This window comes from Vulpes vulpes, chromosome 3, assembly GCF_048418805.1.
Source record: "Vulpes vulpes isolate BD-2025 chromosome 3, VulVul3, whole genome shotgun sequence".
NCBI lineage: Eukaryota > Metazoa > Chordata > Mammalia > Carnivora > Canidae > Vulpes > Vulpes vulpes.
Window position 1 is genome coordinate 112,832,865 of NC_132782.1, and position 132,502 is coordinate 112,965,366.

The following is a 132,502-nucleotide window of genomic DNA, read 5'->3' on the forward strand; positions in this document are numbered from 1 at the left end:
CTCCGAAATGAATTAAAAAAAAAAATTTTTTTTAATCCTCACATAGGGGCACAGAAGTCTTGAAAGGATCCAAGGGTAGAGTGTTCCTCAGCACAGTAGGATATGCAGAGAAGCAGCAGCTTTTTGGGGGTCGGTGGCTGTCCCATGCTGAGAGGGGACACCACAAGTGTAAGAAGACCCAAGAGAAAGGAAGGGGGTTGATGAGTACTAAGAAACAATCTATAACTCACTGATTCTGAAGAGACTTAGATATTTCCTTCTCTGAAATTCAGTGGATAAAACCTGGTAAAAGGTGGGCACATTGTTCTGGTTCCTGGCCTGTGCACCCCAGGTGTCAGTACCTTTTCCAGGTATGATGAGAGCAAGTGTCATGGTCTCTGCCTCAGTCTTTTTTTTGTTTGTTTGTTCAATTTGCCAACATATAGCATATCACCCAGTGCTCATCCCTTTAGGTGCCCCCCTCAGTGCCCATCAGTCACCCCAACCCCCCACCCACCTGCCTTGTTTCCACCCCTTGTTTCCCAGAGTTAGTAAGAGTCTCTCATGTCCTGTCTCCCTCTCTGATTATTTCCCACTCATTTTCTCTCCTTTCCCCTTTGTTCCCTTTCACTACTTTTTATATTCCCCAAATGAATGAGACCATATAATGTTTGTCCTTCTCCGATTGACTTATTTCACTCAGCATAATACCCTCCAGGTCCATCCATGTTGAAGCAAATGGTGGGTATTTGCCGTTTCTAATGGCTGAGTAATATTGCGTAGGGCAGTTCTATTTTTAACTCTTTGAGGAACCTCCTCACAGTTTTCCAGAATGGCCATACCAGTTCACATTCCAAACAGTGCAAGAGGGTTCCCCTTTCTCCACATCTCTTCAACATTTGTTGTTTCCTGTCTTGTTAATTTTTACCATTCTCATTGGTGTGAGGTGGTATCTCATTGTGGTTTTGGTTTGTATTTCTGTGCGTGTTGGCCATGTGTATGTCTTCCTCTGTGAAATTTCTGTTCATGTCTTTTTCCCATTTCATGATTGGATTGTTTCTTTCTTTGCTGTTGAGTTTAATAAGTTTTTTTTTTTTTTTTATAGATCTTGGAAACTAGCACTTTATCTGATACGTCATATGCAAATATCTTCTCCCATTCTGTAGGTTGTCTTTTAGTTTTGTTGACTCTTTCTTTTGGTGCGCAGAAGCTTTTTATCTTAAGTCCCAATAATTCATTTTTGCTCATTTCCCTTGCCTTCATGGATGTATTTTGCAAGAAGTTGCTGTGGCCAGGTTCAAAAAGGGTGTTGCCTGTGTTCTCGTCTAGGATTTTGATGGGTTCTTGTCTCACATTTAGATCTTTCATCCATTTTGAGTTTATCTTTGTGTATCGTGTAAGAGAATGGTCTAGTTTCATTCTTCTGCATGTGGCTGTCCAGTTTTCCCAGCACCGTTTATTGAAGACACTGTCCTTTTTCCAGTGGATAGTCTTTCCTCCTTTGTCGAATATTAGTTGACCATAGAGTTGGGCGCCCATTTCTGGATTCTCCATTTTGTTCCATTGATCTATGTTTCTGTTTTTGTCCCAGTACCACACTGTGTTGATGATCACAGCTTTGTAGTACAACCTGAAATCTGGCATTCTGATGCTCGCAGCTCTGGTTTACCTTTTTCTTTAAAAAATTTTATTTTTTTACTCATGAGAATAGACAGAAAGGAGAGAGAGAGAGAGAGAGAGAGAGAAAGAAAGAGAGACAGGCAGAGGGAGAAGCAGGCTCCATGCAGGGAGCCTGTACCTGGGTCTCCAGGATCAGGCCCTGGGCTGAAGGCGACCTAAACTGCTGAACCACCCAGGCTGTCGTGGTTTTCTTTTTTAATATTCCCCTGGCTATTTGGGGTCTTTTCTGATTCCACACAAATCTTAAGATGATTTGTTCCAACTCTCTGAAGAAAGTCCATGGTATTTTGACAGGGATTGCATTAAATGTGTAAATTGTCCTGGGTAGCATTGACAGTTTCGCAATATTAATTCTTCCAAACCATGAGCATGGAATATTTTTCCAGCCCTTTGTGTCTTCCTCAATTTCTTTCAGAAGTGTTCTGTAGTTTTTTGGATATAGATCCTTTACCTCTTTGGTTAGGTTTATTCCTAGGTATCTTATGCTTTTGGGTGCAATTGTAAATGGGATTGACTTCTTAATTTCTCTTTCTTCAGTCTCATTGTTAGTGTATAGAAATGCCACTGATTTCTGCCTCAGTCTTTTTGAGGATTTAATAAGAGCAAAGAACAATATTCTACTTCAATAGCCCCTTCCTCCCCCTCAAAAAATTTAATTTGGGGAAGGAAAGAGAAGAAAGCCAAGTCCTAGGAATGTATGTCAGTGTTTCCTACAGTAGAGCCTTGCCTGGGCCCCCCACATTTCCCTGCACATACTGTCCCCAGCACGGCCTTCACGACAGCCTCTTCAGCTCAGTTCCCAGAATCCCAGGCTTCATTCTGCTCTACACAGAGTGCTAAAAAGAGTATCTTTCCAGAGCCTGGGGGAAGGCAAACAGATGGGCTTCACTGAACATCATGGTGGGGAACAGAGAGACAGCCCAGAATGGATCAATTAGGGAAGGCTTTGGAGGCCTCCTCCAAGAGCTAGTTTTAGTTAATAACGGAACCACTGGAAGTCAATGGAAAGAACAAGGAATGCAGATGCCAATGAGGCTGCTCTAGAAGGCTCCTCCCACTCCCAGGGTATTGTGGGCAGGGAGTTGAGGGCAACTGCTGCCTGCCAACCTGTCGAAGGAGGGGGCTGCCCCCTCCACTCATTTCATGCTCCAGTCAGCTGTGCAGACAAGAGAAATCAGTACCAGAGATCCTAGCCCCTGCCTGTCAGCTGCCCCAAACAGTCTAGAGGAGACAGGTAGGAACTGGAGAACACATTCATTTACTCCCTCCTTCAGGAGGTATTTTTTTTTTTATTCCTGAGAGACACACAGAGAGAGGCAGAGACACAGGCAGAGGGAGAAGCAGGCTCCATGCAGGGAGCCCGACATGGGACTCGATCCTGGGTCTCCAGGATCATGCCCTGGGCCCAAGGCGGTGCTAAACCCCGGAGCCATGTGGGCTGCCCTCCTTCAGGAGGTATTTGATTGCACATAACATAACAGATTCTTTAGTAGCCAGTTATGAAGCTGTCAACGAAGCAGACACTCTCTATCTTGCAGAATCAGCTCATCAGACCACTTGAAGTACCAGCACCAGTCTGGCAGCATCACCAGCTCCAACACCCCCAAGATGTGACAGCTCTGCAGGGCCTCTCTCCCAAGTGACGATTAATCCAGCCTTTCCCTATGTTCCCCCAACCCCATGTGGAGTAGGTGCTTCCTCCACTTACTACATCTGATACCTTACTGCCTACCTCCCACTGACCCATACGGCCTGATCACTAGCCACTGGAGAATGAGACTGAAGTAGGTGTATAAAAGGTAACACCTCCAAAGCTTTAGATCTCATCTCAGGTGTAGATGACCCGCCTGGTTTGGTTCAGCCCTTCCCATGTAATCAAGTGTCTCCTGAAGGAGGGAGTAAATGAATGTGTTCTCCAGTTCCTACCTGTCTCCTGCAGACTGTTTGGGGCAGCTGACAGGAAAGGGTTGGGAGCTCTGGTACTGATTTCTCTTGTCTGCACAGCAGACTACAGCATGAAGCCATCTGGAGTGTGGGGACAGCCCCCACCTGGCAGCAGAGTAAGAGGTAGGTATTAGATATTAGATGTGGCACCTAAGTACCTTTCAGGGCCTCCAAGTGGAAAAGGCAAAAGGAGAGATCTCGTTTGTTCCAAGCATGCTCACACACTCCCCCTTACCATCGAGGTATTCTCCACTGGAGGGCATCCATGCTTAGCAACAAGCATTGTCTACTAAGCCCTAGTTGGATTGCGGTTAGAGTCAAGACTTTATCATCAGATACAGGACACAGAAGCAGTAAGCAGACAGTACGTACTGGATGTGGGCATCTAGGCTCAATGTGGTTTCTGGTGTTGGCGAAACATGATGGGACCTGATGCATTCACCCCAGTCTCTCTCTCACCTTGGCTTCCTAGCCTCTGCTGAAAGGTGAGGTCTGTATTGTTTCACCTGTATTTTCATGCTTTTCCACTGAGAGCCATCTGACAAGTCCATGGGGTCTTCTAAGTAGAGATGTCCCCCCACCGTGGGGGGAGTGTCTTCCGACAGATCACTCTGCCCAGGCCGAACTAGCTACCATATTCCTGCTCAGAGAACGTTCTTATCAGTCTAAAGTAAGGTCAGGCTCCCTTCCCTGGGTGACAGGTGGACACCACAAATGCCCCAAGACACAGACTGATTCATATGGGACCCTGCTCAGAGCTGTCCTGGAACCAGTCTACTCGAGAGCACCAGAGAGGACTGTGAAGCCCGCATGTGGAACTGAGCTGTTGCAACCTGACACCGGTACCCCGATTCCCTAGCTCTCTGTTCCCAATTCAGGTCATGACAATTACAAGGTCACATCTGCAACATCCCAGACACTGACAGCTCTCTTCCCAGATAATTCCCGCCTCCCAGCTTCAGCCTGAGATTCTGTATTTCACCATTTTCTTAAAATAGCTGGGTCCCCTTTGAAGGCCTTGTGGTCTGAATGTCAGTTCTGCCGCTTCTGGGAAAATCCCCGAGCAGGAGCTTTGTGGGCTCCACAGAAGCTTTGCAAGTCCTCACAGTACTGCAGAGTTGCTGGCTCTTCTTAGAGCACACACACCATCCCCTGGAAAGAACCCCTTTCCTGACACCTCTCCTCCTGCAGTGATATCATCCTGTGGGCCCAGGGAGGAAAGGCATAAGTATAGACAGTCCTGGAGAACTAGAGCTGAAAATGTAAATGAGGAGTGCAGCATGTGTAGCTGGGCAGAACAGAAGAGTTGGGACCCCACAGCAGAGAGAATTCTGGGTCCTGTCTGCACAGGGCAGGGCAGGGGGTCTGTGGCAGCCCCCACGCAGAGCCCTGAAACTCTGACACCTGGCAGCACTGCTCTCCACTCCCAGCGGGTCTCACTCTGCCCCTCTCCTGAGCAGAAAATCTGTTATATTTGACTGTTTCGGGGATGGGTGTGACCCAGACACCGAAGACACAGCCAAAGTTCTCCCAGCTGAGTGAGGAAAGCAATCCCTGCATCTCAGAGCAAGCATGTTTACAGGCAGAAGGTTCTCCTCACAGAGCTTGTTCAGGGGAATACACCTGCAGAGCAGACATGTAGGTTCAATTACAGGGGACAACTAGTACCCTTCCTTCATCCTTGGGAACAGGGACCTCCTGAGAACTCAGTGCCTCGATGGTGCCATCTCACTCTCCGCTGACCATCTTTCCTGCACAGGGAGAGACAGCCTGACCTCGTGGGAAAGCCAGCACCTCCATCCATCAGGAAAATAAACAAGCCCTTAAGAAGCAGCAGCAAACTCAGGTTTCTTCATCTACTTTAGCTGCCTGTATCCCCATCCAGGCCCTCCACAACCTGGTCTCACTTTCCCTTTACATACTCCCTTTCTCATCATACCTTGGTCTCCCAGGTTCTCACTCCAAATCCCTCAGAGAAGCTATTGCCTTCTTGGGGCTTTCTGGAGGACACGTCCTCACCCAAGCTTGGGTCTCCCTGTGCAGAATGGTCAGGAATTGCTTCAGCTCCAGATCTTCTCCTTCGATACACCTTAGGCTGCTGTCATCCACAGCAGGGCTCCCAGAGGTGACTGAAGGCCTCGTAAGGCCGAGCACTTGCTGCTAACTGTGGTCTGAAGAGCTGGCAGGACAGCTCCACCTGGCCAACCCCTGAGAGGCCAGATCTGCTATCAGCCGCCTGAGAGAATGTGAGCAACAAGGAGGTATTCACCCCCAGCACATGCTGAACAGTTCCTACAACTCTGAAGAATCACCTCCAGAAAAAAAAAAATCACCTCCAGATAGATCTCTCTGATCAAAACTGCGCTCTGGAAAGAGAAAGGGATGAATGTGAGACTTCACGTCTACATAATTTTCCTAAGTGTAGGAGAAAAAGTACAAGTTTCTTCCCCAGTCCAAATCAGCTGTCATATGACCGAGTGTCACTTAATGAAAATAGCACTGCTTTTGACCACAGGTGGATCTCCTTTCCAGTCTCTGTATCACTCCACAGTAACCGATTAGGGGCAAATTACACATCTCTGAGCCTCTTTTTTGCATGTGAGGATGACAATACCTAAGCTCCAGGAATGAGAAAAGGATTAGAAATGCTCTTGGCAGAGGATCTACCTCTGTGCTTGGCAATTAGATGGTCCAGAAGAAATGATGTGTGGTAGTGAGGGAAACTTCATCTTACAGGAATTTCTCCATGGCGAATGTCACCAATTGAGTGTATTTAAAGAATCAACATCTGGCGTTTCCCTGCAGGAATGTAAGGCTCTTGGAGAGCAGGAATTGGTTTGGTCATGATGGAATCGTAGCGCCTTCAATACTGTTCGGTGCATATAACTATTTGCTAATTTAATGAATGGATGACAAAATGCAAGGAAAACGGGGAAATCAGACTTGATTGCCTGTCAGGTACTGAGGCATTGTGAAGAATACAAATAAGACAAAACTGGTCCGTTTGAGGTACGTCTGACATTTGTCTCCCCTCCATTTGCACTAAAGACATTGTAACAGGATTGCTGAACCTCAGCACTACTCACATCTTGGGCTAGACAGGTATTTATTGTGATGGGGGACATGTTCTTGCATTACAGGAGGCATAGCTGCATCCCTGGCCTCCACCCACTAGATGTCAGGAGCACTCCTGGGGTGCGACCACAAAATTGACTCCCTGGTTAGGGAAATCATTTTGGGGGGCAAAATTGTCCTTGGATGGGAACCCCTGTTGAGAACATGTCATTAGACCACCCTGGTGTAAGAGTCTTCATCTGCCCACCTGGTCTTCCTACAGAACATGTCTGGACTTTGACTTTTCAAGTACCAAGTCCAATCGTAGAACTAGTCTGTTCCAAAACCCTGGAGACATCCTGTTGCCACTGAAATAGCCAAGATCTCCAAGCTTAAGAAGGCTGTCCTCGGCATTCAAGGCCCAACTACACCTCCAGCGCACTCCCCTATGCATTCTCCTGCCAGAACAGGGGATCGTCCCAGGTCCTGGAACGAACAGGTCCTGAGCTTCCAAGCCTTAGTGCCTTGGCCAACTAAAGTTTCCCGGCCTGCACTACTCCTGTCATGCTCCGATTCACCAAAGACAACGAGGCTGCAGGTCTCCGTCCCCCCAACCAGGGGACGGAAAAGGAAGGAAACTTTCATGTCCTCAAAGGCAAGCACCACCACTGCCTTCTTGAAGCCTCCGAATGCTCAGAACTCCCCGGCCCCGCCTCTAACTCTCTCCCAAGGCGCCTGATCGAATCCACCTAATATCGGGATGTCCTGGCGGTTTTGTCTTTTCCACCCGCTGGGAGCTCTCTGAGGGTAAGGCGTGAGTCTGAGCGCTCTTCCGAGGCGACGGGGCCTCAGCGGACGAGTTCTTTATCGGCAAATATAAGGCGCAAGGGCAGAAGGCTGGGGCCTTTCACGGTCCCTCCAGGGGGAAATGCTGGACCGGTGCCCCGAGGGGAGACCGGGTGGTGCGCCGGCCACCTACTCCCTCTGGCTCCCCAGAGGGGCGAGGCCTGGCTTGCGGCCACTCGTGGTCTTTGAGTTCGGGACGGGAGGCCACAGTTGCAGGGGAGAAGGAGGAGCCACAGCGCTCGGGGCCTTCCCAACAGAAGTCAGCTTCACACAGTCCACTCACCAGCCGCGCCATCTTAGCCACCGCGCTGCACCGGAAGCGGCTGCGCGGCAGGCCGGAACGCTCGGAAAGCCCGGCGCATGCGCAGCAGAAAGGCCTCAAGGAGCTGAGCGGAGGACGCAGGCGCGAGCTAAGGAGCGTCAAGGTCGTCTGGTTCCCGCCCTTCCACTAACCAACCGCCATTCTTCCCGAGGAATCGGCGCGTGGTAGCCGCTGGCGTCCTGTCCTCAGCCAGTCAGACTGCGGGGGGAACTCGGGCGGCGCCCTTGGCGTTTGTCCGCTCCCTGTTGCTCACTGCTCTTCTGTTGGCCGGCGCTTCCGCTGCTTGGCTTCGGCGGGTTTTCCTTCACCTCAGGTACAGGCATCGCAGCGAACGATGTCCAAGGCCCTCACGCGTTGTTGGTGTCCGGGCGCAGTGCTAGCACAGTGGGGGCACGTTCACTCTACGTAATCCTCACCACGGTCCTGTGAAGTCAGTAGTATTGCCGTTTTCATCCTCCAGAAGAGGAAACGAAGACTTTCTCCGTGACTACCGTGACGAAAGTAAGCTTTCCAACCCGGCGTTTTCTTCCTCGTGTCGTTCTTAATACTCGTGAGTACTGCAAGCCCTTCTTAGGTGAAAAAGTCTCCCCATTCCTGATTTCCGAACCACAGTCTCTTGCCAGAGAAAATAACTGTTACTTGTCTGTATATCTTTCTGTACCTTCCTGTGCAGTTTTGCCAAATCTTGAAGGTTTTCTTTCTTTCTTTCTTTTTTTTTTTTTAAGGTTTTCTTTATTTATTCCTGAGAGATAGGGAGACAGAGAGAGGCAGAGACACAGGCAGAGGGAGAAGCAGGCCCCACGCAGGGAGCCCAACGTGGGACTCTCTCCGGGGTCTCCAGGACCACGCCCTGGGCTGAAGGCAGCGCTAAACCGCTGAGCCACCCGGGCTGCCCTCTTGAAGTTTTTCTATTTCAATATTACGACCACACCTTTTAACCTGAGGTTGTTTTGTGTAGTCATGTACCACAATATATCCAATCAATCATTTCCATTTTGGTGGACATTGAAATACTTTTCTAATTTTATGTGTCTGTCTCATCGTTGATTTGGGATATTCTGAATATATTTTGAAGAGGGAGCTGATAGATTGGGATGTGGAATTTGAGGGGCGTAAAAGTGGAGACTTCTCCGTGGTCTCTCTGCCCTTATCCTGGATTGTTCATTCATCCATCATTTATGAAGACACTGGTTGCCCAGTGAAGGAGTATACTGGATCAGGGTATAAATAGAGGGAGGTGGGAAGTGAAATAGACTAATTAACCTCCCTCCAAAAGCCTCCACTTTGATTATTATTATTTTTAAAAATTTTGGTTATTTATTCATGAGAGACGCAGAGAGAGAGGCAGAGACACAGTCAGATGGAGAAGCCGACTCCATGCAGGGAGCTCTATGGGGGACTCTATCCGGGAACTCGATCCCAGGACTCCAGGATCATGCCCTTGGTGGAGGCAGGCGCTAAACCTTGGAGCCACCCAGAGATCCCTTTCATCTTGGTTATATATAACACGGGAATAGTTTCCACAAAGCACTCCCCCACACATAACCTATGTGATTTTACAGTGTTCCTGCCTGGTATTCTGTTCACTTTACAAGTAATGAAAAGGAGGGCTGAAGAGCTCAGATCCACTAGTTACCATATCCCATTTTCTTCCAGAGTACTCAGAATGCCTCTTAGCTCCTCGTGCCATAAATTGTCTAAGTTCTCTGCTGTCTCCCTAGTCAGAGACCAGTGTAACCAGACAGCTACATGGACAGCTACATGGTTAGGGAAGAGAGAGAGTGTGTACGGGAGTGAGCAGAGAGTGATTGTAGAAGAAGTCCAGTATGTTTTACTGTGCCCCTAATGCCAAGTTAGATTTAAAGTATTCTGTGTTTCAATAGGGAGATCTTCATTACTGCAAAGTGTTTAAAGATTCCCTATTTTCCTCTTATTTCCTCCCCAGTTATTTATTAATGTAACTGGTTTGGCGAGATGATATGACTGGTCAGTCTCCTTGGTAGTTATATTTCTCATCAATGAATCCAGTGTCGTTCTCGTTTTATTTATTTGTATATTTTAAAAAGTTTTTATTAATTTATTCATGAGAGACAGACAGACAGGCAGAGACACAGGCAGAGGGAGAAGCAGGCTCCATGCAGGGAGCCTGATGTGGGACTCCACCCAGGTCTCCAGGACCATGCCCTGGAATGAAGGCGGTGCTAAACCGCTGAGCCACCAGGGCTGCCCTTGTTCTGGTTTCATATATTAACTTAGGAGCTTATTAGTCTTTGCAATCCTGCTGTCTGAGAACTTCATCTACTCTAAGTGTGCTGACCAATAAAAATTCTGAACCAGCAAGTCCATGGACTTTGATAAATGCACCAAGATAATGCCAGTACTTGGGTAGTCCTGGAAACACACTTGAAATATTACTGAGTGGAAAACTGAGAAAATAGGTCATGGCTCTGGTAGTAGGTGTGTATTCATTCCCATGGCAAGTCTAGTAACATGCTGTATCGCATATGGGCGTTCTGATTCCAATACCGGAGTTCCTCAAAGTGACTCATGGTGTGCTGGCTTACTTCCAGGAATGTTAAGCCTGAGAAAATAGATCTGGAGGCAGGGGACATCCTTTATGGATAGCTTATATGCTCTTAAACTTGCTTAAGGAATCTCAGAGCATCCCATAATTCAGTAATCATACTAATAATATATTCAAATGCTGGTAACAAATTTCATGGGTGGGACTTTGGAGGAGGTAAGTTAAATAAATAGTTTTGATTGAAAGGAAAATAAAATTCTTTTTTCTCGTTAAATAGTGGATGAAGCAGGAAGTGGCATGTAGACATAAAGGACAGGGTAAACAAGATGATAGAGGATAGGAAGTATGGGTAGACAGGCTGAAATACTGAGAAGAGACTGAGATGGAGAAAGGGAATGGAAAGGGTACAGAGATGAATTGTGTGATTTTCATTGGGGATTAATCATACCTGGTTTGATTTTCTGGAATAATAGCATCACTATATAAAGTTATTGCACACGGAACTGCTTTTTATTTTATCTTTTTTGTAATTATTTTTTAAATATTTTATCTATTTAATCACGATAGAGAGAGAGAGGCAGAGACACAGGCAGAGGGAGAAGCAGGGTCCGCACAGGGAGCCCAACGCAGGATTCGATCCTGGGTCTTCAGGATCACACCCTGGGCCAAAGGCAGGCGCCAAACCGCTGCGCCACGCAGGGATCCACAAGAACTGCTTTTTAAAGTACAGAATTCTCTAGAAATACGAAGACATGTAATACTTATTACACTAAATAAATAACGTGGACGACAAACGGTGCGTTGAATTAGGTTTGTACTAAGTCAACAGCCTCTGACCGTTGATCAGATACACTCTTATCTGTAGCCCACGGGATTTTTTGTAAATAGCATAGGATATTAGAAATAACGGGTAGCCCTGGTGGTGCAGCGGTTTAGCACCGTCTGCAGCCCGGGTTGTGATCCGGGAGTCCCAGGATCAAGACCCACATCGGGCGTCCTGCATGGAGCCTGCTTCTCCCTCTGCCTGTGTCTCTGCCTCTCTCTCGCTCTCTCTGAATGAATTAAAAAAAAAAAAAAAGAAAGAAAGAAATAACACTAGCCATGTCTTAAAAGTTAGGGTTGTTGGGAACATGTCTTGGGTTTATGAGGGTTGGTACTCCTCATGTTCATTTGGCCAGAGTGAGAATGAGTAAAAGTAGATGAGAATATAAGTGATGATGGAGTTTCCCTTCTCTCAGCCAAGTGATCTTCCCTTTCCCAGCAGCCTCCTTAGTGCTCCCTTTACCTCCCTATTTCTCAGAGTGTAGATGAGAGGGTTCACCGTTGGTGTGACCACAGAGTAGAAGAGGGAAATGAATTTTCCCTGGTCCTGGTTGCTGGTCTTAGCTGGAAGGAGATACCCATAGATAGCTGAGCCATAGAAGAGCAACACCACCACCAGATGTGAGAGGCACGTATTAAAGGCCTTTCTCTGTCCTTCGACTGAGTGGATCTTCAGCACTGCCTGAGCTATGTAGCAGTAGGAGATCAGGATGACACTTAGTGGGACAGCAGTGAAGAAGGTGCAGACACCATTGAGCACAACCTCATTGAGACTCGTGTCTCCACAGGCCAGTTTGATCATGGCAGGTACCTCACACAGGAAGTTGTCCACCCTCCGGTGCCCACATAAGGGGAGCTGCAGAGTGAACGTTGACTGGATCACAGAGTTGCTCAAGCCACCCAGCCATGCAATGGCAGCCAGCAGCCAGCAGAGCCGAGGGTTCATGATGGTGGTGTAGTGCAGGGGCCGGCAAACTGCCACATAGCGGTCAAACGCCATCACCACAAGCAGGATACACTCAGTGGCCCCTAGCCAGAGGAAAACATAGAGCTGGGTCACACAGCCACCATAGCTTATGGTCTTATCTGGTCCCCATAAGTTGATCAGCATTTGGGGGACTGAGCTAGTAGTAAAAGCAAGGTCCAGGGTGGAGAGGTTGCTGAGGAAGAAGTACATGGGAGTATGGAGCCGGGCATCCAGCCAGGAAAGCAGGATAATGGTTGCGTTCCCAAGCAGAGTCAGTAAGTAAGAGAAGAGAATGACCATGAAAAAGATTATCTCCAGCTGGGGATGGTCAGATATACCCATCAGAATGAAGCCCTCCAGGAAGCTGTCGTTGGCCTCTGGCATTCTGACTGTGCTCTTTCACTTGAAGAATCTGTCCAGGGAAAACCGCTGAGAAAAAGCAAGTAAGAAGAAGGTATTAGATAAGGCTGCTCTGCATCAGAGAGGGTCTGATAGTTTTCTGGGCATCATATTTAGGTACCAATTTAATGTTTGTGACTACAAATATTGACTGCAATCCCCGACCACTGTCTCACATGAGTGGAAACTTGACCCCTGGGGATCCCTGGGTGGCGCAGCGGTTTGGCGCCTGTCTTTGGCCCAGGGCGCGATCCTGGAGACCCGGGATCGAGTCCCACGTCGGGCTCCCGGTGCTTGGAGCCTGCTTCTCCCCTTGCCTGTGTCTCTGCCTCTCTCTCTCTCTCTCTCTCTCTCTCTCATGAATAAATTTTAAAAAAAATCTTTAAAAAAAAAAAAAAAGAAACTTGACCCCTTCCAGTGTGAACTGTGAACTGTTGCTGCAATGAAAGAAGTGCCTTATGAAGAACAAAAGGATTAGGGATCTTCAGTTCAGCAAAGTGGTTACGACAGGGTAGAGGGAGTTGACCATTGGAATTACATGTAGAAAGTCTTAAAGTACACATTTACCAAGCCAAAGTTTTGATATGTTCATGGGTGGAAGTAGACCCACTATATTTGGAAAAGCTCTCCAGAAGTTTCTGATAAACATTTCCCCATCTCTGCCAAATCCCTCCCCTCCCAGGTGAAAACTAGTGACCTACAAAGATGGAATTATGGAAGAATATGATGAGTCAATTAAATTATGGCAAAAAGTGAAAGGAGAATATATACTTATCAACTACAGAAGATACAAACATGTAAGTTAAGACGAGGTAAAAAAAAATAAGACGAGGTAAAATAAGGATAAATAAAACTTCACATAAACCTATTAAGTTTAGTTGGAACAGGCTAAAGAAATAAATAGCAGTTATCCAAAGGGGGTTAAAATGCTTAATGGGTACCGATTATTAGTAAAAGACTGGATGATTTCAGAGGGATCCTTGATGCTTTGAGTTATACGACCACCATCCCCAGTATAAACTGTAGAGTAATTCTAACATCTCACAAATATTAGATCTTGTTGATTAGGGCCAATAGCATCCTTCTATCAATCCAGGTCAGGGATGATAAGGATTTCACAGGATGTTTCAACCTTCCTTCAACCTCTACCTTATACCTCAAGTGGAATTAGCTTTATCCTTTTCATTTAAAACTTAATGGAGCTGAGGAACTGAGCTACCATCTGATAGTGAGACCATTTCAGTTCAGAAGGTTTTTCTGAAATCCATCTCATACCTCCAGTAGTAGAAGTGTTTTTCCTCTTGTATCCATGTAGGAGGAAGAAACAGGCAGACACTGCCCATCACCCTCCTTTTTTTTGTTTGTTTTATTTATTCATGAGAGACACAGAGAAGTCAGAGACATAGGCAGAGAGAGAAGCAGGCTCCATGGAGGGAGCCTGATGTGGGACTTGATCCTGGGAGTCCAGGATCACACCACCCATATTCTTCCATTAACTGTCTGGTAATTGGGTTCTTGATGCTTTGTGGCAGGTTAGGGATGCCAGAATGTCTTTCAGACGGTGCTCTATGCATATGGAATGGGTTTTACCCAGGAACAAACCAACCAAAACAGAAAAGGAAAAGCGGTACCCAGAGTGGGAAGCTATCAACTTTGGTCACCAGACGGTTCAGAAGGAAATGCCAGAACAGCCAGATTCTTGGCCTGAGCTTGACAAACTCCCCAAGGCAGCAGGACTGTAGCCTCAGGGTTATATTCAGCAACTCAGCTGCTCTTCAGGGTGTTTTCCTCCCTCAAAGGGTCTCTTCCCTTGGTTCTTACTTCTCCCATAATTTGGGAATGTTAAATTGATGCAGCACTACTTGCATTTTAAGAGGAACCTAGAGAGAATATGGAATGCAAAGGGCACGCCACTTATGGGGCAATTTTTCCAGGGGCATGCCGAGGTAGGGGCTGTTTGGTTACAGAATGAGTTTCGGGAATGGCTCATATGATGATGGGTAGATGGTTTCCATCTTGGCCTGGCTGTGAATTTGGTTTGAATGTTCAGGATATTGAGAAAAGCAGCCACGACTTGTGTCCCAATAAGAATCCCGAATATTGTAATTGTCCACCTTCACCCAGTTTTCTGCCTGCTTCTCCTCTCAATTTCGCAACTGTGAACTGACTACTCGTGGATTAGGTGTCACAGCTGGACTTGGGCTGGGCTGCCTCCTATCATCAAAATTGCCCCTGAGCTCCCAGTTCTCAGCATCCAAGCTTTGCTTTAATAATAGCCTGAGGAAATTAAAGGGGAAGGGAATCATCAAAAGCAAGGAAACAAGCCCAATTCTAAATTCCCAATCCTGGTAGAGAAGTTTTGAGATATGTTTTAAATATTTCATTTATCTGGGAGATGGTTGGCAGTGATATACTAGAGAGCTCAGTTTGTGCCGGACTCTGCACGGAAGTTCCAAGTTAATCTTTCTTGAGCTCATGGTCAGAATGGGAAATGGGGTTTTCGGTGGAGAGTAAGATTGAGGCAGTATGGCAGACGAGAACCACAACACAAACTGTGTAGATGAAAGAGTCTGAGGTGAAATACGGACAAAATCTCTCCAGTCGGAAAGTGTAAGGTATTTGATCAGGTGAACAGGAATTTTATCCCCAAAGCTCAGAATTCGAGATTTAGAGATAAACGAGTTTTAATCTTAAAAGAGGTAAAATAGGACCAGTAAACCAAACGGTAACATAGTTCAAACTAAAGTTTCGGAAATAGTTACACCAAAGAGGCATCACAGTTAAGAAAAAAATACTTAAATTTAAGAAACGCCTGGGTGGCTCAGCATTTGAGCGTTTGGCATTGGCTCAGGAGGTGATTCCAGGATTGAATCCTACATCGGGCTCCTTGTACAGAGTCTGCTTCTCCCTCTGCCTGTGTCTCTGCCTCTCTCTCTGTGTTTCATAAATAAATAAAATCTTTTTAAAACATTTAAGATAAACTTATAAAGAGAAATTAAGGGAATAAATGCTGTCTGGAGGGGACTTTAACTTTTGAAGTTAAAGTCAGGGAAGACAATCACACTCCCTTAAAATTTGTTTCTGATGCTACTATTAGAACAAAAATCCTGGCTGCATGGACCTGAGTGTGGCTCAAGTGGCAGCAGTTGTAATGAGCATAGGATCTCATCAAGGGCTAAATGTATGGTGGCATATCACATAGGTATACAAACTGAACACCACAAACTCAGAATGGAAATGGCTGGGTAGCATGGTATTCCAGGAGTAGCTCTCCAGGCTACATCTCTCTGCAAGCTGACAGCAGTTTGCCATGGGTGTCACCAAGGGAAAGCAGAGTGTTTGACATGAGGGCCAGGAGGGCCGCTCTCTGCCATGCAGTGCCCAGGCAGTTTCCTAGTGGAAAGTCTTACCTCATTTTCCTGATGGCTTAAGAGACATGGAGCATGTGCTGATTTTTACAGAGGAGGGAGCAGGATGAAATAGTTCCCATGGAGAATGGCCATACATTCCTTCTTTTAACAAGTGATTAAAGCAGGCGTGGTTTTGTTTTCTCTTCTCTTCCAGTTAAGGTCTTCACAATCCTGAGGGGATTTTATTTTTTTTTTAATATATATTTATTTATTTATTTATTTATTTATTTATTTATTTATTTATTTATTTATGATAGACACACATACAGAGAGAGAGAGAGAGAGAGAGGCAGAGACACAGGCAGAAGGAGAAGCAGGCTCCATGCTGGGAGCCTGACTACTGAGGGCATTTTAAAGATGTGTCCATGCACAGCAGGTGCTCTCTTTATTTGTGAAAAGCAAAATGGGTTTAAGTTAAAAGCAAGAGAAATTATGACTGCACATTTTGAGATTTCAGCACGATAAAACCCGGGTAACTGAGAGGAAGGTGTGCCTAGAAATTTGTGTGCCTGAGGGCTATACCCAAGTCTTCCCAGACCTCCTTCTGTTGAGGACACTGTTCCTAGGACTGGAGTGCATGCTAAAGAATTTTGTTTCTCTATTCTCATCAGACTAAGACCTTCCCAGCTCCTCTCCTGGATCATCACACAAATGACTTTGTTAAAGAGTCCGTCATTTGTAGCTTTACAATTTCTCTTCATGGTTCAAATAGATTTGCTTCCTGTCTCTTCTCACAGCTGATGGAGAAGGTCACAGATGGGCTTGGGGCTCTAAGGCCATGTCACCTCCAACCCTTCTGCGGGAAGATTGCAAAATCACCTCTAAAAAGCCATACATTTCACACTCTCTTTTCTCTCTCCTTTCCCCATGTTTGTTCCCCCTTTGCCTCTCATATACCTCAAGTCTCTATTAATGAAAGTGTTCAGATTGTTCAGGGAAATATACCTTTGGCTTCAGGAAGCTGCTGAATCCATCACACCATCCCTGGTGGACCACGAAGGAGAGAGAGAGGAATTAGTGAGGAGACTGAACTGTGCAGTGTCTCCTCAACCCACTAGTTGGGAGCACAGGCTTTTATCTCTGGGGCTGGCGCTGGCCATCTGAGGAGCACTGGATCTGCCTCCTGGAAGCCCGACTGGCTCTGGCTCATTCTACAGAGCCCAAGGGGTCACACTGGTTCCCCATAGATAATTGGCACAAAGCATTTGTGTGGCCACCACATGGGGAAAAGGCTGTCCCCGAAGAACCCACTCCATCTTTCACCTCAGTCCCGCCCCAAAGACACACTACTAATTGAATAGTAGTAAGAATAACCACATTCCTTAACTAATTACCAGTGATACATATTTTTATCCTGCTCAAGGTACATTCGTATGATCTAACTCAATTCTTAAATGCTTTCTGGGGCACCCGGCTGGCTCAGTTGGAGCATAGGACTCCTGATCTCAGGGTTGTGCGTTCAAGAGTCCCACTTTGGGTGTAGAGATTGCTTAAAAAGAAAATCTTTAAAACGCTTTCTATGGCAGTTGGAGCAGTGGTCTTATCCTCACTATGTAGTTGGGTAAATTGAGCATGAAGTGGTTATATGACATGCTTAGTGTTAAACAGCAGTCAGCCCAGTGTTTGTTTCCTCACTGGGCATAAATCAGCCACCCTGTGCAGAAGCAGTGAATATTTTTGACTCATCATCTGGGAGATGTCATCCTTGAGAGTTTTGCGGGAGGGAAGGAGGAGAAGGAATTCCCACTAACTCTGGCTGTAACATAAACCAGGAATGCGTGAGCCTTAGACACTGACACCATGCTGTGTGAAGAGCAATCACTTACAAATGCTACAAATAACTACATAAAAGGCGACTGGCAATGTCATCAGGCAATTATATGTTATGGAGATAAATTACCCCCCCCCCCAAAAAAAAACTGCTGAGTTACAAACCTTGTCATTCAAAGGACTTGTTACTGAGGGGACATCGTGTGCCAGGTGGTGGTGGGGTCCGACCAGAAGCAATATCGGCATGGGCCCTGTTGACTGGGGCTCCCCTCCCTGTAGGTCTGTCTCTGTATATGTCTCATAGTCATTAGCTCTCCTTGCTGGCTTGTGCCGGACGCTGTGCCCAGCAGTTTACAAACATCACGATGACCTCATCAGGTAGGTATTATTCCTGCTGTACATGAAACTAAGGCTCGGAGTCATTACATAACTCGTCCAAGGCAAAGAGCTAGGATATGGTAGAAAAATCAAAGACTCTCAATGAACACAAATGGGGAATTCAGTAAATGATGGCACGTCTGTGGAACACTACCCAAGCTGTCTTTGGACTCTGTAATATTTCTCGTTTTGATTTAATTGAATCTTATTTTATTTACTTTTCCAGTTTATTCCCCATCCCCCCTCTCATTCTGCTCCACACCCATAGACACCTAGTGTGTCTCCTGTGGTTGACATGTTTAAGTGAGTGGGTCTAATTGTACCCTTGTAAAACATCATGTATCTTATACAGGTAAATGTTTTAAATTGACATCCATGGTATTTGCTGTAGACTTCATTATATTTACGTTTTAACCTCTCTTTTTTCAGGTGTTTCATTTATGTTGTACTTTTTATTATGTATGTATATTTTTAGATTTTATGTATTTATTCTGGAGAGACACAGAGAGAGGCAGAGACACAGAGGGAGAAGCAGGCTTCTTGAAGGGAATCCAACGTGAGACTCCATCTAGGGACTCTGGGATCACACCGTGAGCCAAAGGCAGATGCTCAACTACGGAGCCCACCCAGGCGTCCCTCGTTGATGTTTAGAAGGATAGGGAGCCTGGTTCTCCCTCTGCCTATGTCTCTTCCTCTCTCTCTGAGTCTCTCATGAATAAGTAAATAAAATCTTAAAAGAAAAAGATACAACCATGTTGCTATGTACCCACTTGCTTTAGTATTTTCTTTTTTTTTTTTTTGCTTTAGTATTTTCATACTGAATACACATCTATCATGTTTTTTCATTCATAGGGATGAATATATAGCCTGTCTTAGTTTCCCACTACCACAGACAATGCGGCAATGATCATTCGTGTAACATTTCCCCTTATGGACTGCATTAGTGTCTATCACAGATATGTATGTATGTATGAATGTAGATGTGTTCTAGCTGGAGATTTCTGGGCAAATGGGATATACATATGAGCACTCTCTGATTCTGCCAATGGGTTGATGCAATTTACAACTCCCAACAGCTAGAAATGAAGGTTTCTGATTTCCCCTCGTCCTAGCCCACACCTAGTATAATCACATCTTTTAACGTATGCCAATCTGATGGGTATAAAATGGTATCTCAGTGTGGTCTGCATTTTTGTGGTTACTAGTGAGGTTAAACATTTTCACAGATATATTGGCTTTTTAAAATTCTTATTCTGTAAGTTGTATTTTCATATCCTCTGCCTGCTTTTAGTTTTTCTGCATGTTGGTTTATTTGCAGTAGTTCTTAGTCTATTCTAGATAAACTAGACATTATAATATTTTAGACATTATAATATTTTCCCTGTAATCTATGCTGACTTCCTTTGAACAAAAATCCTTAATTCTGATATAATCCAATTAATACATTTTCTGCCTTAAGGTCGATTTATGCTTTTAAAAATTCTTCCAAACTCTAATATTACAAACATCCTCTTTTATTCTCTTCAGATAGCTTTATCTTTCACATTTAAGTTTTTAATTCTTTGGGATTTCATCATTATATGTGGTATGAGGTAGTAATCTAAATTATTGCATTTTTTAAAAGGAGGTTAATTTCCTTCACACAAAACAAATTCAGAGATAGACAATCAGGATCTAGTGTGGTATCAGGTCAACAATCACCAACTCCAGTTCCTTCTACCTTCCCACTCCACCATCCTCATCAGTGACTTCTCTCCTCCAGGCCATCTATAGTCTAAGATGGTGGCAGGTGCTCCAGTCATCTTTTCCACACTGCTACAAGGAAGGTGGAAGATGTTTTTGCTGCTGCTTTTTTTTTTTTTTTTTTTTTTTTTTTTTGCTTCTTTTGGGAAGCTGTCCTAGAAGTTCTATCAAATAGCTTCCCTTACATTTTATTGATGAGGATTTAGATATAAGAACATCTAATTGCACAGGAGGCTGGGAAATGTAGTCTTTATCTGGAAACAAACGTCACATTACCATCACATCATACTACATTAGGCAGTCTCAACAATGTAAGTTTTGTAATACTAAAAAATGGGGAGTGGATATTAAGTAGTCGAGTGGTAGTCCCTGCCACAAAAAGATTACTAACTTGCTCTCAAATGGCTTTCTCTATTGCTTGGATAAATACAACAAGAATGAATTCCTTTACAATTAAAAATATCCAAATAAAAAGGACTTTGAGTGTCTTTCAAGTTTTTACTGAGGTAAGATTCACAAGTTTAATCATCTTAAGGGTTAAATCCAGTGACTTTTATTATATTCACAGGTTTACAATCATTGCCTCTGTCTAGTTTCAGAATATTTTCATCATCCCAAAAGAGTATCCCAAAAGTAGTTATTCCCCATTCTACCTTCGTCCCCATCCTCTTCCATTCACTTATCTCCTTTCTATGTGGAATTTCTATCTCCTATTACAGATATTTTATATATAAGGAATCATATACTATATGTCCTTTTGAGTCTGGCTTCTTTGATTCAGCATAACGTTCATCCATGTTGTATGTATCAGTACTAAATTCCTTTTTATGGATTAATAATATTCCAATGTATAAATATACTGCATCTTGTTTATCCATTCATCAATTGCTGAACACTTGGGTGGGATATACCTTTTAGCTATTATAAATAGTGCTGTTATGGGCAGCCCTGGTGGCGCAGCGGTTTAGCGCTGCCTGCAGCCTGGGGTGTGATCCTGGAGACCCACATCAGGCTTCCTGCATGGAACCTGCTTCTCCCTCTGCCTGTGTTTCTGCCTCTCTCTCTCTCTCTGAATAAATAAATAAATCTTTAAAAAAATAAATAGTGCTGTTACGAACATTCATGTATGAGTTTTCGTTTGGAAACATGTTTCTAATTCCTTTAGGTATAACAGGGGTAGAATAATTGGCTCTTGTGGTAATTTCCATAGAGGTTGTACCTTTTTAGAGTCCAACCAGAAATGCGTCAGGATTCCAGTTTCTCCATATTTGGCCAATACTTGTTATTTTCCCTTAAAAAACATAGCAAATATAGTGGGTGAGGTGCGGTATTTCATTGTGGTTTTGATTTTCATTTCAACCATGTCTAATGATATGAAGGCATCAGTTCATGTTCTTATTGACCATACATGTATCTTCTTTGGAGAAATGTCTACTCAAGTCCTTTGTCTATTTTTAAAGTGGATGGTGTTTTTGTGGTTGAGTTGTAAGAGTTCTTTTTTTTAAATAATTTATTTTTTATTGGTGTTCAATTTGCCAACATACAGAATAACACCCAATGCTCATCCCGTCAAGTGCCCTCCTCATTGCCCGTCACCCATTCACCCCCACCCCCCGCCCTCCTCCCCCTCCACCACCCCTAGTTCGTTTCCCAGAGGTAGGAGTCTTTGTGTTATGTTCCGTCTCCCTTTCTGATATTTCCTACCCATTTCTTCTCCCTTCCCCTCTATTCCCTTTCACTATTATTTATATTCCCCAAATGAATGAGACCATATAATGTTTGTCCTTCTCTGATTGACTTATTTCACTCAGCATAATACCCTCCAGTTCCATCCACGTTGAAGCAAATGGCAGGTATTTGTCGTTTCTAATGGCTGAGTAATATTCCATCGTATACATAAACCACATCTTCTTTATCCATTCATCTTTTGATGGACACTGAGGCTCCTTCCACAGTTTGGCTATTGTGGACATTGCTGCTAGAAACATCGGGGTGCAGGTGTCCCGGCGTTTCATTGCATCTGTATATTTGGGGTAAATCCCCAACAGTGCAATTGCTGGGCAGATCTGTTTTTAACATTTTGAGGAACCTCCACACAGTTTTCCAGAGTGGCTGCACCATTTCACATTCCCACCAACAGTGTAAGAGGGTTCCCTTTTCTCTGCATCCTCTCCAACATTTGTGGTTTCCTGCCTTGTTAATTTTCCCCATTCTCACTGGTGTGAGGTGATATCTCATTGTGGTTTGGATTCGTATTTCCCTGATGGCAAGTGATGCAGAGCATTTTCTCATGTGCGTGTTGGCCATGTCTATGTCTTCCTCTGTGAGATTTCTGTTCATGTCTTTTGCCCATTTCATGATTGGATTGTTTGTTTCTTTGGTGTTGAGTTTAATAAGTTCTTTATAGATCTTGGAAATGAGCCCTTTATCTGATACGTCATTTGCAAATATCTTCTCCCATTCTGTAGGCTGTCCTTTAGTTTTGTTGACTGTATCCTTTGCTGTGCAAAAGCTTCTTATCTTGATGAAGTCCCAATAGTTCATTTTTGCTTTTGTTTCTTTTGCCTTCGTGGATGTATCTTGCAAGAAGTTACTTGTGGCCGAGTTCAAAAAGGGTGTCGTCTGTGTTCTCCTCTAGGATTTTGATGGACTCTTGTCTCACATTTAGAGCTTTCATCCATTTTGAGTTTATCTTTGTGTATGGTGCAAGGGAGTGGTCAGTTTCATTCTTCTGCATGTGGATGTCCAATTTTCCCAGCACCATTTATTGAAGAGACTGTCTTTCTTCCAATGGATAGTCTTTCCTCTGTTACCGAATATTAGTTGACCATAAACTTGAGGGTCCACTTCTGGATTCTCTATTCTGTTCCATTGATCTATGTGTCTGATTTTGTGCCAGTACCACACTGTCTTGATGACCACAGCTTTTTAGTACAACCTGAAATCTGGCATTGTGATGCCCCCAGCTGTGGTTTTCTTTTTTAAAATTCCCCTGGCTATTCAGGGTCTTTTCTGATTCCACAAATCTTAAAATAATTTGTTCTATCTCTGAAGAAAGTCCATGTTTTTTTTTTTAAACCCAATGTTTCCTTTTTTTTCTTTCTTCTTTTTAAAATATTTTATTTATGATGAGAGAGAGAGAGAGAGAGAGAGAGAGAGAGAGAGAGAGAGAGAGGCAGAGACATAGGCAGAGGGAGAAGCAGGCTCCATGCACCAGGAGTCCGATGTGGGATTCGATCCCGGGTCGCGCCCTGGGCCAAAGGCAGGCGCTAAACCGCTGCGCCACCCAGGCATCCCTAATCCATGGTATTTTGATAGGGATTGCATTAAACGTTTAAATTGCCCTGGGTAACATTGACATTTTCACAATATTAATTCTGCCAATCCATGAGCATGGAATGTTTTTCCATCTCTTTGTGTCTTCCTCAATTTCTTTCAGAAGTATTCTATAGTTTTTAGGGTATAGATCCTTTACCTCTTTGGTTAGGTTTATTCCTGGGTATCTTATGCTTTTGGGTGCAATTGTAAATGGGATTGACTCCTTAATTTCTCTTTCTTCAGTCTCATTGTTAGTGTATGGAAATGCCACTGACTTCTGGGCATTGATTTTGTATCCTGCCACGCTGCCAAACTGCTGTATGAGCTCTAGCAATCTTGGGGTGGAGGCTTTTGGGTTTTCTATGTAGAGTATCATGTCATCGGCGAAGAGGGAGAGTTTGACTTCTTCTTTGCCAATTCGAATGCCTTTAATGTCTTTTTGTTGTCTGTCTGATTGCTGAGGCTAGGACTTCCATTACTATGTTGAATAGCAGTGGTGAGAGTGGACATCCCTGTCTTGGTCCTGATCTTCGGAGAAAGGCTCCCAGTGCTTCCCCATTGAGAATGATATTTGCTGTGGGCTTTTTGTAGATGGCTTTTAAGATGTTGAGGAATGTTCCCTCTATCCCTACACTCTGAGTTTTGATCAGGAATGGATGCTGTATTTTGTCAAACGCTTTCTCTGCATCCAATGAGTGGATCATATGGTTCTTGGTTTTTCTCTTGCTGATATGATGAATCACATTGATTGAGTTTGGATGTAAAGTTCTGTAGATATCTGTAGATATCTGTGAAATCCATCTGGTCCAGTGTATCATTTAAAGCTCTCGTTTTTTTGGAGATGTTGTGTTTAGAAGACCTATGGAGTGTAGAAAGCGCTAGATTGAATTCACCAAGTATAAGTGTATTATTATCTAAGTACTTCTTCACTTTGGTTATTAATGGATTGATATATTTGGCAGCTCCCACATTCGGGGCATATATATTGATGATTGTTAAGTCCTCTTGTTGGATAGATCCTTAAGTATGATATAGTGTCCCTCTTCATCTCTCACTACAGTCTTTGGGGTAAATTTTAGTTTATCTGATATAGGGATGGCTACCCCTGCTTTCTCTTGAGGACCATTTGAATGGTAAAAGGTTCTCCAACCTTTTATTTTCAGGCTGTAGGTGTCCTTCTGTCTAAAATGAGTCTCTTGTAGACAGCAAATAGATGGGTCCTGCTTTTTTATCCAGTCTGAAACCCTGCGTGTAAGAGTTCTTTATATGTTTTGGACACTAGATCCTTATCACACATATGATTCAGCGAAATTTTCTCTCATTTTGTGGATTTCTTTTTTTTTCATTTTGTGGGTTTCATTTCACTTCTTAAATAGTGTCCTTTGAAGCGCAAGAGATTTTATTTTGATAAATTCAATTTATTTTTTTCTTTTGCTGCCTTCGGTTTTGGTTTCATATCTAAGAATCCATTGCCAAATCCAAGGTCATGAAGACTTACCCTCATATTTTAAGAGTTGTATAGAGCCAGCTCTTATATTTAGGTCTCTTACTCAGTTTGAGTTAATTTTTGTATATAGTGTGAAGTACACAGTCTGACTGTCATGTCCACGTACTGTTTTCTCAGGACCATTTGTTGACAGTGCTATTCTTTCTCCATTGAATGGTCTTGGCACAGTTGTCAAAAATCAATTCACCATAGGTGTATAGCATATTCCTGGACTCTCATTTTACTCTCAACTGATACATGTATGTTTATTTTCGTGCCAGTACCACAATGTTTTCGTTAGTATACCTTTGTAGTCATTTTTGAAACTGAAAGTAGTGAGTCCTCCAACTGTGTTCTTTTTTGAGATCGTTTCAGCCACTCACGGTCCTTTGCAATTCCATATTAATTTTAGGATGCACTTTTCCATTTCTATAAAGAGGCAGTTGGTATTTTGACAGGGATTGCGTTAAATCTGTCAATTGCTTTGGGGAGTATGGTCACTTTAAAAACATTAAGTCTTACGTTCCATGAACGTAGGATGTCCTTCTGTTTATCTTGGTCTTCTTTAACTGCTTTTAGCCATATTTTACCTTGTTAGTGTATAACTGTTGCATCATCTTGGTGAAATTTTTCTCTGAATATTTTCTTTTTGAAATATTATAAATGGAATTGTTTTCCTCATTTCCTTTTCAGATTGTTCATTGCTAAGATATAGAAACACAGCTGATTTTGTACCTTGATCTTACATCCTGCAACATTTTTTAAAGATTTTATTTATTTATTCACGAGAGACAGAGAGAGAGAGGCAGAGACATAGGCAGAGGGAGTAGCAGGCTCCCTGTGGGGAGTCTGATGGGGGACTGGATCCTAGGACCCTTGTATCACGCCCTGAGCCAAAGGCAGACGCTCAGCCACTGAGCCACCCAGGGGTCCCCACGTCCTGCAACTTTGTTGAATTGTTTATTAACTTTAATAGTTGCCTCTTTGTAGCGATTCTTTAGAATTTTCTCTATATAAGATCATGTCATCTGTGAATAAGAGATTGGTTTGCATCTTCCTTTCCAATTGGGAAATGAACAAAACTAATTAAAGAAAAATTCTATGGTAGGACAATATTTACATAAAACTTAAATATGCAAAATAATGCTGTATATCGTTTATTGATACTTGCATGCAGTTACATAATGCTTCAATAAAACCAGGATTTCTGGGCATATTATGCTTTAATTATTTAATTTCCTTAAAAACCTCACAAGGTGGGCTTTCTTTTACTTCCATTTTACAAAACAGAAGACAGAAATCTAGACATTAAGTAAATTGCTCAAGGCCACAGAGGTAGTAAGAAGTGGAGCTGGATTATGAACACAGGTGATCGAATTCCTGAGTCCCTGCTCTGAACTACCAAAAAAATCATAATGAATACCAAACCATGATAGTGTTTAACTCTGGAGAAGAAAGGAAAGGAATAAGAATGGGAAATGGCACCCATGATCTTCAGTTGCACTTGTTAGATTGTGTTTAAATTGGGTAGTAGTTGCACAGGTGTTCATTGTATTAGTATACTCAGGTTTTTTTTCTTTTTTAATGTATATTCTTTTATTTCAGAGTTTAAAATTTATGAGGAAACAGTTAAGTATCTCCTGCAAGCAGTTGGAAATAGAGACACAAGACAGAAACTAAGCCCTGGCATGGCTCAGAATGAAAAGTGAAATACAAAAAATATAAAATACAAATTCAAGAAGGAAAATGAAAGAGACACTGTAGAAATAGTGTAAGCAACAAGAGCAATAAATATGAAAATCTCGATGAAGTTATTAAGTTTCTCGAGAAAGATAAACCATCAAAATCGGGACATGACAGAAAATAGACTGATAACCACTGAAGAAGTTGACCGAGTAAATGGTAATTTCCTCCCAAAACAACTCTAGGCTTTCAATTCCCTCATTTGCTGTCCTTCAAGACTGTCTTGGCTATTCTTGACCATTTGCTCTTTCACTTAAATTTTTAAATCAGCCTTTTCACATTTCAAAATAAATCTTGTTATTATTGTGAATAGAACTGCATTGAATTTGTAAATTAACCGAGAAGAATTGTCTCTGTGAATTTAAGTTATCCTACCCACGACGAAAGCTGTTATTTAAGTCTTCTTTAATGTCTTTTAATTAAGACATCTTTTTTTCTGTAAAGATCTTACACATCTTTTGTTAGATGAATCATTGAATAACTTACTTTGGGGGTGTAAATTTTTTTTTTTTAATTTTTATTTATTTATGATAGTCACAGAGAGAGAGAGAGAGAGGCAGAGACACAGGCAGAGGGAGAAGCAGGCTCCATGCACCGGGAGCCTGACGTGGGATTCGATCCCGGGTCTCCAAGATCGCGCCCTGGGCCAAAGGCAGGCGCCAAACCGCTGCGCCACCCAGGGATCCCACGGGGGTGTAACTTTATAAATTACATGTTCTAATTTTGTTGGTATATAGGAATGTAATTGATTTATACATTGATCTCCTATCCAGCAAGATACTAAACTTATTTATTCTCTTGGATTCTCTGTATAACTGTAGGCAGTTACACAGTGTGTGAATAATAATAAATTTATTTGTATTTCCAGTAAAGGTGATTTTTTTCTTTTAAGAATTTTAACACATGTATAGATTTGTGTAATAATTGCCATACTCAGGACAGAGAATAGTTTAATCACCCCCATCCAATCGACTTCCTGCTATTCCTTTGTACTCACCCCAACAATGCATTAACCCAGGCCACTGCTGATCTGCTCTCCATCCCTATAGGGATGAAAATATCATATAAATTGTTTTTCTGATAATACCATGTAAGTGGAATCATATTGTATATAACCATTTGAACTACTATTATGCTTTTGAGATTCATCCAAGTTGCTGTGTGTATCAAAAGTTCGTTCCTTTTTATTCCTGAGTAATACTCTGTTATATGAAGGTGCCACAGTTTGTCATTCATCTGTTGTTGTTTCCAGTTTATGGTGATTATGAAGGGAGCTTCTATAAATATTTGTGTTTTGGTTTTTGTGGGAGCATGTCTTTATATCCTCTAGGGCAGATACACGGGAGTGGGGTTTCTGGATCATACTGTAAGTAAATTGCCAAGTGATGTTCCAGGAGGGTTGTATTGGAGTTCTGGATGGTTCAGTTGGTTAAGCATCTGACTCTTGATCTTGTTGTGCCCAAGATTGCAAATCTGAGAAACCACCAAGGAGCCACCACCAATGCAAATACACAAGGGTTTATTAACAAGCTGGAGCCTGGGTCCAAGTATACCCAACGCAGCGGAGCAGGGACTTGGACCCCGAGGTGGGTTACAGCTGGGATTTTATGGGCAGGTCTAGGGGATTTTCAGAAGAGGTGGAGGAATTTTTTCATTCCGACATGGGGGAAAGGGTGGGGGAGTTTCTTAAGATCTGTTTTCATTCCAATACTGGACTTTCTGTCTCCGTCAGGAGCGTTCTGAGCTCTGTTTTCATTCTGATACGGGACTCTCTGTCAAGGGCGCTCTGCGTTTTTCCTGTAAAGTTTCAGCTCTTATTCACAGGGGCCTGTGATGGCTGTACTTGTGTTAATGCTAAACTTGAGGTGGAGTGGCCTTAATTTTCTCGGCCTCCACAGATCTCAGCCCAGGTGGTGATCTGAGAGTAGGTTTGAGCCCTGTGTTGGTCTCCATGCTGGGTGTGCAGCCTACTGAAAAAACAAATCCAGAATGCTTATATGGTTTTGCATTCCTAGCAACAATGTATGACATTTCCAGTTGTTCTGCATGTTTGCTGCTGTTTGGTGTTTTAATTTTATTTAGCCGTTCTAATAGGTGTGTAGTGATATCCCAGTTTTAAGATTCATTCTATTTATTTATTTATTTATTTATTTATTTATTTATTTATTTATGAGAGCGCGCGCAAATGAGCAGAGGGAGGCAGAGGCAGATGGAGAGAGAGAGAATCTCAAGCAGACTCCCCGCTGAGCATGGAGCCCTACAAGGAACACCCCATGATCCAGAGAGCACAACCCTGAAATCATGACTTAAGCTGAAACCAAGAGTCAGATGTTTAACCAACTGGACCACCCAGGTGCCCCTTATCCTAGTTTTAATTTGCGTGTTTCTAATAGCTAATGATGTAAAAAATCCTTTCTTTATTACTTGCTGTTCTTATAATTTTTTCTTTTTTTTTAAAGATTTTATTTATTCATGAGAGACACAGAGAGGAGGGGGAGACACACAGGCAGAGGGAGAAGCAGGCTGCCTGCAGGGAGCCCGATGTGGGACTCGATCCCAGGACCCCGGGGTCACACCCTGGGCCGAAGGTGGCGCTCAACCGGTGAGTCACCTGTTCTTATATTTTTTGGTGAAGTGTCTGTTCATGGTTTTGCCCATTTTTAAATTCAGTTTATGGTGACCTAATTGTAGATTCACCTGCAGTTATAAGAAATCATACAGAGAGACCCAGGTATTCTTTACCTAGATTCCCCCAGTCATAACAGTATGCAGAACTATATATTCTCAGAAGCCATAAATTGTGATACAATCCACCAGCCTTAGAGTTTTCCCATTTTACTTGTAATTATTTGTGCGTGTTATGCATGCGTGTACATGTGTATGTAGTTCTCTACAGTTTTTTTTTTTTTTTTTTTTTTTTTTTTAGTTCTCTACAGTTTTATCACGTGTAGGTTAGTGTATCCTCCACTACAGCCAAGTTAAGGAACAGTTCATCAATATAAGGATTCCTCAGGTTGCCTTTTTATAAGCACACCCACCTACCTCCTGCCCCCACCTTAACCCGTAGTAACCATCAATTTGTCCACCATTTGTAAAATTTAGCCATTTCAAAAATAGAATATATAGTAGATAATATCACATAGATGGAGCCATATAATATGGAGCCTTTGGGGATTGGCTTTCACTAGTCAGCATAACTCGTTGGAGATTCATCCAACTTGTTGCATGTTTGCACGTATTGATAGCTCATTCCTTTGTACTGCTGAGTATTATTCCATGGAATTTAAATAGTTTACCACAGGTTACTTATTTACCCATTGAAAGCATCTGGGTTGTTCCCAGTTTGGGGCTATATGAATATAGCTGTTAGGAATATTTGCGTGAGGTGTTTTGGTTTTGTTTTGTTTTTAACTTTTACTTGCGTTTATTTTATGTAGAATTTGTTTCCCGGGACATAAGTTTTTGTGTCTTCAGTTTCTTCCGGGATCTCTTTTTCTTCTGAGCAACCTCCTCTTCTGGTTTAGAAACAATCTGCTCTTTTTCAGTAAGAATCATCTCAGTGCACCAGGGAGAGCTCATGTATGGGTTAATTCAACCATGCATGAGCCCTCTAAGTTCTGTGCCACATCTTGGGGGCTTTGCTCATCTGGATGTGCTCAATGGCCAGGAAATCTACATCTAAACACTTAAGTTCAGCATTACTCTCTGCGTCTTAAGGATGTGCAGTAAAAATTTAGTACTCTTCTTAGGCCACTGGCTCTGTGTCCAGCCCCACTGTTTGGCCTGGGCATACACCTACCAACTCCAACATCGTAGCGAGGGAATGGCACATACTGCTTCTGCAAAGTGACATCTTTCAGATCCTTGGTGGTTTTTCAGATATGCATACCCTTGATGGCCAGGGCAGTTTTACTTGTGTTCTTCAAGTGAATCTGAAGATTTGAACCTCTTGATTTGCATGATTTTATAGGGTTTTCTGGGCAAGTGAATAGCGAACCGTTTTCAGAGATCACCTTAGGCCGCTAACTTCTTATTTCTCCAGGATAAATGCCCAAGATTACAATTTCTGGGTCTCTTTTTCTTTAAGAGTTTATTTATTTGTGAGAGACATAGAGAGACAGAGGCAGAGACATAGGCACAGGGGGAAGCAGGCTTCCTGTGGGGAGCCTGATGCGGGACTTGATGCCAGGATCCCGGGATCATGACCTGAGCTACCATCACACGCTCAGCCACTGAACCACCCAGGTGCCAATTGCTGGTTATTATAGTAATTGCATTTTTTAGAAGTTTTAGAAGAAACTACACAACTGTTTTCTGGAGTGTATCACTTTATATGACCTTCAGCAATGTGTGTGATCTTGTTGCTCCACATTCTTGCTATCAGTTGGTGTTGTCACTACTTCTCATTTTGGCCATTCTGAGATGTAAGTAGTGATACCTCATTGTAGTTTTAATTTCGTTTCCCTGATGGCTACTAATGTTGAACATCTTGATTTGCTAATTCAACATCTGTATATCTCTGTGTTGAAATTATTGTTTATGTCTTTTGCCCACTTTAAAATTGAATTGTTGGGCAGCCCGGGTGGCTCAGCGGTTTAGCGCCACCTTCAGCCCAGGGCCTGATCCTGGAGACGTGGGATTGAGGCCGAAGTCAGGGTCCCTGCCTGGAGCCTGCTTGTCCCTCTGCCTGCGTCTCTGCCCCTCTCTCTCTCTGTGTCTCTCATGACTAAGTAAATAAAATATTTTAAAAAATAAAATAAAGTTGAATTGTTTACTTACTTTTCAGTTTTGAGGCTTACTCATATATTCTAGGCACAAGTTCTTTGTCAAATAGTGATTTGCAAACATTCTCTCTAATCAATAGCTTTTTATTATTTATTCTTTATAACAATTTTATTGATATATTAACATATGATATGACTCGCCTATTTATATTTAAATTTTTCTTCCTTTTTTAAAGAAATTAAATTCAATTTGCAAACTTATAACACCCAGTGCTCCTCTCATCAAGTGCACTCCTTAGTGCCTGTCACCCAGTCACTCCATCCCATCACCCTCCTCCCCTTCTGTAACCCTTTGTTTCCCAGAGTTAAGAGTCTCTCATGGTTTTTCTCCCTCTCTAATTTTTCCCTGCTCAAGTTTACCTCCTTTCCCTTATATTATAGTCCCTTTCACTATTTATTATATTCTGCACATAATGAACCTATATGATGATTGTCCTCCGACTGACTTATTTCACTCAGCATAATACCCTCCAGTTCCAACCAGGTCAAAGCAAATGGTGAGTATTCGTCCTTTCTGATGGCTGAGTAGTAGTCCTTTTGTGTAAATATATATAACTTTATCCATTCATCTGTCAGAAGACATCAAGTTTGGCTGTTGTGGACATTGCTGCTCTGACATTGGGGTGCAGGTGTCCTGGCATTTCACTACATCTATATCTTTGGGGTAAATGCCAAGCAGTGCAATTGCTGGGTCATAGGGTAGCTCTATTTTTCACCTCTCGAGGAACCTCCACACTGTTTCCCAGAGTGGCTGTACCAGCTTACCATCCCATATAACTCACCCATTTAAAGTGTGCAATTGATAGATTTTGGTATATTCATAGAGTTGTGCAATCCATGTTCATAACCAATTTCAGAACATTTTTATAATCACTAAAAGAAACTTCATACCTATTGCCATTTTGACCCAACCTTCCTACCTGCACCCAAGGCAACAACCAGTCTACTTTATGTCTGTACAGATTTACTTATTCTGAAATTCCATGTAAAGGGACTCATATAATATGTGGCCCTTTTTTGACTGGTTTCTTTCAATTGGCATCGTTTTTCATGGTTTACGCATGTATGGCATACATCTGTACTTCATTCCTTTTATTTCTGATGGACTTTAAGGCTATTGTGAATAGTGCTGCTATGAACATTTGTGAGCAGGTTTTTGTGGACATGTTTTCATTTCTTTTGGATACATACCTAGTTTTGGAACTGTAGGGTCATATAGATGTTTAACTTTCTGAGGAACTACCAGTGTCTTTTTCAAGGCAGTCTTCTCATTTTTTTAACAGTGCCTTTCATGTGAAATGTAAAAAAAAAAATTAATATTTTCATGAGAGACACAGAAAGAGGCAAAGATACAGGCAGAAAGAGAAGCAGGCTCCCAGGGGAGCCAGATGAGGACTCGATCCCAGTGTGACATCATCATGACCTGAGCCAAAGGCAGACAGTCAACCACTGAACCACCCCAGTGCCCCAAAATGTAAAAAGTTTTAAGAGTCCAATGTATTTGTTTTTTTCTTTTATGGATGGTGCTCCAAGTGATGTCTATCAACTCTACTTAACTCCAAAATCACAAGATTTCTTATGATGTTCTAGAATTTGTAGAGTTTTAAGTTTTACATGTATGACTGTAACTGATTTAAGGTTAATTTTTCCATAAGGTGTGACGTTTACATGAAGGTTCTTTTTTTTTTTCATATGGATGTCCAACCTTTCTACATCATCCATTGAAAAGATTGTCCTTTATCTACTAAATTGTTTTTGTACCTTTGTCAAAATAAATTGGCCGGAGACAGGGATATCCCAGGAAAATCAAACTACATACCAATAAATATCCCTTATGCATATAGATGCAAAAGATACTCAACAAAATGAGCGCAAACTGAATCCAATGGCATATAAGAAGATTATATAGCATGACTAATTGGAATTTATCCCACGAATGCAAGGATGATCCAACATAAGACCAACTAATGTAATATACCACCATTATAAAGTGAAGGGGAAAAAATGATGCAGTAAAACCATTTGACAAAATCCAACACATTTACATGATAAAGACACTCAACAAACTAGAAACAGAAAGGAACTTCCTCAACATGATAAAGGGCATTTATTAATAATAATAATAATAATAATAATAATAATAATTCCCCACAGCCAACATTATACTAAATGGTAAATGATTAAGAGCTTTCTGCCTAATCAGAAACAAAATGTCTAATTTCACCGCTAATACTTAGCATTTTACAGACAGTTCTATGGTAAGTAAATAGGCAAGAATAAGAATAAAAGCGGGATAAAAAATAAAAAAAATAAAAATAAAAAGAATAAAAGCGGGATGCCTCGGTGGCTCAGCAGCTGAGCATCTGCCTTTAGCTAAGGATGTGATCCTGGAGTCCTGGGATTGAGTCCCTCATCGTGCTGCCTGCATGGAGCCTGCTTCTGTCTCTGACTCTCCCTCTGTGTCTCTCATGAATAAATAAATAAAATAAAATAAATAATAAAGGCATTCAAATTGGAAAGGAAGAAATAAATCTTTCTCTATTCATAGGTGATATGCTCTTATCTACAGAAAAGCCCAAAGAATCTACATAGAAGCTATTATAAGTTAAATGAATTCAGAAGAGATGCTGGATACAAATCAATATACAAAAATTAGTTGTTTGTATTACACCAGCACTGAACAACATTAGAAGGAAATTAAGAAAACAATTCCATTTGTGATAGCATCCAAAAAATATGCAAAAGAGTAAAATTTAGCCAGAGATGAAAGACTCCTATGCTGAAAACTACAAAACATTGATAAAATAAGGGAAACACAAATAAAACAAAAGGCACCCTGTGTTCATGGATTGGAAGACTTACCATCGTTAATATGGCAATTTGCCATATTGCCATATCCCAAAGCTATCTATAGATTCAGTGCAACCCTATCAAAATAATAATGGTCTATTTGCAAGAAAAAGAGAAGCCAGTCCTCAAATTCATGTGGGATTGCAAGGGATCTTGATTATCCATAACAATGTTAAAAAAAGAACAAAGTTGGAAAATTCAAGTTCTCCATTTCAAAAAAAAACCCAACAAATCTACAGTAATCAAAATGATGTGGTACTGACATAAGCATAGATTTAGAATAGAACTGAGACTCCAGAAATCAACTCATATATCTATGGTTAACTGAAATTTGTTTGTAGACTCCATGCCCAGTGTGGAGCCCAGTGCAGGGCTTGCACTGACAACTCTGAGATCAAGATTTGAGCTGAGGTCAATGGTTGGATGCTTAACTGACTGAGTCACCCAGGTACCCCTGATCAACTGATTTTCTTTCTTTTTTTTTTTAAGATTTTGTTTGTTTATTTATTCATGAGGGACACAGAGAGAGAGAGGCAGAGACACAGGCAGAAGCAGAGGGAGAAGCAGGCTTCATGCAGGGAGCCTGATATGGGACTCGATCCCGGATCTCCAGGATCACGCCCTGGGCTGAAGGCAGACGCTTAACCGCTGAGCCACCCAGGTGTGTAAAAAGCGGGTTTATGATTGCCAGGATTGTGGGGAGTAGGGAATGGGGAATAACTAATGGATGTAGGGTTTTCTTTGGGGGTGATTAAAATGCTTTTGAACTGTATAGAGGTGGTGGTTGCAAAACATTGTGAATATTTGAATGCCACTAATGTATTCATTTTAAAATAATTTTGGGACACCTGAGTGGCTCAGTGGTTGAGCATCTGCCTTTGGCTCAGGGCATGATCCCAGTCTGGGGATTGAGTCCCACATTGGGCTCCCTGTGGGAGGCCTGCTTGTCCCTCTGCCTATGTCTCTGTGTCTCTCATGAATAAATAAATACAATCTTTTTTATTTTTAAAAAATATTTTATTTATTCATGAGAGACACAGAGAGAGAGAGAGAGAGAGAGAGAGAGGCAGAGACACAGGCAGAGGGAGATGCAGGCTTCATGCAGGGAGCCTGATGCAGGTCTCGATCCCAAGAACCCAGGATCATGCCCTGGGCCAAGGCAAGTCCTAAACCACTGACCGACCCAGGCATCCCTAAATAAAATCCTTTTTAAAAATAGCTAATTTTATTTAATGTGATGTCATCTACCATAAAGTTGCCCATAAAAATCAATTTGCCATGTTTCTGTGGGTCTGTTCAGCTAAGGTGAATGACTGAATGACTGAATGAATCGATACATTGAAGATGATCTCCAAATGCAGGTGTTAATGTTTACTCTCAAAAAGTAGATGCCTAGGCCAACTCATCACAGCTATTTTTTAATTAATATTTTTAGTAGAGGTTTGTTTTTCTATTCTATTTTTTTTAAGATTTATTTCTTTAGTCATGAAAGACACAGACTGAGAGAGAGAGGCAGAGACACAGACAGAGGGCGGAGCAGGCTCTTCCCAGGGAGCCCCATGCAGGACTCGATCCTGGATCCCGGGATCACAACCTGAGCCACCCAGGTGTCCCTCTATTCTATTTTAACAGGAGCTGAACTTGGACCTGAACATCAGGCAGAGTCGGACACCTGACCATGGAAAACCAATCAGCTTGGGCAGCCCCGGTGGCCTAGCAGTTTAGCGCTGCCTTCAGCCCAGGGTGTGATCCTGGAGACCCTTGGTTAGTCCCTTGTTGGGCTCCCTGGGTGGATCCTGCTTTTCCCTCTGCCTCTTTCTCTCTGTGCGTATGTTTCTCATTCATAAATAAATAAAATCTTAAAAAAAAAACCAATCAGCCAACCAAAGGAAAATGACATAAATTTATACAAATTATTTATCTGAAAACTGTAAAGAAGGCTAGAGGATGCCCTCTTTATCCCCAATCCAGCATTCTTTAGAAGCAAAACACAAAACAGAATGTTTGTGAATGTAAAATCCCAGCACATCACACAATGTCTGGCACATAGAAAGTGCTCGCTAAATATTTGCCCAATGTTGAATGGATGAATGAACATTCGCAGTGGATAGCTTTCTAAAAGGGTTAAAGAGCCAACATCCCCACATGGAAATAAGGACAAAACCAGTTTTGGAAGCACGTTAATTTAAATGTCAACTTGGGAATTTTCAGGTGATAAACAGTAGCTTAATGTACCAGGAATTCTAGTTGCAATAACATTTGGTTAGTTAGGTAGGCTTTTATCAATGATAAACTATGGGAAGTATTAACCAGCCATAAAAGAACCTTTCACAGAAATGTACATTTATTGACGATGAGGGAGGGCCGTGTGTGTTGGAATACACAGTTGCTACTTTAGAATAACTCCAGAAGGAGGATCAAGAGATAGAATGGATGGCAACAAAGGAAAAGGAAAGAAAATTCCTCATCAAGAGTAAATAAAGTATCAAATGGAGAAGAAAATAGAATAGGAATATTAAATTTCTAGGTCACTCTGCATCCTAGCAGTTATGGAAATGTGATGGTCAAATGCTAATTAGAAATAAACATTATGAAGCAGGAATGTTGAGGGAGTGAATTATTACAAAATGCCTATGATTTTAGTATAAACCATTTACATATTACACTTTATTTCAAGAACAAAAATTTAAAGCCAGCTGGTAGGGCAGCCCGGGTGGCTTGGTGGTTTAGCGCTGCCTTCAGCCCAGGGAGTGATCCTGGAGACCCAGGATCGAGTCCCGCATTGGGCTCTCTCTGCATGGAGCCTGCTTCTCCCTCTGCCTGTTTCTCTGCCTCTCTCTCTCTGTGTGTGTTCTCATGAATCAATAAAAAAATTAAAAATCTTCATAAAAAATAAAACCAGCTGGTAGGTAAATAAGGGCACATTAGCTCCTGGGAGAATGCTCTATACAATCACATTAGAATATGATGACAATTATTACTTTGTTTTTTAGTGGCTTCCAGAAAACTATCCAATTAACTGTTGTCACTGAACTCTTAGTGAGTGAATCACTCTGGGCCTTGTTAAAACTACAGAGGGTGATCATGTAGTTTCACTTTATTAATGAATTGCTCTGCTGATTGTTACAGGGAACTGGCATCCCTCCAGGACCTCTCATTATGATACATTTGGGTTGCCTGTTTTTCTCATAATCGAATACCACAAAGAGGAACCCAAGAGAGTCCTCTTAGCCATCTTGAGAAGTTATTAAGCAAGTCCTGATTGCCTTCAGAGCAAGTGAAAAGCAGCTCCCATGTTCTCAGTTAAACTTCCCTCCTGTGGGAGAGAGGGCCTCTATTGAGTGGGAATAGTTTCTCAATGATGGTTTAAATAGAGATTGTCAAGATCTGTTCATCTTTTAGAAACTAAACTATTTATGGGTGAAATGTTGTAATGTCTGAGATTTCCTTTTAAATACTTGCAAGGGTCCCTGGCTGGCTCAGTCAGTAGAGCATGCCACTCCTGATCTCAGGGACATGAGTTTGAGTCCCACATTGGGTACAGAGATTACTCTAAAAAAGTAATAAGGAGATCCCTGGATGGCACAGCAGTTAAGTGCCTGCCTTTGGCCCAGGGCATGGTCCTGGAGTCTCGGGATCAAGTCCCACATCAGGCTCCCTGCATGGAGCCTGCTTCTCTCTCTACCTAAGTCTCTCCTTCTCTATCTCCGTGTCTCTCATGAATAAATAAATAAAAAAAATTTAAAAGATACAGATTTTACACCATTTAGAAAATTAACTCAAAATGAATTCTAAACCTAACTGTAAATGATAAAACTAAAAAATCCTGGTAGATAATACAGGGGATTACGTAGATGATCTTGGGTTTGGTGATTATTTTTTAGATATAACACCAAATACACAACTCATAAAAGAAAGAAATGAAAAGCTGGACTTCATTAGCATTACAAACTTCTACACTGCAAAAGAAACTGTCAAACAATTAGAAGACAAGACAGAGGCTATGAGAAAAAAATTGCAAATGACATATCTAATAAGGGTGCCTGGCTGGCTCACTAACTAGAATGCGATTGATTGATTGATTGATTGATTTATATTTATTTACTTGAAAAGGAAGACCCAAGGGAGAGGGAGAAGGGAATCCTAAGCAGGCATCATGACCACCTTGGAACCTGACACTGGAGTCAATCTCACAAACACTAATGGACTAAGCCACCCAGGTACCCTAGAACCACATGCAACTCTTGATCTTGGAATTGTGAGTTCAACCCTCATGCTGGGTCTAGAGCTTAGTTTTTTAAAAAAAAAAAAAGACATGTCTGTTAAAGGACTGTGAAATTATGTGAAGAATTCTTAAAATTCAAAATAAGAAAATGAACAACTCAATTAAAAAATGGGCATAAGATCTCAACTGGCCCCTTACTAAATAATGTACACAAATAAAAGGATGATCCACATCATATGTCATTAGGGAATTGCAAATGAAACAATTTAGCAGTATACAGTGATCAGAATGGTGAAAATCAACAAACCGTGAAAACAACTGCTGGCAAAGATGTGCAGGAACAGGAACTTTTATTTATTGCTGATGGGAATGCAAAATCACACAGCTTTTTTTTTTTCTTTTTTTCTTTTTTTCAGCTTTTTTTTTTTCTTGGCGCAGACTCCCTGATTAGTGTGGAACCTATGTGGGGCTCGATCCCAGGACCCGAGGTGATGACCTGAAGGGAAACCAAGAGTGGTCACTCAACCGACTGAGCCACCCAGGCTCCCTTCTATTAGGTTTAATAGCTAAAGACATGTTTAGGGATCCCTGGGTGGCGCAGCGGTTCGGCGCCTGCCTTTGGCCCAGGGCGCGATCCTGGAGACCCGGGATCGAATCCCACATCGGGCTCCCGGTGCATGGAGCCTGCTTCTCCCTCCGCCTGTGTCTCTGCCTCTCTCTCTCTCTCTCTCTCTGTGATTATCATAAATAAATAATTTTAAAAAAAGACATGTTTAAATTCACAGATATCCATTGACGGGTAGAGTAGACTCCAGGCCCATAGTGGCATGGTGTGGCCTTAGGGATCCAGGCTCCTGCCTTTACTTCCTATTGTCCTAAGGCTGGCTCCACTCCTGGTTGCCAGAAAACCTTCAGTGGTAAACCAGGCTTCAGCTCCGTGCCTCAGAACACTAAAATTTTGATTCCTTGTGGTGTAGGCTGGGAACCGTTTAGGTTCCCAGAGCCTTTTCCAGGTTGCAGTGTAGGCGAGAGATTGTAGGCTACTCTAACACTTTCTCGGTTGTAGCTGTTGTGTTTATTTGTTCCTGGTTTTTTTCCACCGTGATCTCCTCGAGGGACGTGGAATGACTGGTATCTACTACAGAGTCGAGGGAAATCCTTAGGTAGTGGTTAGTTTTACGCAACGGTTCCGGTCTCCTTTCCTATGGACACAGAACTTCTGGTTGAGCAGAGTTGTCTGAGTGGCTCTCACCAGTGAGTTTGCTGCGGAGTGAATGAGTGGTGGCAGGTCTCCTAGGTGAGGTATGAAGTGAGGTTATGTGCTCTCTAGGGTCCTGGGAAAGGAGTTAGCCATATGAATAAAGAGAGGGAGGAAATGGCCGCTGTGAGGAGGGTGAGGGGCTGTGTGTGTGTGAGCAGCAAGACGGATGGCTGAGTCTGTTGACATGTGTAATGGAGGGCCAGATGTGTACGTGTTGGCCTTTTGAGGTAGATGACTTTCCTGCTTGACCTGGTTCCTGAAAATGGGCCTGAACCTACTGACCTCTACTCACCTGCCTCCTTTCATCCCTTCCAGGTTTACAGTAAGCATTGGCTACTGGCAAGACCCTCATATCCAGCATTTTGCAAGACTGTCTAAGGAGAGAAGGCTCCCGAAATTAACAGAGGCAAGTGACCTCCCCCTTCTTCCCGAATATCCCCTCCTTAGCAAAGAGACCTGACGTTTTCGGGATTCTTTTTTTTTTTTTTCTTCTTTGTATAATTTTTCTTGAGGATTTTTTTTTCTTTTGAGAGAGAGAGAGAGAGAGAGAGAGAGAGTGAGAGCACAGAGAAGAGGGGAGGGACTGAGGGAGAGTGAGAAGCAGACTCCCCACTGAGCAGACAGCCCGATGCGGGGCTCAATCCCATGATCTGGAGATCATGACCGAGCTGAAGGCAGACACTGAGCTGACGGAGCCACCCAGGTGCACCAAGGGATTCCCTCTTAAAAAGAGAGTTCCAGGGGTCCCTGGGTGGCACAGCGGTTTAGCGGCTGCCTTTGGCCCAGGGCGCAATCCTGGAGACCCGGGATCGAATCCCACATCGGGCTCCCGGTGCATGGAGCCTGCTTCTCCCTCTGCCTGTGTCTCTGCCTCTCTCTCTCTCTCTGTGACTATCATAAATAAATAAAAATTAAAAAAAAAAAAGAGTTCCAGTGTTCACTCTTTCCAGTGGTTTCTGGAAGTGCTTCTTTCCCAACGTGCTCACCAACATAGCGTATCATGAAACTTCTCATCTTAGTTCATCTGATATGTGAAAAATGGTATCTTACAATAATTTTATTTTATATTCCTCCTATTTTGGGGTGAAGGTGAAGATCGTTTTTACGTGTCTAAAAGTCACTTATATTATCTTTTACTGTGACCTGTCCAAGTAAGGAATTACTTTTTTTGCCTTGGTACCGTTGATGGTAACACTATTAGTCTCTGCAAGTCATTTCTATCCAGGCAGGGAAAGGAGTTGAGATGACAGGGTGACTTAGTCCCAGGGAGATTGAGAAATTAACCAAATCACTGTAGCTTTTGTGTGTGCAGGAAACGTGGGCCCTAGAGCTGGATCCTCTGGGTGGGTTCTATAAGAAATGCAAAGCGATTTTGAAGTGGTGGTGCCTGGGAATAGGGGCAGGGTAGTTACTTTGAGGCATCAGGAAGATGGGGCAAGGCCTGGCTAAGAGGCCTCCCTCAGGCCTCCATCCCATGCCGTTGAGGCAGCTTCCCTAAGAGATGCTACAGAGCCAGGGCCCCTCTATGGGGCTCCAGGAGCTGGGTGCCCCAGGAAGCATGGCAGGCGTGTGTCCTTCCTTCCTCCTCTCCCTGGGCTGGCATCTCCAGACTGGAGCTTCCTAGGAGAGTCCTTCCCAAACAGTCTGTGGTGAGCATCTTTTGAGCATCTATAAAATTGTTTCCCCAGCATCCAGTCTGCTGTGGATGATATTCTTTTTTTTTTCCTTTCTTTTTAAATTTTTTTAAAATAAATTTATTTTTTATTGGTGTTCAATTTACCAACATACAGAATAACACCCAGTGCTCATCCCGTCAAGTGCCCCCCTCAGTGCCCGTCAACCATTCACCCCCACCCCCCGCCCTCCTCCCCTTCCACCACCCCTATTCGTTTCCCAGAGTTAGGAGTCTTTATGTTCTGTCTCCCTTTCTGATATTTCCCACACATTTCTTCTCCCTTCCCTTATATTCCCTTTCACTATTGTTTATATTCCCCAAATGAATGAGAACATACACTGTTTGTCCTTCTGCGATTGACTTACTTCACTCAGCATAATACCCTCCAGTTCCATCCACGTTGAAGCAAATGGTGGGTATTTGTCGTTTCTAATGGCTGAGTAATATTCCATTGTATACATAAACCACATCTTCTTTATCCATTCATCTTTCGATGAACACTGAGGCTCCTTCCAATACAAATCAAAACCACAATGATATACCACCTCACACCAGTGAGAATGGGGAAAATTAACAAGGCAGGAAACCACAAATGTTGGAGAGGATGTGGAGAAAAGGGAACCCTCTTACACTGTTGGTGGGAATGTGAAATGGTGCAGCCACTCTGGAAAACTGTGTGGAGGTTCCTCAAAGAGTTAAAAATAAACCTGCCCTACGACCCAGCAATTGCACTGTTGGGGATTTACCCCAAAGATACAGATGGAATGAAACGCCGGGACACCTGCACCCCGATGTTTCTAGCAGCAGTGTCCACAATAGCCAAACTGTGTGTGGATGATATTCTTTAACACACAGGGAAAATGATTTACTGGATGCATAAAATACAAACTCAAATCATTTACAGGAGAATCAGTAGACATAGAATTCCTATGTCCAATTGCTGTAAGTCTCTAAATGCCACTGAAATGTGGTTCTTAGGACAGTCATCCTTTCAGCGGCAGGGCTTTAGAATGCCGATTGTATTCCTTTCCCCCTCTTCGATTTCCCATCTCCTATGCTGAACAAGTTAATTTTTTTAGCAACATTTGCGTGGTGCCTTTCCCTCCCCCAATCTCTGAGGACATTTTATAAACATAGAGGCTCTTACCCACTCAGGATGGAGATGAAGGGAACACGATAAGAATTACCCGCCCCCCCCACCCCACCTCCCCGTTACATGTTTTTGCTTTGATACTTACCTGGCCAATTTCATGACCCCAAAATACTATTTTGTCATGATCTTGCCATTTCAACGTTTAGCAGAGGCTTAAGTGGCTTTCACCTGGCTACGAGAAAGCACATTTTCAAGAGGAACATTTCGATCTGATGTGTTGATGCAAAACACTTGTCTTTCCTAAGTGAAATTATGGGAGAGTTTATTTTTAAGATAGGTAATTCCACTATTAAATAGATTGTATTTGCTTTGGTTCAAACAGCTTTAAAAAGGGATAGAATTTGAAAGCACTGTTTCTCTTGTGAATTTCACAGATAAAGCGCTGACCCTGAAGAAGAACAGAAGTGTCCTGTTTTGCTGTTCTCCTGGGGTGGGCTTTGCAGGGATTATATCTGACCTCCGTGAGCCATAGCTTGTGTCTGTCTCTCTTTCAGGTTATTTTGCTCGAGTCCATGGCGTCAGTCAGCTTATCAAGGCATTTCTACGGAAGACAGAATGTCACTGTCAGATTCCTAATCTTGGGGCTGGCGTGGATAGCACCTTCTGGAGATTAAAGGTAAATTAAAACCCCCCTTCTTATTTGCCGAATTGTTTTGTTTTGTGAAGGTGCCTGCGTGGCTCAAGAATGTTAAAAATATATTCAGAGGGAATCCAGTGACCGGCTGCCTGTCTCTCGCCCCATCGCCAGCTGCTTGCAGCTGCTGCCACCATCAGCCGCCTACGTGATGTCTCTAGGGCCATAGTGGAGGATGTGCGCCTTGCTGGTCATTCTTTGGTGTTAGAAACAGGGCTCCTGTGCACACTCCTCCTATACATTTCGTGTGCACGTGTGGAAGAACCCTGCCAGTGGAATTGCTGAGACTGACAGCCCATGCATTGGCCATCTTGACAGTAACTGAGATTTTATTGTCATCAAGACAGTGTGTTCGGTACAGTTTGGAGATGAGCGAGGCTGGGTGAAGGTACTATGACAGAAAGCCTTTTTGTAGCTATTCCCTGATGTGATCCCCCACCTGCTGTGTTAGGGATCAAGAACAGGTATCATTACACTCACTCACAGGAAAGGGGACGGTCCCGTTAGTGGCGGAACCAGGACCGAGCACCGGTCTTTGATTCCCGGCTAGAATCGTAGCTGCCCACCTTTTCCCTCCGACACCTTCACCGATTGCACCTGCCTTTTTGTAGGTTCGTACGGATTTTTCTCAGTTCTTCTATCAGGTCTGTCATGTGGCAGTGATGGGTACGTGCGTTTCCCCAGGTTTCTTGCAGACGTACACCAAGAAAAATCAGTGTGTGGGCCTAACAGCACCCGCATAGGCATTTTGTCCCTAATCAGTTCACCTGATAAGGAAGTCTTTGGTCATGAGTGCGCCCAACCTTTCTGCTATTCAGGCGAGAACCCAGCAGCCTCAGCACAGCCGGAGTATTCATTGTTTGCCTCTGCACTATTCATTCAGGATAAGATAGCTAACGTTTATGAAGTGCTTGTACGTACGCGACCTCATGAATTAACGTGAGAGCTCTGGGGTGGAAGGGTTAGAGATCGGGAAAGGGGGTGCTGCAGGAGCCTGTGTCTTCCCCAGATTGGGCGGCCAGTGGCATTGATGCCTGGAACAAACTGTGGACTATAGCTCCGCCACGTCCAGGCTCGGCTCCTGTTCTCTGCATGGAGCCCTGTGGTTGTTCGGTGAGGAGTCTTTGCCGTTCGTGGGGCAGTGGTGCCTGTGTACCTCAGAGACCATGCTGTGGGGGAAGGAACCGGGACAAAGCACAGTGGCAGAATGTGGACCGTGGTAACAGAAGCCACTGGAGAAATGCCTCCTTCGGGCCTGACACCCTTTTGACCTGATCTCGTGATTTGGTTTCTCCCCCTCTGTCATGTAGGTGGGTTAGTAATTAATAAATCTGAGAGTTTTATTCCTAAGCAAGGTATGCCGAGACTAGGTACCCCTTCCAAGAAAAAGGTTCTCTGTCAGGAGTGAGGGAGGTGAATAACACAGGGAGGGTCTGGAAGATTTTGTGGAGTTTTTGTTTTGTTTGAATAGTATATTGGTCCAAAGAATTTTTAACAAGTCAAAGTTTGTGGGTTTTTTGTTTTTGAAATTGTATTTATTTATTCATGAGAGACACAGGGAGAGGGAGAGAGACAGGCAGAGGGAGAAGCAGGGTCCCTGCAGGAACCTGATGCAGGACTCGATCCCAGGACCCCGGGATCATGCCCTGAGCCAAAGCCTGATGCTCAACCACTGAGCCACCCAGGTGCCCCAAATCTAGGTTTCTTGGGGAAAAAAACATCCTGTTTGCTCTTTGGAGCCCAAGCCCAGTAGGCCATATTTAGCTTACAACCTATTTTTGTAAGTAAAGCTTTATTGGAAGACGGCCACTGCCATTGACCTACATCTTCCCTATCGCTGCTTTACTACCACAGCAGCCAGGTTGAGTAGGTCAGATGGAAGCCGTCTGGCCAGCAAAGGCTGAAATACTTTCTGGCCCTTTACAGCAAGTTTGCTGAGACCTGTGTTGAGATACACGTACTTCTGTAACAGAGTGGGGAAAATTGCATCTGCCAGTCTTGTTGTCTCATGCACCTTCCACCTCGGATGGTCCCCTGGCGGCACCAGCAGGGGCTTAGCTGCAGGTCACAGGCTTTTTGCTGCCACAGTCGTGGGAGCTCGTCCTATAAGATCTCAGGGGCCCTAGACTGTTGGGGCAGTTGAAGTCTCCCACCTTAAGGCAGTGGACCCTAGTAGGACCCAGGAAAGCTGACACAGCCACAAGCAGAATAAAGGCGGACTGAACCCCTTTGAGGGACCTTGGCTTCTTGGTGTCTCCTGAATTCTGTTTCCACACAACCGAAGGATCAAGTAGGCGGGGATGGGTCTCGAGTCGGGCAGCCTGTGCCATGGCCAGCCTTTCAGTCCCAGTGATGCCCTTTCTCACCACTGCCCCTGGCCGCCCTCCAGTAGCGAGGCCCCGTCTTATATGTCTCGTATGACACATAAGTTCCTGGCAAGTGCAGTGTCAGAAGGCTTTAGGGAATCCGAGAATAAAATCCTAAGTGTCACATGCCACAGCCATTTTGCTTCTTTGCCAAGGCCGAGAAAGAAGGTATCTGTTCCTTAGAAGCTCCAGGTGTGCCTTCTGGAAGCTTTCCCTCCACAGTGACCCCTTACTCAGAATTCTAATGAAGGTCAAGTGGCTGATGCATGGGAAAGCCCTTTGTGAATCATTTCTTTTTTTTTTTTAGATTTTAAAAGTTATTTGAGAGAGAGTGAGCCAGGGGGAGGGGCAGAGGGGGAGATAGAGAGAATCCTGAAGCAGACTCCTCCCTGAGCATGGAGCCCATCTTGAGACTAGATGCCAGGACCCCGAGATCATGATCTGAACCAGAATCAAGAGTCAGCCTCTCAGTTGACTGAGCTACCCAGGTGGCCCAAGGGGGAAAGCTCTGTTTGATAAAGTAAGAAGTCCTATAGGAGATGTAGGATCACATACTGTCCCTGATTTGCTTTTAATTGTTCTCATTGTCTTTGGGGATTTTAGACCATCCTTAGCCTTTCATATCGTGTGAGTACAGTTCTTGAAGGGTGCTTTCGAGTTTCCTTGCAAAAGTTATGTCCCCGTATGCCCTCAGCATTTCCTCCAGATCCCTTCAGATAGATCGTCCGTCCTCGTGCTCTGCAGACAGGCCGGCATGTGTGGGGATTCTGAACATGAACGGTTGAGGTGGGTGAGCTTATCTCCTCTGATGTGTCAGGAAACGGTCTTTGTGTCTGTTATCCTGTCCCCCCCCTCCCTCCCCTCCTTTCCCCCACACTAGATCCCCTGAGATTTGCCACCTGGGTTGGGGCTAACTGGATCTCACAGTTCTGACACTTGCCCTCAGGGGTCCCCTCCCACAAAGAAATGCTTGCTCATGCCTCCTGCCCCCTTCATGCTAGGCGGGGGGGCGGGGGCGACGCCCCCACCCCCCACTGCCCTATCCCTGCTTCCCATCACTTGATGCTATCTATGTGTGTGGGGCTCTTCCCTGTGTAGTTGCTCAAGTCAGAAACGGTTGTGTCCTCCTGACCCCTGCTTTTCCTTTAGCCAGCCAGCACCTGCGAAGCCACCAGCGGATTCTGGACACCAGCAACTGTCTTTCTCTTTGTCTCTTTTTTTCCCCCTTTAAATCAGTGGTTCTGTGTTCCTGGAATATAAGTACAAGTGGACATGGGGGTGTTGAAAGGAAACATGGGGGGGCGATGCCGAACAAGTCACCGGGTTGTAGGGAGCCTTGTTTCTTGCCAGGCCTAAGGGGTGTGAGGAGCTACTGCAGGCAGTACTCGGTGTGTCATTTGAAAAGGCCAGAAAGGCCAGTCTGTGCAGTTGGTGAGCTGAGGAGAGAATGCATTCAAGAATAGTCATCAGGGCTGAGTGAGTGATTGGACACGACAGATGGAGAGTATGTGCTCAGATGGCCGGGGGGTGACCAGGCTGGGTATGCAGAAGGGGGAGCAGGGCTGTGTGTGTGTGTGTGTGTGTGTGTGTGTGTCTGCATATGAGTAATTGTGTCTCTCTCTGTGTCTTTGTGTCTGTGTGTGTGTCTCTTGTGTCTGTGTGCGGGTCCTTGTGTGTCTGTATGTTTGTGTGTTTGTCTCAGTGTGTGTGTGTTTGTGTGTCTCTGAATATGTGTGTTTCTGTGTGTGTGCATGTCTGTGTGTCTGTGTGTGTGTGGCTTTCACACTTATAAAAGCCCGCCCATGGCTCTTACCAAGGCAGGCCATTGTGCGTGTCACTCGTGCATTTATTTCCTCATTAATCCTCACAGCCCCGTGAGGTGCGGTCATTTTGTCTACTGTGCACATGAGAAAGCTTGGCCCAGGGAGTTTAGTGACTTCCAGGAGTTCACAGCAGACACGTGGTGGAACTGGGATCTGAACCCCATTCTCTGGCTCCAGAGGGACTGCCCTTTACCACCAACCCTGCTGTCCAAAGTCACCTGAAAAATACACTCCTGACCGTATTGTTCCTGATTTAAAACCTTGAAATCTACCCCGTTGCCTTTTGAGGCCTAGTACTCCTACATGAAGATGATCCATAAGTTGTATGAGTGAATACATACCTAGAGAACTTACTGTGTATTTTTCCTCAGGATGAGGATTTTCTCCCAAGTAAATATTTTGAAGTCAACTTTCCAATGATAGTCACGAGAAAGCTGCATGACATCAGGCAAGCCATCATGTCCTCTGGCTTGGAGCAGAGGACAGAGCCGGGTAGATTCAGAGGTGGCATTCAGTAGGGGCCAGTCTGATTTCCAGAGACCTCATCTGAGGGGACTCTTCCTTTTGACCCTCCTCCCCGCCCACTTTCTTGCTGGCCTTGGGATCCTCATTCTAGCCTGTCGAGCAGTCTTCACAATGAAATACACCCTGCCTTGTGACTGTTCTATTCGTTAACGGCATTCCCTGAACACTTGAAAGATATGACCTACAGTAGTTTCATCATCTAGGTTTTTAATGTATATTTTGTCTACTTCTTTATCTCCAAGGCATAGAAGGGTACCCGACCCAGAGCACATGCATAGTAAATATTCTTTGAGTGAATGAATGGAAGGCTGAAGTTAGTCGCATACTACAAATGAGATATTATAGGGTCCATCCTGAGTCCAGGTTTTAAGGAGTTTGCACAGTTGTAGATGATGAGTTTGTGAATCTCTCCGAGGAGCTTTTGTAGCACCATGTGAAATACTTCACTTGGATCATCTCATTTGGTCCTCAGAGCAGACTCAAGAATTCTGGTGGGGAAACCGAGGCTCAAAGCAGTTAAGCTAATTTCTCTCCAGGCACCTGTCGAGGAAGAGGTGGAGCTGACATTTGAACCCTGGCCTCAAGCCCAAGGCCAAGGTTTCTCACCTATACTCCTTTACCTCTTTTTAAGTTAGTGATTTTTTAAAAAGATTTTATTTATTTATTCATGACAGACCGAGAGAGAAGTGGAGACCTATGCAGGGGGAGAAGCAGACTCCCTGTGGGGAGCCCGATGTGGGATTTGATCCCAGGGCCCTAGGATCCTGACCTGAGCCCAAGGTAGATGCTCAACCGCTGAGCCACCCAGGCAGCCGTGAATTAGTGATTTAAAGAAAATCCCAAGTCTTATGCTAAAAAAAACATTATGCGTTTATTTTAAAAAGTTTATTTATTTGAGAGAGAGAAAAAAAATAAAAGCAAGGGGAGGGGCATAGGCAGAGGGAGAAGAAGACACCCCACCCATCCACTGAGCAGGGAGCCTGATGTGGGGCTCAATCCCAGAACGAGCGAGTGACTTAGAGGACAAGTTGATGGCAAGGAAGGAAGCTGAGGAAAAAAGAGAAAAATAATGAAAATACCATGAGGAAAGGTTAAAGGGAATAGATGACAGCCTCAGAAGGAGAAATCTACATTTAGTTGGGGTTCCAGAGGGCGCTGAGAGGGACAGAGGACCAGAAAGCATATTTGAACAAATCATAGCTGAGAACTTCCCTAATCTGGGGAGGGAAACAGGCATTCAGATCTGGGAGATAGAGAGGTCCCCACCTGAAATCAATAAGAACCGTTCAACACCTTGACATTTAATAGCGAAACTTTCAAATTCCAAAGATAAAGAGAAAATCCTGAAAGCAGCAAGAGACAAGAGATCCCTAACTTAAATGGGGAGAAATATTAGATTAACAGCAGACCTCTCCCCAGAGACCTGGCAGGCCAGAAAGGGCGGGCAGGATGTATTCTGGGTCCTAAATGAGAAGAACATGCAGCCAAGAATATCTTATCCAGCAAGGGTCTCGTTCAGAATAGGAGGAGAGATAAAGAGCTTCCAAGATAGGCAGAAACTGAAAGAATATGTGACCACCAGACCAGCTCCGCAAGAAATATTAAAGGGGACTGAGTAAAAGAAAGAGGACGCCCAAAGAAATCCAGAAAGAGAGGGACTGGATAGGCATTATGATGACACGAAATTCCTATCTTTTAATATGCACTCTGAAAGTGAATGGGCTTCATGATCCCATCAAGAGACTCAGGGTTTCAGACTGGATAAAAAAGGAAGACCCATCTATCTTCTGTCTCCAAGAGACTCATTTCTGACCTAAGGACCCCTAAGCATGAAAATGAAAGGTTGGAGAACCATTTACCATTCCAGTGGTCCTCAGAAGAAAGCAGGGGTGGCAATCCTCCTATCAGATAAGTGAAATTTTATCCCAAAGACTGTAGTAGGAGATGAAGAGGGACACTGTATCATACTTGAAGGATCTATCCAACAAGAGGACCTAACACTCATGACTATCTATGCCCCTAGCGTGGGAGCTGCCAGGTATATGAATCAATTAATAGCCAAAGTAAAGACACACTTAGGTAATCATACACTTATACTGGGAGACTTCAACACGGCACTTTCTGCAAATGACAGACCTTCTAAGCACAACATCTCCAAAGAAACAAGAGCTTTAAATGATACACCGGACCAGATGGATTTCACAGATATTTATAGAACTGTACATCCAAACGCAACTGAATACACCTTCTTCCCAAGTGCACATGGAACTTTCTCCAGAATAGACTAGTTGAAGTCAACCCCTAGTTGTGTGGATGGTGAGGTTGAGAGTACTTGGAAGAAGGTGGAGGCAGATGTTGATATGCTTCTGTCGCTTTAGAAGCATCTGTCGCTTTATTACCTCCGCTCCTTGCTGAGCCCTTGATTCAGAAACAGCTTGTGATTCAGAGGACTTTGGTCAGTGTTTCCCTGAGGGCCACCCCAAAGGCCCCGTGCAGGCAGGACCAACTCATTTAAGTTGCTGGTGAAGGGCTAGAACTTGATGACACTGGAGTGGAGTTTGGTACTGGAAGCTTGGCTCTCTCAGGCCACGTGAGGCCTTCAAACATGAGACTGTACCGGGGCGGTCATAAAGAACGCCATGAGACAACGTCCGAGAAAGTTCGCCGCCAACTAATCTGCATCCTCTGACAAAGTCCAGAAAAGAGAAACTGAAACTTGAAACCCTTGTGAACATTACCATTGGGAGCAAAAAGCAGGCATTGCCAACCATGAAGCGTCTCCCCCAAGAGGCTGAAGGAGACATTTGTTCTTCTGTCTATTCGCCGTTTTTAATTCTGCAACAGCCTGCGTTTATCACAGGGAACTAAACCCTCCTTTTAATCCGTTGTGGATCAGGTGAGGCCATGCCTGAAACAGGATGGAAACATACCAAGGACTGGCCAGTCACACACAAAGCCACCCTCACTACGCTTCAGAACTGGGATAGTGCTGCTGGGTTTGTCCAATCAAAATGAATTCCAGGAGTCCAATGGAAGGGAGTGGCTAGACCAGAGGAGCTCTCCTTTTTGCCAGATTGAGTGGACGTACTCTTGGAGGTGCTGGGACCCATCTTGCCATCTCATGCCGGCTGACGAGGATGCTAATGGGGGAAGGCCAGTGGAGTCAGGAGCACTGGATGTTCGGTTAGGGGGACCGGATGTTGCACGGTCTTCAGAGAGCTGCTTCTCCCTCTCCTCCTGCCCCTACCCAACCCGCCTTGTGCTCTCACTCTCACACTCTACTAAATAAATAAAATCTTGGGGATCCCTTGGTGGCTCAGCAGTCTAGCGCCTGCCTTTGGCCCAGGGCGGGATCCTGGAGTCCCGGGATCGAGTCCCACGTAGTGTTCCCAGGATGGAGCCTGCTTCTCCCTCCTCCTGTGTCTCTGCCTCTCGCTCTCGCTGTCTACCGCAAATAAATAAATAAATAAATAAATAGATAGATAGATAGATAGATTGATGGATAAATAAATCTTAAAAAAATAAAATCTTCCAAAAAAAAAAGGCATACAATCCAACCTCTTTGAGAATTTCTGGAGTCCTGGAGGGTGACATATTTCTTGTTTACAAATTTTACTTAAGCCCATTTTTTTGTTACTTGTGAATGAGACCACGTTGAGTGGGGCTCCCCTCAACAAAAGGCTCTAGAATCTGTTTAAGTGAAAATAGTCTTTTGGTGCTCTGAGTGGAAAGCCTTTAGCAACTTCCTCTCCCACTTCCTAGAGTCCATGGACCATCCATTGTATCCGTACATTGTCTGTGGGCTCCAAATGCAAGAAATATCCGTCCTTGGTCCTGTGCTATGTACCATTAAAGCAGCGATTGCTGGCCACGCGCTGGGCTCTTCTGGAAATGTAGTATCTCACAGCCTCTGAGCCTTGAGATGCAGACGTCTGCTATTCTTGCCGTCTTGCTACCTCCACACGCTTAAGAGAGTTACCAAGGTCTTCTTGCCACAGGATGAACCCAAAGTCTGCATATCCTACCTGCAAGCCAGAGTGGCTTCTTCAGTGAACTGTCTGTTGCCAGGTTGCAGGTGCTGAAGGATGTCAGCCCTTCCTTAAACCCATTGGCTGCCCGGGATTCCCTTGGGATCAGCTGAGTGAGCATCCGTGGGACCTCATATATTTTGTTTATGACCACCTCCTGGTCAAGGGCCAACTTCACCTCACCTCCTAAGGAAGCACCTGTCCTACTCCTTAAAAGTCTCAGTCCCAGGTTAGAAGAGATGCCCAGACGTCAGATTCCACTGGGATGTAAAGACGGGGATGAAGATTCAATATTAAGTGTTGCCTTGGTTTCGGGTAAAATCCAAGGTCTGATTCCAAGTTCCCTTCCCCGTCTGCTCCCACACATAAGGTCCCCTGGCCAAACAGCACTCCTTATCGCAGGGACCAGGTACAGTTTATCCATAAATAGTAAGCTCCGGTTCCCTGACAGCCTGAGGAATGATCCAGCAAGCCAGTCATAGCTTCCTGCAGGATCTAGGGCTCACCTTCACTCTCGTCTGCCCCCCACAGCCCTTGTTCATTCTGTTCCCAGATGCAACCGTCCCGTGGCCCTGCATGGGGTGTGTGTCACTCTCCCCTGGGTCGTGAGTACATGTGGTTAATAAATTACTGTCGAGAGCTCATGTGTTCACCATCCGGGAATCCTGTGAACCTTAGGGTGGAAATAGCTGTCTTCACCAATGGGTGAAGAGGAGGAAAAGGAAATCCTTCTGGTCTGCAGCTTTTTCAAGGCATTCCCCTTGATGATGAGGCTCCTGGACTCGAAGTGTTTTGGGTTAATAATCTGTTGGGAGCTTGCACGAGTTCACAGGTGGCTGGAGGGATAGCCTTTATGTGAATAATGGGCTGCTGGGAAGGTCCCAAAGGCGCGGGCTTGGATGGTCTGTTACAGTTTAAACTCCCCCTAAAGTAAGCCCAGCAGGGAAGTAACATCCAATTTTCACCTTAGTTCACCCTGCCAGCAAGGTGGGGAACAGATTCAAGGGAGGCCAAGAGTGGAACCAACAAGTTCACTGGGGGGTCGCTTGCATGAGTCCAAGTAAGAGATAGCAGTAGGTGAACTAGGGCAGTGGGAACAGAAAGGAAGGGAAAGAATGAAGATACTTGGAGGGCTGAAGAAAAAGTAGAATGGAAAATTAGTGGAATGAGATCTTTAAAGAAGTCTGAATGGATCGTTTCCAGGGTACAATGGAGCAATTAGCCCTGAGCGGCAAATGAAGATTTGGAATGGCTTCTGGGGAAGTGAACAAGGGAGATGACCATGAACATCTGCACGAAGACCCACCTAAATGCTGATCAAGGGGAGCTACTTCAAAAATTCAGGGTACATTCATAAACTGCTGAGTTTCTTTTTAAAGACTAAGTAGGAATGGGTTCACATTTGGAAAGGTCTCTAAAGCAGATTAAAGTTACAAAACAGCAAGTCAGAGAATGGCATACTCCCACATAGACATCTCTCTCTAATAGGCCCAAGAGAAGTCAGGTTACTCATAGAGGGATTTCCCAGGCAACAGAAAAAGCCCTGGGGAAAAATAATTAGAAATGAAGGGAAAAAGAAATGGGACCTAGCTGGGAAATGGGAACTTGAATTTTTTTTTTAAATTTATTCATCTTGTACTTTCGAGCATGCCATGCACCTCCTCTCTCATACAAGGAGTACGCGCTCGTGTATTTGACAATTTGGGAACATTAAAACCAGTTGAGAGGCCCCTGGGTGGCTCAGTGGTTGAGCATCTGCCTTTGGCTCAGGTCCTGATCCCAAGGTCCTGGGATGGAGTCCCGCATCAGGCTCCCCCGCATGGAGCCTGCTTCTCCCTCTGCGGGTGTCTCTGCCTCTCTCATCAATCAAAAAATAAGACCTTAAAAAAAAAAATGAAAACAAGTCGATGTTTTCATTCCCCGAGGTATCCATAGATACGTGCTCCTTGTTTTAAAAAAAAAAAAAAAAGAGAGAGAGAAAACATTACCAACACTATTGGAAGTATCCGTTGACCACAGCCTCCTAACCGAAACCCCCACCCATGTCCTCTCTCATGAGAAGTAAGCCCTCTTTGAAGTTGCAAATACAAAAGTCTGCAGTCAGTAAAAGACACTTTAAAAGAAGTAATGTAAGAATATGTTTATTAAGCTGAAAGCAAAAACTGCAAATGTATGGTACGTTTTGCAAAAGGCTCTCTTGGGATAAGGTACACACACAGTGACGTGTGTTCTTCAACGCGCTGTCTGGTCTCGGGCCTGAGACTCCTCTATTGGTTTGAGAGGCCTCTGGCCACAATCCCAACCTTGCTGGCAGGTGCGAGTATCAGGGGTGTGTATGTGGGTAAAGCATTAGTGACAGCATTCAGGAGAAGATGCTGTGATCCATCAGTTTCCGGTCCATGTGGGTCAGTAAGAGAGACAGCTGTGGCGCGGGGCTTCGCAGCTTTCTTTGGGGGTGTGGATCCCAGGGTGATTGTCTGCCGTGGTGGGCCTTTTTCCTTAGTGCCTTTTCCTTTTCCTACCGAATCTGGAGGCTTCTTGTCAGGAGCAGAGGGACTGCGTGGCGGAAGAGCTAAATCAGATTCCCCTTCTAGGAAGTTGACAAAAAGCCCCGCAAAGGAGCTCTTGGGCGTCGGTTGGGGATCTGGCCTCACGGGGGGCTTGGGGGTACTTTTGGATCCAAGCCCCCCGGTCATGCATCTGATAACCCCACCTTGCTCTTCACTGCAAAGCTGCCACACGTCTTCCTCCTTGATCCCTAGGATGCCACTCATCAACTGCAGTGCTTCGCGGCGATCCCTCTGAGGTGCCCGAAAACATCCCAGTAAGAGTCTCCTTACTAGGGTTTTGTCCACCATTCCTTCAGAGCTACTTACGAGGTTCATCAGTTTCTTCTGCGTATCATCCAGTACTTCCTGCTGGACCTCGTTTCGTTTTCGGAGTTCCTCCAGTTCGTCTTCCTTCAGGTCCAAGACGGTGTTTGTTTTAGTTAGTCGTGCCTGTAAGGACTTCAGTTTTCCTTCTAGAGTATCTGTCTTGTCCAACCACTCGGCTACCTCCGACTTGAGACTGGCTAGTGTTTGAGCATACTGCTTTCCTTGTTCCTGCGAGGCAGAAAGCTGCGCCGCGGTTTCCTCTTTCTGTCGGGTGATAACGTGCAGCTGCTCCCGCAGGGACTCCACCTGCATACTGGCCTGGTGGGTCGCACTTGCTGTGGCATTGGAGGACACCGCCAGCTTTTCCTCCAGCACCGCGACTTCTTTCCGTAGCTTAGCCACTTTGTCTTCTGCCAGCAGAGACTCACGCTGACGAGTGTCCTCCGATTCTACAGCGCGGCGATGCGTTCTCTCCAGCTCCTGGTTTAGGTGTAATTCCTTGTCACGCAGCTGCTGAAGCTCATCCTGGAGGGCACCATTTTCCATCTGTTTGAGTTTCAGCGCCAACAGGACTCCGTCCCTTTCCTGCTGAAACACGACCGCCTTTTCCTGTGCCGATGTAACTGCATCTATAAGCTGATTCAGTTCCCCAGCCTCACCCTCTTCTCGCTCTTTCAGTAGTTTCTCCAAAGCAAGTGCCTTCTCTTTGATCACAGCGTGGCGGGATTCCTCCTCTTGCCACATCCTCGAAAGCCTCATATTGGTCTCTTGCAATGCCTGCCTTTCTGCTTCCTTTTCCCTAGATGAGTCCGCTGTTTTTTCCTTTTCCTCTTTCAGTTGACACACGTCCATCTCAAGATCGGCTATCCTCTCCTTCAGGTTTCTCACCGCCTGCCTCAAAAGCTCATTTTCACTCACTTGGCCAGTGAAGTCCTCCATTAAGGAATGCAACTCCTCGCTTTTCGCCTGGATCAGGAGCTCTTTAGCCTGGATTAAGTTCTGTAGAACCTCCTCCTTCTCCCTTAGCTGCTGGATTTCGGAATCGGCGCATTCGTGTGCTTTGCGTTCGAGTTCTGACATGGCAGCAGCGCAATCCATCAATCTCTGGTGATCTTCCTGCAGGGTTTGAATCGTGGTCTCTCGGTCTTGCACTGACTTTCTCAGCTCTTCCACCTCCTCTTGGAGCCACGGAGGAGACTCAGTCCCTGAGTCCGATTTAAAGGCCTTCAGAGGTTCCTCCGACTCTGAGGACTCGGTGGAGGCCTGGAGGCAACTCACGTCAGGCTTCCCCAGGAGGTGATCCTGGGCGTTGCAAAGCTCCCCGATGCTGAGCTGAATTTGTGCCAGTTCCTTCTCCAGATTCCTTAGCTTGTTCTCATTCCCTCTGTAATCTCTGATCACGTCCGTATAGGTCGTCTCTAGCTCAGAGTCACCGTTGATGTTGGTTAAAGCCCGCACCTGCTGTTGTCGAAGAAGCTCCTGAAGCCGGGGTGACTCACGCTTCATATTTTGTACTGTGGCTGTCACCTGCTGCCTCCACTCTTCCATTATCTTCACTCGCTGCCTGAATGTGTCTCGTTCCTCGAGAAGCTCCTTGAACCGATCCATGGGAACACCTCGAACCTCATTAGCAGTGCTGGATGTTTGCAGAATTGTCAATAAAGTCTGACACTTCTGTTTTAAGGCGTCGACTTCGAGGTCTCTCTCTCGAATAATGTGGGATAAATGCTGAATCGTTTCTCTAAACACATCCTGATCGCGATTTTCAGTTCGAGTCGCCAGCTTTTTATTTTCCTCTTGCATTTTCCTGAGGTCTGCTTCTCTAGACGCAATTATATCTATCATTTTGTGATACTCTCTCTTCAGATTGCTGTTCTCTCTCGTTTTGTCCTCTAAGACAGCCAGTACTCGTTGGCTTTGCAAGGCAGACTCTTGCAACTGCTGCTGAAGCTGTTCTACGTGCTGGCCGTGAGAAGCCGCAGATATTCTGCTCCGAAAACCCTGAATCTCCCCATCTTTTTGCTCGATAATCTGAGTTAGTTTCCCGATCTCATCTTGGGACGGCGGATCAATCTGTTCAGTCAGCCGGATGTTCTTTTCAGTTAGAAGCTTCACTTCCAGTTCTTGGTCTTTTACTCCTTGTGCTAATCTTTCCGTTTCGGCTTTGGAGAAATCATGCTTTTCACTTCCGTTTTCTATACTAAGATGCTGCCTTGTTGTGACTTGGACAACATCAGAAGGTTGTGTTGCAGCGTGCTGGCCTGGGTCGGCCAACTGGGCTTTAATGCGTTCTACTGTGTCTTGCAAATTCTGAATCTCCTCATCTTTGGCGGAAAGGAGCCGAGCATGCTCACTGGTCATCTGCTCCTGCTGGCCTTTAAGATCGTCCACTTCCCGCTTCTGCTCTTCTAAGGAATGAAGCAGCTGTATCTTACCCTGCTGTTGATCGTTAATGATCTTCTGTTGTTCTTTTATTTCGTCTTCGAGGTCAACTCTTAATTCATTCAGCTGCAACACCTCACACTCTAGTTCCACGATATCATCTAGGAGTTTAGGTAAAGCCTGACTCTGACGTTTTAGTTGCTCCAGTTCTTCTTTCAGGTGAGTATTTTCTTTGATCATGCATGTGAGGGATGTGTCTTTTTCCTCCACGGTTTGCTGTAAAATTTCATTTCTTTTTAAGGCTTGGGTATACTTTTCCAGGTCCTCTGGAAGCTCTGGACTTCCCTTAAGGCTGTCAATACAAATATCTTTCTCCTTCACTACTTGTGTCAATTGCTTCTGTACCTCCAAAACATAGGCCAGAATTTCCTGGGTTTCTTTATGGTCGGCATCCATTTGCTCGAGACTCTTCTTGAGGTGTAATATTTCGACGTCCTTCTCTTGACTCACTTGAATGAAGTGGGCGTGCTCCAGAGGTGAGGCCGAATGATCCGAATGATCGGGGTTATGTGTGCTTGACAACTCTTTGATGGTCTGATCGTACTTGTTTGTTGCTTCCAAAAGCTTCTTTTCAGCCCGACACAATGTGGCTATTAAGTGTCCTTTATCTATTTTTAAAGTCCTCAGAGCGGTGTTTTTTCCCAGAGAATCCTCATTGCTAGGGAGAATAGATTGTTCCAGCTGATGTCTTGTATCTTTGAGCGCCAAAACCAACTTCTGGTTCTCCTCTCTGAGATCCATGCTGCGTTTGTTTAAATTGTCATTCAGCTGCTCCATTTCGGAAACCTTTTGTTCCAGCCTTCTAAGCTCAGTTTCCCTTTCTTTAACTAAGTCATCTTCCGAATGACTGGGAGAGTCTTGCTTGAGAGACTCCATTAGCTCCTCTGTGGCACTACAGAGGGCCTTCTCGTTTTGTTTGCTATGTTCCTGAGGTTCAAAGCTCCCCTGGATGTTGAAGTGACATATTTCTGACTGATCTGGCCGATGCAAATCATTAGCAGCCAATTCACTGTGAATTGACTTTTCTTTCTGCACATCTAACTCTGTAGTCGCGTTTGTCTCATCCTCAAGTTGACAAGCTCTCTTTTCTTCCTCATTGACCTCTTGTCTTAGTTTAATGGTGATGCCACTGCCTTCATTTTCTTGTTGTGGTAGCTGGCCTTCCATCGAAGCCCTGGGCAGTGTGGTCCCATTCTGTCTGCACGGTTCCCCTGACGCTGCTACCAGGGATTCCTCCTCAGTTGTCCTCTGATTGAAGTTTTGTTCGTTGGCCTCCGGGTCACGTCTTGACGGATTTACTTCTGAATGCGAGGTGATGTCTCCTGGAGCCGTGCGTTCAGTGGCTTCTTGCTCCTTGTTCACTTTAGAAAGTGGCAGTTGAAGTTCTTCCTTTCCTTGGCTTAACGATGAATTCTCTTGCCCCACAATGTGGACTCGCTCTGGAAGTTTCAGATTGTCTTCCGTGAGATCATTGTCCTGGTTTGCGCTACACAGTCTCATTGTTTCCTTTTCAGCATTGGACAGTGCTTCCTGCAGTCTGAACACTTCTTCCACTGGTGTACTTTGTGAAAGAACGCTCTCCTGCATGACTCCTGCATCACTTCTCTTCGAAACAGAAGGCTGCAGTTCACACTCCTCGATCTTGTCTTTCTTTTCTTCGTGTGTCTGGTCCTGTCCTCTCCTCAAAACATCTCTTTCACTTTCTGCAGAAGATAGTTGGTCACTTAGGGATTGTATTCTTTCTTCAAGTTCTTCCATTTTCCTGGTAGACTCTGCTTTCTCAGTTTGTAGAACTTGAATGGTTTTCTGCAGATCCTCAATTGGAGGGTCACCGGCTACTCTGATTCCACAGGTGTTCTTCTGTAACAGACTTTGCAGTGCTTCAACCTTTTTCTCATGGCCGTTTAATTTTTCGCGGCACCTGCGAATTACGTCTGCGAGCTTCTGCTGGTGGACATTCTGCAGTGCTGCCATTTCAAGTTGGTGATCCTCAATTTCCTTGCTTCGCTTCTGCTCCAGTTCCTTGATGGTATTCTGCAGTTTGCAGATTTTGTGTGGCTCTAGGCTATTTGTTCCCTGCCAGGAAGCCTGGGAAAGACGTTTCCAATGACTGACTTCGGCCTCAAGTCTTAAGACTTCATTTGACAGTCTGTTTATTTCTTGCTGTGACCAAATCACGTCAGCAACGTCCGTGGCATCACCGTGGAAAGGTGAAGCGTGATGACCGAAATCGTAACTGGAGGAAGGAGATTCCATGGCTGACAGTTGGCCACCAGCTCCAGAATTTACCCACGGAGTGGCCGACTGAAGCTTCAGCAATTGCTCCTCAGTCACTTGTTGTTTTTCTCTAAGCAGTGCTATTTCTACCTGCTTCTGTTGGAGCTGATGTCGGTAGCTAGCACTTTGCTGCTTTAGTTGAAGCTCTGAAGCTTCATACTTCTCTTCTAGATCATTACACAGAGTTTTAAGTCTCTCATTCTCTGATGTTAAGGTCACCCGACTCACCTCATCCTCCTTTCTCCCAGAGTCAGGTACCTCGTCCACCTTTTCCCTTCCCTTCATCAGCACATCTCTGGTGACATTGAAGATGTGGCCGGTGAGGGAAGTCGTACTGCCATCTGCTTGCCCTAGGAGACGGCCTAGGTCAGAGCCCAGGCCACGGGTCCAGGAAAGCATTTGTGCGGGTCGAAGAACTGATCTGGTCCACTTCACAAAAAGCGTCCAGCCCAGTCGGACTACCCCGCCAAGTGTCCCAGAACTGCTGCCTGTGCAAGGCTAAGAACCCAAAGACAATGATGCGTTTCTAGGCAACGCCCGCCTCGGGTTCCGCTACAGCGGGCCAGGCAGGCCAGGCCGAGGCAAGGCCTCGGGCCTTCTGAAGGCCGTCTGCAGCCCCCGGCCCTGGTCGCGGTCCCCGCCACGCATCCCCCCGACTGCCCACACCAGGGCTGGGCCCCTTCCCCTGCTCCCCGCTGCGCTGGCTGTCCCGGGTGGGCCCCAGAGCGTGTGCCCACGTGCACCTGGCCCTCTCCTTCTCCCCGCCTAGTGGTATCCCACTGCACACAGGCCGCGGACTCTGGTTTCCACGCAACGTTAGTTTATTAATTGACGTGAAAGGCACACAGTGACACGCGTCCATGCCCCGAGGAGAGCAGATCCCGAGCACAGAGAGGCGGCCCTCCCGGAGACCTTGGGCATTTCCAGCCTCCAGAGGCTCCCAGGTGTCCCGTCCCGGCCAGCCCTGCAGAGACAGCGTGTCTGTCCCACGCCGGCTTTTGGGGGATCACTGGCCGCTGTGTGTGCCTCTGCCTGCCCCCACCTGTGGGTGTGCAGCCGTAGCCCAGGCAGGAGGTCGTGGGTGGCAGCAGCGCTGGCTAGATTTGTAGAAGAGGTAGTAGACAAGCAAAAAATAATTACATACCCTGAGTGCTTAGAGAGGGATGGCTAATAGAGTGAGCGACACTCCACTCTTTCTTAGTGGTTGGAGAGAGGTAAGAAAACCAAACCTCCTGCAGGCAGTGACCATGTTGCTGTTGCCCTGTAGAATGAGATGCCTCAACTGATTGGTTGTAGTTTATATTACTTATCAAGCATGCACTTAGATGTTTGCAGGTAACTAGAATTTCAAAGCGGTTTATTAAAATTTCTCTCCACGCCCCATTCCTTTTAAGTGATATTATCGAAGTGATTATTTAAGTAAAAAACCCACAGAATTATGATCTCTCATGTGAATCGGTCGACCAGAGCCATCACTACTGTGATCTTGGGGCAATCCAAAGACACAGGTGTTTGAAGTTAGCGTTGGCTTTCGGGCCATATGTTTGTTTGCCATCGCGGGGCAGAGATGGATTGAGTGAGGAAAGGGCGAGCCGCTGCTCTCAGGGGCTCAGAATGGCTGCAAGGATTGAAAGGAGCAATCTGGTGAAGTCTTGAAAAACTAGTGTCCCCTGCCTTCCAAAGAACAAATTGGGAAAGCCCAGAAATCCCCCTTCAGGGCAGCCCCTGTGGCTTAGCGGTTTAGCGCCGCCTTCGGCCCGGGGCCTGATTCTGGGGACCCAGGATCGAGTCCCACGTCGGGCTCCCTGCATGGAGCCTGCTTCTCCCTCTGCCTCTCTCTTCTGTGTCTCTCATGAATAAATAAATAAAATCTTTAAAAACAGAAAAAGAAATCCCCCTTCAAAGTAAAAAGAGTTTAGAAGTGATTAGAATGGATTGAAGCTTCGTGGGAAACTGCACCTACCTTGTACACAGATCAACGTTAGCAAACTACAACCTGCACGCCCGCTCCAGCCCCAGTCGGCTGACATGGGTTTTAGCACTTTTAAATGGTTGAAAAAAATTTTTTTAAGGAGGATATTTTGTGACGTATGAAAACTATGTGAATTCATGGAGCACCTGGGTGGTTCAGTCCCTTAAGCATCCATCTGACTCTTGATCTCAGCTAGGTCTTGATCTCAGGGTCCTGAGTTCAAGCCCCCTGTTGGGCCCCATGCTGGACATGAAGCCCACTTAAAAAAAAAAAAAGTTACGTGAATTCACCTGTCAGTGTCCGTACGTCAAGTTTATTGGAACATAGCCAGGTCCATTCATTTATATGTTGTTTGTGGTAACTTTTGTGTTACAACAGCAGAGCTCAGTGATAGAGCAATGGTATGGCCTGTAAGCCTGAAATATTTATTATTTGGCCTTTCCAGAAAATGTTTGCCACGCCTGAGACATGCAATTTTGTTTATTTAGATCTTGTCCGGAAATAAGTTTGTGAGCAGGGGACAGAAAGAAAATAATAGTTATAATATTTCAGCGGTTTGGGGGGAGGTGGGGAGGTGGAGACGGCATACTTTCTGATCTCTCCCTGTCACCAGCATCACCAACGCTGGGGTGTGCCTCCCATTTGGACTGTATTAACAGAGTCAGCCACCCCCATTCATTTTGGCAGCAGCTTCTCAAACACGAGGTGGAATGTCTAAGAAGACAAAATACACCTCCAGGTCAGCCTCGCATACCAGTCCTCAGAGTGATTCCAAAAAGCGTCCTCATGAGGTTTGCACCACACCCTGTGAGAGTCGCTAGTGTAGACCTGAGGTTGGCACATTGGTTGGTAAATAGCCAGATAATCTGTAAACCTTTTGAGCTCCACAGGCTGTATGGTCTCTGTTGGAGCAACTTAGCTCTGCTGTTTTGGCATTAGAGCAACGTATTGGTGATACATAAACCAACCCACCTGGCTGTGCTCCAATAAAACTTTATTTGTGTGCATGGAACCAGAATTTCACGTAATTCTTGCACATCATATTATATAGTCCTCTTTTGAATCTTTTCCCGAAACCATTTTAAAATGAAAACTAGGGGTACCTGGGTGGCTCAGTGGTTGAGCATCTGCCTTTGGCTGAGGGCATGATCCTTGGGTCCTGAGATCAAGTCCCTTTTGGGACTCCCCTTCAGGGAGCCTACTTCTCCCTCTGCCTATGTCTCGGCCTCTCTTTCTGTGTTTCTCATGAATAAAGAAATAAAAATGTATAAAACAAATAAATAAAGTAAAATCTATTATTACTTTGCTGGCCATACTAAAATAGGCAGTGAGCTAGACTACACCTGTGGGCCGTAGTTTGCGGACCCCTGGTAATATGGGTAGTTTGATTTCTGTATTTTTTTAATGAAAAAAATATTAATTTTGGAAGGCCCTATCATTTTAATTTTGTTTATTATGGATTTTACTGTGGAAGGCAGTTCTAATTTTCTGCCTATTGCTGTTGAATTTTTTTCTTGCTACCTCTTTTGAAATCTAGAAAGTTCTTGTTTTCAACTCCGTCTGTATTGTTGGGACAGCCATTTACTTTTTCATTAATTCATCTTTGTATATTTATGAAGCACCTGCTGTGCAGCTGGCAGGTGGGATGACGGGTGCTGGAGCAGGGAACTGATGGGCAAGATAGACTTGGTCTCTGGCCCTACGGAACTCTGTGGCTGGGATGGGTCAGTCAAGTGCAGTGCGTGGATGATCCAGCATGCACTGAAGATGTGAAGTCGAGCACTTGTTGCCATGGCTCCCAGAATACCTGCATCATGTGTGTGGCCTGAATGCGGTAGTCAGCATCCTGGGAAACAAGATGCCATTCACAGCCGTGATGTTGGGCCTTTGAGTGTAGCCGTGGCAGAAACTTCTCCAGAAATCAGTACGCGATTAGAGTTGAAAATTGTCAGGCCAGTCGGAGATTCTCCTTTGACCCTGTGTCCTGGTTTAAGCATCTCTGTCTGTCTTTGTTGCATCGAACTGCTTCAGATTGGGAGCGTTTCCGTTTTCTCCTGGCCCGGAAGGGGACTGTGTGAGACTCCTGTCAGCCACAACCGCAGGGTGGGACATTACTACAAACCATCAGGGGAGAAGGGGGGACGTCGAGGCCTGCACAGCTCTGCTTCTGTTAGACTTTAGGAATCATGAGGGGCAAATGCTACACTTTCCCAAAAAGGAATCAGGGAATTGAAAATGCTGCCTGATGTAAGCCGTGTTTGAATGACTAGTGCAATTGCCCAGTGGCTTGCATAGGAAAAAACAAACCCCAGAGTAAACGGCAAGCGGGAGGTGCTTTCTTGCTTCGAATTGTTTCCCAGTTTCGGACAGGAAACATCCAAGTGTGTTTTCAAGCACAGAACATTGGACACAAGGCTCTGAAAGAAGAAAAAAGACCCATATGCACAAAGCTTGGGTCTATGTAGCAAAATGTCTGGTTTGAAACAATATGATTTAGCAAGTATTATTTTTCAAAAATTTTTGGATCACTTTGTCTTTAAGATGCCATGATAGGTTTAATATGGTGCCTCCCCCGCTTTGCTTCATTAGTGAATTTTTAAAATGTGATAAAAAATCAGATCTGAGGGCAGCTCCGGTGGCTTAGCAGTTTAGTGCTGCCTTCAGCCCAGGGCCTGATACTGGAGACCCGGGATCAAGTCCTACGTCAGGCTCCCTGCATGGAGCGTGCTTCTCGCTCTGCCTGTGTCTCTGCCTCTCTCTGTCTCTCTGTCTCTCATGAATAAATAAATAAAATCTTTTTTAAAAAATCAGATCTCAGTAAAGCCAAGTGTCTGTGGCTAATATAAATGCCTTTAAGTGAGCACCTTGGCCGGTATTCTGAATAATTGCTGGACTTTCCTTGGGTAAAATGTTCAGATCTCTGGTAAAGATGAACACTTCAATACAGGTCAGCATACAAAGGGCTGAGCCTTGGACTGGTCCCAGTGATGAAGAAGATCAAGTCATTTGGACCACATATGGGGGGAGATAGGGGCAACGGTTGTTCCCTAAAATTAAGGGAGCGATAGCATAGGCCAGTGGGGGTATTATCTTTGTGTGAAGGAGCCATCCCAGCTTGTATGATACACTCCAGGATCATGATTTGTCACTCTAAGGAATCTTTCCCAGATATCCTATAGTCATGGATTGGCAGATTTAATATTATTAAACTGTCTGTACTACCCAAAGCTGTCTACAGATTGAGTACAGTTCCTATCAAAACTCCAATGGCATTTTTCACAGAAAAAGGAAATTACTTCTAAAATCCATATACAACAACAAAAGAGCCAAATAGTCCACGCAGTTCTGAGCAAGAAGAAGAAGGCTGGACTAATCATACTTCCTGATTTCAAACTACTTGACCCTTAAAGGAACAGCATGGGTTTGAATAGCATGAGTCCCTTACAGATTTTTTTTTTATACTCCAGTATGGTAAATGTATTTTCTCTTCCTTACAATTTGCTTAATAACATTTTCCTTTCTCTAACTTAATTTATCATAGGAATACAGTAAATAACTACCAACACCAAGGAAATACAAACGATTTTAAAAACATATTATGAACAGCTGTATGCCAATAAATTAGGCAATCTAGAAGAAATGGACGCACTTCTGGAAAGCCACAAACTACCAAAACTGGAGCAGGAAGAAATAGAAAACTTGAACAGGCCAATAACCAGGGAGGAAATTGAAGCAGTCATCAAAAACTTCCCAAGACACAAAAGTCCAGGGCCAGATGGCTTCCCAGGGGAATTCTATCAAACGTTCAAAGAAGAAATCATACCTATTCTACTATAGGTGTTTGGAAAGATACAAAGAGATGGAGTACTTCCAAATTCATTCTATGAGGCCAGCATCACCTTAATTCCAAAACCAGACAAAGACCCCACCAAAAAGTAGAATTATATACCAATATCCCTGATGAAAATGGATGCAAAAATTCTCAAGAAGATACTAGCCAATAGGATCCAACAGTACATTAAGAAAATTATTCACCACGAGCAAGTAGGATTTGTTCCCGGGACACAAGGCAGGTTCAACACTCGTAAAACAATCAATGTGATTCATCATATCAGCAAGAGAAAAACCAAGAACCATATGATCCTCTCATTGGATGCAGAGAAAGCATTTGACAAAATACAGCATCCATTCCTGATCAAAACTCTTCAGAGTGTAGGGATAGAGGGAACATTCCTCAACATCTTAAAAGTCATCTACAAAAAACCCACAGCAAATATCATTCTCAATGGGGAAGCACTGGGAGCCTTTCCCCGAAGATCAGGACCAAGACAGGGATGTCCACTCTCACCACTGCTTTTCAACATAGTAATGGAAGTCCTAGCCTCAGCAATCAGACAGACAACAAAAAGACATTAAAGGCATTCGAATTGGCAAAGAAGAAGTCAAACTCTCCCTCTTCGCCGATGACGTGATACTCTACATAGAAAACCCAAAAGCCTCCACCCCAAGATTGCTAGAGCTCATACAGCAGTTTGGCAGCGTGGCAGGATACAAAATCAATGCCCAGAAGTCAGTGGCATTTCCATACACTAACAATGAGACTGAAGAAAGAGAAATTAAGGAGTCAATCCCATTTACAATTGCACCCAAAAGCATAAGATACCCAGGAATAAACCTAACCAAAGAGGTAAAGGATCTATATCCTAAAAACTGTAGAACACTTCTGAAAGAAATTGAGGAAGACACAAAGAGATGGAAAAACATTCCATGCTCATGGATTGGCAGAATTAATATTGTGAAAATGTCAATGTTACCCAGGGCAATTTACACGTTTAATGCAATCCCTATCAAAATACCATGGACTTTCTTCAGAGAGTTAGAACAAATTATTTGAAGATTTGTGTGGAATCAGAAAAGACCCCGAATAGCCAGGGGAATTTTAAAAAAGAAAACCATAGCTGGGGGCATCACAATGCCAGATTTCAGGTTGTACTACAAAGCTGTGGTCATCAAGACAGTGTGGTACTGGCACAAAAACAGACACATAGATCAATGGAACAGAATAGCGAACCCAGAATTGGACCCTGAACTTTATGGTCAACTAATATTCGATAGAGGAGGAAAGACTACCCACTGGAAGAAAGACAGTCTCTTCAATAAATGGTGCTGGGAAAATTCGACATCCACATGCAGAAGAATGAAACTAGACTACTCTCTTGCACCATCCACAAAGATAAACTCAAAATGGATGAAAGCCCTAAATGTGAGACAAGATTCCATCAAAATCCTAGAGGAGAACACAGACGACACCCTTTCTGAACTCGGCCACAAGTAACTTCTTGCAAGATACATCCACGAAGGCAAAAGAAACAAAGGCAAAAATGAACTATTGGGACTTCATCAAGATAAGAAGCTTTTGCACAGTCAACCTACAGTATGGGAGAAGATATTTGCAAATGATGCATCAGATAAAGGGCTCGTTTCTAAGATCTATAAAGAACTTATTAAACTCAACACCAAAGAAACAAACAATCCAATCATGAAATGGGCAAAAGACATGAACAGAAATCTCACAGAGGAAGACATAGACATGGCCAACACGCACATGAGAAAATCCTCCGCATCACTTGCCATCAGGGAAATACAAATCCAAATCACAATGAGATACCACCTCACACCAGTGAAAATGGGGAAAATTAACAAGGCAGGAAACCACAAATGTTGGAGAGGATGCGGAGGAAAGGGAACCCTCTTACACTGTTGGTGGGAATGTGAAATGGTGCAGCCACTCTGGAAAACTGTGTGGAGGTTCCTCAAAGGGTTAAAAATAGACCTGCCCTACGAGCCAGCAATTGCACTGTTGGGGATTTACCCCAAATATACAGATGGAATGAAACGCCAGGACACCTGCACCCCGATGTTTCTAGCAGCAATGTGCACAATAGCCATACCGTGGAAGGAGCCTTGGTGTCCATCGAAAGATGAATGGATAAAGAAGATGTGGTTTATGTATACAATGGAATATTACTCAGCCATTAGAAATGACAAATACCCACCATTTGCTTCAACGTGGATGGAACTGGAGGGTATTATGCTGAGTGAAATAAGTCAATCGGAGAAGGACAAACATTATATGTTCTCATTCTTTTGGGGAATATAAATAATAGTGAAAGGGAATATAAGGGAAGGGAGAAGAAATGTGTGGGAAATATCATAAAGGGAGACAGAACATAAAGACTCCAAACTCGGAAATGAACTAGGGGTGGTGGAAAGTGAGGAGGGCGAGGGGTGGGTGTGAATGGGTGATGGGCACTGAGGGGGGCACTTGACGGGATGAGCACTGGGTGTTATTCTATATGTTGGCAAATTGAACACCAATAAAAAAATTTATTACATAAAAAATACAGTAAATAATGCACATAACCTATAAAATATGTCAATCGACTATTTGTGTTATCAGTGAGGCTTCTGGTCAGCCATAGCACTATTAGTAGTTAAGTTTCCAGGAAGGTAAAATTTATATGCTGATTTTTTACTGCACCAGGGTTGACACATCTACTCATGTGTTGTTCAAAGACCCATGGTATGTCACAGAGCTATCATGATCAAAATAGTACAGTATTGGCTACAAAAGTATGTAAATCAGTGGGACAGACCAGAGAGTCCTGAAATAAATCCACATATGAATAGCCATCTAATCTTTGATGAAGACACCAAGAATACATAATGGGGAAAGGATAGTCCCCTTAACGAATAGTTTTGGGAGAAGAATGCAAACTGGACCCTTAATTTTTTTATTTTTTATTATTATTATTTTAAAATTTTTATTTATTTATGATAGTCACAGAGAGAGAGAGAGGCAGAGACACAGGCAGAGGAAGAAGCAGGCTCCATGCACCGGGAGTGGGATTCGATCCCGGGTCTCCAGGATCGCGCCCTGGGCCAAAGGCCGGTGCCAAACCGCTGCGCCACCCAGGGATCCCAAAGAGTTTATTTATTTATTCATGGGAGACACACTGAATGAGGAGGCAGAGACTTAGGGAGAGGGAGAAGCAGGCTCCCTGCGGGGGAGCCCAATGCAGGACTTGATCCCAGGACCCCAGGGTCACGACCTGAGCCAAAAGCAGATGCTCAACCACTGAGCCACCCAGGGGCCCACCACTCTAAAAAACTAGCCTAAAATGAATTTAAGACTGAAATGTAATACTTGGAACTACAAATCTCTTAGAAGAAAATGTAGGGGGAAAGTTCCTTGGTATCAGTGCTGTCAATTATTTCTTTTGTATATGACTCCAAAGGCACTATCAACAAAAGCCGAAATAAACAGGTAGGAGGACGACATCAAACTAAAATGCTTCTGAAATAGCAAGAAGTAATCCAAATGAAAGATGCAACCTACAGAATGGGAGAAGATATTCGCAAACTATAAATATAGGGTTAATACTCAAAATATGTAATGAATTCATACAACTCATTGGTAAGGGGTATCCCTGGGTGGCGCAGCGGTTTGGCGCCTGCCTTTGGCCCAGGGAGCGATCCTGGAGACCCGGGATCGAGTCCCACGTCGGGCTCCCGGTGCATGGAGCCTGCTTCTCCCGCTGCCTGTGTCTCTGCCTCTCTCTCTCTCTCTGCGTGACTATCATAAATAAAGAAAAATTAAAAAAAAACACACAACTCATTGGTAAGAAACAATTAACCTTTTTTAAAAATGGGCAAAAGACCTAGTTAGACATTTTCTCAAAGAACATATACACGTGGCCATCTGGTATATGGATATGTGTTCAGTATCAGTAATAATCAAATCAGTATTTCAAAGATACCTGCATTCCTATATTCGTTGTGGAATTATTCACAATAACTAAGATATGGAAACAACCTAAGTATTGGTTGATGGATGAATGGATAAAGATGTGGAGAGTGTCTATACACACACACACACACACACACACACACACAATGGAATATTATTCAACCGTGAGAAAGAAGGAAATCCTGCCATTTGCAAGAACATGGATGAACCCTATGGATAATACTTTTAGTGAAATAAGCCAGACAGAGAAAGACAAATACTGTATGATCTCATATTTGGGATCTTAAAAAAGAAAAAAGAAAGAGTCAAATGTATAGAAACAGAGAAAAATGATGGCCACCTGGATCTAAAGGGTGAAAAGCTATAGTCAAAGGGTATAGCCTTCAGTTATAAAACAAATAAGCTCTGGGGATTATAATAATCCTGTACTATATACTTGAAATTTGCTAATAGAGTAGATTTTAAGCATTCTTACAACTACTGTTACAAAAAAGGGAACTGTGAGAGGTGATGAATGTGTTCATTAACCTGATTAATCATTTTACAATGTATGTAACCTGAATTAGAACATTATACACTTTAAATATATACAGCGTTATTTGTCGATTAAAGCTCAGTAAAGCTGGGGAGAAGTAATCTTTCCTGCTAATAGGTAATTTTTAATAATTGCAGTAGATTTTTAAAATTTGGTTAAAAAGATAGATTGTGGGGGAGCCAGGCTGGCTCAGGACGCTAGGCATCCAACTCTTGATTTGGGCTCAGATCATGATCTCAGGGTCATGACATTAAGCCCTGAACCCAGTGGGGAATCTGCTTGAGATTCTGTCCTTCTCCCTCTGCCTCTTCCCCTGCATGGACGGGTAACTTCTCTCTCAAATTAAGTAAGTAAGTAAGTAAGTAAGTAAATAAATAAGTAAGTAAGTAAGTAAGTAAATAAATAAATAAATAAATAAATAAATAAATAGAGCCTCGGTGTCCATCGAAAGATGAATGGATAAATGTGGATAAACCATGATGTGGTTTATGTATACAATGGAAATTTACTTAGCCATTAGAAACGACAAATACCCACCATTTGCTTCAACGTGGATGGAATGGGAGGGTATTATGCTGAGTGAAGTAAGTCAATCGCAGAAGGACAAACAGTGTATGTTCTCATTCATTTGGGGATTATAAATACTAGTGAAAGGGAATATAAGGGAAGGGAGAAGAAATGTGTGGGAAATAACAGAAAGGGAGACAGAACATAAAGACTCCTAACTCTGGGAAACGAACTAAGGGTGGTGGGAAGGGAGGAGGGCGGGGGGTGGGGGTGAATGGGTGACGGGCACTGAGGGGAGGCACTTGACGGGATGAGCACTGGGTGTTATTCTGTATGTTGGTAAATTGAACACCAATAAAAAATAAATTTATCAAAAATAAATAAATCCTTTAAAAAAAAGATACATTGAATGTCTCTCTAAATTTCATCAATGTAATATAGAATGTCCACAAAGCAGGAAACATAGGATAAACTTATTTTTAAGGAATATGTTAACATTTTCATATCATAAGTTCCATGTATATACCTCCATCTCCAGATAGATTTCTAGATAAAGTACCTCTAAATTTATTTTTTCATTTTGTTGTTGTTTTTTGTTTTTATTGAAGTTCGACTTGCCAACATATAGCATAACACCCATTGCTCATCCCATCAAGTGCCCTCCTCAGTGCCTGTCCACGCAGTTACCCCAACCCCCTGCCCACCTCATCACCTTCCGCAACCTTTGATCTCTAAATTTAAACAGTTGTTATTTTGAAAAAAGGACAGGAAATATGTGGATTTGTTTTGTGTTTTGGACATTTTTGGGTATATGTTCTGTTGTACTTTTGCACAGATTGTCAGTTGGACCCCTTGTTTTAAGTTAGAGTTATGCATCACATGAAGTTATGCTTCAATTGAAACCATATCAAGCATGTCACTGAAAAACATAACTAACATACTATTTTTTAAAACTTGAAACTGTGTGTGTGTGTGTGTGTGTGTGTGTGTGTGTGTGTGTGTGTAAACCGCTGAGCGACCAGGGCTGCCCTCGTTCTGGTTTTATTTATTAACTTAGGAGCTTATTAATCTTTGTGATCCTGCCATCTGAGAACTTCATCTACTCTAAGTGTGCTGACCAATAAAAATTCTGAACCAGCAAGTCTCTGGCCTTTGATAAATGCACCAAGATAATGCCAGTACTTGGGTAGTCCTGGAAACACACTTGAAATATTACTGAGTGGAAAACTGAGAAAATAGGTCATGGCTCTGGTAGTAGGTGTGTATGCATTCCCATGGCAAGTCTAGTAACATGCTGTATCGCATATGGGCATTCTGATTCCAATACTTGAGTTCCTCAAAGTGACTCATGGTGTGCTGGCCTGATTGCTGACTTCCAAGAATGTTAAGCCTGAGAAAATAGATCTGGAGGCAGGGGGCATCTTTATGGATAGCTGATACGCTCTTAAACTTGCTTAAGGAGTCTCAGAGCATCCCATAATTCAGTAATCATACTAGTAACGTATTCAAATGCTGCTAACAAATCTCATGGCGGGGACTTTGGAGGAGGCAAGTTAAATAAATAGTTTTGATTGAAAGGAAAATCAAATTCTTTTTTTCTCATTAAATATTAGATGAAGCAGAAAATGGCATGTAGACATAAAGGACAGGATAAGCAGGATGACACGATAGGATATGGGTAGACAGGCTGAAATACTGAGAAGAGACTGAGATGGAGAAAGGGAATGGATAGGGTACCAAGATGAATTGTGTGAGTTTTCATTGGGGATTAATCATACCTGGCTTGCTTTTCTGGAATAATAACATCACTATATAAAGTTATTCAATGCGGAACTGCTTTTTATTTATTTTTTAATAATAAATTTATTTTTTATTGGTGTTCAATTTGCCAACGTACAGAATAACACCAAGTGCTCATCCCGTCAAGTACCCCCCTCAGTGCCTGGCACCCATTCACCCACACCCCATGCCCTCCTTCCCTTATACCACCCCTAGTTCATTTCCCAGAGATAGGAGTCTTTATGTTCTGTCTCTCTTTCTGATATTTCCTACCCATTTCTTCTCCCTTCCCTTCTATTCCCTTTCACTATTATTTATATTCCCCAAATGAATGAGAACATATAATGTTTGTCCTTTTCCGATGGACTCATTTCACTCAGCATAATACCCTACAGCGGAACTGCTTTTTAAAGTACAGAATTCTCTAGAAGTACAAAGACATGTAATATTTATTACACGAAATAAATAACATGAGGACGACAGAAACGGTGCGTTAGATTAGGTTTATACTAAGTCAACAACCTCTGACCGTTGATCAGATACACTCTGTTCCCTGTAGTCCACGGGATTTTCAGTACACAGCATAGAATATTAGAAATAACACCATGTTTTAAAAGCTTATGGTTGCTGGGAACATGTCTTGGGTTTATGAAGGTTGGTACTCCTCATGTTCATTTGGCCAGAGTGAGAATGAGTAAACGAAGATGAGAATAGGGCAGTATGGGTGGCTCAGCAGTTTATCGCCGCCTCAGCCTAGGGCGTGATCCTGGAGACCCTTGATGGAGTCCCATGTTGGGCTCCCCGAGTTGATCCTGCCTTTCCCTCTGCCTCTTTCTCTCTCTGTGTATGTGTGTTTCAAATAAATAAATAAATAAATAAATAAATAAATAAATAAAAAATAAATAAATAAATAAATAAATAAATAAAATCTTTAAAAAAAGATAACCAATCAGCCAACCAAAGGAAAATGACAGAAATGTATACAAATTATTTATCTGAAAACTGTAAAGAAGGCTAGAGGATGCCCTCTTTATCCCCAATCCAGCATTCTTTAGAAGCAAAACACAAAACAAAATGTTTGTGAATGTAAAATCCCAGCACATCACACAATGCATGGCACATAGAAAGTGCTCGCTAGGGGCAACCCCAGTGGCTCAGCGGTTTAGCGCCGCTTACAGCCCAGGGCGTGATCCTGGAGTCCCACATTAGGCTCCCTGCATGGAGCCTGCTTCTCCCTCTGCCTGTGTCTCTGCCTCTCTCTCTCTCCTCTCTGTGCATTCTCATGAATAAATAAATAAAATCTTTAAAAAAAAAAGAGAAAGTGCTCACTAAATATTTGCCCAATGTTGAATGGATGAATGAACATTCGCAGTGGATAGTTTTCTAAAAGGTTTAAAGAGCCAACATCCCCACGTGGAAATAAGGACAGAACCAGTTTTGGAAGCAGGTTAATTTAAGTGTCAACTTGGGAATTTCAGGTGATAAACAGTAGCTTATTGTACCAGAAATTCTGGTTGCAATAACATTTGGTTAGGGGATCCCTGGGTGGCTCAGTGGTTTGGCGCCTGCCTTTGGCCCAGGGCGCGATCCTGGAGTCCCGGGATCAAATCCCGCTCCGGGCTCCCAGCATGGAGCCTGCTTCTCCCTCCTTCTGTGTCTCTGCCTCTCTCTCTCTCTCTCTCTCTCTCTCTTGTCTATCATAAGTAAATAAATAAATAAATCTTTTTAAAAAAAATGAAATAAAATAAATAACGTTTGGTTAGGTAGGCTTTTATAAATGATAAACTATGGGAGGTATTAACCAGCCATAAAAGAACCTTTCATAGAAATGTACATTTATTGACGATGAGGGAGGGCCGTGTGTATTGGAATACACAGTAGCTACTTTAGAATAACTCCAGAAGGAGGATCAAGAGAGTTGGCAATGGATGCCAACAAAGGAAAAGGAAAGAAAATTCCTCATCAAGAGTAAATAAAGTATCAAATGGAGAAGAAAATAGAATAGGAATATTAAATTTCTAGGTCATTCTGCATCCTAGCAGTTATGGAAATGTGATGGTCAAATGCTAAATAGAAATAAACATCCAGCAGGAATGCTGAGGGAGTGAATTATCACAAAATTCCTATGATTTTAGTAAAGCATTTACATATTACATTTTATTTCAAGAACAAAAATTTAAAGCCACCGCAGGTAGGTAAATAAGGGCACGTTAGCTCCTGGGAGAATGCTCTATACAATCACGTTAGAATATGATAACAATTATTACTTTGCTTCTTAGTGGCTTCCAGAAAACTATCAATTAACTGTTGTCACTGAACTCTTAGTGAGTCCATCACTCTGGGCCTTGTTAAAACTACAAAGGGTGATCATGTAGTTTCACTTTATTAATGAATTGCTCTGCTGATTGTTACAGGGAACTGGCATCCCTCCAGGACCTCTCTCATTATGATACATTTGGGTTGCCTGTTTTTCTCATAATCGACTACCACAAAGAGGAACCTAAGAGAGTCCTCTTAGGCATCTTGGGAAGTTGTTAAGCAAGTTGTGATTGCCCTCAGAGCAAGTGAAAAGCAGCTCCCATGTTCTCAGTTAAACTTCCCTCCTGTGGGAGAGAGGGCCTCTGTTGAGTGGGAATAGTTTCTCAATGATGGTTTAAATAGAGATTGTCAAGACCTGTTCATCTTTTAGAAACTAAACTATTTATGGGTAAATGTTGTAATGTCTGAGATTTCCTCTAAAATACTTGCAAGGGGCACCTGGCTGGCTCAGTCAGTAGAGCATGCCACTCCTGATCTCAGGGACATGAGTTTGAGTCCCACATTGGGTGCAGAGATTACTCTAAAAAAGTAGTAAGGAGATCCCTGGATGGCTCAGCAGTTTGGTGCCTGCCTTTAGCCCAGGGCATGGTCCTGGAGTCTCGGGATCAAGTCCCACATCAGGCTCCCTACATGGAGCCTGCTTCTCCCTCTGCCTGTGTTCCCTCTCTCTCTCTCTCTCTCTCTCTCTCTCTCCCCCCCCCCTTTCTCTCTCTCTCTCTCTCATAAATGAATAAAAAATCTTTAAAAAAATAATAAAAATACACAACAACTAAACAAATACCCCTAACAAAAGAAACAATAAAAACAAAAAACTGGAGGGGATAAACGAAACGTGACTGGCAAAATGTTGAAGTCTACGCAGTGGTTCATCATAGTGCTCTACTTTTATGTATGTTCGACAATTTCTATAACGGAAATTTTCAAGTAGGTGTATATAAGAGGATTCTTTATCTCCTACATGTATTTAACAGTTATTTTCCTATGTATTAGGATTCTTTCGGTTATAAAGGATAGAAACTCCAATTTACACTGGCTTAAACAAAGATTCTTGTAGCTAAAGAGTCAAGGGCAGTTCTAGGTATCAGGTGATGCTTGATCCTACCGCTCAATGGTGTTACCAGGACCATTTATCACTTGCTCTGCCTCCTATGGTGGTTGGTATCAATCTAAGGACCCCGTGTCTCCCAGTTTCTGAAAGACTGCCAACAACCACAGGGTTACATGTATCATCCAGCCAGAGCTGGATTTGTCCTAGCATTTCCAACAAAAGTCCTGATGAGATCAGCTTAAGGTCATATGCCTAAACCTGAGCCATGTTCCTTCCAGCCATGGAGGTGGAAGGAATCCTCCTTTATTAACTTAGGTCACATTTCACTCCTAGAAATCAGGGTCAGGAACCTCACTGATCTGCAAATGGAATCAGTGTTTTTGGGAAAGAGGAGAGGAAAATGGATGCTAACAGGCAGTCAACAAATATCTGCTAAACTCTCCCAAGTGTAAAGCTTCCTAGACAATAGAATAGAGGACATTTCGAGATATCTTCTAAAACTGAAATATAGATGTAAAGCCATAGTCAGGGAACAGGGGCCTGGAGAGTCTGCAAGGGTGAAAAGATGGGGTGAAAGATGACCTTAACAAAAGGACAAGCAGTGTCTGGAGTGGATGGGAATAGTGGAACTCTATGAGGTATTACCATAACACCAAAAACAACAACAACAACAAAAAACATTACAAGACACCTACAAATTAGTATCTCTCAAGAATATCGATTCAAAAATCCTCAACAAAATACTACCAAATCAAATCCAACAACGTATAATAAGAAATATACGGTGGGGATGCCTAGGTGGTGCAGTTAGAAGAGCATCTGACTCTTGGTTGTGGCTCAGGTCATGGTCTCAGGCTCATGAGATCAAGCCCTGCATTGAGTTCTGTGCTCAGGATGGAGTCTGCTTGGATCCTCTATCCCTCTCCCTCTGCTCCTCCCCCTGTGCACTGTCTCTCTCTCTCTCTCTTAAATAAATAATTTTTTAAAAAAACAAGAATTAGATAGTATGACTTATTCCAGGTATGCAAGGCTGGTTTAATATTCAAAAATATATTGAGGGATGCCTGAATGCCTCAGTGGTTGAGTGTCTGCCTCTGGCTCAGGGTGTGATCCTGGGATCCGGGATCAAGGCCCACCTCGGGCTCCCTGCATGGAGCCTGCTTCTCCCTCTGCCTGTCTCTGCCTCTCTCTCTCTCTCTCTCTCTCTCTCTCATGAATAAATAAATAACAATTTTTAAAAAGATACAGATTTTACACCATTCAGAAAATTAACTCAAAATGAATTCTAAACCTAAATGTAAATGATAAAACAATAAAACTCCTGGTAGATGATATAGGAGATAACCTAGATGATCTTGGGTTTGGTGATTCCTTTTTAGATACAACACTAAATATACAACTCATGAAAGAAAGAAATGAAAAGCTGGACTGCATTAGGATTACAAACTTCTACACTGCAAAAGACACTGTCAAATGATTAGAAGACAAGACAGAGACTATGAGAAAAAATTTGCAAATGACATATCTAATAAGGGTGCCTGGCTGGCTCACTAACTAGAATGCAAACTCTTTTAATTATTTATTTACTTTTAGGAGGGAAAAGGAAGACCTGAGGGAGAGGGAGAGAGGAAATCCTAAGCAGACATCATGACCAGCCTGGAACCTGACACTGGACTCAATCTCACAAACGCTAATGGACTGAGCCACCCAGGTACCCTCCTAGAACCACATGCAACTCTTTCTTTTTTAATAAATTAATTTTTATTGGTGTTCAATTTACCAACATACAGAATAACACCCAGTGCTCATCCCATCAAGTGCCCCCCCCCAGTGCCCGTCACCCATTCACCCCCACCCCCCGCCCTCCACCCCTTCCACCACCCCTAGTTCATTTCCCAGAGTTAGGAGTCTTAATGTTCTGTCTCCCTTTCTGATATTTCCCATACATTTCTTCTCCCTTCCCTTCTATTCCCTTTCACTATTATTTATATTCCCCAAAAGAATGAGAACATATAATGTTTGTCCTTCTGCGATTGACTTATTTCACTCAGCATAATACCCTCCAGTTCCATCCACGTTGAAGCAAATGGTGGGTATTTGTCGTTTTTCTTGGCTGAGTAATATTCCATTGTATACATAAATCACATCTTCTTTATCCATTCATCTTTCGATGGACACCGAGGCTCCTTCCACAGTTTGGCTATTGTGGACATTGCTGCTAGAAACATCGGGGTGCAGGTGTCCTGGCGTTTCATTGCATCTGTATCTTTGGGGTAAGTCTCCAAGAGTGCAATTGCTGGGTCATAGGGCAGATTTATTTTTAACCCTTTGAGGAACCTCCACACAGTTTTCCAGAGTGGCTGCACCATTTCACATTCCCACCAACAGTGTAAGAGGGTTCCCTTTTCTTCCATCCTCTCCAACATTTGTGGTTTCTTGCCTTGTTAATTTTCCCCATTCTCACTGGTGTGAGGTAGTATCTCATTGTGATTTGGATTTGTATTTCCCTGATGGCAAGTGATGCGGAGGATTTTCTCATGTGCGTGTTGGCCATGTCTATGTCTTCCTCTGTGAGATTTCTGTTCATGTCTTCTGCCCATTTCATGATTGGATTGTTTGTTTCTTTGGTGTTGAGTTTAATAAGTTCTTTATAGATCTTGGAAACTAGCCCTTTATCTGACACGTCATTTGCAAATATCTTCTCCCATTCTGTAGGTAGTCCTTTAGTTTTGTTGACTGTATCCTTTGCTGTGCAAAAGCTTCTTATCTTGATGACGTCCCAATAGTTCATTTTTGCTTTTGTTTCTTTTGCCTTCGTGGATGTATCTTGCAAGAAGTTACTTGTGGCCGAGTTCAAAAAGGGTGTTGCCTGTGTTCTCCTCTAGGATTTTGATGGACTCTTGTCTCACATTTAGATCTTTCATCCATTTTGAGTTTGTCTTTGTGTATGGTGCAAGAGAGTGGTCTAGTTTCATTCTTCTGCATGTGGATGTCCAATTTTCCCAGCACCATTTATTGAAGAGACTGTCTTTCTTCCAGTGGGTAGTCTTTCCTCCTCTATCGAATATTAGTTGACCATAAAGTTGAGGGTCCACTTCTGGATTCCCTATTCTGTTCCATTGATCTATGTGTCTGTTTTTGTGCCAGTACCACACTGTCTTGATGACCACAGCTTTGTAGTACAACCTGAAATCTGGCATTGTGATGCCCCCAGCTGTGGTTTTCTTTTTTAAAATTCCCCTGGCTATTCAGGGTCTTTTCTGATTACACAAATCTTAAAATAATTTGTTCTAACTCTCTGAAGAAAGTCCATGGTATTTTGATAGGGATTGCATTAAACGTGTAAGTTGCCCTGGATAACATTAGAGCTTATTTAAAAAAAAAAAAAAAAAAAAAAAAAAAAGACGTGTCTGTTAAAGGACTGTTAAATATTGTGAAGAATTCTTAAAATGCAAAAATTAGAAATGAGCAACTCAATAAAAAAATTGGGCATAAGATCTCAACTGGCCCCTTACTAAATAATGTACCCAAATAAAAAGATGATCCACATCATATGTTCTTAGGAAATTGCAAGTGAAACAATTTAACAGTATACAGTGATCAGAATGGTGAAAATCAAAAAAACCTGAAAACAACTGCTAGCAAAGATGTGCAGGAATAGGAACTTTTATTCATTGTTGATGGGAATGCAAAATCACACAGCTTTTCCTGTAACTCTCTTGAACATCTCAGACCCCTTTGAGCTTGAGAAAGGTTGAAAGGGGGACTGTTTCCAGGTCTGAGACTGTGTATGGAACAAGAAAGGATTTTGGAGGATATAGCATTCTAATTAACTCTCCAGAATTATCCAGAAAAAAATGGGGTTCTTCCTGAGAACAAGACATCATCCCTAAGAAGGGAATTTTAGCCCTTAGAGAGACAGGCTAGAGATCAACATTTAGTCAAGAGTGACAGCACTTTTCTAGATGCCCATGGGCCAGTCTCTCCTTCTCTTCCTTCTGAAATGGTAAAGGCTGACATGAGGGGTCAGGATGGTGGTGGAATGGAGCACTGGCAGGTTTGTGTCAGAGAGCTGAAGGGGAAGAATGCATACTAAGTAGTCAGCCAGGAGACGCCTGGGTTGCTCAGTGTTGTGCATCTGCCTTTGGCTCCGGATGTGATCTTGGAGCCCTGGAATTGAATCCCGCATTGGGCTTCCTGCAGGGAACCTGCTTGTCTCTGCCTTCTGTGTCTCTCATGAATAAACAAATTAAAAAAAAAAAAAAGTAGTCAGCCAGGAGCCTTGACTCCTAAATCCTGTTCCCCAACTGCATGGACAAGAATTTGATTTCTTCCCAGAGCTCTCATATTCAAAGGACCTTCCATGTATTTGAACTAGAAACCAGAAATCCTCAATCTCTCCTTGCGTCTTCTCCAACACAACTTAAGACCATTGCTTCCTTGCCGTTTGCCTTATCTACCTGCTTTCTCAGATGGGGCTGATGATCAGTTCTTCACCCTCCTGGCAAGTGGGGTAGATGAGATCCTGTAAGATGAGCTTTGAAGTTGAAAGATGTGATACTGGGTTCATGCTTCCCTATACCCTGGTATCAATGCCCTCTGTAAAACTGAAGTGCCATAAGCCAATCCCATTTACAAAGCACTCTTTGTCCTGGGAGATGCTGGAGGCTATTGAGATTGTTCTTGCTAAAGCACTTGGATCCCTTAATAGGTGTAGAAGATGCCAAACACAATTGCTCATGTTGACCTTGGAGAAGTGAATTCTCCTGCCAGGCCCTTGCAATGGAGAATTCTCCAAGTAATCTCCTAGAAGGAGGATGCACAGGCCCTAGTCTAGTGTCTGCAACAGGTAGCCTTGGGATCTGAAGCTTCAGCTTCCAAACTCTGTAGTAACAAAGCCTGTCCCCCTAACCAAGATGCTGTCTAGTATGGAGGAAAAGGATAATAAGTTGCAAGCCACGTGTCACAGGAACTAGTTTTGTCCTACTAAATCAGTTATTCTCCCAGGTTTCAATAATGGTGAAAGGATTAACTAGGTCTGTGTTCCCACACTGGAGTTCCACAAAACCATCATGAGAGTTGTTAGGTGAGACTCTTGTACACAACAGGTCCACTGCCAGGGCCTCCACAATCCAACAGGGCTGGTATTCACTGCGTGCTTACATTCCTCTCCTTTGACCATCCCCACCCCGGTTTCATGCTACACATTTAAACGTAAACGCTCTGAGAAAATTTCCTGTAACAAAACATGCACTTTATCCTAAACTATCACCCGCAAATTTACTTAAAGAATATTTTTTTCATGCAATATCTCTGCACATGTCACAGTGTTTTCTGAGTACCATTTTGGGATACACTGAAGGACCTAGATTTCTAAGGTCCTTTCCAGATCCTTCTATATACATCCTCCATGGCAGGAGAGGCTCGAATACTTACAAGACTGCTAGGTCTATGTGATCCTTCAGGTTCTTCTTACCAGTAAAGCAAATGCTAGAGAGCAGACATTGCAGAGATGGATACCAGGAGGAGGAGCAACTTGAGCGGGGGTGATATTCCTGCAGTGTACGTGGAATCCACTCTTCCTATTCCAGGGCGAAGATCTCTGAGCCTTGGGTTTGAGCATTCATGCAGATAAAATGATAGCCTTGGATAATCATAGGTCCCCACATATAATTCTCTGTGTGATCCTTCAGAAGACTTGAGGCTCTTTTCTTCTACCTCTTCGGGTAAAGAGCAAGACTAGGACTCATGGCCATCACAACCAATGAAGCACTTGATACCTCAAGAAGGAAGATTATTGAACCAGTCAATGCTCTGAGTAACCAAAGCTAATATGCAGGTGGCCGTTGCATTGCAGCCTCTCCCCTTTGTAATATTCCATTCTTGTGTTTATTACAGATGATAATGTGTCAGTCTTGTGCTTGACACTGAAGAGTCAAGGCTACATGAGACACAGCCCCTGCGCTCCTCATGCTTACATGGGGGAAGACAGACAAAACAAGTAAACAATCCAAACAACTCTAAGTGGTGATGCATTTTATGATGGAAATATATACAGTGCTCAGATGGATAAGAGCAGATATGACCGGTACCTGAGCAAAAGGAAGAGAGAGCCCTTGTGCAAGTTTGGATTTTAAAATTTGGGTGTTTCGAAGAGATCATAGAACTGAATATTGCAGAAGTGCCTCTTCATTGAAAGAACAAGAGCAGTAATACAAGCTTCAAAAAGTGCTTAGCATTCTTGCTCTCCAGCTCTCCAGGGGAATGAAACACTCTTCTCATAGTTCCAAAAGCTCATCAACCCCAGCATTTTAATTTGATTCCAAGCTCTCCTCCTGACCTTCCCCTCCAGCAAAGGCAGTGGAGGTTCTCAAGATCAGTGTGAGGTTCCAGATCGTGTCTGTCTAATGGTGGGGAGAACTCTAGGTCTGGCAGTCTCTGCAGTGTGGCCACTTAGCACAGTGCAGAGAAGAGGTTGAGGATTTGGGGGATACGCAGGTCACCAATCCAGTTCTCAGAACCAAGCTTGCAGCCACTGTAAGGCTATTATCTGAACCATATGAAATGGAGCATCTTCTGGATTATCCTAGAATCATTTGGTTATAAAGGATGTATTTCTGAGAAATGTAATGCTAATGTTTCAGGCTAAAGCTAGGGTTATGTGTTACACTTTCTCTTTAAACCATGTATAAATACATTTTGATTCCATGTTGCTTTTTTGGTAATCTGCTCTCATTCCTGTGAGGAAGCTACAGAAATTCCTTCTTCCAGTGTGCACATGTCCAACCCTAATCCTAATCCTGAGTTGTGGAACACTGCTGCTGGTTATTGGCTACGCAGACACTCCGATAGAGGCTTCTCACTTCTCAACTGCAATGTCCTGCTCCTGCTTTCCTGTAAAACCTTCTTCCCAACCACTTGGTCCAGAGGGCAGTCACCTTCGTGTCACCAATCAGGACAAATGTGCTTCTGTCCTAGGTCCTGTGTAATTTGAGGCAACTCACAGAAGCTATGAAAGAGGGAATTACCAAGTGATTGCTTAAAGTCTCCTGCACTCATGGGAGGAATGGAAAGCAACCTATCCTCTCTCTAGACCATTGGTCATCTTATAGACATCTTATAGACAAGGACGGTGGAGCATGAGGGACAGAGAGCAAGGAAAGGGGAATGAAACCAGAGAGGGAGGGAAAGATAGATGGTTGCTCCATGCACTTGAAAAACTGACCAACCTGGACTTGTCTCAGGTAAAAAAAAATCAGTCCTTTCCTATTGCCTAGTCTTGTCAGTTCCTCAGCGTGCCTATCCATGTTACATGAGCTCAGTGGGCCATCTAGGAGGCAAATATCTTCTAAGGGCAAAGTCCACGTGAACTGACACGGAAAAGGTTCCAGAACTCTAGTAGAATAGCCACCTCTGCCTGGGCAGGCAGGGTATGCTGCAAAAATACACGGCACCAACATCTCAGTAGTTTAACAGAAGTTTATTTCTCATTCCCATAAAGTCCATTACAGGTGCTCTCCATGGAGGTGGGGGGCTCAGGATCCCAGACGACTTTGACTTTTTGTGGCCCCTGTTTCTATATGGGCTTCTACGACTGATGCAGGAAGAACACTACAGAGTCCTGCACCAACAAACAAAAGCCTTAGCCCAGAAGTGGGGCTTCTGCTCACAACCCATTACCCACAACTATCCTTCATCTGCAACTGCGAGGAGAAAACCATAACAACTCCTTTTACTCTTCACTAGAACACTGGCCCTGTGAGGGTGTATCTTTAGCTCTTTTGCTCACTGCTATGTTCTCAGTCTAGAACAGTGTCTGGGCACACAAGCGGCCCCCATGAAATCGACTGAACGTAGCACCAAGATGTCCACCTGGATCCTGGGATGAGAACAGGGTACCCAAAGCCTAAGGATGAGGGCGATGGGCAATGGCTATGTAGAAGGGAGCTTCATAGTTGGCTGTGCTTATGAAATAATACTTGGTGTAGTTCATCTGGGGAAGAAAATAAAATCCTGCTGAGAGCACCAGCTCAGGTGACTTACACCATAATGTACTGATGTACTGAGGCCAAGGACTAAATCAACTGAGCATAATCACCACCTACAGTGCCATAAATACATCTGCTTCCTTACTGCAGTCTGCCCAGCAGATCACTGGGGAGCAGGGGAAAGGGAAACAAATGCACATGGGCTGAGCATCCACCACTGGCCAGGCTGTGAGATGCTTTTCTTTCAGCAACTCCTCTTATCCTAGAATAACCCTGAGTTGAAATAGAGAACATGGAGACCGCAGTGTTTTGGCAACCAATCAAGCCACAGGAATGTTCTATAGTTAGAAAGAGATACAACACAAAGTCATCCAGTGCCCTGCAGGGGTAAGGTACACATCCTGTTAATCCTGCCTTCAGGGCTCACTGATGCAGCTAAGGGACAGCCGACTCACTGCTCTTGAACAATTCCTTGTATCTGAGCCTTAACTTCATCTTTCATAAGGTATTTGGAAGAGATCATTTAACCCCTTTCCTGACACCACCTAAAACCTCTAATAGGAGCACATGCTGAGTCACTGTTGTAGACAGGAGTCCTAAGACGATCCACAGCCCATAGAGATATTCAGCCATCTATTAGTTACCAATTAAGGTTGTTGTTAAATGCTGTGTAAAGAGATAGATGGACTCTGCCTGCCTAGTAATGGTTTACAGTGAAAGACAACATGAATGCAGACTCACTCATCTTTGCCTACCACTCAGCATCACTTCCCAAACCTTTCCTCTTGGGAACCCAATCTCCTGCCACACCCAGTAAACTGTTTCATACAGGCAGCACACACTGCAGTTCCTAAGCATAACGCTATCCTTGTGTGTGTGTGTGTGTGTGTGCTTTTTAATTTGAGACTGTGAGCACGTGTGGGTGCACGAATGGTGGGGAGGGGCAGAAGAGGATAAGGGAAAAGCAGATTCCTTACTGAGCAAGGAGCCAGATTCTCAGCTGGATCCCAGGAACTGAGATCATTGACCTGAGTTGAAGGTACTTAATCAAGTAAGCCCTGCAGGTGCCCCTGTCCTTCTTCTTAAAGACAAATGAAAGCCAAATGAAAAAGCAAATAAAATCGTGAGCTCATCCTGAACTCCTGTTAATTTTCTTTTAGGCCAAAAAAAAGTGCTCTATGTTTTATCATACTGAGATTATAAAGTCTACTTTCTTTTATTGCAGAAAATTCTTTACACGTAATACATAATCCATGGCTAAACATTCCAACCCGTTTTCATGATCTCATTAGAGATGTTTATCTTTTTCAAACACTACCAATGAGGTATAAGATAGTGCATTAGTATTTTATCTGGCAGATTCCCTAGTGGTGAAGTAAATTACATCTCATCACAGTAAAAATGGTGCTAAAAGGATTCAAGAGCTAAAGTTGCTAAAATGTTCAAGGAACTCAAATCATGTCCAATTTTGGGAAGAGTGTCCAATCACATGGGAGAGGATGAAAATCCAATTTGGTTCTTGGAAAATTTGACAATTCATTTTTGTGCCATAGATCTCTTGAAATTGGTAATCCTAGTACCTTGAAGGCAATGGTATGCAATTAAACATGCAGATTATTGCTTTTTCTTTTGGAAGACCATGCTACAAATGTTTCTATCAATGTGTTTAAAGCTGGCTGGGAATTCATGGCAAAACCAACAGTATTTACCATCTGTAGTCACAAAAGATTGATTCATGTATGCTTCTGCTATTAAAAGCTGTATTGGCGATTTTGCCAGGTAGAATTGCAAAAATGTTTCTTTCAACACCTTTCTTGCTAATGAATTCCCTGAAGGTTATGTGTAAAAATGTGAATAGTACAAAACTACTTACAGGAATCCCTGGCAGAGTCAACCTTGATTCCTTTCTGTTAAATATATTTGTATCACTAAATTTTTCACTGATTAAGTATTATTCATGCTTTTGTATTTTGTTTTGTAAACCTCATGGTCACCTCTATTTGGTGAATTTCTTCAGAATGAGGACCCTGGATAAGCTTCTGTTCAGTTCAGCGGTGGAGTTTCTGGTGTCTAAGAAGGCTTGATCTCCTGCTGAAGTTTCTCCTGCACACGCTACAAGTATATGGTTGCTCACCTGTGTGGGTTCTCCGATGTTTAATAAGGTGGGAGTTCTGACTGAATTTTTTTCCACATTCATGACACGTAAAGGGCTTCTCTCCAGTGTGAGTTCTTTGGTGTGTATGTAGATTTGTATTTTGACTGAAGCTTTTCCCACACCAGGAGCATTTGTATGGTTTTATTCCTTGGTGGGTTGTTAAGTGCTTATTAAGATCAGAACTCCATCTAAACCTCTTATCACACTGTTGACATTTATATGGTTTCTCTTCAGTGTGAATTCTTTGGTGTTTAATAAGGTCAGAGCTAACTTTGAAGCTTTTCCCACATTCCTGGCATTTAAATGGCTTTTCTCCAACACGGGCTTTCTTATGAAGATCCATAAGTTTTAGCAACTCTTGTTTCCAGCTTGAAAGTTTCTTTCTTTTCTTTATGGGAAAATCTCGGTGCCACTTCCCCATCCTGTGTGTATCACCATGATTTTCCTTGCCTGTCATTTTCTGGAGAACTTTCACTCTGGTCTTTTTTGATATGATGTCTCCTGGTGCCTGTATTTCTAAGTCAGAAAGACATACAGGCTGATGGTTCTCAGTGTCAGTTTTGAGCTTTAACCCTATGGGAATAAACATAACAATAAGCCAAATGTAGGGAAGAGCAAAATAGAAAAATTCAATGATTACTGACATAGAAAATACAGATAAGCAGAATTTATTATTTTTTTAGACTTTATTTATTTGAGAGAGCGACAGAGACAGAGATTGCAACAGAGAGCACAAGCAGAGAAGAGAGGGAGGAACAGACTCCCCACTGAGCAGGGAGCCAGATGAGGGGCTCAATCCCAGGACCCTGGAATCATGACCTGAGCTGAGGCAGACATTTAACCAACTAAGCCGCTGAGGTGCCCCAATAAGCAAAATTTTAAATGCTAATTCCCTGCAAAGGTTGCTATCAAAGAACATTTGTCCTCTTCCCATGGTATATTTACCTGTAGGCAGCTCTCCAAGACTGGCCTTGAACTCCAAGGGCCCTTGAACCCATGGCTCTTCTCCTTGTTCTAGATAGGAGATCACTTTAGGTTTGGGGAGCACAAATAATGCTGTGAAATGGAAAAACGGAGGTCAAGGACTGGGAACTCAGCAACTGTCCACCCACACCATACTATTCCAGAAGCAGCAAAGGACAGTTTACAGTGGTCAATGAGTAAGTAGAGTCTCCCAACTGGTTTCGGGTTTATACTATACTGTATACACAATGGAGAGATGGAGAAATAAACCTAAGCCGGATTCATGGAGAGGATAAAGTGCATGGGAATCCATCCACAGTGCCCCTCTTCTGCCACCAAGATTGCCCTATATTTGAACAAGTTGGAACCAAACCCCACAGTCTGCAGGGAATACAAGTTAGTCCTATTAATTCCTTAGGATTAGCCCAAGTCTAGCAGAGCAAGGTACAGGTCAGTGGATTACTAATGTATCATGTGCATCAGTGATTCCCCTCATGGTAACAGTTAATTTCTTACTTAGCCCCTTAAGCAGCACACACTGGACTAGGAAAGATTTCTCCTACTCCTTTAGCTCACTGCTTCTTATCCATGTGGAAGAAACAGACCAGAATCACAGAAACTTTTCTAAATATACATTGTCAAGTTGGAGAACTATTCATCACTCATTCATTCAGTCAATATGTAATGATTGGCTAAAATGTGCCAGGCACTCTCTTTGGGCTAATGATATAGTGGTGATTAATCCAAGCCCCTGATCTCACAGGAGCTCACCTTCTGGTGGGAGCAGACAACCAAACAGCAATAACGTTTTCAGCACGTGATGAATATTTTGAAAAAAATTAAAGCAGAATAACTCAGCATTTAAGATTCTGCTTCTCTGAAGCTATTTTAGATGAGGTAGTATGAAGACCTCCTTGAAAAGCTGATATGCAGCAAAAACGTAAAAGCGAGAGTTTTTGCCAATGGCCAGAAATGTGTGCCAGGCAGAGGAAAGATCAAAGTAGAAGTGAGGAAGGCAAGTTCAAGAAACAAAAAGATCAGTGAGGCTCAGGAGGACTGAGCAAGGGCACAAGTGGCAGCAGATGAGGGTACCACGGTGTACAGGGTCAGATCCTAGAGGACCCTAAGCACTTCAATAAGGTGTGCATTTTATTCTGAATGTGATGAGAAGCCATTATAAGGTTTGAAATGGGAAATGTCATGATTTCATCAGATTTTTTAAAGATTCTGGAGTGTGGGAAGGCAAGCGGCAGGGGCACCAGTCATAAAGTACTGAGGTCAGTTTGGTTAGACAGGCTGCTGGCTTAAGCCAGGATGCTAACAGCACAAGGAGATGAGACATGGCTGCACTCAGGCTACACTGTGGAGGTGGAGCCAAAAGGACAGGGATGTATTAAAATGGGTTATGACGGCAAGATCACAGTCAAGGATGACTGTATGTTCCTTCCTCTTAGTTCCCGGGCAAACGTTCTTTTTTTTTTTTTAATTTTTTTTAATTTTTATTTATTTATGATAGTCACACAGAGAGAGAGAGAGAGAGGCAGAGACATAGGCAGAGGGAGAAGCAGGCTCCATGCACCAGGAGCCTGATGTGGGATTCGATCCTGGGTCTCCAGGATCGCGCCCTGGGCCAAAGGCAGGCGCCAAACCGCTGCGCCACCCAGGGATCCCCCCGGGCAAACGTTCTTTACTGAGAAGTGAGAGATATGAGAACAGATTTGGGAGAGGAGAAAAAATAAATCAAGAATCTACAAAACAAAAAAAGGAATCTACATAGCATCTGGAGGGTGCATCTGCCCAAAGGTCCCCAGGTGATCTGCATATACCCTACCCCTGTCTACAGACCATCTAGTTCAGAAACAACCAGTTATTGGAACAAAGCCTCTCAGATGAATACATTCCCAGGAAGCAGAGAACATGACAGATTACTCAACTTCTACCCAATGGGAGAGGGAGATTCTTTACCTAGAGAGATGACAGTCTCATAGTTTTCTCGCATTACATCATTGTAGAGGGCCTTCTGAGTGGGATCCAGTAACTCCCATTCTTCCTGGGAAAAATACATGGCCACTTCTTCAAATGTCAACAAGCTCTAAAGAAGACAATGGGCTTCAGCTCAGTACTTGCCACTACAGAAGCAGCCCTACTTTCTGGCCCATGAACTACATGGTAGGCAAGGCTGAATGAATTAACAGCAAATAATTTTTTAAGTGAAAAGGGAGAAAAGAAGGAGGCAAAAGGATTAGCAGAGTAGGAGATGCCTAGTTTCTAGAGAATATTGGCACATGTGAGCACCTACACAACAATGTGGGTCCTGGGCAGCAAGGCAGCCCTCAATAGCTGGATCACACAGCTCACCTGGGACTCAGGCAAGACGAGCTCAGGTGCCACTGTCGATTCTTTGGTGATTATCTGCTCAGGAAAGGCTAGGATCTTGTGAACAGGCACAGCTGTGGGTGGAAAAGAGCCAGAGGAAATTTCTCTTGCTACTGATTATGAACATCTTTAGGTTATTTCTAAAGTACAGACAATCCTGATTCTTTCAGCAGAAATGGAATACTTTTAAAACTGTTACATCTGGGCAGCCTGGGTGGCTCAGCGGTTTAGCACCACCTTCAGTCCAGGGCGTGATCCTGGAGACCTGGGATCGAGTCCCGTGTAAGGGGCTCCCTGCATGGAGCCTGCTTCTCCCTCTGCCTGTGTCTCTGCCTCTCTCTCTCTGTGGCTCTCATGAATAAATAAAATATTAGGGCAGCACTGGTGGCACAGCTGTTTAGCGCCGCCTGCAGCCCAAGGTGTGATCCTGGGGACCCGGGATCGAATCCCATGTCGGGCTCCCTGCATGGAGCCTGCTTCTCCTCTGTGTCTCTGCCTCTCTGTGTGTGTGTCTCTATGAATAAATGAATAAAATCTTTAAAAAAAATCTTAAAAAAAAATAAAACTGTTACATCTTACCTAGAAGTGGCCTTCTTATTGTAAATAAGAATTGAGTATCTACCACCTCACACCAGGGAGAATGGGGAAAATTAACAAGGCAGGAAACCACAAATGTTGGAGAGGATGTGGAGAAAAGGGAACTCTCTTACACTGTTGATGGGAATGTGAAATAGTGCAGCCACTCTGGAAAACTGTGTGGAGGTTCCTCAAAGAGTTAAAAATAGACCTGCCCTACAACCCAGCAATTGCACTGTTGGGGATTTACCCCAAAGATACAGATGCAATGAAACGCCGGGACACCTGCACCCCGATGTTTCTAGCAGCAATGTCCACAATAGCCAAACTGTGGAAGGGGCCTCGGTGTCCATTGAAAGATGAATGGATAAAGAAGATGTGGTTTATGTATACAATGGAATATTCTTCAGCCATTAGAAATGACAAATACCCACCATTTGCTTCAACGTGGATGGAACTGGAGGGTATTATGCTGAGTGAAATAAGTCAATTACAGAAGGACAAACATTATATGTTCTCATTCATTTGGGGAATATAAATGATAGTGAAAGGGAATAGAGGGGAAGGGAGAAGAAATGTATGGGAACTATCAGAAAGGGAGACAGAACATTAAAGACTCCTAACTCTGGGAAATGAACTAGAGGTGGTGGAAGGAGAGGAGTGCAGGGGGTGGGGGTGACTGGGTGACGGGCACTGAGGGGGGCACTTGACGGGATGAGCACTGGGTGTTATTCTGTATGTTGGCAAATTGAACACCAAAAATAATAAATTTATTATTTTTTAAAAAAAAGAATTGAGTATCTATTAACCTCTACATGGGGATCCCTGGGTGGCTCAGCGATTTAGCACCTGCCTTTGGCCCAGGGCGTGATCCTGGAATCCTGGGTTCAAGTCCCACATCGGGCTCCCGGCATGGGGCCTGCTTCTCCCTCCTCCTGTGTCTCTGCCTCTCTCTCTGTGTCTATCATAAATAAATAAATAAATCTAAAAAAAAAAAATAATCTCTACAACAGGTTCCCCAGTTGACTTTCTTTGGTTTCATGAATGAAAGCAATAAAAGGATTTTTTTTCCTTATGCATCATGAAATATTCAGTTGGGCAAAATTAAGAAGTGTTAAAATTGCAGAATTCTGTCCACTGTGCCAAGGAATAGAAATGGGCAAGTAGAAATTAACTTGGTGAGTTCAAGAAACAGCAATATCAGTATGGATAAAGAGGGCTGAGGAAAGGTACAAGTGGCAGATGCTTAGAGGCCAGATCTTGGATGCTCCTGGGTACTTTGATGAGGAATTTAGGTTTTACTTGAAAGAGTGAGAAGTCATTATAAGATTTTTAAAAGGATGACATCAAAATCCATCAGAGTTTTTAAAAACCTTGGCTGTTGCATGAAAAGTACATTGTGGAAGGCTAAGAATGGTGCCAGCAAGCACCAGTTAGAAAGTACTGAGATGAGCCTGGTTACACACTCCCCTGGATTAGACCAAGATAACAATTCAAGAGGATGAGACATGGTTGGATTCAGGGTATACTGTGAATGTGGAGCCACGAGGAAAATTAGGAGTAAAGGGAAGAAGAGCAAGATCAGAGTAAAGAATGATCACAAATTTTCTGGCTTAAGATATTTGGTGAGTGGTGCTACTCTTTATGGAGATGGAAAAGGCAAAAGAGATTTAAAGAAAGGGGAGGGAGAGATCAAGAATTTTAGGGTAAATAAATAATGAGCATATGCACTTGGAAAAAGCTCCCCAGGTGATCTGGATACACCTTTCCTCTGTCCACACACAGCTAGTTGAGAACCAGTTACTAGAACACAGTTTCTCAGAGAAATACATTCCCAGGAAGTAGAGAACATGACAGATTACTCAACTTCTACCCAATGGGAGAGGGAGATTCTTTACCTAGAGAGATGACAGTCTCATAGTTTTCTCGCATTACATCATTGTAGAGGGCCTTCTGAGTGGGATCCAGTAACTCCCATTCTTCCTGAGAAAAATACATGGCCACTTCTTCAAATGTCAACAAGCTCTAAAGAAGACAATGGGCTTCAGCTCAGTACTTGCCACTACAGAAGCAGCCCTGCCATCTGGTCCACATTAGACCCTGGGCACTCAAGGAATTAATAGCACTTTTTTTTTCTTTAAGAAGGCAAAAATGAAAAAAGCAAGGGATCATCAACAACCTAGGTGCCCAGTTCCCCAGGGAGTACAATGGGGTTAATATGCCTGCGAGCTGGGCAGAGTGGGTCCTAGGCAGCAGAGGAAGGCAGCCCTCAATAGCTGGATTGCACAGCTCACCTGGGACTCAGGTAAGATGAGCTTGGGTGCCACTGTCCAGTCTGTGGCATTTGTCTGCACAGGAAATGCTAGGATCTGGTGAGCCGGCACAACTGTGGGTGGAAAAGAGCCAGAGGAAATCTCTCACTTATCTATAAACATCCTTAGCTCATTTCTAAAATATAGATGATCCCAATTCTTTGGGTAGAGTGGGGACATCCTTGCAAGAGTGTGTGATTCCCTGATGTGGTCTTGTCATCATACAAAAGAGCCATGTATCTACCAGTCATTATACTAGGTTCCCCAGTTTTTATGAGTAAATGAAAGAAAAACCTTTTATCTTTCTCTCATAATGTGAATTGTTCTAAGGCAAAAATTCAACATATTCAAAAATGAAGTACTCAGGATATCCAGTGTACGATGAGATGTAGTTTTTTTTTTTTTTTTTAATCATTTATTATTTTTTCCTGGTACAAAAGTGTGTTCACATTCCACTCTGCTTTGTAACGAACAGAGTTCATAGGGTTATTACCCAGGTTCTGTAGGTTGGATATCTCTGTACCCTAGGCCAACTCATAGCTTACCCACAGCTGGTGCTCTACCACAACCTCGAGGACATCATAACTGCTAACATGCCTGTTTGCCCATCCACATAGCTGGGGACACAGAAAATCCTCACAATGTTCTGGCTGAACAAATTCCTCTAATAGCTCCCAAAAGAAGGGAATTATCATAATGTGCCTTACCCCTCTCACATACAGGCTCAGTTTCTTTATGAATATCCCTGCTCAGCTGTTCTTGCAGACCCTGGTATGTATTCCAGAATTCTTCATCCTGGGCCATGCCCACTGGTTGGGATTCTGCTGTTTCTCCCAAGAGCACTGCTTCCTTTCCCAGCTCTTGGACTGCAACCTAGAAATAATCCCCATTTTTGTTACCACAAAAATTACTTTTAGTTTCGGGGTTGATTGTAAAAGGAAGAAAAAGTGAACAGTCCAGATGATGGAAAGTGTGTGACACTAAAGGAAATGACAAAAAGGCTTAAATAGGCCAATTTTCTACAGAGAGCTACCCAGAATGTTGCAATATTAGGATACAAGGGGGAAAAATGTGGCTATTGCTAGGCCTCTGACACAGCAGGCCCCACCCCTATGCATATAGACCAGCTTAGATCACTAACAGGGCTACAATAGGCCACCTGTTCTCATACTAGGTTGACAGGCTTTCTCTTGGCTTAGATCCCTCTTTAGTGGGCAGCCCGGGTGGCTCAGCAGTTCAGCACCTGCCTTAGACCCAGGGTGTGATCCTGGAGACCCGGGATCAAATTCCACATCGGGCTCCCTGCATGGAGCCTGCTTCTTTCTCTGCCTCTCTCTCTCTCTCTGTGTCTCTCATGAATTAAAAAAAAAAAAAAAAAATCCCTCTTTAGTGTTTTTCTGTATTCTCATTTTCTCAAAAGATTAAAAAATTGACAAAGGAAGTGGTCTCCTCCACCAGATTATCCCCATATCCAGGCAAGGTTTTCACAAAACAGGGATGAAATGAAAGACAGAAGATTTGGCCCCAGCCAACCTCTGAATGATTTTGGCCTTAAACATATGCCTGCCCTTTATTCCCCCCAGTAGGCCTGAAACCAGTTACTGTTCTGCCACCTGGCTAGGGACATGTTCCCCATTACCCAGCAGATCCAAGGACCATCGAGAGCACTGTGGAGCCTCTCTCCTAGAAGTCAGAGGACGCTATCCCTCAACGTCTTTCTTTTCTCAGCTACTCTGCTAGAATTTTCAAATGTTTCCCTTTCTTCTGCCTAATTTTCTTTCCCTTTGCATTCTTCTCCAATTATTTGGGTTTTCCTTCTCCTTACTATCTCCACTCAACTTTCATTTTAAGTGTTCACCCTTTTCCAAGTCCTCTTCCTCTCCAGCTCCTTACTATCTTTTATTCATTTGGAACCCAAAACCCATGTCCTTGCATAAGCCAAACTAGAATTACTACTCTTGATGAACTCTGGCTCTAAAGAGCACAAAAGCAATTCTTCTCGAAGGCCAGGAAGTATCTGCCAAGGATCTGTGAAACCTGTGGACTACTGCTGTGGGTTTTTGGTTTCTGGTCCTGCCTTAGATGTTTCTGGACCTTTCTGGTCCCACAACAGAAGAGTGACCCAATTCACCTTATTTCTCAATTAACTGCCCACACCCATATCCACTTTCATCTTATTTGAATGCATGAATCAGGAATCTTTCTTCTCACCCCATTTCTCGTTTGACAAGATTCCCTCTGCAAGTGTTCTACCAGGACCACAGCCTCCTCAATGCTCTGTAGATGGTCCTTCCTTATCCGGCTTTGGGTGTCCCTGGGTAGAATGGTCACGAATTGTTCTAGCACAAGCAGTTCCAAAATCTGCTCTTTTGAGTGGATCTCTGGCCTCAGCCACTGACGGCATAATTCCTGAAGTTGTCCAACAATTTCACGGGGTCCCGCTTCTTCCTGATAGCAGAAGTTCCGGAAGTGCTGGCGACAGCTTTCAGGACTGAGACTGTCCGTTTGTGCGATATAGTTCTTGCTGTGACTGGAACTCTCTATCACAGGCCCCTTGTTTTCCCACAGAGCTTTGATCTGAGGGTTCAAACAGTCAACCACCTTCAGATCTACCATCATTATTCAGCTGCAGGAATAGTTTTACTCTTGTGTTGGACAGACACCCCAGCAGGACCACCTTTGGCATAGAATGCCCAGTCAGCTCTGGAACAAAATCAGTAAAAGGATCTTCTTCCTAAAACACTAAGAGCAGAAAAAAAGTGCACATCAGTAAGAAAGTCACATGAATTTTTTTTTTTTAAGATTTTATTTATTCATGAGAAACACAGTGAGAGGCAGAGACACAGAGAGACAAGCAGGCTCCATGCAGGCAGCCCCACCTGGGACTTGATCCTGGGTCTCCAAGATCACCCCCTTGGGCAAAGGAAGGTGCCAAACCACTGAACCACCAGGGGGGATCCCTCACATGAGCTTGGATACCCACTAGTCACAATGGGAGAAAAATGAAGAGAAAAATCCTGCTTTGCTTTCCTTTTAAAGAATCCACCGCCAGCCCCTTTCTCTCTGCTATTCGCCACTTGAAATAAGGCACAGTTCGCTATAGACAAACGCCCACTGAAGACTTGGCCTTGGTAAAAATGGTAACGATTCAGGAAAGGTTAGACAGTGAGAACATTGACCCCTCCGGCTGCACAGAGCTTGGGGGTTATGCAAACGCCTCCTCGTCGGGCGTCCTATCCCAGCTTCCCCAAGCCCAGGGAGGATCAGGGGAACATTCTGAGTTCCTCTTAAATTTTAACGTGTCACCCCAGTCTTCTGTCTCTAGCAAGGGAGTCCAACCTCTCGGACCCTTCATCCTCTTGTGAAGACGGAAGCCCTCGGTGCGTGGAACGTTCCAGATTCTCCTTCCCACTGACCGATACGGGCAGGAGAGCTGGGACCCAAAAGTGAGAGCAGAGAAGGAAAGCAATCAGGGAAAAGCAGTCCTATCTCAGCGCGCAGCCCAGGGCCACGGAGCTAGACGCTCAACACTCCCCGGGGACGCTTCCCTGCGAGCAGCACAGAGGGCGCCGGGCACGGATCGGTTCCTGCGTTTAAAGCTCTCTTGACTTGAACCAGAAAAACCACCGCTGACCTTTCCTTTGCTTACAAAACGTTTCTCCAAAGGCCAAGTCGCAAGGGAGGAGAGGAGAGTCGCTGGCGTGGGGCGCCGTCCGCCCACCTTCCCTTTCCTCCACGGTCACTTGGACTTCCAGGCAAGGCTGAGCAAAGTCCCGGCACCCCGCTTCCCACGGGGCTTCCACGCGGCCTGCCCGGCTGCCCGGCGGCTCAGCGGGCCCCAGCACAGGCCCGGGCCGGCCACGGCGGCCAGCGAGGCGGGACGGCGGGGCTCCCGGGCCCGTCCCGCCACCAGACTGCGCCCGCCCGGCCCAGCGGCGCCACCGCCCACGGACAATGGCGGCGGCCGGGGCCCCTCGGCAGCTCCGGGCGCCGCCGCTCCCCCTGCCGCAGGCTCACCTGCAGGCCGCCGCCTCCGCCCCGCGCGCTCCGAGCCCAGCCTCAGCACCGGCCCCCAGGCCCGCGGCGCCCCGGGGCCCATCCGACGCGGCGCTCGGGCCGGAAGCGCCCTGACGCCATTCCGGGGAGGGGCTCCGAGCAGCCGTCGCCTCGCCCGGGGGAGCGGCCTTCCGCCCGGTGCCGCCCTGGCGGCCAGGAAGAGCTAGTGCCCCCGAGCGCCCGGCCCGCCGCGGCCTGGGGGCGGGGGGCGGCGCGGCCGGCTGGTGCCTGAGTGGCCCTCGGGCGGCCGGCGGCGCCTGGTGCCCCGAGCCCCGCCGGGAGCGTGGCCGCCGCCGCGCTCGGGGCCCTGGGCCTTGCCCGAGCTCTCGTCGCGGTCAGGCGGCCCCGAGGCCTTGCTTGACCCTCCTCTGGGCCGCGCGCCCCTCGCAGCCATCCCGGGGGCCCGGTGAGGTAGGTTCCGGCCGTGAGGCGGGCCCGCAGGCTGGGATCGGGGCTCCTGCGGCCGCCGCCGCGGCATGCTCCCTGAGCCGGACACCCCGCCCGTGGGTGACCCCGCGGTCTCTGCCCGAGCTCGTGCGCCCCGCTTCTCAGGCTCTGGGCGTCTCGGGTGCCCAGGCCTCCCAGGGTCAGCCGTCGCCACGCGGCGGGCTGCTTGTCGGTGGCCCGCGGGCGGCCAGGGCTAGAGCGCTCGGGCAGTGCCTTCGCCGCAGGGGCTCCGGCCGGAGGGCGCGGCGTTTCGGCGACCCTCCGTGGTCACACGGGCCAGGAGGACGCGAGCCCGAAGCCGAGCGCCGCGCGAGCCGAAGGAAGGGAAAGGGGACTTCTCCTTGGGAAATGACAAAGGTCCCCCCAGGGACTGGGGCCCCGCGCTCGCGGACGGAGAGCTGGGGAAGACTGGGGTGTGAGCACACCCGCCATACGTTCTAAGTGCGATCCCGCTAGTGTTGGGGGGAAGGCCTCACGTTCGAAAAGAAGTTCTTGTAGACCTCTCAGGGGGCCGCCGCGGGGCAGCGAAGAGACTGCATTTCCTAGACTAAACCCTGGAGCATCACTGGAGGCTGTTTGAGGGACCATCTTTCCAGGGCAGTTCATCCAGAAGGAAGGTAAAGGTGGGAATGAAAATGGGAGGCCAGTACCCGGCCGCATATTACCTTTTTTTTTTTTTTTAAGAGTTATTTATTTATTCACGGTAGACATAGCGAGAGACAGAGAGGGAGAGAGGCAGAGACACAGGCAGAGGGAGAAGCAGGCCCCATGCCGGGAGCCTGATCCCGGGACTCCAGGATCGCACACTGGGCCAAAGGTAGGCGCTAAACCGCTGAGCCACCCAGGGATCCCCTTACTTTGCTTTTTAAGGCGGAACCTTTTATGCTTCTCTGATCCTGTCAGAGCGAGAGCAAAGGATTAAACACAGGAGGTAAGAATAGGCATCTGCCTAGGTCAGTGGAGTAGGTTTCAGAGCAGGTTCATCTCCTGGGAATCTGAGTCAGGTTGAGAGTTAGTTTGTTCAAAGGCAACGCTTCTTTCCAGGCTTCGAGAACCAGTGGACAGTAGTGCCCGTAGCATGGAGATCCTCACCATCAGACCCAAGGCTGAGCATGTAATTGCAACTTCCTAAAGTGAATAAATGAAGTCTGCAGCCGTGGCCTTGCATGCCATTGGTGGGCCTGATTCATAACATGGGGGTGGAGGATGTTGGGGGAGAAAAACTAAGAGACCCTGAGAAAGCAAGAAGAAATAAGGTATAAACTGGGGGATAGTAAATGAGGGTCGGTAATGATTTTCGTAGTTTGAAGTCTGTGCCAGAGTTGCTTCCCCCTGCTGTGGAGCCCACCAACGTAGCCCCAGCCTTTCCTTTTGAAGTCCTGTTCCCTGCCCGGGCACTGCTTGAAAAATGCTCAGTGTACAGCTGGGAAGCGGTGAGAGGAAAGACTTGCACTTGATTCCGAGACACCATGCAACTGCCATAGCGGGCCGAATGGTTTTGCTGCGAGGCAGGCTGGAGTTAGTAATGCTGCTGTTATAGATAACCAATTCTCTCTTTTTGCATTTTCCATTTATATAGTCATCACTGACTAATTCCCTCAGTGATGGCTGCCTTTCAGAAGGTTGCTAGATCTTAGTCTGCATTTGCTTCACACCCTACTCAGGATCATAGTCTTTCATGATTCTCTCCGTGCTCCACAAGACAGTAGGCATTTCTAGCAATAAATGTGGGGGGGAAACTAACAGCCTGGACTCTTCTGGGTTTCCAGATGAGAACCTTGTAATAATTCTTTGTAGTGAGTAATGAATGAAAGCTAATCAGGCTCTGCAGTATAGGTGAGGAAAGATAAGATAATGACAATCATTTTCCTCATTTCTCTGACATACTTTTCTTTTTTCGTAGCACCTGAAATGGATAAAAGTTGCGGTTTTGTTACTTCTCATGAGTTTGTGTGTCTCAAATGAAAACTATGAAATTAATCTAGAGTAGGACATTTGTAAGGACATGGAATGGCACTGGGCATCCAGGAGGACCTGTAAGGAATAACTGAGGAATATCAGAAACACCAGTAGAGAAACCTTTTAAATTTCTTCAAGCGGGAGAAAAAGTGAGTATTGTTTCAAATTAAGGAAAATCTACAGTGGAGAGAAATTGAATAAAGTCACAAATTTAAAAAATCTGCTATTTAACATCCTAATGTAAATTTAGAATGACAGATGAAAGATCAAATCTTTAAAAGTATTTTTAAATGTGGTAAAATATTTTTTAAACTTTTGGGCCAGGATTCTGAAACTTGGTAACTCCAAAATATGGAAAAGCTTCAGTGAAAAATATTCAACTCTTGAGAATATACCAGATATACACAAGGAAGATGCTCTGAGAGTGGAAAAGTGCCACCAGGAAATTTTTACATACTTACATTTTACCTTGGTAAACATAAGTTGAAGCTCAGTCTTTGATGATGCTATATTGAATGTAATAAATGTTAGATTTCTTCACATGAACAATAGTACCTACTAACTTTCTTGTTCACCTAAAGATACTATACAGCTATTTTGGAATGCCAGCTGTCAGGACATTGCAATGTCAGGATAGCTTAGAATCTTTATCCAGGTGGATGGACTGCCACCCAGTGAACACTGCTTACAGAGCACCATGAGCACCATTTTTTTTTTTTTTTTTTTTTTGGCAGTGACGTAAAATCGGGTCCTTTTGGAAGGGGAGAAACCACACTGCATCTCTGCTACACAGGATTACTCTGCCTATGCCCTTGAGGCTTTTATACTCCCTTCTCAAGCAGTATTTTGCACGTAGACTTATCTCACTTGGGTTTGTTCTTGTGGACTTATCTTGCCTCTCTCCTGCTGTCTCTTTCTCTGTTGAGTTAGGGAGAGTATGCAGGTATTCCCATTATTCCTGACTGGTGCTGCTATATGTGTCAAGAAAGAGGAGAATGGGGTTCTGAAAACAGACTGTCCATATCTTGCAGGAGCGACAGCTAGGTAGCACTTTGATAGTGGTGGTTCTCTGAGTTCTTAAGATCTTCATCTCTAGGCTAGCACTTCCAACATGAGCCTTTATCCCTTTTGGCCCACTCCCCCCCCTTCCGTACAAATGCTGGTGCCTTTGGGGGCTTTAAGCTAGTCTTTTTGTTTTGCTTTTATTTTTTTTTCCAATCCGGCAAGGCTTTTCCCTTTTCTTCTCCTGTTGGTTGTTTGAAACCAAATTCAGTATGAATAAGAGAGGGAAATATACAACATTGAATTTGGAGGAGAAGATGAAGGTTCTCAGCAGGATTGAAGCTGGACGATCTCTTAAAAGTGTAATGGATGAATTTGGAATCAGTAAATCAACATTTTATGACATCAAAAAGAATAAGAAATTGATTTTGGACTTTGTACTGAAGCAGGACATGCCATTAGTAGGGGCTGAGAAGAGAAAGAGGACAACAGGAGCCAAATATGGTGATGTGGATGATGCAGTCTACATGTGGTACCAACAGAAACGCTCAGCTGGCATCCCTGTTAGAGGTGTGGAGCTTCAAGCTGCTGCAGAGAGATTCGCACAGTGTTTTGGGCGAACAGACTTTAAAGCTAGCACTGGTTGGCTTTTTAGATTTCGAAATAGGCATGCAATTGGGAATCAAAAAGTATGGGGGGAACAAGCCCTAAGTTCGGCTTCAGAAAATGTTGAGCCATTTCGACAAAATCTATACATGCTTATCAAAGAGGAGAAGCTGAGTGTAGCTCAGCTGTACAGTGGGGATGAAACTGACCTCTTTTGGAAGTCAATGCCAGAAAACATTCAGGCAAGCAGAAAAGAGATCTGCCTGCCTGGGAGGAAAATAAACAAAGAACGGTTGTCTGCTCTTTTATGTGCAAATGCAGATGGAACTCATAAATTAAAGTCAATCGTTATTGGAAAATCAAAGCTGCCCAAAAGTGTGAAAGAGGACACAAGTACATTACCTGTGATATATAAACCTAGTAAGGATGTTTGGTTCACCAGAGAATTGTTTTCAGAATGGTTCTTTCAAAACTTTGTTCCTGAGGTCAGGCATTTTCAACTTAATGTTTTAGGATTCCACGAAGAGGATGTCAGGGCCACGTTACTTCTGGATAGTTCTCCAGTTCACCCCTCCACTGAATCACTAACCAGTGAGGATGGGCGGATAAAATGCATGTTCTTTCCCCATAATACTTCAACCTTGATTCAACCAATGCATCAAGGCGTGATCTTGAGCTGCAAACGACTTTATAGGTGGAAGCAACTTGAAGAGAGTCTTGTAATTTTTGAAGAAAGTGATGATGAGCAAGATAGAAGACAAAAAGGAGTTTCCAAGATTAAAATCTACAACATAAAAAGTGCAGTTTTTAACTGGGCAAAGAGTTGGGATGAAGTAAAACAAATAACCATAGCAAATGCATGGGAAAATCTTCTTTACAAAAAGGAACCTGAATATGATCTTCAGGGCTTAGAAGATGGAGATTATAGAGAAATCCTTGAGAAATGTGGGGAGTTGGAAAGCACATTGGCCGATGACAGGGTGTGGATTAATGGGGATGATGAAGAAAAGGGTAGCTCCCCAAAGCCAAAAAGTGGAATTACAAAGGAAGTTATTCAGAAAGGAGGAGGAGATGAAGAACAGACTGCTGAATTTCAATTATCTGCTGTAAGAGAGAGGTTGGACTACCTACTTGACTTCGTTGATGCCACACCTGAGTTTCAAAGGTTCCATTTCACACTGAAAGAGATGCAACAAGAAATAATAAAAAAACAGTTCCAGAGTAGAATCCATTCTAGAATTGGTAGTTTTTTGAAACCCAGGCCTTGTATTGTCAAGGATTCCTTCAATATGCCTTCAACTTCTAGTAATTAGATCTTGTGTTTAAAGATTTGTATGGTTGTATGATGCAGACCTATTGTGAATTGTCATGGTTTTTATCAACTTATTTCACTTTGCATAGCACTGCCCACTTATATATTGTTTATAAAACATAAAATTTTAAAATATTTTTTCTTTAAAGTATAAAAACATTCATTAATCCATTTTTGTTTCTATTATAGACAAAGATCTGAATAATGAAGAGTTATTGTCCCAGATTATCTTAGGTGTAATGGATGTGGGAATAGCATTACATTATATTTTATTCAGGCCATTAACAGGAAGCCATATGCTGATATATAAAATAAAAAGATTTGGTTGGTTTTCAGTTTAATGGTGTGACATGCTCTGTTTTCTTAAATCTATACCACTTAGTGTTCTCCCCCCTTACTGTGCAAGTGGCATGGCGATTATAGAAGATACATATTAAAATGATGAAAAGTACCCACCCAACTTCTGTCCACCAAGGATAGTTTAGCATTTTGGTGTATTTTATGTATTTAAAAAGTACGCAGATTACACTGTAAATAAAATTTTTTATATCTTATTATCTTAACATGCTTTAGGTCTTGGCATTAAAGTGTTAGCATATGTTTCAAGTCTAGGGTAGAATGGATTGTGGAAGACATGGATGGGAATGTGAGATGAGCTTACTGGACAGTTTTTGTCACTGCATCAAATGCGCCCCCCACCCCCCATGGGTAGTACATTTCCAGCGTAAATGACCGCAGTCACACTCTTTTCGTAAGTATTCACTGATTCTGGAAGCTTCCCGTTGCTTTTCCGTGCTAGGTACTGAGCCCCATGTTAGGCATTTAGACCTAAATTAGAAAACGACAGGAACAAACCACTGTTCAATGTGTAAGTGCTAGATGAGTAGAGGGTTCGGGAGTGTTTGGGTAGCGGGTGAAGTGTAAGACGGTCAGAAGTGACTTCTAAACTGGGCTTTAAAGTTTAGGGCGGGCAATGGAAGGGCAATCTGGGCAAAGAGCTCCGGCTCCGCATGCGGGAGTGCGTCTTCTTGGGAAACTGCAACGTCCCGGGATGTCTGCCGTAGTGGCCACTGGCAAAGAAGAGCAGGAAAGACAAGTCCGAGCCAAATTTTCGTCCCATGCCGTCCCAGGATTTCAGACTTCCGTCTGGGCCCTCGTAAGGTTCGGTCGGTTCTCCGTCCTAAATGGCTTACCCTTCGTGCCCACTTCTCCGTCCCCGCTGTTCGTGTCCTGGTCCGGGCTGCCATCACCCCTGCCTGAACAACTGCCTCAGTCTCCTCGCTTGCCCTCCCCCCACTCCTTTCTCACCCCGTAGCCCGGGCGTCCGGATCGAATCGGGTTAGGCGCCTCCGGGGCTTCCCGTCGGCCTCAGGGCCCGCGCGCAGGCCGGCCCTTCCCGGCGGCCGCACCACCCGGGCTGCGCTCGCCCCCTGCTGGGCCGAGAGAGCGGGGGCCCGCCGCGGGGCCCAGGGAGGCGCACAACCGAGAGGAGGAGGAGAGTTCCGGGGAGTGCGACGGCGCCCTCCGCGCCGGCTGGGGAGGGGGAGCGGAAAGCCCGAGACCCGTGGGCAGCGCCGGCCCCGCGAGCCCGAGCGGCGGGAGCGGGGGAGAGGGTGGGGCGGGCCCTCGGGGAGACGCGGCCCCCCGCCCCCGGCGCCGCCATAGAACTCCCGCCAGGCGGGCTAGAGCGGCCAGGACGGGGCGACTGCGGGCGGGGAGCGGCCCGAGGGGAGCGCGCAGCCGCAGGGTTGGGCGCCGGGCAGAGCGGCTGAGGCGGGGGGGGGGGGGGGGGGGGGGGCGGGGCGCGGGGCGGGCGCCGGCACCGAATTCCGGGGGCGGGCTAGAGGCGGGGCTGGGGAGGCGGCGCGCGGTCTCCGGGTGTGGTCCCGGGGCCCAGAGGCCGGGCGCAGTCGGGGGAGGTTAGTGGGGACGTGACCGCCGAGCGCCCCGCCCCCGCCAGCGCGTGCTCCTCCCGGGGCCGCGCGGGAGCCGTCCTCGCGGGGCTGGAGCGCGGGCGGGCCGCCGGGACGGGGCTCACCTCATCTTTTCAGGACTAGAGCTCCACGGAGAAGCCCGGGCCCTCCCCTCCAGCAGCTTCACCCTCGGGGTAGGGACTCGCACCCGGGTTCTAGGCCGCTTTCCTGCCTTGAGGGCAAGTGGGGGTACGGAGGCCAACACCCCTCCGCATTATGGCCAAACACAGCCCTGGGTTTAAGAGAGAAACCGGTTTTCTTTCCCCACCCTTTGTGGCAATCTGACCACCTCCCTGGAGGTCTGGAACCTGGCCTGTCACCATTGATGTCTGCCTAGAACTTCTGGGACATTTCAGTGATAAACTGAGGACGTTACCTGGAAGATGTGTCCGAATGTCGCTAGTCTGAACGATTTTTAATCAACCATTTTGTCATTGTTGAATTCACCTAGACCGTTCCCACTGCTCCCTACCTGCTACCTGAAGCCACACACAGTAAAAAATCACTTCATCAGAAATTGAGTCTCCCTTTCAACTGAAATGGAAGTCCGATTTTAATCAGAAGCGTTTGCAAGCTGGATTGAAGGCTAAAAGGACAAATGCACTTCTATTTTTTCTAATAAACACACTTTTGCTTTAAATTAATCTTAACTAAAAAAAATAAATTAATTAATTAATCTTAACTATTTTTGAGCTGCTGACACCCAAAGAAGTTGGTCTCCCAGTACTAATAAATTTGCTAGTTTCCCGTAACACATTAAGAACTTTTTAATGACTTAGTTGTTTCAAATGTTTGTGAAACGTTTAAAAAAATTACAAGTCTTAAAGCAGTGGTGATTTTGCAAAACTCTACCAGTTGACAGTGTAATTCAAACAGTATATTCTTCTTAAAACGGCTGGGGCTGCAAAACCTGGAATTGCAGATGATTTCGAGACCCATAAATCTTTCTTACTGTAATTAAAATTTCTGATGCGTTTTTCTGGAGAACAAAAGTTTAGTACTAATTTTTCCAGTCTCTGGCCTTAAAAGGTTTGTCCTCAGTGATGTCTGGCCTGCTGCTCTTAATCTGCCCCTGCCAGCCAGGTTTTTTCAGTGTTTAAATGTGGTAATTCTCCACCCAGGAGTCCTTCCACTGGTCTTCGGTATTACCATTTCTCCAGAGATCCCTGGGTGGTGCAGTGGTTTAGCACCTGCCTTTGGCCCAGGGCGCGATCCTGGAGACCTGGGATTGAATCCCACATGGGGCTCCCAGTGCATGGAGCCTGCTTCTCCCTCTGCCTATGTCTCTGCCTCTCTCTCTCTCTCACTGTGTGCCTATCATTAAAAAAAAAAAAAAAAAAATTTCTCCAGGGACAGTCCATGTCACCCAGGTGTCCTCCGTAGCTGAGGGGGCAAGGGTCTTTATTGCCCCGGTGTCAGTCTCCCATTGACATAAAAGCCAGTTGGAGACTTCCAGTTTCTTTTTCAAGGACCAGCGGGTAAAAGTATAAACCTAAAAAGCGTGTGTGCAACGTTAAAATAGAAATGTAAAAGGCACACACTTGGCCATCCCTTGCAGTGACTTCATGAGAGCCTGCAGTAAAGACCTCCAACCTGCTCTTTGATAGGACAAGGAAGATATCCTCAATCCTGGGATCCCTGGGTGGCTCAGTGGTTAAGCGTCTCCCTTCGGCCCAGGGCATGATCCTGGAGTCCAAGGATGGAGTCGCACATTGGGCTCCCTGCATGGAGCCTGCCTCTATCTCTCTCATGAATAAATAAAATCTTTAAAAAAGATAAAAAAGGAAATCCTCAATCTTTCCTGGAACAGATTGCTCCCTAAAATTTCTGCTAGTGTGGTCTCACATTGGCATCAGTTGCAAGTGCTTAGAAGAAAGGCAGTCTTACCAGTATTAACCGCCCGCATATAACACAAATAGATGAGTATTTTCTATGTGCCAGGTGCTGAGGTAAATATTTCACATGGAATATTGTGTGAAATCATCTCATTAAGACAGCCAAGAACAGCTTTGCTTGTGAATTTGCTAGAAGGGGAGCTAGACAAGGGGCTGGGGGGCTTCCTATTGGAAAGCGTCTTTAGGACAGGGAGTGAATTCCTGGGGGCACTCATTGCTCTAGCCTGATGCTGCAGTGCTCCGAGTAGAAGCAACAGCGGTTGGACCAGCATCAGATCTGCAGGAGTGACACTGTGGGGGAGGGATGCCTTCCATTCTCAGGAGACTTACAGTTCCCTGAAGGTGCCATCTTAACTCAAGAGAGTGCTCAGTAACATCAGCTTAATGTTACCCACACATTTCATTTCAGCAGCCTTACCAGCCCTGTCCTAATGATCCTAAATTCCCCTCTCAAATCTTCCTCCTCTCCCTTGCTCCTCAAACCCTGTACTACCTCTGCCCCCTTGTGCACAAAGGAAAAAAAATAAGAAACTAAGATTTTTAAAAATTGGCTCAGAAAACCAAGGACAAACTGAGGCAGGGCTAAGAGAAGACTGAAAAGGAAATGGGGATGAGGGGTGTACAGGTGGTTTCTCTCACTTAAAATTGGTGTATTTGCTAGCCAGTTGCCAAGTAATGTTCCATCTTTTTCTCCCTCAGAGCAGTTAGCTATCTTCCTCCAGGGCCAAATCCTAAGAGGTTTTCCTGGCATCAGAATTTCCTACTCATAGGGATGTGTGGGTGGCTCAGCGGTTCAGGTCATGACCCCGGGATGTGGGATCGAGTCCCACGACGGGCTCCCTGCGAGGAGCCTGCTTCTCCCTCTGCCTGTGTCTCTGCCTCTCTCTCTGTCTCTCATGAATAAATAAATCTTAAAAAAAAAAAAAAAACTTTTGCCCTCCCCATTATTTTTCCTCCACTAACAGGCAATAAATCAATCATGTCCTGTCTTTTAAGTCAGATTTTCCTTCAGCTGGAAAAAAAAAAAAAAAAAAGATTTTCCTTCAGCTTTGTGACAAGTGAACATTCTAAAAAAAAAAAAAAAATCAAGACATTCTTACTGCTGTCCACCACCGCAAGGAAAGAAGCCTCCTGGAGACCCTCAGGACAACATGACCTAAGCAGCGACTGGGCTTGACCCTTCCTTACCTCAAAGCAGTCTCAGCCTGGAGCTGGCCGGGCCACACCCTACCTCAACAGACCTCATCCAAACCTTCTTTGATGAACCACAGAAAAAGGCGGTCCTCTATCCAAAGCAGACGCAGACAAATCAACACTGAAGGCCAAAACAAAAGGTCCTTAATGAAGAGTCGCACACTTTCATGTCTCCTGAAGATATTTATTACCATCCAAACATATTTTCAACAAGGAAAGGCATGAATCCCAATTTCCCCAGGATCCGATCCGCATTTGCAAAGCCTCCCAGGGAACCCTGCCTTTCACGGAACCCTCTGGAGACCCAGGCTCTGTTTCTTTCTTGGACAGAAGTGGGGGAGTCTTAATCTCTGCAAGGGAAAATGAATTCAGAATCTGGTTTCCTCTGCCAATACTTGGGCTGAACTGCAAACTCCACCTTACTGTTTCCCTCGGGTCTCTGGTTCCTTTTTGTCTAAGGTGACGTTTACTTGCCTGGCCTGTGCACGGGCCCTTCTGTCAGAGAGGCGCTGTGGTGGCTGCCCTGGACTGCCCTGGACTCCCAGCCAGGGCTTTCAAGGGAGGTGCAACTCACCAGTCTTCTGCTGCCATGAGCTGGTTACCCAGAATACTCTGCCCTTCTTTGGTCACAAGGGCCTCAGGAGTCCAAATGCTCCTGCTGAACATTCCAAGTGAGGAAGCAGTAACAGAAAGCCACACGGATTCCCAGAGTCGTTGGGACAAACAATGGACACAGTAAGGCACCCAAATCACAACCTGGCTGAACAGACGGAGGGGAGTACACGTACCCAGGACAAGACACTTCAGAGAGAACTCCGCCCTGAGCACGTCACCTCAAACACTTGCCACCCTCAATAGTTCAGCCAGAGTTCCGTCTTAGTTCTACACTCATCCTTTGCTGCCCCTGCCCCTCCCTCATTATAACCCCCATCTTGTTCATTTTTATAGTAATTACTTTAAAAACAGATCATTTGGTGGGCTGGGCAGAGAACACCAGCTCTTAACAGGACGACCCTCAGAGTGTGCTGCTTTATCTGGGCCAAAGAGAAATCCCATTGTTTTCTATCCCGTGTGAGTTCTCTGGTGACTCATAAGGCGGGAACTCCGAGAAAAACTCTCTCCACATTCAGAACATTTATAAGGTCTCTCTCCCGTATGGGTTCTCAGATGACGAATCCGATTGGAGCTGTGAGAAAAACTGTCTCCACACTCATGACAGGTATAGGGTTTCTCTCCCGTGTGAATTCTCTGGTGCCTGATTAAGTTTGATCTATGAGAGAAGTTTTCCCCACAAAGGTTACACTTATATGGTTTCTCCCCTGTGTGCGTTCTCTGATGTCTGGTGAGGTGCATGCCCTGCCGGAAGCTTTTCCCACAAGTCAAGCATTCAAAGAGTTTTTTCTCTGCCTTGTGGGTTCCATGATTTGTAAGAAAAAGAGTGCTGTCACTCACTGCTTCCCCACACTCAGAGAAGGGGTAAAGCCTCTCTTTCTCATGAGTTCTTTCGTGTATGACGAGGTGTGAACTGCGAGAGAAACTTTTCCCACACTCGGCACACTTATAAGGTCGCTCTCCTGTGTGAATCCTTTGGTGTCTAAGAAGATTGGAACTATGAGCAAAGATCTCCCCACACTCAGGGCACTTGTAGGGCTTTTCGCCTGTGTGTGTCCTCTGGTGCCTGTGAAGGTTTGAGTTGCAAGAGAAGCTTTTTCCACATATGTTACATTGATAGGGTTTCTCCCCCGTGTGGGTGCGCTGATGGCGAGTCAGGTGGGTATTCTGACTGAAGCTCTTTCCACATTCCAGGCATTTATGGGCCTCCTCTCCCAAGTGTGCTCTATGTAGTGACAGAAAGTGTGGGTTCCCACCAAAGATTTCGCCACACTCCACACCCATACACAGTCTCTCTGCTGCGTGTATTCTCTGGTGCCTAATTAGGTTCGAATTGTTAGAGAAATTTTTGCCACACAAGGGACACAAGTGGAGCTTCTTCGGCTGCAAATCCTTTGGTCGCCCCAGTTCTCTGCAACTTGTGGCCCCTACTAAGGACGGCTCCATCCCTTCCTCTGGGGGAGGCTCCCAGTGCCCGTCTGCCCTGTCCTGAGGCCTTCCCTGCTCAGGACTCCAGGGTACCTCCCCTCTGGCCTGGCCTGGCAGCAGTGCCTGTGGGCGGACGCTCTCAGGGGAAACGGACTGAGTACCTTCTTCCTGGTTCTCAAACTTTTCTTCTCCTGGCAGAGCAAGAGAAATCAAACCCCTATGTTATTCCTATGCCACAGAAAAGGAAATCCCACCTATCTGCTACTCCATGTAGATCAAAAGGCCAGAGGGCTAGTTCTAGTTTCCCATTTTCCCCATGTAGGCAGAGCACTCTGGAGAGGAAAAGGGGTGTGGCCATTGCTCAGGAACCAGTGCTCGCTCAGACCAGTCCCGAATTCCTTCATACAGGCCCCCAACTCCCTCTACAACTGAGGGTCTGGCTGCTGCCCTGTGGAAATGGGTGGGATGGAGCAGAGCTGGGACTAGGGTGGGCCCCAGGGGTGAACGCCTTATATTCTGCACCCAGGGGTGCAAGTGGGCAATAGAGATACAGGAAGCAATGTATCTTCCTGGCAGCAGTGATGGACTAGCTCTACAGCCAAATCCTCAGATGCCTCCCTCCCAATAGCACAAGGTTAGCTGGGCAGACTGCTCATCATCACTCCTTACCTGGAGCTGGGCTTCTGGGACTCAAGCCCTCCTTGCAAGTCTGAAGACTCGGATCCCACGGCTTTCCTCCTCGTTCCACCTGGGTGCTCAGGGCCTCTTGCCTAGGAACCTGAGACTCTGTTCACAATGAAAGAAAGAAATTTCTATGTCACCACTTTCCTCTACCAGGCAGAAGAAACAGTTAATCTTGTTCCCTGCACTCAGAGAACATATTCACAGAAGGTGCAATAAATCTGATGGCAATTATTTGAACGTACACCCAACTGTTCTCAGTGGTTACCTCCAGAGAAAGAAACTGGAGTAGGGAAAATATGGCTTTTTCCTTTTACATTTTTGTAGTACTTGGGATCTTCTCCAACAAGAATGTATACTTTTGTAACTAAACCAAACAAACGTGATTAGAATGATCAGGTCTTGAGGAATTAGTTTAATATCATAAAGCCCTGACCCTCACAGATAAATATAAACTAGAACTAAGTTGCACTAGACAACTCCAGGAGAAAACATAATATGATGAACAATCAGAAAGAAATCTAGGGCTCTGAGAGGACCCTGAGGTTAAAACCCAAGAGTATCATTCCTCTGCTATGCTAAAACTAAAACCTCACTCTAATCCGAGCAAACATGGACTTTAAATGGCTTAGTTCTAAAAATTTGTGATCCAAATTTCTCTTCCTATACAGCACTCACTGAAAGCTATGCTCAAATTAGGGCACCAAACCATGGCCCACTGAAGGGAACCAAACCTAGTGGTGACCCCATGCAGAATTAGTGCAAGTGAGCCTACAGCTATGCCTCTCTTTAAAAACACTTGATGTGTGAAAACAAAGTGCATGTGACTCTTTCCTACCATGTATCAATACAGCTATAATGGTAACATACACAGAATTGTTTTACATTTTTAAGACTTCCTACAACTTTTTATTATAAAAATTTTCCCACATCCAAAGTTGAAGGAATTCTACAATACCTGTACACTCTTCACTTAGATCCAACTATCAGCCTTTTGCCATGTTTTATAAGCCTCATTTTGAATCTCTGCATAATAGTCTAACTCATAGATGCATCTTAATTTATTGATCCTGTTTTACACACATGCATCATTTTCAAATTTCCAAAAGGCCTTCCCCGCTCCCGAATTTTCAAGGGCTGGGATAACTGTTAGGATGGAATGTTGATGCCAGTGCCTCCTGAAAGCTGGGGAAGGGCCTAGAAATACTAGTGAAGCATAGAAAGTACAAATGAGGTCAGAGGAATAAGCATCTCACAGTTGCAGGGCATCAAGAACTGGGTGTATATGATGCAAGGGTGGGGGAGGCTGTCAGTGGATTTGATTTGTTCTGCCCTGGGAAGTCTATGAAAGCTCAGACTCCCTGCCTTCAGTTCTGGCAGCTGGGGGTCATAAGTGTGCCAACTGTGCCATCGGCCAAATGTTTAACTGATCTTCATCCAGTGTGCTTTAGAAAAAGGGAGGTCTTCTGGCGAAACTCAGAACTTATGTCCTGGAGGTGAGTGACTAACGGACAGGTCCCTGGTCAGAAGCAGCTCAGTCTTCATCCCTGGAAAAGAAGTCCTTACCCAGTGAGTCCACATTCTCATAACTCTCCTGCACCGTGTCCCTGGAGAGGGCCCTCTTACTAGGATCCTGATGCCCCCACTCCTCCTGGGAGATGTACATAGCCACGTCCTCTAAGCTCTCAGGCAACTGAAACAGCACAAGATCTCCTTTAGCCCCTGAGGCACCAAGAACAATTCAAGCAGTCATGAGTTATGGAGGCAAAACCCAGGGGGCCAAGGATACATTTCATGGGGAAGAAGGGTGCCAGGCCCACAAGTGAGGTGTGGAGGAAATAAATAAAGAAGGGGGGGGAGGCTGCACATGGTGAGGGAGAAAGGATCCTCTCTGAGAGGCAAAAAGACCCCATCCCCCATTAAGAGCAACTGCGGGGAGAGGTGCTGGGGGAGACAACGGGAACTTCCACATCACCTGGGGCCCAGTCATCTCCTTGTCTTCCATGTTTCCTTCAGCAGGAAAGAGAGAAAACCAGGGAGCAGACAATGCTGAAGTGACAGAAATCATGATGAGAATGGCGTTTGTAATTCTTGGGAACCCAAGGATTATTATAGCATGGTATCCATTCCCCAACACCCAGTCTCTGCTGAGGACTGAATAATGCACAAAAGAAGGCAACATAAGCATAATAAAACAATATCAAAAATGGCAGAGTGTGAGGGTGGGGGTGGGGGGGTGGGCAGACAGGACAGACATGATCACCAGTAAACTTCCCTGCTGGCCTGCAGCATTCAAGCCCCCAATCATTCAAAGCTGTAAATGTCTGTGTTCAGCATACAGAAGGGCTTACTTACAAACCCCCCACCCTCCTCCCATCCCCAAAAGAACCCAATCCACCACTTTTAGGTCCTACTCCACATCTTGGAACCCTAAGATCTGAAATTCCCTCACCTAGGTGACCGAACTCCACTTGCTGGTGTCACGGGACAACCCCAAAGCCCCTCCTCCCTCCCACCAGCCCAGATAACTGTTCCTCACCCCTCTCCTTTACAGCCTGGGGGTCCCTTTTGGGGCTGGGGCCTAGCAGCTCCTGCAGCCTGGGGCCAGGGCTTCGCTCAGTCTCCATTGGCTCCAACTTGAAGCTCGGTGACTCTCGTGCTGTTTCCAGAGGCAAAGGCTCCTCCAAAAGCACTTCTGTTCCCCGCCTATGGTTTGTGACCTGGGAACCAACCCACATCACTCATCATCACAACAGGGCCTGACAGCAAGGGAAATTAGTACAGAATTGAAGGCAAACCTTCGACAGAAAACCAGTCAATCCTTTTGGATCCAGCAAAAGAGAAGAGTAGTTTACAGTAAAAGCCTTCCTGATCCTATATGTGGGGGGAAAAAAAAGCCTTCCTGATCCTATATGTGGCAGCGAGGGCTTCCACTCCCAGGGCAAACCTTTCCTGCACACCTGACACACCTGACTTCCTCTTGCCTTCCCCCACTCTAATGCTTCCATTCCTCCAGAATTTTGGTGATCCTGTGGGCGAGTGCCCGCAGAGCCTCACTGCCAAACTGTTTTTCTAAATTTACTAGTATCCTGACCTAACTCTGCAGAGGAAACGAGGCTGCTGCACCTAACAGCCATTAAGCACTAAGAGCCAATGGTGTGATCAAAACTACATGATGCTCTCCCTACAAACCTAGAAAGGTATTTTATCATTCTCACCTTACTAACGGCAAATCTGAAGCTCAAAGAGATTAACTAACTTGCCCAAAGTCACAAAGCTTTTAAGGAGCAGAATGAGGATTTGAATCCTGCAAATTAACTCTGGGGGTCACACTAAGGCAAAACCCCTGCCTCCATGTGGAAATGGGGCATTCTTCACAGCTCACTCTGTCCTTCCGGGGAAAACCTGGAAAATGCATCTTCCTGACCAAACTATGAAAACACTTCTTGCTCACAGAAAATCTACTCGAGGGACCAACTAAAGGTATGGAGAACAGGGCCGCCATGTCCTAGTCCTCGGGGCCAAACCGCAGAAAAAGCTCTTTGTCTCACCTGTAGTCTCAGTCTCCCAAGCTCTCTCTGCATGTCCTCCACAAGGGTCACTGCTTCCTCGCCGCTCTCCGGATGCAGCTCCTGCACCCTGCTCTGGATCTCCTGGGGCAGGATGGTCAGGAACTGCTCCAGTACCAGCAGCTCCAGGATTTGCTCCTTGGTACGCATCTCAGGCCGCAGCCACTCGTGGCAAAGCTCCTGGAGCCGGCTGAGGGCTTCCCGGGGCCCAGCGGCCTCTTGGAAGCGGAACCGTCTAAAACGCAAGTGGGAGGCCTCAGGACTGGGCCCTGGATCCGATGGGGGCAGCTCCTGGCTCCAGGCGCAGTCCTCCTCTAGTTTCACTATCAGGAGCCCTTCCCGGTCTTGGGGGCCCGGGCCCGACGCCATCGCAAGGCTCCGGGTGCGCTTTGGCCCTGAGATCAGCTGCGCCCGCCAGGGAAGGCCCCCAGACCCCGCGACTGCAAGTCCAGGCCGAGGGGCCCAGCCCGGGCGCAGCCGGCTCCGGGGCCTTGGCCTCAGTCGACCACGGGCGCCGCCGCGCCAGCCGCCTGTCCCGTCACCAGCAGGGCCTCACCAGGCAGGACCACAACGCCGCGCTTTCAACCTCGTCGCGGTCTCAGGCGAGACTAGGCGCTCGGCTTCACGCCGGAAGTCCCAACGCGCGTCAGGCGGCCGCAGCCAACGGCGCAACCTCGGGACCAACTTCCGGGTCACGATCCGCGAACTCTCGCGTCCGTTGGGTCAGCCTCACCGCCGACCAATCACAAGGGAAGATTTCACTGCAGGGGCGGGACAAGCGACGGGCCAATTGGAGACGAGAGGCGGGGCCGGTTAAGTTTAGTGGAAAACAAGCCTGAGGGCGTGGCCAGTGGGCAACCGGATCAGAATTCCCAGAAAACCTAATGAAGTGAAAATTCCCGAGCCACGTGAAATCCAGCGCGTCAGTGTCGTGGAGCCCGGCAATCTGAACTGTTTACAAGCTCTTCCACCAGACAGAAGTTTGAGAACTACTATCCCGGTCATAAGGGACTTAAGAGCAGTTCCCCCTCGCTCTGGTTACTCGGGGGTGCAGGAGAGGGCGCCGGAGACCCGACGGCCTCAGCAGCACGCAAGCTCGGCTCCTCTCCGCCGCCGCTCGGCGCCGGGGTGGGAGGGAAGCGTGCGGACCCGCCCGGGTCAACGTCGCCGCGAGGCTTGCCGGGAGATGTAGTCTGTGGCGCGCTCCGCGCTTGCGCCGGCGCCTGCACCCGCGGCCCCTTGGCAGGCGCCGTGAGTCCTGTGTGCTGCTCGCTGTACCTGAGGCTCCTGGTGACCCAGGACGTGCCACTCAGTGTCCACCCCTGCGAGGGCGGGATCGTGTTCAGCTCCCTCTTGGGTCCTAGGTCTCGTGACGAAAGCTGTGAACTTCACTGCGAGGGGCGAACGGAGGGAACCCGGAGAGTCGGCTCAGCAACTTTCCCTCCAGCGACAGTCAGGCCCGTGGGCTCAGGAGATGGGGCGTCGTAGGAGTCGATCGTGACAACCTGTAACCTTTTATTCAGCGCTTGCCCAATGCAGCTAGACGCTCATGGCACACAAACCTGTAGGACGGAGACCATCCCCGTGTAACAGTTAACGCTTTGTTCAGTCTGTCTTCAAGTTCAGGCTGCCACAATAATAACGGGTGATGTGAGGACAGGCTGGCTTTGGACGACTGGGTGGAAAGAGTCCTGAGTATTTTGGGTTTTCTTGTGCCTTTCGAGGAAAAGCGGTGGCCACATGTGGCCCCAGCCTCAGAACACGCAGGCAGGTATAGGTACATTTCAGAAACCCTTATCGAGGCGTGAGACCTCAGAGTCCTCTAAGGCTATTTTCTGTTTCCGACTATTGCAGGAAACTACAGATTTTTTTTTTTAATTTATTCATGTGAGACACACACAGAGAGAGGCAAAGACCTAGGCAGAAGGAGAAACAGGCTCTCTGCAGGGAGCCCGATGTGGGACGACTCCTGGGTCTCCAAGATCACGCCCTGGGCTGAAGGCAGGCACTAAACTGCTGAGCCACCCAGGCATCCCAGGAAACTACAGATTCTAACCTAGAATCGCCCCACTTTGCTGGCATTTCCCACGTTCTCTCAAATTATTTAATCCCACCAATCCCCAAACTTTAGCTCTTTCATTTATTTTGAGGGGATAAGACTATCCCCACCTTGTAACATTGGGTGCGGATTAAATGAGCTAACATGTAGGATGCTAGGATGGTACCTGGCACTCGGCATGAACTCCATGTCATACTAGCTGTTACTAATGCACACCCTATCTCACAGAAAAGCCACTTGGATTTTTATTGCAGGATGTAGGACATGGGAATGTTTGCAAAACCACATTATACCTTGAGATGGGAAAGAATGAATCACCTGCTATTTAAGTTTAGATTATTAATGGGGACTTGAAGCTAGATGGACTTTCTGCGTTATTCAAAATTACTGTTTGTGTTCGTTTTTGTTTCTTTGAGGCTTATCTATATTCAGACAGAAAAAAAAAATAGCCAGCATATTACTGGGAGTAGGATATAGGCCGGTAGATCTACAGAGGCTCATATGGGGCAGGAGTTCTTAACCTACAGTCCATAAAATTATAGAGCAGCCCTGTCCAGTAGAACTTACTGAGATGGTGAAATGCACCTGGTGTTGCTAAGTGCCACCTAGTAGCTACTGTACAGGCCAGGGCAGTTCTGGAGGGCCACTATAGTTAGATTTGGAGAGCTTGTAACTTTTGATATTGTATGCAAAACTGGGTATATATGTGTATGCTCCTAGGAAGCAGATCCATGGCTTTTATCAAGTTCTCAAAACCACTAAAAAGATTAAGAACCACTATTTTAGGTCTTTGGTGAAAAGTTCAGAGAAGGAAGTATGCCCTCTGGAGACCATTATTGATTCTACTTTCATATATTTTCTTGTCCTCAGCTTGCCGGTGGCTCCCTGATGATTATAACAGAGAACAAATTTGAATCTGAGATAAAGAACCCCTATTAGTCCTGGCCTTGGCTGTTATGATCACTAGATTCTGTCCTGGATTAGTTTCAGTCCTTGCCTAGGTCTTATAGATCCTCTTGCACTCAGTGGGGCAGTTGCCTGTGTGTAGTCTTCAAACCAGTATTTGGTGAAATATACAATGTTAAGACACTCTGGTCTGTGGTCTTTGGTGAGGGAGCAGAGAAAGCAGCAACTCCTGCCAGTCTGAAATGTTGCTTTCCCTGCCTCTCACCTGAGGATACCCTGGCCTCCAGGCTTCTGTCACCCTAAGCCTTTGCTATTTGCCACTCTCCCAGCTGTGGTTTCATCCCACTTTATTGGACTACAGATTTCCTGCTATTTATGACTCAGGGTTTGGCTTTACTTGTATGAAATTTCTCTTTGATCTTACTCCGAGCTTTGAAATCCAATTATAAACAAAATATTGACTCTAAATGGCACTTCATTTAAATATATTTTATTTGTATTAATCTGAAATATGTTGCCCTTCTTGTGAAAATATAAAATAAGGCATTTTGCTCTACTTCCTATATTTTGATAAAAATGTTCTAGAATTTAAATATTCCTCTAGATTAACAGTAGCCAAACTAACTTGCTAATAGTGTTTGGTAATGTTAATATTTACACATTTTCCTCTATTAGAATGATAAGCCACCATTTACCATCCCACATTTTATTGCAGAGCAGTTAATTCTGTCAGGGGTGAGGAGCAGGAAGGGACACAGAAAGAGGTTGCAAGCCATAACTCCTCTCTCAGCGAGGGAAGCAGTGGTAGGACACTGCAGGAAACTGAGCCAGACAGGATTTTACAGTCTTTGGATTGCCAGAAACACTGTTAGATGGTTGTTATGGCGAACTTCAAGATAATCCACTTGTAGGCTTTAGCTAAAAGAAACATCTAAAGACAGTATTTGCTGGTCACCACCAACCAAGTTCAGACATCAATTTTTATTTGAAAATCTCTTAACTGAAATTAATCCAGGACACAGTTCTCAAATTCCCACTTTTAGCTCTCTCTCTCTTCTCTTTGGACTCAATAAGAGTGTTTCTCAGCTTTGACACAGTCAGAATTTTAGGACGATTAACATCACATTTTAGTCCTGACTTAGGTAATTTTTTTAACAAAACATTCAAATGGTAGTGTAAAACTAATTTAGTGCATTGATTTTACCACAGAATCAATTCACTCTTTGTCCACAGATTGGATGGAGGACAATAGCTTGGAATTGAGCACAAAAGCTTTCCCATCGTTTTGGTTTTAACACTGAAATACTGCTTGACAGAGGTTCTAGGTGAAATCATTCTAACTGAGGAAACAGTATATAGAGAGACCATCTGCTCCAGAAATCAGCCTGAATCCAGCAACAATCAGTGGTGACCCAAACTTATGTTTCCTGTCTTCCTTATATACCAAAGCCTAGCCTGAGCTTCCCAGCAGAGCACAGAGAAGAGCCAGTGTTCATTGGATACAAGGGAAGAAGGAAAACATCAGACTTAATTGGAGTAAAAAGCTTTACTTAGGGTTTCTATCATTCCCATTTCTGGTTTAATACAACTTTTATCTCCCCCCTCACATGCACCCTGATGTTTATAGTAGTATTTTCAACAATAACCAGACTATGGAGAGAGGCCAAATGTCTATCAACTGATGGATGGGTAAAGAAGATGTGATATATTCAATTAGCCAACATACAGAACATCATTAGTTTCAGATGTAGAGTTCAGTATTTCATCAGTTGCGTATAACATCCAGTGCTCACCACATCACGTGCCCTCCTTAATGTAAATTAAAAAAATAAAATAAAAAGAAGTGGTGTATACACACACACACACATGGAATATTATTCAGCCATCAAAAACAATGAATTCTTGCCATTTGCAATGACATGGTTGTAGTTAGAGTGCTAAGTGAAATAAGTCAGAGAAAGACAAATACTGTATCATCTCACTCATATGTGGGATTGAAGTAAGAAAACAGATGAACATATGGGAAGGAGGGAAAGGTAAAAAAAAAAAAGGAGAAAGGGGAAACAAGACATAAGTGATTCTTAACAATAGAGAATAAACTGAGGGTTGAAGAAGGGAGATGGGTAAGGCGGGCCAGATGGGTGGTGGGTTTAGGAGGGCACTTGTTATGATGAGCACTGGGTGTTGTATGCAAGGCAAGTGATGAGTCACTGAATTCTTCTCCAGAACCCAAGATTGCACTGTAGGTTAACTACCTAAAATTCAAATAATAAAGTCAGGAGAGATGAAGCTTCTTCAAAGCAGAAAAAAACTGAGAACTCTGCATCCATTCAGTGTTACTTTAGAGGGGAACACTCTCTGTGGTTCTTTTAATTTTAAGATTTTATTTATTGGGATCCCTGGGTGGCGCAGCAGTTTGGCGCCTGCCTTTGGCCCAGGGTGCGATCCTGGAGACCGGGGATTGAATCCCACGTTGGGCTCCTGGTGCATGGAGCCTGCTTCTCCCTCTGCCTATGTCTCTGCCTCTCTCTCTCTCTCTCTCTCTCTCTCTCTCTCTCTCTCTCTGTGTGTGTGTGTGTGTGACTATCATAAATAAATAAAAATTTTTAAAAAAGATTTTATTTATTTATTCATGAGAGACACACAGAGAGAGGCAGAGACACAGGCAGAGGGAGAGGCAGGCTCCCTGCAGGAAGCCCGACGTGGGACTTGATCCTGGGACTCCAGGCTCACACTCTGGGCCAAAGGCAGACACTCAACCACTGAGCCACCCAGGTTGTCCCTCTGTGGTTCTGTTTATTTTTTATTATTATTATTATTTATGATAGTCACAGAGAGAGAGAGAGAGAGGCAGAGACACAGGCAGAGGGAGAAGCAGGCTCCGTGCACCGGGAGCCCGATGTGGGATTCGATCCCGGGTGTCCAGGATCGCGCCCTGGGCCAAAGGCAGGCGCCGAACTGCTGCGCCACCCAGGGATCCCCTGTGGTTCTGTTTAAAAAAAAAAAAATTAAAAACCTTCAGAAAATCAATTTGGAAATCACAAGACTTAGCAGAACTTATAGAGCATCAATCCATTCTATAGAGAGGAACCCCGAGAATTTCACCCTGGAAGAATCTCTCAACATTAGACTCATTGAACATTAGGAAACTCATTCAGGAAAGGAGCGTCATTCATGCCTCGGCTGTGGAAAAAGCTTCCATCATTCGGACCTTTATAGACACCAACATCTTCCAATGGGAGCAAGACCCTGTGAATGCACACTTTATGGAAAGCAATTTGATAGTGTGTTCTAAGAATCTTAAAATGTTTTTCGTCTTTGATCAAGCAGTTCCACATCTGAGAAACCATTCTGAAGGGGAAAAACAAGACAAAATAGCAACAACAAAATTTAAAAATTTTAAAAAGCCTTTACACACACACACACACACACACACACACACACACACACCCTCCAGTGGTTCCCCACTGTCCTGAAAATGAAGCACAGACTCCTCAGCAAGGTTTTCAACTGTAGCAACAAGCATGCAGTTGACTCTTGCTACCAAAGTCAAAGTCACTTTCTTCTGGGCTCCCATGGAACTTTGTTTAGACCTTATTTTTAGCACTAAAAGTGTGCCTTAAGGGGAGAGTTAGTTATAATCATACTATGACCTGTGTCCTCTTCTGCCCTTCCAAAATACATACATCAACATCACACACACTGAGTGGAGTCCTACAGAGTAGAAAACATCAATTATTCATCTCTTCATCCCTTAAAGTTCTGTATACATAATAAATACTAATAAATGTTTGTAGAATTGAATCAACAAAGGTGTGAAATACTCTTGGAAACCCAGCACCTCGGGGATCCCTGGGTCAGTGGTTTAGCGCCTGCCTTTGGCCCAGGACGTGATCCTGGAGACCCAGGATCGAGTTCCACATCAGGCTCCCTGCATGGAGCCTGCTTCTCCCTCTGTCTGTGTCTCTGCCTCTGTGTGTGTGTGTGTGTGTGTGTGTGTGTGTGTCTTTCATGAATAAATAAATAAATAATCTTAAAAATAAAAAAAAAGGAAACCCAGAACCTAGGCCATTGCATGGATAGGCCTAGTTATACTATGGAGTATTCTGAAAAGAGCAAAACTAGTGTCCACCTCATAAGTACTACAAAGATTAAAATACATTTAAGTGCAGTTTCCACACAAATTAAACTTTCAATAAATATCGTGCATTTAATTTTTTAAAAAATTCATTTTAGAAAGAGAACACGCACAAGCAGGAGTGATAGAGGGAGAGGGAAAGAGAGACTCTCAAGCAGACCCCATGCTGAGCCCAAAGTGGGGCTTGATCTCATGACCATAAGATCATGGCCTGACCAGAAACCAAGGATCAGACACTTAACCAAATATGCCACCCAGGTACCCCAATGTATTTAATTTCTAGTCTCTGTTTAATGATAAAAACATTTAAGACTATGAGTTTCCTCTTAGCGTAGCTTTGATTATTTCCCATAATTTTTATATATGATATTTCCTCTTTTAGACAAGAGTTGGTAAACTGGCCAAGAAAATTTTCCTCTTAATTTCTATTTTCCTGGGCACCTAGGTGGCTCAGTCAATTAAGCATCTGCCTCCCACTCAGGTCATGATCCCAGGGTGCTGGGATTGAGCCCTACATTGGGCTCCTTGATTAGCAGGAAGTCTGCTTCTTCCTCTCCCTCTGCTTGTCACCCTGGCTTGTTCTCTCTCTCTCTCTCTCTCTCTCTCTCTCTCTCTCTCAGATAAATAAATAAAATCCTTAAAATATTTTTTCCTGCATTGATTAGAAAATGGTGTTCATTTCACTCTGCTTTGGAAAATTCATTTAGGCTTTCTTGTATACTTATATTTGATAAAGCTTGTTAAGTATCCCTAAGGCCCCAGAGAACAGGGGTTGTATTTATAGGACACAAATGTAGTCTTGGACCTCTTAAGTATTTTTGTATCTTTGGAAGCACCCTTGGTGCTTGTGTAAAGGGGAAGTGAGGTAGAGGAGTTTGGGTTGCTTCCCATTGTGCCTGAGGTTTGTTTTTTTTTTACTTCCTCTTCCCTTGTTAGGAAGCTTTAAAAACAAACAAACAAAACTATTTTATGGACTTTATATAGCAATTGTTAATACCTATACCTCCCTAGCTATTAAAGCTATGAGAATGGGAGGTGAAAGGGCCTTGGAGAGGCCTATCCCTTTCTCCAGCTGAGATAGTCTTCCCAAAGATGCCATAGCTATCTTCTTGGAAGAAGAAAAAACCCACAAGGACCACATTAAGATTTTTTTCAATTGTGACCTTCCAGAATTTGCAGTGATTCTTTCACAGTGTGTTGTCCAGGCTAAAATCAAGGAAATCAAGGAACAGACTGGAGACTGGGTCATCAAAGGGCTCATGACATGGGGGGAAGGGAGGGGGAGACCGTACACTTGGCCCTCCTGCACATGCTAGTCACCTTCACATTCCTAAAGAAACATACAAAGGGCCCTCCAGGAACCTGTGATCTTCAATTCTGAAATGAGTACTCGTTCTGAAATCCTCTTTCATTTCTAGCCTAGTGAACTTGGCAGAATAATCTCAGAAATACCCAAACCTCAGACTTAAGCTTCCAGGCCCAGCTCCCTGCTTCCTCTCCTTGATCCCCTGTAAGGATGTGGAACAAGGTGGAAGGAGAGCTCGCCTCTTGGACTCTGCTCAGCACTTACAATCAGCTCAGTCAGCCTGGGTGGGTGAGTCTGGATGCTTGAACAACTGGCATGAGATGGGTCTATCCTCAGAATGAGATGGGTCACCGTCCATCCTGTCTTTTCCCAGTGATTAGACAGGTCTTCTCAGAGGTCTGGAAAAACCCATCTCCACATTTTTTAAGGCTCCTAGAAAATTAGGACATTATAAAAATTGTGGCATAGTTTACATGTTTGCACCTAGAATTTTTAACACCCAACACAAGAACACAACTACATGTTTTACTGAAGAGAACTTCAAAATAAAAAAATTGAGACCTTTATAAAGGTGAGACCATACCAAATGGCCCTCAAAGAAGCCTATCCATGCCTACTTTGCTTTCTACAGTAACTCTTCCTTCATCTCTCCAAAACTGGGAAGGGAGTGTAGGGGAGAAGAAAAGAACAAGTGGCCCCTCACCTTGGTCTGAGGCGGGAACACACTTATCTTCTGGGACAACATAGTTCACCCTGGGCAGGACGGAGGCCCTCCTCCTCAGATGTTTCTCTCAGGGCCATCCAAATACTAGAGAACCCCCAACATAAAAGGTCTTGCACCTTCCACTTTGTTACTAGAAGAACTTGCTCTGGAAGCTCACATAAGTAGTCTGACTATGCTATGAGTACCACAAGCAGGTTCTCCATTCGTGGGCAGTCCAGGGGTGCCTAGTTTCTTATAAAATAGAAATAAAAAATAAAAAAACTAGACATCATAACATTTGTTAATTGTGAGGGATGGTTACATAGGTATTGATGTTCTTTGTATTAAAAATATATTTATCTCCAAGGAAAGAAGCATAATGGCATAATGATCAAGGTTATTCCAGGCAATCTCTGGATGTTGTTTTGAAGCAAGGTTTGCACTCTGGCACAGAGTGGAATTGAGCCCCATATCTGGCCAATTCTTCTTTTGGAAGAAATCTCTTCCAAAAACAAAGAGGAAGAAAGTTGTAGGTTCTGCTGTAGGGAGGGTGGTAGAGAACACAAGAGATGTGGATCTGGGGCCTTGGCCCTGTCAGGTCTTCCTGTCCAACCCACCTGCTCTGAGATGCTGGAAGTACCCCTCAGACCTTTGCTTTTTTTTCTCGAGACCTTGCTGGCAGACAGATGAGCCATTAACATGAGACTTCTACTTCCCAAAGGCTCCCCTGTCTCCTTCTCCCAGAAACTCAGGGTTTGCCAAGTTCCCTGTGGTTCTATCAGGCAGCTACAACAGGATAGAGCTTCCCCCTGGGAAGCAAGCAGGCAGCTTGTAGGATTTATGTTATTTAATGAAGTGCTGTGTTCTCTGTTCTTATAACCATTTGCTCAACCACAAGGTCCTTTGAGCAAAGGACTTACAGAGTAGAAGTCAGACTCAGCACAAGCAGAAGCTGCCTACAAAGATGCCTCATCCTTGGAGCTGACTTCAGCAAGCAGGTGAAAGATGAAACTTCTTTTATTTTTTATTCATGAGAGACATACAGAGAGAGGCAAAGACACAGACAGAGGGAGAAGCAGGCTCCATGCAGGGAGCCCGATGTGGGACTCGATCCCGGAACCGAGGGATAATGCCCTGAGCCAAAGGCAGATGCTCAACTGCTGAGCCACCCAGGTGTCCTGAGATGAAACTTCTTTAACTGCAGAGCTTGAGGGGGCCTCCGCGGAGCATGGCAGTCAACCTTGGAAAAGAAGGACTCAGCCCTTCACCATCAGCAAAAACTTCTTCCAATTCTATGACAAGGTTCACACAGCCAACCCATTGCTTTGCCAACAATGACTGTTGGCTGACCAGTGCTAAGCAAGCCACTGGTGCTAAAGAAGTTACTCAAAATCTAGACCAGAGGTTCTTTTTTAAAAAATTTATTTATTATAGACACAAAGAGAGAGAGAGGCAGAGACACCGGAGGAGGGAGAAGCAGGCTCCATGCTGGGAGCCCGACACGGGACTCGATCCCGGGACTCCAGGATCCCACCCTGGGCCAAAGGCAGGCCCCAAACCGCTGAACCACCCAGGATCCCCTAGACCAGAGGTTCTGATCCTTACAAACACTGGAATGATCTGAAATCTTTAAAAAAGCCTGACACTTGCTGTCTTGGCCCATTGGGGCTACTACCACAAAACACTGCCGCTTGGCTAGGTTTAAACAATAGAAATTTAATTTTTTTGAAAATTCTTTTTTTAAAAGCTTTTATTTTAAGTAATCTCTATGTCCAAAGTGGGGCAAGTCCAAGGTTGTGAGACCTTGAGATTACGGGTTGCATGCTCCACCGATTGAGCCAGCCAGGAACCCCAGAAATGTATTTCTCCTATCTCTGGAGGCTGGAAGTCCAAGATCAGGGTGCCAGTATGGTCAGATGGGTGCCCTCTTCTGGGTTGCAACTGTCAACTGTTGTGTCCTCACATGGTGGAAGGAACTTGGGAGCTCTGTGGGGTCTCATATGCAAGAAAATTAATTCCATTAATGAGGGCTCCACCCTCATGACCCAAGCAACTCCCAAAGGTCCCATCCATCTAATACCATCACACTGGGCATTAGGATCTCAACATATGAATTTTGAGAAGACACAAACATGCAGACCATACCACCTGGGTGCCACTCCCTGGAGATTCTGATGTATTTGGTTTGGGCAGCAAGATTTTTAAAGCTCCCCAGATGATTCGAATGTGCAACCAAAGATGAGAACCACTTATGCCATTAATTTTCAGAATGGCATAAGAAACTTGGAAGGAAGTAAGAGGCCTAGTAGAGGATTTCCAAAGAGATTGTACATTTGCAATGACTGGTGAGAGAAATGAAAGGCAGGTATGCTTTTCTGGAATGAAAGTCACTATAATCATAGGTCAGGTTGAATTTCCTGTTAAAAGTCTGTTTTGGAAAAAAAGTCTGTTTGGGGACACCTGGGTGGCTCAGTGGTTAAGTGTCTGCCTTTGGCCTAGGGCGTGATCCTGGGGTCCTGGGATCAGGTCCTGCATCAGGCTCCTTGCATGGAGCCTGCTTCTCCCTCTGCCTGTGTCTCTGCCTCTCTGTGTGTGTCTCTCATGAGTAAATAAAATCTTAAACAAAAAAGTCTTTATTTTTAACATTACAGAAATGTGGTAGGTTAAAAACGGCTGCAAATTCCTTATTACTTATTGAGAGGGGGGGTTCCCAGAACAGCCTTAGTGATGTGGCAACAGAATCAAGTGGAAGTGACTTTGTGGGACTACCTAAGAAGAATCCAAGCTACCACCCAAGGGCTTCCTAGAAAGCTCCCTCCAGGAACACCAGCCGCCATTAAGAAGGCTGATTATCATGAGACTGCCATGCTATGAGGAAGCTCAAGCTATGCACATGGACAGAGGTGGATGTGCAGCAATCTCTAGCTGTTCCAGCCATCCCAGCCCAGGCACACCACATACCAGTGGAGAAGTCATTTCAATATTCCAGTCCCAGGAGACACAAAGGGAAGAAGAACCAAGGAGTCACCTGCAGACAGCCAGTACTGACATAACTTCTGTCAATTATAGCAATTCCAGCAATCTGTAGACATAGGAGCCACCTGAGCTGGAGCTCCAGTCATGCAGCAAACATAAGCTGTGCCTACTGTGTCCTGCTCAAAATCCTGACTACAAAATCGTGAGAATAAAAAGGCTGTCTTCATACCACTAACTTTTGAGGTATTTCTTATGCAACAACAGATAACCAGAACAACTGTAGTACATGAATAGTCATTGTACAAGATTCAAAGAATACAGACATATACAAAGAAAGTGATGATCACTTTATTTCACTTTTACTCCTTTTTATAAAAAGCTAACAGTTGGCTATACATCTTACGAGTCTTCTTCTAATGTGTTTACATATATATATTTATTGTGTGTACATGTTTTTTCAGGTTTTTTAATAACAGTGTGCCTGGATCAAGATGAATGGGCTTCTTTACTCTTAGCAGATGCACAGTATGCCACAGTACAGGTATACCACAATATTTACTATCTCCTCTACTGATAGACATTTAGGTTGTTTCCAATTCTTGTTTTAATAAACAATTCTGCAATGGACATCTTGTAATGCAACTTTGTGTACATCCAATAATTTCTTTAGGATAGTCCTACAAACAGAATAATTAAATCAAGGGGAATGTGCATTTTTGAAGTTTTTGTAGTGGTAAAACATAAATAATCTAAAATTTGCCATTTGCAGGTGCCTCAATGACTCAGTTAAGTGTCTGCCTTCAGCTCAGATGATCCCAGGGTCCTGGAATTGAGCCCCATATCAGGCTCTCTGCTCCATCGAGGAGCCTGATACTCCCTTTCCCTCTGCCTACCACTCCCCCTACTTATGCTCTCTGTCAAATAAATAAATAAAATATTTAAGATAAACAAAATTTAGGGACACCTGGGTAACTCAGTAGTAGAGTGTCTGCCTTTGGCTCAGGTCGTGATCCTGGGGCCCTGGGATCAAGTCCCGCACTGGGCTCCCTGCATGGAACCTGCTTCTTCCTCTGCCTATGTTTCTGCCTCTCTCTGTGTATCTCTCATGAATAAATAAAATCTTTTAAAAATACATAAATATAAAATTTACCATTTTAACTATTGTTAAGTATACAATTTAGTGGCATTAAGTGCATTCACATTGTTGTACAATGAGCACCACCACCCATTCCCAGAACTTTTTCATCATCCCAGACTGGAATTCTAACCATTAAATAACTCTTCATTGCCCTCCATTCCCAGCCTCTGTTAATCACTATTCTACCTTCTGTCTCTGAATTTGAGTATTCCAGGTACTTCATATAGGTACAATCATACAACATTTGCCCTTTTGTGTCTGTCACTTGGCATAATGTGTCCAAGACTTATCCATGCTGTAGCATGTATCAGAGCTTCCTTCCTTTTCAGGATGAGTAAGTGGGTAGGTCCACCACTCAGCTGGTATCACACAACTGGTTAACTGCAAGCACAGTATTCTCTTTTTTTTTTTTTTAAGCACAGTATTCTCACTGAGGCAGTCTGACTCCAGAGCCTGTGCTATTGAAGGCATATAAGGCATCCATATGATATTTATATCACACATAAAGTGCCTTATATGTTAGCTTCAATCATAAATGTCACTCATTGCACTTCCAAAGCTATGATTTTTGGTGTTTTAATACCCCCACGACAACAACATCAACCTTGGAAAATGTTTTCTGTGGTCTTTGATGTCTGATTTTAGCTTTTGATTCACACAATTGTTTTCTCCTACCTCCTGCAGCATGAATTGTTTCCAAGTGCTGGCTTCTGCAGATTGTCCTTGGGGATAACGACTGGAGAGGGGTGTCCACTATGCTGCCACAGGCAGCCCTAGAAACTGCATGGGAATGGGCCCTCTACAGGAAGCAGAAGTGCCCCTTGGGTTGGGGTGGAGTGGGGAGGAGATGCAGGGCTAGGCACTGCCCTTGTGAAGGCTCTTGTGCAAATACTAAAGCCTTCCAGGGCAAATGGCCTTTGGGTCATTTCAGCTTATCTCAATGACATTTTTTTAAGTTGTAGCATCTGCTCTGTAACTTCAAGGAAGACAGGGTGTGAGATCTTATGCATTCCCTAAAGTTCGTGTCTGCATTAACTTGATGCCCACAGTGTGTGTGCATGTATGTATGTGTATTTAACTTTAGAGGTAGGTCTGTGCTGTTTCTCCAGTATTGGCAAAACTCACACACTGTTTGAAAATTACACACAGCCATCAAACAGAGACACGTGTTTCTCTATGGGCACATTCTATTTTTTTAAAAAAAAAATTTCCTAATCCTCTATACTGCAGTAAAAAAAATATTCCAGTTCATGAGGTTTTAATTAAGTTTTTATTATAAAAAATGAAAAAAAAAAATAAAATAAATAAAATAAAAATAAAATAAATTAATAAATAATAAAAAAATAATGAGCAGGGGAAGCCTGGTTGTCTCTGTCTGTGACTCTCATGTGAGAGTCTCAGACTCTCAATTTCATGTGACTCTCAATCTCAGGGTGGTGAGTTTGAGCCCCATGTTGGTCATGGAGCCTACAGTCAATCAATCAATCAGCCAAATAATAAGCAAATGATTAAAGTCTTCCTCTAATAGTTTGCCTGCTATGTTTTGTTTTGCTGTTTTAAGTGTAAACACTTAGAATATATTCATGGACAGGCAGCCCAGGTGGCTCAGCAGTTTAGCACTGCCTTCAGCCCAGGACGTGATCCTGGAGACCCGGGATGGAGTCCCACCTCAGGCTTCCTGCATGGAGCCTGCTTCTCCCTCCGCCCATGTCTCTACCTCTCTCTGTGTGTGTCTCTCATGAATAAATAAAAATTTTAAAAAAGAATACATTCATGGACGATGTCTCATGTGTCATAAAATGTTTAAATGTTCATTGAAAAACTCAAAAATGTGTAGAGGACACAGTGAAAAGCACCACCACTATCCCTAATTCTACTCTCTAGCGGTTGCATTAATTCTTGTTCCCTTTCAGATATTTAAGTTTTAAAAATAGCTTTCCTGCTAGTTACACGTGTGGGATTATAATGTCACGTTGTACTGTAAACATGCTTTTTTTACGTTACATATTGACCATCTCTGCACATTAGATGCAGCACAGTCCGTAGCATAGATTGATCAAATTTACTAAACCAGTAGCCTGGTGATAGGCTTATAAGTTGTTTATAAGTTGTTTATAGTTTCTAACTAATTGGCAAGTGTGGCAGTCCACACACAACATTCCACAAGGGTGACAAGGATCTGAGTAAGAAAGTGCACATTACCCTACCAAGCAGGCGAATACAGCCTGATTATGTTTACTTGAGACTAGAAAGCTGCATTGGTGAGAAGGACTTAAACAAATAGTATTGGGACTAGAAATACAGATAAACCGTCTAGCTGGGTGTTCCTCCCACACTCGGCAGCCCGCAGTGCGCAGCAATCAAAGGAAATCTTCCTGGGGATCCCTGGGTGGCGTAGCGGTTTAGCGCCTGTCTTTGGCCCAGGGCGCGATCCTGGAGACCCTGGATCGAATCCCGCGTCGGGCTCCCGGTGCATGGAGCCTGCTTCTCCCTCTGCCTCTCTCTCTCTCTCTGTGTGACTATCATTAAAAAAAAAAAAAAAATCAAAGGAAATCTTCCTTGGGCGCCGGGGTGGCTCTCAGTGGTTGAGTATCTGCCATCAGATCATCAAACTCAGATCGTGATCCCGCAGTCGTGGGATGAGTCCTGCATCAGGCTGCACTGGGAGCCTGCTTCTCCCTTTGCCTGTGTCTCTGCTTCTCTCTGTGTCTCTCACAAATAAATAAAATCTTAAAAAAAAAGAAATCTTCCTTAAAGATGAAATATGTAAGACAATTTAAAAAGTACAGGCAGCACGTGACTAACGTGAGGAGGCCCTGAGCTCCCTGCCAGGTTCCCCCAGGCGGACCTCAGGAAGTCATGAATCCCCTGAAATGATACAGAAACTACAGGTCCATGTGCTTTTTTCTTTTTTGTTTTTCTAAACAAAACCATCCCATTGAATTTCCCTAGATTTTAAAAAATGAATCGCGATAGAGAGAAGTTTAAGAATCAGTACCATAGGGTTCCTGGTGTTTGAAAACCGACAAGATGGCGGTGCCGGCCTTGGGCCGACCGAATTCCTTCCACCGCTCCCGCCGCGAGTGGAGACCACCCGCCTCTCTGTAAGCCTGGCGACAAGCGCCCTGGGGCAGGTGCCGCCAGACCTGCCCGTCCTCGCCCCCGCAGAGCAACAGGTGTAAGTACCTGCGGGGAACACGACTGAACGCGGTCTACAGGCTCTTTGGATGGGGAAGGTCCGTGGGCACTCAACTACGGCGAACCTCGCGCCACCGTGTGTGCCGTCGACTGCCCTTCTCCGCGTGGTGCCCGTATACCAGCGGCGCCGGCCGCCCCGCCTCTGAGGAGACTCGCCTATAGGCTGCTGGGGCTGCCCATCCTCACCGCGGCGCCGGGCCCCAGCGCCCCCTGGGAGACAAAGGCCACGCTGAACCCGCCCACTCGCCCTCTGATTGGCTCCACTAGTCCCGGGGCCCCCTGGGAGATGTAGTTTAGGGCGTCCTCCTAACTACATCGGACACACAGGCTCGACGCCAGGGTCCGAGGCCGCGGTGGCGCGGTGTTGGGGTGTGGGTACCCGGGCGCGTTGCACCTCCTCGGGCTCTCTCTCCTTGGGGCAGAGTCCACAGCGTCAGCCGACTCCGTGTGCTGGGTGGTCTCGCCTCCGGTGCCTGCCTATACGGTTCCGAGCCGACACTTGCCCTATATCCTCGGGCTTCTCTTCTCCCTCCTGCCCAGGCCTTTTCCCCTCAGAGCGAACGCCTCAGGGGACCCGCGGAGTGGGGATCTCTGTGCCCTCACGCGCTGAAGCGAGCGCGGCGGCTGGGGTCTTGGAGGTGACGGCCGTCCCGCCCTAGGGCGCCGCCCAGGACTAGCCCGGCGCTGCGCCAGGCTCCGGAGCCTCAGCGGACATAGCTGACACTGCCCCACGGTGCAGGCTCTTTTGCCTACGTTATCTCATTGAAATTTCCAAGCCACCCATTTGACAGAAACAAGCTCAGAGAGGTGGAGTAACTGGCCCAGACCACACAGGTACATCTTGGAGTCCCCTTTTCTCCCTCATCACTTTGTGCATGTTGGAAACTCACTGGGTAGGCATGACCAAAGCACCCCGGGCGTCTCTGTAGGGGATGAGGATGGGGAGGTGACAGTGGAACAAGATTATGTAAACCGAACCTCAAAGGATGCAAGGAAGGGGCACCTGGGTGGCTCCGTGGTTGAGCATCTGCCATTGCGTCAGGTAGTGATCCTGGGGTCCTAGGATGGAGTCCCAGATTGGGATCCGGGTAGGGAGCCTGCTTCTCCCTCTGTCTGTGTCTCTGCCTCTCTCTCTCTCTCTCTCTCTCTCTCTGTCTCTGTCTCTCATGAATAAATAAATAAAATCTAAGATAGAAAGAAAGGAGGGAGAAAGAAAAGAAAGAAAGAAAAGAAAAGAAAAAAGAAAAGAGAGAAGAAAGAAAAGGTGCAAGGGAAGGGAGAAGTGTGTTCTTCACTAACCTGTAAATGTTTGGTGGTCAGGGACTGGATGCCCAGAGCCAGCCTCTTAGTGGAGTCCCTAGAAATACTGGTAAAACGAACATTTTTTCGATGTTTTAAATTATAAAATGTTTAAATACATGTAAAAAAAAGAATAACATGAACACCCACTTGCCCTCCATCTAGATTTAACAGTCAGAATAAATAATGAGTATAGCACTTTATAGCTTATAAAACTTCTTGCTTGGCTTTACCATATTGCAAATGAAACTCTGGTTGGTTATTTGCTTCGACGTGGGTGGAACTGGAGGGTATTATGCTAAGTGAAATAAGTCAATCAGAGAAGGACAAACATTATATGGTCTCATTCATTTGGGGAATATAAAAAAATAGTGAAAGGGAATAAAGGGGAAAGGAGAAAAAATAAGTGGGAAATATCAGAAAGGGAGACAGAACATGAAAGACTCCTAACTCTGGGAAACAAACTAGGGGTGGTGGAAGGGGAGGAGGGCGGGGGGTGGGGGTGACTAGGTGGCAGGCACTAAGGTGGGCACTTGATGGGATGAGCACTGGGTGTTATTCTGTATGTTGACAAATTGAACACCAATAAAAAATAAATTTATTTAAAAAAAAGGAAAAGAAACTCTGGTTGGTGAACCAATCTGGGAACCAACACCACTACTGAACAACCTCCACAGGTCAAGGCCATCTAGGAAGCTGCCTTCCTCTCCCTGTTTCCATCCCACCCAGAAGGTTGGAGGTTGCACCATAACTTGGTTTGCTATCAGAAAGCACAGTTACAAGTATGTTTCTCAGTGGGAAGTTTGTTGCCTGGAAATTCACTTTGAACGTGAGACGTTAGCCTCTCAAAGTCTCAGATTTCTCCCTTAAAAGTCAATATACCGGAGGGTGAGGAAGAGTTTGGGTCACAATGGGATCCACTACTTCCAACTCCATATTAACACAAGAATTCTTCTGTGATCTTGCCTACAGCTCTCTCAATAACCAATATGTACTATATTTAAGTACCATAAACCTCCTTTATCATGATGGTTCTGGGGACAGGACTGATATCCTCTTGGAGGCTAAACAAATTATAAAATAAGTTTTAAAACTATCTTTTTTCCCTTTTATAAAAGCAATACATGTTGATTTAAAAATCTCCAAGTGATGCAAAAATGAATGTGTTAGAAAGTGAAACCCTGATGGAATAAGTTAGAAAGGTGAAACCCAGGCATGGAGTAAAGGTTGGGGTGTCTGGGCTATACATTACTTAGGATAAGACCAGAGGTTGAAATACCTCTGCTTGCAGCAGCTGGGATGGATTTAGATGCATCATGTTGTTTCCAAATAAGGGCACGCATACTGTCACAGAGGCACAAGAAAGATTTCATCCACACTCCACTACAGCTGTACAAACATTTAAAAGGCATACCAAAAGGTCTAATTGTCTTTTTACATTTCTTCATTTAAAAAAAAAAAACTACTGGAACCTCAAAAAATGGAAGCTCTTTCAGCTTCTCTTGACCCATAAATGCCTCGGTGGCGTCAAAACATTACCTTATAAGTCCATGACTCAGAGCTACTGGGTAGCTCAGTGAGTTGAACGGTTGACTCTTGGTTTCAGCTCAGGTCATACCTCAGGGTCATGATCTCAGGGTTGTGAGATCAAGTCCCATGTGGCGCTGCTAGTGGGGAGTCTGCTTGAGATTCTCTCTCTCTACCCCTCCTTCCCCCTAACCCCTGATCATGCGCTCTCTCTTAAAAAAAAAAAAAAAAGACAAATCTATGCCTTAGAATTGCCCCCTGTTGCAAAAGGTATCACTGCAATTGCAAAATATCCTGTTATAGACTGGAAAGCCCCAGTTCCTGCTTAATTCTGTTGTGGGGGCGATGCCTGGGTGGCTCAGCGGTTGAGCGTCTGTCTTTGGCTCAGGGCATGATCCCAGAGTCCTGGGATTGAGGCCTGCATTGGGCTCCCTGCCAGGAGCCGGCTTCTCCCTCTGTCTATTTCTCTGCCTCTCAATCTCTCTCTCTCTCTGTCTCTCTCTCTCTGTCTCTGTCTCTCTCTCTCTCTCTCTCTCTCTCTCTCTCTCTCTCTCTCTGTCTCTCATGAATAAATAAATAAAATCTTAAAAAAAAAATTCTGGGCAGCCTGGGTGGCTCAGCAGTTTAGCGCCACCTTCAGCCCGGGGCATGATCCTGGAGACCCGGGATCGAGTTCCATGTCAGGGCTCCCTGCATGGAGCCTGCTTTTCCCTCTGCCTGTGTCTCTGCTTCTCTCTCTCTCTCTCTCTCTCTCTCTCTCTCTCATAAATAAATAAATAAAATCTTTTTTAAAAATTCTGTTGTGGGTGTCTTAGCCTCAGCTTAAAGGACCCTGGCCAGTCAAGACAGGGTCAGGAACCCCAGGAACAGGAAA

At 44.7% G+C, this 132,502-nt stretch overlaps 3 protein-coding genes, 1 long non-coding RNA gene and 1 other non-coding gene across 14 annotated transcripts; 2 read left to right on the forward strand and 3 right to left on the reverse strand.

Moving 5' to 3' along the window:
* Positions 1-11,583: 11,583 nt before the first annotated feature.
* On the reverse strand, positions 11,584-12,630 carry LOC140598093 (olfactory receptor 2C1). Its single transcript, XM_072751443.1, has one exon. The coding sequence runs from the start codon at positions 12,520-12,522 to the stop codon at positions 11,584-11,586; it is 939 nt and encodes a 312-aa protein (XP_072607544.1). The 5' UTR covers positions 12,523-12,630.
* A 16,243-nt stretch (positions 12,631-28,873) lies between these two features.
* LOC140598097 (uncharacterized) lies at positions 28,874-81,982 on the forward strand. 2 transcript variants are annotated; one of them, XR_012000225.1, is made up of 5 exons: positions 28,874-28,987; positions 39,821-39,911; positions 42,828-42,949; positions 76,868-76,985; positions 81,173-81,982. It is a non-coding gene; the product is annotated as an uncharacterized lncRNA (long non-coding RNA). The 2 variants fall into 2 exon arrangements; XR_012000226.1 differs by lacking the exons at positions 76,868-76,985; positions 81,173-81,982 and adding an exon at positions 64,818-65,926.
* A 756-nt stretch (positions 81,983-82,738) lies between these two features.
* LOC112909144 (zinc finger protein 75D) lies at positions 82,739-95,759 on the reverse strand. 5 transcript variants are annotated; one of them, XM_072751389.1, is made up of 9 exons: positions 95,662-95,759; positions 93,856-94,386; positions 92,352-92,517; positions 91,627-91,718; positions 91,231-91,357; positions 88,739-88,830; positions 88,346-88,472; positions 86,363-86,473; positions 82,739-85,990 (listed from the first exon to the last, which is right to left on the reverse strand). In XM_072751389.1, the coding sequence occupies exons 2-9, from the start codon at positions 94,261-94,263 to the stop codon at positions 85,311-85,313; spliced, it is 1,803 nt and encodes a 600-aa protein (XP_072607490.1). In that variant the 5' UTR covers positions 94,264-94,386; positions 95,662-95,759; the 3' UTR covers positions 82,739-85,310. The 5 variants fall into 5 exon arrangements, with proteins under 5 accessions (XP_072607490.1, XP_072607493.1, XP_072607491.1 ...); XM_072751392.1 differs by lacking the exon at positions 91,231-91,357; XM_072751390.1 differs by lacking the exon at positions 88,346-88,472 and having other exon boundaries at positions 84,444-85,990.
* A 58-nt stretch (positions 95,760-95,817) lies between these two features.
* On the forward strand, positions 95,818-101,367 carry LOC112909066 (uncharacterized). Of its 3 annotated transcripts, none has more exons than XR_012000222.1 (3): positions 95,818-96,111; positions 98,051-98,255; positions 98,841-101,367. It is a non-coding gene; the product is annotated as an uncharacterized protein (transcript). The 3 variants fall into 3 exon arrangements; XR_012000220.1 differs by lacking the exon at positions 95,818-96,111 and adding an exon at positions 96,338-96,764 and having other exon boundaries at positions 98,431-101,367; XR_012000221.1 differs by lacking the exon at positions 95,818-96,111 and adding an exon at positions 96,338-96,764.
* Positions 101,368-106,258: 4,891 nt separating this feature from the next.
* On the reverse strand, positions 106,259-113,508 carry ZNF263 (zinc finger protein 263). Of its 3 annotated transcripts, XM_025984812.2 has the most exons (6): positions 112,361-113,508; positions 111,349-111,529; positions 110,785-110,858; positions 110,376-110,502; positions 108,798-108,914; positions 106,259-108,319 (listed from the first exon to the last, which is right to left on the reverse strand). In XM_025984812.2, exons 1-6 carry the CDS (start codon positions 112,745-112,747, stop codon positions 107,151-107,153), a joined length of 2,055 nt encoding a protein of 684 aa, XP_025840597.1. In that variant the 5' UTR covers positions 112,748-113,508; the 3' UTR covers positions 106,259-107,150. The 3 variants fall into 3 exon arrangements, 2 of the variants coding, with proteins under 2 accessions (XP_025840597.1, XP_025840598.1); XR_012000218.1 differs by lacking the exon at positions 110,785-110,858; XM_025984813.2 differs by lacking the exons at positions 110,785-110,858; positions 111,349-111,529 and having other exon boundaries at positions 112,361-113,067.
* Positions 113,509-132,502: the final 18,994 nt, after the last annotated feature.

Coding starts and splice junctions, on each gene's coding strand:
- LOC140598093 (XM_072751443.1), bottom strand. CDS start 12,522: ATGCCAGAGGCCAACGACAGCTTCCTGGAGGGCTTCATTCTGATGGGT.
- LOC112909144 (XM_072751389.1), bottom strand. CDS start 94,263: ATGATGGTAGATCTGAAGGTGGTTGACTGTTTGAACCCTCAGATCAAA. Junction 92,518..93,855: donor CTTGTCAAACGAGAAATGGG/GTGAGAAGAAAG, acceptor GATTATTTCTAG/GTTGCAGTCCAAGAGCTGGG. Junction 88,831..91,230: donor TGAGACTGTCATCTCTCTAG/GTAAAGAATCTC, acceptor TTCCACCCACAG/CTGTGCCTGTTCACAAGATC.
- ZNF263 (XM_025984812.2), bottom strand. CDS start 112,747: ATGGCGTCGGGCCCGGGCCCCCAAGACCGGGAAGGGCTCCTGATAGTG. Junction 110,503..110,784: donor AGGAGATGACTGGGCCCCAG/GTGATGTGGAAG, acceptor GTGCTGTTTCAG/TTGCCTGAGAGCTTAGAGGA. Junction 108,915..110,375: donor TGAGAATGTGGACTCACTGG/GTAAGGACTTCT, acceptor CATTGTGAACAG/AGTCTCAGGTTCCTAGGCAA.